At 42.0% G+C, this 144,179-nt stretch overlaps 2 protein-coding genes and 1 pseudogene across 4 annotated transcripts; 2 read left to right on the top strand and 1 right to left on the bottom strand.

Annotated features, from left to right (window-relative positions):
• The first annotated feature begins 62,233 nt into the window (after positions 1 to 62,233).
• On the top strand, positions 62,234 to 88,403 carry CMSS1 (cms1 ribosomal small subunit homolog). Of its 2 annotated transcripts, none has more exons than XM_056858444.1 (9): positions 62,234 to 62,330; positions 70,248 to 70,331; positions 74,910 to 75,036; positions 76,077 to 76,136; positions 81,153 to 81,255; positions 82,349 to 82,409; positions 85,622 to 85,709; positions 86,901 to 86,989; positions 88,279 to 88,403. In XM_056858444.1, exons 1-9 carry the CDS (start codon positions 62,280 to 62,282, stop codon positions 88,360 to 88,362), a joined length of 747 nt encoding a protein of 248 aa, XP_056714422.1. In that variant the 5' UTR covers positions 62,234 to 62,279; the 3' UTR covers positions 88,363 to 88,403. The 2 variants fall into 2 exon arrangements, with proteins under 2 accessions (XP_056714422.1, XP_056714421.1); XM_056858443.1 differs by having other exon boundaries at positions 74,907 to 75,036.
• A 3,548-nt stretch (positions 88,404 to 91,951) lies between these two features.
• Positions 91,952 to 94,967, top strand: LOC130485057 (cell cycle control protein 50C-like; annotated as a pseudogene).
• Positions 94,968 to 103,176: 8,209 nt separating this feature from the next.
• DCBLD2 (discoidin, CUB and LCCL domain containing 2) lies at positions 103,177 to 140,567 on the bottom strand. 2 transcript variants are annotated; one of them, XM_056858441.1, is made up of 16 exons: positions 140,459 to 140,567; positions 124,696 to 124,923; positions 122,627 to 122,764; positions 121,203 to 121,254; positions 117,404 to 117,476; positions 116,455 to 116,588; positions 113,571 to 113,611; positions 112,873 to 113,088; positions 111,057 to 111,181; positions 110,041 to 110,188; positions 109,773 to 109,889; positions 108,521 to 108,646; positions 107,926 to 108,025; positions 107,376 to 107,425; positions 104,359 to 104,496; positions 103,177 to 103,660 (listed from the first exon to the last, which is right to left on the bottom strand). In XM_056858441.1, exons 1-16 carry the CDS (start codon positions 140,565 to 140,567, stop codon positions 103,218 to 103,220), a joined length of 2,238 nt encoding a protein of 745 aa, XP_056714419.1. In that variant the 3' UTR covers positions 103,177 to 103,217. The 2 variants fall into 2 exon arrangements, with proteins under 2 accessions (XP_056714419.1, XP_056714420.1); XM_056858442.1 differs by lacking the exon at positions 109,773 to 109,889 and having other exon boundaries at positions 107,926 to 108,019.
• Between the last annotated feature and the right edge of the window lie 3,612 nt (positions 140,568 to 144,179).

Here is a 144,179-nt window from a genome sequence, read left to right as displayed (position 1 = left end):
TTTTTGGTAGTAGGAGTAAAACTAGATGCCTTATCTACTCACTCATAAACCTAAATTGATTATGGATTCAGTTCCGCTAAGGGTCAGTTTTCTTAGGCTTAAGCAAGTAATTGTATTATTCCTGGAAGAGCAGTCCACGTTAAGCAGCCACAGTTCCTTCCTGTATTCCTGAAGGTGCAATGGAGAGGCAGTATCTTTCCCAGGATCTTGTTGAAAAAGACCTCTTCAACTATTCCAAGAAATAAAGCTGAACTGAACATGTATGGTCTACAGCAGGTTGGTTATGTAACCATTCTAATTACTCTGGCTCAGAAAGAAATCTGGAGTATGCTACCATTTTGCATGTGAATCAACTGTGTTCTTGGACTGAGTCTAAGATAAGCCAGTCTGATCCAAAAAGGCCTTGTTACAAGGTGGGGGAGAGAATCTGGCAACAACTGAATTGGCTGTTTTTATGTTCATGAAAGGAACTGGTTGTTAATGGTGATATATGAAGCATTACAATAAAATTTAGATAGATGGAGCCTCCTATGAAAATGTGGACAGGGTGGAAGTGAAGGTTCATCTAGCCTCTTCAACCATAACCTTATTTGAACAAATATGCCTTAGTTCTTGTAGGTTATCCGGGCTGTGTAACCGTGGTCTTGGAATTTTCTTTCCTGACGTTTCGCCAGCAACTGTGGCAGGCATCTTCAGAGGAGTAACACTGAAGGACAGTGTCTCTCAGTGTCAAGGGTGTAGGAAGACTAATATATAGTCAGAAAGGGGTTGGGTTTGAGCTGAGTATTGTCCTGCAAAAGTAATGTGCTAATTGATTAGCACATTACTTTTGCAGGACAATACTCAGCTCAAACCCAACCCCTTTCTGACTATATATTACTCTTCCTACACCCTTGACACTGAGAGACACTGTCCTTCAGTGTTACTCCTCTGAAGATGCCTGCCACAGTTGCTGGCGAAACGTCAGGAAAGAAAATTCCAAGACCACTGTTACACAGCCCGGATAACCTACAAGAACCAATGAACTCTGACCGTGAAAGCCTTCGACAAAATATGCCTTAGCTTTCGTTATTGTTTTGATTGCCAGCATTTAATGTTGAAAAATTAAAAATGGAACTTCAACCTCAAATAAATCAAAATGGCTCTGGGATAACTGTGTATTTCTTTATATAACACAGTGTGTTAGCATAAATCACTTTGAATGTGCCTTGGTTCTAAGATGTACGTACATACTGAATCATCTTTTTGTTTGCAGTAGATGGCCTTTTTTTGGTTCTGTGAAACTTCTGATATTATTTATTATGAGCAGTTGCTATGGCAGTCATGAGACAGTTTCCCGCATGTTATAATATTCTGTTTCAGTGAAGTCAGTATGATTTTAGCAATCTAATCCCATGCAAAATCACTTGAAGTACTTTAGTACTTTTCATTTATTGCAGAACAGTTTATTTGTAGGCAGAATGATTAGCCACATCTCACGGTGCAAAGTCCATTTTGAATCACAGATTTCAGCCTCCTTCTAGAACAACATTTGTTTTAAGTATGCATATTAGGCACAGAAAAGTATTTTTAGAATTGTGATCTAAAGCATCAGAGATTTGTACTTTTAAAAAAGAAATTCCTTTGTTTCTTTTCAAAGAAGTACTTGTGTGAGAGAAAAAAAGTAAACTAACGTTTTAATATTTGCATATTATCAACATGCCCATTTGCTAATTTTATCATAAGAGGGCACAAAGCAGCAATTCCCACAGGGCTACCACAATTGAGCCATAGCCTGAGCCTCCTAAAGGCAAGAGATATAAGTGGAAAGGCAGAGACCACAATCTGTACATGCAGTAGAATGAAGGAAACATAGTTAAATTGTGGAACTCCCTGCCCCAGGATGTGGTGATCGCTGCCAACTTGGAAGGCTTTAAGAGGAGACTGGATATGTTCATGGAGGATAGGGCTATTCATGGCTACTAGTAAAAATGGCTACTTGTCATGATGCATACCTCTGCCTTCATAATCGTCCTTCCCAGCTCAGACTCTAATCTCGCCAGGACTAATCTCAAGGGCACTACTGGGATCAAACTGCAGGCAATTTTTACTGGTTTAGGAGCCCTGTGGTGCAGAGTGGTAAGCTGCAGTGCTGCAGTCCAAGCTCTGCTCACAAACTGAGTTCGATCCTGACAGAAGTTGTTTTCAGGTAGCCGTTTCAAGGTTGACTCAGCCTTCCATCCCTCCAAGGTTGGTAAAATGAGTACCCAGCATGCTGGAGGTAAAGTATAAATGGCTGGGGAAGGCAATGGCAAACAGAAGGTATGGCTAGAAGTCAGAATGGAACCCATACAATAAATGGGTCAAGGGATGTCCAGGCAACTGCTCTTAAGAGAAGGTAGAGCGGTATAGTGATTAGAGTGTCAGCTTACAACTGAGGAGACCCAAGTTGAAATCTCCAGTCAGTTCACTGGAAGAACTTGGGCCTGTTCCTTTTTGTCGTAAGTCAAAGCTCTCATGCTGGGTTGTTGTGAGAATTAACAGGAATAGGAGAGAACCATGTATGCCCTTGGTGGTACCTTCCAGATCCATGATTTGGCAAGTTTTTGTTTTTAATCTAACTGTTGCAATGTTTCCGTTAAAACGAATAGCCGGTTTCTGTAGACACTTCAGAACATGCTGTAACTATAATTATTGGTGCAACAATTTTATTGCTGCTTTTGTTTTTCTTGGTAGTGATCCACTTCCTTTGGAGCCGTACTTGAGGAGTCTTTAATTCTTATCCACTCACGAATGAAATCATTGCCTTGTAAAAACAATACACAATTCAGGATGCAGACAGAAAGTATCCATACTTTAACAAGCATCTCTTTTATGGCTTCCAAAACATGAACTGCAGCTATTTCTTTTAAAGAAACGAATAGGTGAAGTGTCAAATACTATATTGACATTGTTTTCTGTGAGGAGACTGTCCTGGGTTTCAGAAGGCATTCCAATAGAGTGAAACAATAAGCAATGTTTCTGGTACATTTTTGCAGGCCCCCCTTTTTTTCCTGTCAAGATTCCTACCACATGGAACTTTTTTCCCTTGGGTTGTTTTTATTTTTTTTAGATGAGTACAAAGGAAAACAAGATGTTTGATGTGGCAAATGTCCTATTTTGAAAGGCCCGGTTTAGGGGGAAGACATTCTTGATCAGTCATCAAGGTTAGCGTGGAATCCTAGGATTTAAAATAGATTGCTTCCCAAAAAAACACTGTCGCTCTGTGGCCTTTATACATTTTTATACAGACACATTTCCTTCCTGTTGATTTATCTTTCCTTCAGCAGTATTACCTTTTATTTTGGCCAGTATTTGTGGGTAGTTTCATGTTAGTGAAGAGCTATAACTGTTGACACCCTGACCTGGTTGGCCCAGGCTAGCCTGATCTTGTCAGATCTTAGAAGCTAAGCAGGGCCAGCCCCGGTTAGTATTTGGATGGGAGACAACCCAGGAATACCAGGGTTGCTGTGCAGAGGAAGGCACTGGCAAACCACCTCTGTTAGTCTCTTGCCATGAAAACTCCAAAAGAGGTCGCCATAAGTCGGCTGTGACTTGACGACACTTCACACACACACCTGAGTCACCTGCATCTTCATGCCACACTTACCCTTGCTTTGACTCTTCTGGATAGGGATCCTGTGGAAGGCATGGTTGTGGTTGTGACCATTCTGACAATGGTCAGAATGAAGGCTGTTTTGGCCTCTTTTTCTTTTCATTCTTCATCTGGGATTCCTTCTAGCCCCTTGTTCCCTCCTTTAGGAATGCTTACTATAGCCAGATCAATGGCACCCACATGGCACCACAATATACCAACGTTTTCATAGCTAACCTGGAGCAGCACTTCCTCAGCCCCCATCCATTAGTATCCCTCTTCTACTTGAGATTTATTGATGACTATCAGAATCTTGGGGTTTAGGGTTGCCAACCTCCAGGTACTAGCTGGAGATCTCCTGCTATTATAGCTGATCTCCAGCCAATAGCGATCAGTTCACCTGGAGAAAATGGCTGCTTTGGCAATTGGACTCTATGGCATTGAAGTCCCTCCCCACCCCATACCCTGCCCTCCTCAGGCTCTGCCCCCAAAATCTCCTGCTGGTGGCGAAGAAGGCAACCCTATTGGGGTTGATAAATGTAGTTAGGTCTTAGGCTCTTGCTTCCCAACTCTTTAGATGCAAACAAAACAGTATTCTTTAATATTTAACACCAACCTGATAGAAATCTGAAGAACTGTCCTTGTTAATTTCCAACCTACAGTATTCTGAGGCTTTTCTGCCTGTGTTCTCAGGGGGAGGGGAGTCTCCTTTTCCCTGCACTCCAATGTAGCCCTTCATGGACTTCTTTGAGACTGGCTGTAGTAAGGCTGCTAGGGTCTAACTATCTCCACAGCTATTCTGCCCTCCCTGGTCTACAGCGTCCTCAGCTTTTCAGGCACCTTCCATGTCCTAAGGGATTTCTGTGCTGTAGGCATCTAGATTTCAGCTCTGTCTTTGGAAGTCCTTCAGAACTCTACTTCTGAGTCTCTCTTCTGAGTTTCTGTGTCTGAGTGCTCAGCCTACTTATAGATGGAAAGAGGATTGAAACCTCTGTCTTTTGATTGGCCCCTTTAGTAGAGTTGGATAAGAGCCAATCGTATGTCTACATTGTCCCTGCTATCTGATTTGTTCTTTTCTTATCCGGCTAAGGGCCAATACCACAGCTCTGTTTTTCCCTCCATCTTCTTTGGTACCTTCTTTGATAACTTTACAAGCCCTTAATTTGCATGATTGTGTAAGGGAAAACATAACAACCAGACATTAAATTCATTCTAATACACATACATGGCTATTTACAACTACAAATATATGCATGGGGTTTTTGATTTCCTCACAATGACATTTGCATCATTTGGACACATGGGAAAAAAGCACTGGAGAAATTTCACCAGGCCTTCAGCAACTTACGTCCCACAATCAACCTGACCATGAACCAATCCGCACAAGACATACACTTTCTAGACACCACAGTACAAATTGATAATGGAAGCATAAAAACTACCTTATACCGGAAACCTACTGATTGCCAAATATATCTACACGTCTCCAGTCAACATCCTAAACACACCAAATGATCCATGGTCTACAGCCAAGGTCTCTGCTACAGCCACATCAGTTCCAGTCCCTGCAGTATGTACAGTAGACATTCTTGGAATTACAATGTCAAGCTGATGTACAATCATAAAATCACAGAGTTGGAAGGGACCACCAGGTCCCTAGTAAGGAAACAGATCAACAATGCCAAAATCATAACCAAGGGATAACCTACTACAAGACAGGCCCAAACAAAACAACAACGGAATATCACTGGTGGTCACATACAGCTCTCAGCTCAAACCAGTTCAATGCATCATTTACAACCTGCAACCTATGCTGGACAATGATACACCTCTCTCATGGGCATTGGAAAGTAAACCTTTTCTTGCCCACAGACAGCCCCCTAAACTTAAACAATTTCTCACTTAAAGCAATACCCCTCCAAACATGGACACAGACTCTGGGACCAGCGCCTGCAACAAACCAAGATGCCAACTCTGCCCCCATATTCATTCTGACAATACAGTAACCAGACCTAACAACACCAGCCAATACCATCTTAGGTGCATTCACTTGTTCATCTTCCAATGTAATATATGCCATCAAATGTCCTTCCACTCTCTGCATTGGACAAACAGGTCATCAACTACAGAAAAGAATAAATGGACATAAATCCGGCATTAAAAACCACAACACTCAAAAACCTGTGGGAGAACAATTTAGTCTTCCACGTCATTCCATTGCTGATCTAAGAGTGGCAGTCCTCAAACAAAAAAACCGCAAGGGGAAATTACAAAGGGAGATTGCTGAACTTGAGATAATTCAAAAGTTTAAAACAATGGACTCCCTTGGGCTGAATGGGCACATAGGGTTCTTATCTCACTACAGATGCTAATTTTCTGCCCCCAAGCATTTCCCCTCTGCTCTAATCAAGCTGATTACATTATGCATTGTACATTTGCATCCTTTGCAAGCATTCTTTTCAACACCCCTCCCAGCTTCTTACTGTGATAAAAAGATTCGGAGATCTCCATTAGTACTTGTGTCTGACAAAAGGAGCTTTGCTGTATGAAATCTTATAGCTGGAAATCTTATAGGTCTTTAAGGTGCTACTGGACATGAATCTTGCTCTTCTACTGTAAACCAACATGGATACCCATCTGAAATTTACTATAACCAAGTTAGATGAGCCCTGTCTTAAAGAAAGGAATGCAACTTTGAATCTAGTTAAGAAAGGCACATACACCTATGTGTAACATTGCTAGAAAAATTATGTTGTATAGCAATGGATGCTAGCTTAAGGGAAAGCACAGAAAAGAATTCAACCAAAATCCAAGGAAACTCAATTGGTACGCAATACCTGGTAATCACCCATGGTTGATGGTATATTTTCCTAAAACAAAGCCACAACTATGTTTCTATGTGTACATTGTCAAAAGTCCCAATGAATTTAAAATGTAAAGTTAACTACAAGAAATTAAACTATGGTGTATAATAATGGAGACTTCTCACCGAGTGTTACAATATTCTAATACAGTGGGCTGGGCCAGATTTTGCGTGGAAAGATTTTTGTCACTGTAGTGGATTCTTTTAGATTGTTTGCAGAGGCAGGACAGAGTATCTTCCAAAGTTTAAAGAAGAGCGTTTACAAAATTGGTTACAAGTTATTTTAAAATCATAAAACAAAACAAAAAATCCCACACTTCATTCCAACGGACTGCTTTTCATTATATTTCTTCATTCTAGTAATCTTATCATCCATATTTTTGTTTCGCTTACAGCATTTTCTCATTTTTAACTTTACTACACTCTGTCTTCTTCCTGCCCCAGATGTAAGGACATCCTTTGCTCTTCTTTTTGTTTTCAACAGTTACATCCCACCTCTCCCTTTGCTACCAATCCCAGGGTTTCCTTTCAAGCAGCCACCAGTTTACCCACAAGCAAAGGTGATTCCATATTCCTGGATAAACCTGGTCCTTATTACTTAAAGATGGTAGGGTCAACTTCTAAAGACATATCAAAGGAATATAAATACAAATATATGTGTATATATATAAATTTGTGGCATGAAAATTCCTGTTTCTTTTAGCTCTTGCTCTTAAAAGAAGAATTCCATCTGTCTTTATTGTTTGCATTTAGAACAAGTCCCAAAAGGGTAGGGTTTTTTAGTCCATTGTAGCAACAACAACAACAAAAACCCTAACAAAGAATCCTTCGCATCTTAAAGTCTAACATATTTACTATGGCATAAGAACAGCTTGCTGGATAAGACCAGTGGTTTATCTAGTCCAGCATCCTGCTTCACGCAGTGACCAACCCAGTACCCTGAAGGGCTTTCAAACAAGGCATAGAAGCCAAAGCCTTCCCCTGGGATTCACAACCCCTTAATCCTCTTGATGTTTTTAACAATCTGCTCCTCAAATTCTATTTTCATTCATTTAATGGTGAACTTACACTTCTTATGTCACACCTTGTTCTCCCTTCTGGTCTGGAGGTGGCGCCCCTGCACTTACCAACTTTGTCAGAAGTGTCCTGGGGCCAGCCACAGCAAGAAGAGCCCTGCAGGAGTCCAATGCAGCCGGGGAGGCCAAAGCATGCTGTGGAAGCAGAGTGGCCGCAGGAGACAGCGGTAGGGAAGCTGCCAGAAGGGGCAACAACAGCAAGGAGTGGGGAATCGAACCCAGTGATTAGAGTCCACTGCTTTAACCACTACACCACACTGGCTCTCTCACCATAGACGTTCTTTCTGTATTCCTAATGATCACATCACCCATCACTGAAAGCCTGCCTCCCTCGCAACGTAGAGGAGTAACCTCTGTATGAGAGGGGATCAGTTCATCATCTGATTCGTGTTTCTATGTAAGGGAACGTTTCTCTTGCCCTCTCGATGACAGCAGAGGAGCTACCAGCACAGGAGCAGGACAGGTCCCTGGAGATCTTGTCCACATCTCTTGCTCACTCAGATTGTTCAGGTTGGCAACCCTAGCCTCGATGGAATGAACCTGTTCCCTGAGAGCCAAGAGCTCCATGCCTTGAGCGCACCCCCACTATTTCTGCCCAGTGATCAGACAATCATGCACAAGCTATAGGCATTCATGAGGTAGCACCTACTGTGTCATAGATATGCAGCATAACGAATTGAGCCCTAGCCCATTGACCAAGATGCCACAACAGACTGTTTTTAAGATGCTGCAGGACTTTCTTCTTTTGCGTTTGGAACCAAAGGAATGGTAGAATAAAAACCCAACAGAAAAAAGAGGTTTACAGCGCAATCCTAATCAGAATCAGCAAGATTCCGAGTAGGCATCTTTGGGATTGCTCTCAAAATAGTGCAGGTCTAATGTGTAACCTAACCCTACAGGGCTGCATTTGGAGGTTACAACAAAAATGTTGAGAGAGGGTAAAACTTTCCAAATCTTCCCTGTTTTTAAAAAATGCCAGAAAATTAAAGGGTTCCAGAGATTATCCTGAAACCACGTGGTTTAAATTAGACCTCTAACATGACTCTGACCAGATTTTGTGGTTCAGCTTAATCCTCAGATACTATAATTATGTTTGGTATTTTTAACAATTATTACTCATTAAAGTGTATGAGATTTGACATGATAGACTAAGCTAATCATTTAAATGTGCACTTAGACAACTGTTTAAAAACCTGTTATTTGGGCCGCCCAATTAAAACAAAAAAAACACCACTCGCACAATGCCCCATTCTCTCTTAAACAGAGACAGTGTCACTATGGTGACTTGCAAATTCACCTAAGACAATAGTCTTGTTCTAGGAACTAAAAAAACCTGGTGCATTTATTTGCATTTTATTTTCTTGAAACTATTAAATTGTGAATGAGCGTGCATGTTTATAAAATAAATGTTTGGTTTTTTCTGGGATATTCTGTCTGATCTTTGAAAAAGATATGCTCAGGCATAATTTGAGGACTGTATGAAAGAAAAACGTTATTTCCTAGATGTATTGCAGACCATAGAGCCGAGTTGCCTTGGCCAAGATCCACTTACAAAGGGACACTGACCTTTCGTGACCCAGACAATCAACAAAACATGAGTCTCTTTCTGAACCATTTAGAAAATCTTTCAACTCTTTTTATGTAATCAGGGCTAAAGGATTCTAGTGTTGGTTTTAGGCTAACAGGTATTAAACGAATGCATGCACCAACAGGCTACAAACCTAAATAAATGAAAATTGGTTCACTGGTTTAAGCCAACATTCCAAAATGAACATTAAAAGTCTATAGAGAAAATGTATTAGAAGCCACAGTAAACTTGGCTAGGCCCAACAAACCTTAGAACAGAAATATATTTCTGAAGCCCTGGGCACCATATCCAGCCTCGCGTAACCCCCATCTGCCCCTTCCCCACCTATGACGCCTCTGTTTTATTATCCATTGAGGTTTATTCCAAGAGAGAGGGCTCTTTTAACACACACACACACACACACACCCCAGCTAATATGAAGAGCTCCTTTTAGGCATCTCTGGTGTTCATTGCTGGGAGTAATCCAAGCTGAAGGTGAGTGGGAATAAGCAGCTGAAGTCTGTCTTGCTATCAATGTAATGGTTGGGATTGGTTGGAACTCACACCAAACCACACAAAATGACTTTCATGTGTTCATGTGTGTTTGTCGAGTTCATGGAATCCTCAATATATTTCTTATATAGAAAGCATCGCTCTTTGTAGTGCAGTGGAACAGTTCTTCATGAGGTAACTACCCCCTACTTCTTTAAACCCTTTTCTTTTCCAAGCTCCTTTTGAGATCACTGCGCTGTCATCGTAAGTGGTAGTTCTTGATGCTGATGCTCTCTCTTTATGGTCTCTGTGTAGTTGTTTGTTGTTTGTATCTCGTTCTGTGCAAAACAGATGCAATTGTTGAGGTTTTGTCAGTTTTGATTGCATTCCTATGCTCATTTTTAAAAGGGGTTGTTCGATTGATCTGTGATACAGCCGAGTAGGTTACCTTGGAACTCTGCAGTGTGTCCATTTTTGGTTCATCCTTTCCTGTTCTTTCTAACACTTGTGTTCATTCCAGTTAACATGAGTGCCTGTTTTTGTTTCTTCATGTGAACATAACCTAAGTACCCTACTGATTTGTACGTTGGCCAGGGCACTTTTTTGGGGGGGGGGGGCTATGTGCATTTTTTGAGTGGCTTGGTAATAAACTCACCACACCAGTCCCAATCATGTTGCCCCTAGTGCAAGGAACTCCATCCCCGGGACTTTACTGGTGCCCCTTCCCTCTGCCTCACTGTTTACAACCACTCCGTGTAGCCTTTGGCTTAACCACTTAGTCCTCATTCTTTACTGAAATTATGGCTACATTTGTTCAGCAGCATGTGCATGTGTATGGAGGGAGCCATATATATATATATGTGTGTGTGTGTGTATATATATATTTCCCCTGTATCGAAATTTAATTGTAAGCTCCTTATGACAGACACCTGTCTGTTGGCTTCTGCTACGCTGCAAAGTGCTGTATACATTCGTGGAGCCATATAAATAAATAACAGATTTCTATTCCCCGAACAGGAGATTCTTCTCCTCCACAGAATGTGTGTTAGAATTCTCTTCTAGCACATCCTGGAGGTTTATTGCCATTTTAAGTTGGTCTTGTTAATTTTATATTGGCAGTAGGTTGTAAAGTCTTGTGTCTGTTCATTGCCAGCTCCAAGCTAGTCGAAGTTTGCAGGAACAAAAGCAGCTAGTCTTGGAGAGCTGTTTGGCATCTGCTTGAAAATAATTTGGTAGTTTTATTGACATTCCCATTGGGTCACTTTACATGTTGCAAAACCCCACCATATTTGGCTGTAGACTGAATGAGAAAGCAGAATAAGCTAGTTTTCCTCTAGAGGATTTCAGCTCTGAAACATTCTGATCCAGTGCTTTAAAAAAACAACTTGATTCTATCTTTACACTCCTTTTTTGAGTTCATTTTAAATAGCAGGAATGTATAGGAAAACAATGGGGGAAACTCAAGCATGTCTGCATGGACACAGTGGTGGAGTCCCCTTGTCATATGGCGGTCAAGGTGGAATGGATGTACCACTTCTTTGGAAACCTGCTGGCTTCATCTAGCCAAATTCAAACCCTATTCTTAGTTGCTTTTCTTCTAAAGATTTCTCCCCTTCCCTCTCCCTAGCTCCACCCCTGAGCCCAGCTAGCCAGTTTTCACCCGTGCTCCCTGAAAGCCTTTATCCTTCACCCTCTGTTGGTGTGATAAGTGTATTCTTGTATTCTTTCTTCCATCTTGTCTCCTTCCATAGATCTGCCGTTGCTGCTGTCTACCCCCATTGGTCCACCTTCCTTTGAATTCTGTCCTCGGCTTCAGATGCTGACTCCAATTCCAAATTCAGCGAAGCCTTTGATTACTTTATATATATTTAGATTCCTGGGTCTGGTTTCATACCTGCCCCAATCCCACTTTTCTAATCTTCAGCCTAAATACTGATGGGTGGGGAGAATTCGTCAAGTAGGATTGGAGCAGCCTACAAATCAGACCCAGAAAATGAGTTAAGACTGAGGTGCTTCCTGGATTTACATTCTACTTGGTGAGGATGGGGAAGCAGTTGCTGAATCATTGTCATCCTCATTCCACCATATGTATGTATCTAATTAATTTTATCCTGCTCAAGGCCCCCCCAAAACCAATATTCATAGAAGCACACTTTAAAAAAAAGTCTGATCTTATTATTCAGTATTAAATAAAGAGAATTGGCTTCTATGAAGAGTATAATTATTTTCTCAGGTGATGGTGTGAAATGGTGACTTATCCGACTGTAGACACCCAATGAGTCCATCGCTGAGTTAAAATTTGAACAAGAGACTTAGAGTTCTTAGCATTTCACCAGCTCCTGGATTTTTTGGCTTCAAGTTCTTCTTAACAGTTTGTCCCATAATAGTAATTGTGTGTAGTCAAGTAGCAACCAACTCATGGTAACCCCAGTTCCATGGGGTTTTCAAGGCAAGAGATGAGCAGAGGTAGTTTGCCATTGTCTGTGTAGTGACACTGGACTTCCTTAGTGGTCTCCATCCAAGCACTAACCAGGGCTGACCCTGTTTAGCTTCCAAGATCTGTCGAGATCAGGCTAGGCTGGGCTATTGGGCTGCTGAGTTTATTCCATACATTCTTCATTTTGCAATTTATTTTATGAACATACACGTGAAAATAGTGTATGAAAAGGTGAATATGAAAAAGTTTGAGGCGGGGGGGGGGAGAGATTGTTTCAAAGAACCAGGGACATTTAAAGCCAGCATGGTGTAGTTGTTAAGAGCAGTGGTTTGGAGTAGTGGATTCTGATCGGGAAAACCAGGTTTGATTCCCCAGTCCTCTACTTGAGTGGCGGATGCTAATCTGGTGAACTGGATTTGTTCCCCCACTCCTACACATGAAGCCAGCTGGGTGACCATGGGCTAGTCACACTCTCAGCCCCACCTACCTCACAGGTTGTCTGTTGTGGGGAGGGGAAGGTGATTGTAAGCCAGTTTGATTCTTCCTTAAGTAGTAGAGAAAGTTGGCATATAAAAACCAATTCTTCTTCTTCAAGTATATTCTGTAGCAAGCTGCTCTCATTGCAGGAGTTGAACATAAGCTTCTATGTCAAATTGGTCTGATACTTCAAAGAATCAGAGAAAAGAGGGTGGAAAAAACATTCAGAACAAGTTAATGTCCTAGCCATTAAGCAATGGCAGGGGCTTAGAGTGACAACCTCAAATAACCTCTGTCTTCATAATTGGATGGATCATATTTCCTTGTAGGGCTTGTTAGGATATTTTGATGATACCTTTAACAAGATAATATTATAGTGCGTGGAGAACAAGGGTTATATAATATGGATCATATGCTTCACAATGAAGCCGGGGCTGTCAGCCCCCAAAATATGGTGACCTGTTACTAGATATTATATGTGGAAAGAGCATCTCAAATTCAGCAGTTAAAGGGTAGAACTCATGTTCCTGCTTTTATTTAGCACAAAAGATGTAATATTAACATTTTAAACATGCCATTTCATCCTCCTTCTAGCTATGTGCTTGTCAGGGAGACTAAATGGCGTCATCTGGCCTCCAGCAAAAACAAACTGTTTTCCTCGAATGCTCCAGAGTTATGTTTTGTTAGACATTCCTCAGTTTGTTTGAATAACTTTTTGTTGAACAATATTTTGCAGTCTGAGCTCCTGGTACTCATTTCTTTGGCTAAACAAAGCTATTTTTAGTATTTGGGTCCATGGATACACGAGAAAAATGCCGATTATCCAGAATGGGGAGTGGTAGGTAGGCATAGTGTAGGATACTAGTAATCCTCATGACTAAAAATCTCCCTCATAGGCTAAAACTATTTTTGGACTCCTCAAGGGCATGTGGGAAACTAAAATTTGCTCTTCAGATTCCTCTGGTTTTGTCTTAAACCACTTAATAGAGAAATCTCCAGTTCTACTCTAAGAGGTAGGCAGGGCAGGTAATCACAGTCTGAACATTGCTTTTCCTGTTTCATGAAACCATGGATCATGTAGTGTGGGAGGAGCTAATACTTCAGTGCAGCTCCTCCCACACCCAAATTCCCTATCCTGGAAACTGGGAGAAACCTGATAGGAGGCGAAACCCCAACGTGTCCTCCTTCCATATGACCTGTTGTCTGCACAACACAGGAGGGAGCTACACTCTCCGCAGCTCTTGCGCTATGAAAGTAATGAGTAAGGTGTCTTCTTTTTCCTGACAAATGTTCAGAGTCACCTATAAATCTGATGAAGGGAGCATTGACTCTCAAATGCTGCTGGTCTTTAAGGTGCTACTCGACTCAAATCTTGCACTTTTCCTGCAGACCCTCATGACTTCCCCCTGAGTCTAGAAATGGGGTTTCTATTAGATCCATGAGAATTGGGGGAAGGAAGCCTTTGTAAAGCGGCTCCAACAGTTTCGCAATGTTCGTAGTTCCAACTTCTTCATGCCAGCCGTGTGATTTAAGTGCACCAATTGGTTCTTTGCTTGGGCTAGACTAATGCAGCCTCAACATTACCCTTTCCTAAAAGTAGAACACTTATTTTGCTTTTTTTTGTGTGTGTGTGTGGGGGGGTGGACTGCAAGAAGACTATACATTGAAATTGTTAAGGGATTTATTAAGCTTTCACTTCCTGTACTTTAATTTCCTGTTTGGAAACCATAGCCAGTAAATTTTGATTAGCCAGGAGATCAGTAGCCCCATCATTTTGTAAAAATGCATGTTCTTTTGAACATTGCTGCTTGATCACCCAGTCTTATGATATACAATGGGAATGACAAACAATGAATATTTCTTTCCATGAATCCTTTGCTTATGTACCAAATTAATGAATGAAGAAGTCTTCCTGTGAAAACAAAAATGAATGGCTGGAGAGAGAAGTATTTCCCAACTTGTTTGGCCGATTCCAGAAATCATAAAGACAAAGACAGTGTTTTGTTTTGTTTTTTCAGTTTGAGTAACTTCAGTGGTTTCTAGTTTTGTTGAAATTTTGTAGATTTTGCATAGACCAGGGATCCCCAGCCTTTTTGAGCCTGCGAGCACATTTGGAATTCTGACCCAGCAAGATGAGCGCAGCAACAAAATGGCTGTCATAGAATAGCTGCTGCAGGATGGAGGAACCAGCCGCAAAATGATTGCCACAGCTTAACTTTACTATCACAGCGTAGCTCCTCGGGCTGTGCTGGCAGCTGCTGCCAAAGAAACATTTAAAAAAATCTGCACAACCAATCAAATTTCCAATAGTCAATCAGAAACCTTGCTGGGGGAAAGCCCTACCTGGCCCCACCCACTTTCTGAAAACCCTTGGTGGGTGCCAGAAAAGGTGACAGCGGGAGCCATGGCCCTCATGGATAATATGTTGGGAACCCCTGATATAGGCAGTCAAAGAAGGGGGAAAGCCGGTAAAAATTAAACTAAATTTTATCTTGTAGTCCAAGTGGCATCTTAAGCCACTGTAGCGATGGAGGAAGTGGGCAGGTGACACAACTGCTTGCTTTTTAACACAGGCACTACCTCATCTGTTGCCCGTGGGCTGCACTCCAAAGAGAGCATCATGACTGTTTGGTCATAGGTAAAGAGCTGCTGTATATTTTCCAGAGGCAAATGCTTTGAGGCAGTGAAGAATTACTTCAGTTACCTCTGCATTTGTCAAACGGTTAATTAAATGGAGTTTATTTAAAGTCACCAGAAAGTGCTTTTTTTGCTCTTTCTCAGCGATGACCATACCTGTTGGGGCAAAATAGTTTTCACAAATTTGAGAACGCGGGCCTTTCTTCCTTTAGAGGGTGTCTAAAGCAATGACAGCAATAGAAGGGATAGCCATCCAACCAAGCCATAATTTGTAATTTGGAAGCCAGCCTTGTTCTCTCACTCTCTTTTTTTCTTCCCTCCTCTGGCACAAAGCCATCCTGTTGTTTGCTTTAACTATGGTTTAATATTACACACGCACCAATAATAACTGTAATTAATATTAATCAAGATTGCTTTCTTAATCAGAGATTGGCTCCAGGCGTTAGTGGTTTACAAATCTGGTGAATGTAAATGTTGGCACACATGTAATGCCTTGACTAATACAAACATCGGAAGGGAGTGGGGACTCATGGTGGAGAGAAGTTTGCAAACTGCAGTTTTCAGGATACAGACTTTGCAAATGACAGTTTTGCAGACTACAGGATCCAGCATTGCAAATGTGTCAGACCCGTATCCTTGGGATGTATGGACTAGATTGGGATTTGGATTCCACTCCTTTTCCTGGCCTTCTGCAAGCATTCACTACACGTATTCACCATGGTTAATAGTTTCCCCTCGTGATGTTTTAGGAAATGCTGTCATAGTTTGTAGAAACATACGAAAATAATAAGTTCTCGATAATGAGTGTTTTGGAACGATGAAACTGAACTGTGTGGAAAGACTTTCCTGTTTGTTTGAATGTAAGGCATACATTTTACATCGCACCTGGTGGGGGTGGGGGGGACTGGAATCTGTAATATGTTTGGGGTTGTTGGTGAGACGGTCGTGGTAGCTTTGAAAACAAAAATCAACTGAAAAGTCTGTTTTAGTTATCCTCGGTTATTAACAATTTGAAATGTGGCATTCTCTCTAAAACAGGGTGTCAGCCCCAACAATAGAAAAGTAAAATGAGCAAGCGGTGTATTGGGGCAGCAGGAGTTAATAGAACACAAGCTGAATGAATTACCCTGAAGGAAGCTTTTTCGGCCAACAGATTTTGGATCTTTTAGTGTTCCATAAATATGAGTTGAGAATATGGGTTAAAAGATCACACAGTGTTTTGGAGAGGGTATATTTCATCCTGTCCATATTAGTGTGGATCTTTAATCATTATTATTCTCCATAATAGTTTGAATCCATAATATAAGGGCCAATTCATACATTATGGAGTAGGCATGTTGGGTCTTGGGTCTCTACCCTGTGTAACAGTGTGACCTGAGTTGCAGGTTCTCCTCAGTTTCCATGTGTGTGGTGCTCAGCGTGGACTAGGGCCACGCTGCTTGTGCAGAATGGGCACCATCCCTTCCTCCACATGTTTATTCTGTCCAGTTTATTCTGTCCAGTTCTGCCATATGCTGTCAAGATGTAAATAATTGAGGGACTGACAGCCCATTCCTGAAACCCGCAGCGGCCGGGGAACAGCGCTGCCTCTGTGCCTCCACAGAGGTTTAGTGGCCGCCGCGGTGGGAAAAAAGGGTTTTAAATTTATAAATACACAAAAAAATTGAGCGTTCCCAGCTCAAAAGGGGTTAGGAGGCTGCCTAATGGCAGCTCCGCCCCCAGAATGCCCTTGGAATGCCTCCTGGGACATCGGCGTGGGGACTTATGCTAGGAGAGGACGTGCCGGTGTCTGAGGGTCGTGCTGCCACCGCGGTCCAGGGGGGCCAGCGTAAGTGCCCCAACACTGGCGACCATGCCAGTTTGTACGGCACAAGTGGCACGGAAGCGAGCATAGGAGTCACGCTGGCTCCTTTTTTTATATATATATATTTTTTATTTTCTACTTAAATCACATTTAGTTCCATCATTCAATTTAACACAATTGTACAACATAAAAAATATTTATCTAAACAATATAAATTCTAACTTGTTGACTTCCCCTCTCCCCTCTTCTATTTGATATCTCTGTTCTCCCCTTTGTATTTAAATTCTAATTCATTATAGCATTTCATTTATAAATTTAATTACATATCTTTTCGACTTAAAATCTGAATATTAACATTAATATTATTTCTAGTTTAATCATTTGAATTAGATCAAAACATAATCTTTTATATTTCCCAAGTTAAATTCATTTACACAGTATGTTGTCCATGCCTCCCATTCTCCCACAAATTCTATATTCTCCTTTCGATTTACTAATGCAGTAAGTTTAGCCATTTCTGCTAGTTCCAACATTTTATTAATCCAGTCCGTCTTATCCGGTGTCTTAGACATTTTCCATTTTGCTGCATAAACCAATCTTGCAGCTGTAGTGGCATATATCAAAAAAGATCTCTGAGTCTGTATAGATTCCGGTATGATACTTAATAGCATAATTTCTGGAGTTTTAGGGATGTTTTGTTGTATTATCAGTCTTAATTCATTATAAATCATATCCCAAAAGTTCTTGGCTTTTTCACATAGCCACCATACATGATGAAAAGAACCAACCTCATCTTGACATTTCCAACAATTTGGTGACATTGTTCTATACATTTTAGCTAATTTTTTTGGTGTCAAATACCACCTGTAGATCATCTTGTAAATATTCTCCCTTAACGATTGTGAAAGTATATATTTCATATCTTTTGACCAAAGTCTTTCCCATCTATTCAAAGGAATGTTATAACCCGGTGTCTGTGCCCAAGTTATCATCGTAGGTTTGATTTGATCTGGCTCCTAAGGGCATTTGGCCTCCCCTTCAGGAATGCACTGAGAGTCTTAATTGCTCCCAAATCTGACTCCTGTGGTTTAAGGACATTTTTGGACTGCTTGTTTTGGTCTCAGAGGCTTACATTTGCAGCTTAGGCTAATATAAAAGTTCTTCACATCTATCAGCATGGTGTAGTGGTTAAGAACAATGGACTCTAATCTAGAGAACCGGGTTTGATTCCCCACTCCTCCACATGAGCAACGGACTCTATTCTGGTGAACTGGGTTGGTTTCCCCACTCCTACACATGAAGCCAGCTGGGTGACCTTGGGCTAGTCACAGTTCTCTCTGAACTGTCTCAGCCCCACCTGCCTCACAAGGTGTCTGTTGTGGAAAGAGGAAGGGAAGGAGATTGTAAGCCGGTTTGATTCTCCTTAAAAGGTAGTCGACATATAAAAACCAACCCCTCCTCCTCCTCCTTCGGTGTAGGGAGAGCATACTATCACTGTTAAAGTCTGGAAAATCTTTTGTTTCATTTGTCAAACTTCCAGGGTCTGCTATTATTTACGACCTTCAAAAGGAGAAGTCTCTTTGGCAGTTTTCCCTAACCTATAACAGCTTGTCACCTCTTTCCCTCTGTCATCCGTACAGTCATCCGGAATTAAAGCCTTTATCATTCCTACAGTTTCTTTTGTATCCCAAGATCAGGAGATCCTCTGGAAGCCTCCTGTGTGGTTTTGAGACATTTCAAGACATTTCAAAGAATTAGGATTTCAACATCAGTTCAGGAAGAAACCTATCTAAAGGAAATCCCCACAGGGCATAAAAAAGTAGTTAGAAGCTGTAAAATCCTTTATGTCCAGTAGAGGGTGATGTTAAGACTAGAAGTTTTTCAATAATAATTTGAAAAACACAATAGAGCGACAAAGTTTGCAGAAATCAAATTCATTATCTGCTTTAACATGCAACTTTTTGAAATGCTTTCATTTTCATATGCTATTTTTCCAGGCAGCCTCTTTCCTCCTTTTGTAATTTGGAAAGGTAACAAAGTTTTGTTTTCCGTTTTGCTGTTTTTCTCTTCAGGGAAGTAAAAACAATTCCAAACTGCTTTTACTATGATGGAATAATTTGGTAGCAACTGGTAATGGGGAAATAACCTAGTCATGTGGCAATTCAGTTATTGAGTGGCATGGCTTATAGTGCCAGTCTTAAAAGAGTTACTCGGACTGCCAATTAGTTTCACAGGGCTGGTTCTTACATTCAAAGCCCTGATTGGTCTGGGAGTAGGGAACCTAAAGGACCACCTTATCTCCTATCCACCTGCCCACTAGAAGATCAGCATCTTCTAGTGTAGAGCCAGCGGGGTGTAGTGATTAAGAGCGGTGGTTTGGAGTAGTGGAGTCTGATCTGGAGAACCAGGCTTGATTCCCCACTCCTCCACATGAGCGGCTGAGGCTGATCTGGTGAACTAGATTTGTTTCCCCACTCCTACACACGAAGCCAGCTGGGTGACCTTGGGCTAGTAACAGTTCTCTTCGAGCTCTCTCAGCCCCACCTACCTCACAGGGTGTCTGTTGTAGGGAGGGGAAGGGAAGGAGATTGTAAGCCGGTTTGATTCTTCCTTAAGTGGTAGAGAAAGTCAGCATATAAAGACCAACTCTTCTCCTCCTTCTCCAGCCCTGCTCTGAGTGTCACCTTCCTGAGATGGAGCTTTCTCTGTGGTGGTGGCTGGGCAGCGAAATGCCCTTCCCACAGAACTTCAACCTGAAGCTTCACCCACTCTCTTTTAGGTGCCCGGTGAAAGGCTAGACTATTAGTGTTGTCTTAGTTTGTTGTCGTTACAGCCCTTGCTTGAAAATCTCTTTTTTAAAAAAGTGTAATTTGATGTTTATTGTTCCACTGAAGTCATTACTTTATTTTGAGCCAATTCAGACATGGGGGAAATATGATAGAGGTCTATAAAATTATGTATGAAGAGAGTGGACAGGGAGAAGTTTTTCTCCCTCTCATAATACTAGAACGCGGGGTCATCTGCTGAAGCTGGAGGGTGAGAGATCAAAGGAAGTATTTCTTCACACCACGCATAGTTAAATTGTAGAACTCCCTGCCCCAGGATGTGGTGATGGCTGCCAACTTTGAAGGCTTTAAGAAGGGAGTGGACATGTTCATGGAGGAGAGGGCTATCCATGGCTACTAGTCATGATGCATACCTATTCTCTCCAGTATCAGGGGAGCATGTCTATTATATTAGATGCTGTGAAACACAGGCAGGATGCTGTTGCAGTCGTCTTACTTGTGGGCTTTGTTTAGGCACCTGGTTGGCCAGTGCTGGACTTGATGGGCCTTGATCTGATCCAGCATGGCTTTTCTTATGTAAGTGATGACTAACTAAATTGTATAGTAATAGTCAGTTATCTTCTCCTGTTTTGGAAGGGGAGGGTGCCATGGCTCAGTGGCAGAGCATCTGCTTGGCATGCTGGAGGTCCCAGTTTCAATCCCTGGCAGTTAAAAGGGATCAGGCAGTATGTGCTGTGAAAGACCTCTGCTTAAGTCCCACTGCCAGTCCCAGTAGGCAACGATACCGACCTTGATGGACCAAGGGTTTGATTCAGCATAAGGCGGCGTTGTGTGCGTGTTTATGTGGTACATATTCTTTTTAAAGGAAAGAGTTGGAAAAGGTTGCTGTATAGATAATGGAAGTGTTCATGACAGATCAAGTTAGTTGACTGGATGCCATTTAAAAAAAAAACCAATCAGCATCCCTAAAGGTGCTTCCTGCAACAGCTGTAGTGCTAAGTAAGTTTTTAGACCATTGTCTAATGGTGATGCTGATGCTGATTTGCTGGTTGTTTGTAGTGTTTATTCTGGTGCTAGTTTCCGCTTAACTCATTGATCACCAACGTGGCACTCATGGGGTGCCATCTAGATTTGCCAACTTCCAGGTGGGGCCTGAAGATCTTCCAGAATTACAACTGATCTCCAGACTACAGAGCAGTTCCCCTGGAGAATATGGCTGCTTTGGATGACAGACTTTGGCTTTGTGGAGTCAGCATGGTGAAGTGGTTAAGAGCAGTGGTTTGGAGTGGCAGACTCTAATCTGGAGAACTGGGTTTGATTCCCCACTCCTCCATATGAGCAGCAGACTCTGATCTGGTGAACTGGGTTGATTTCCCCGCTCCTACACATGAAGCCAGTTGGGTGGCCTTGAGCTAGTCACAGTTCTCTTTGAGGTCTCTCAGCCTCACCTACCTCACAAGGTGTCTGTAGTGGGGAGAAGAAGGGAAGGAGATAATAAGATGATTTGATTCTCCTTTAAAAAGGAAGAGAAAAATTGCATATAACAACCAACTCTTCTTCTTCAACCAGAATCCCCAAAGCAGCTTACAACAATCACAAAATGCCACTTTCCAGTAAAAAAAAAGAAGAGAGAACACCTTTCCATTTAAAAATTAAAGCCATACAATAAATGGGGTTTTGAGAAGAGGACAATAAAACAAACCCCAGACATGAAATAGAAATATATTCAGGAAAAGCTCGACTGCTGGACACACAGTATTTCATCTGGTCAAACAGAACAGATTAAAAAAATAACATCTGAATTGCTTCCAGAAAGAAACCAAATCCTAGGTTTATAATATGTGTTAATACACTCCATGTTATAATCTAAACTGAAAATCTTTGAGGCTGCCCAAGCTGAAGGAAATTCAAACAGAACTGATAGATAGTGCTTGAGTGGTTGCTTAAGGAAGATTTAAATGTCTTCCTGCAATTCTTTCATCACAAGCACTGATGCACCAGAAGGCAGAGGTGCCTATGCTAAAGTGCCACATACTATGAGGTAATTCAGTTGTCTTTTCTAATTTACGTAAAGACAATAAGATCAAAGTCAGAGAACATGGCATATTGTTCTTACTTGTAAAACTCTGGGTGGAGATTAGCTGAAAACTGTGAACCAAAGGGAGGCGAACTGTGTCTTTGTTTAAGATGTTTTTTTTTTTTTTTTTGGTGAATCTGGGGGGAAATAGTTCACGTGGCACAAGCCTCTGGTCGCTAAGCTCTCCCTTTCTGTCTTGCATGACCTTTTGAAAACAAACACGTTTCTTGCTCTCATGATTGAAATACGTATTTTGAAACTCACTATTAGCGTATAAGAAACCGCCAGTGATGATGTAGTTGACCTTTGGTATGGCTCTTTGGGTCCGTCCTAAAGCCCCTGTGGTAACCCCTGCTGTACTCTAATTCAGCTGTTCACAATTACTGAAACTATCTGCATTTCTGAATTCCTTTGACCACTATTTAGCTGTACTTGATCTCCCTTTCTGTTTTGCATGATGAACACTTCTGTATACTCAGCTTTTTCATCTGATGTCCCCTGAGGTCAGCACACTCAAAAAACACATGCTTTGCCACTACTGTAATGTTTCCAGACAGGATTTCTACAAGTATCCAGCACGTTAAATCCATGTGCCTGAATTTAAAAACCCATTCAGAGCTGATCCCTGTGCTGATTATTGTTAATCCCAAATTTACTATGAGAACCCACGTGGATTACACCATGCCAGGAAAATCATTACCAGTAGTGCCACATCTTCATACCAGTTGACAATGCTAACGGGGTACCGCTTGCTTATTTATTTAAAATATTTCTCGAGTGCCGTTGTAACTCCAAAAGGACTCCTAAGGCAGTTTAATAAGAACATTTTAAAAGCCAATAAAACATTTTAAAAAATGAATAACTCAGTTAACCAGTGTAAAAACACCAGAACACCAACTTTGTGTTGTAAAAAGGAGTAGTAAGACAACTTATGTATGGGTGTGAGAGCTGGACAATGAAGAAAGCTGATAGGAAGAAAGTAGATTCCTTTGAAATGTGGTGTTGGAGGAAAGTGTTACAGATACCCTGGACTGCCAAAAAAAACAAATCAGTGGGTTATAGATCAAGTCAAGCCTGAACTGACCCTAGAAGCTAAAATGACTAAACTTGAGGCTGTTGTACTTTGGACACATTATGAGAAGACAAGAGTCACTGGAAAAGACAATCATGCTAGGAAAAGTTGAAGGCAGCAGGAAAAGAGGAAGGCCCAACAAAAGATGGATTGACTCTATAAAGGAAGCCACGGCTCTCAGTTTTCAAGATCTGAGTAAGGCTGTTAAGGATAGGACACTTCGGAGGACATTGATTCATAGGACCTCCGTGACTTGGAAGCGGCTTGACGGCACGTAACACACACACGACAATTTAAGAAGCACGGGTTCCCGCCTTTTCGGGAGCCTTTGTTGCTGCCCCGGGGAAGGAGGAACGGCCGCAGGCGAAGGGGTGGGGGATCGGGGCCAGCCAACCGACGCGTGCGCGCGTGCGGAGCCTGGCCCGCTCTGCCCGGTTGCAGCCCCCTCATTGGTCAGATCTGGGAGGATCTTGACCAATGAGGGCGGAGGGCGGGAGCTGGGTGGAGGCGTGGCTAGCCCCCCCAAGTGTATATAAAGGGGGAAGGGGCCCGCCCACAGCTCACTCCGTTTTCTTGCGAAAGGTTCTCCAACCTTGCTAAACCTGTGAGCACTTTCAAAATTCTGAGAAAGGGTAGCGGATGTCCCCATGAAATGGCAACCATGGAAAGGGGGCAATCACTAAATGCTGAACAGTTCCAATCCAGTCATCGTCCTAAGCTGCAGGTGGTTGCTTCGAAACAGGCACTCCTTAGAGAGGAAAAGGAAGTGCCACCCAGTTTTTTCTAAGCACCTCTTGCACTGCGGAAGCAGCTGAAAGCTGGAGCCGGTCCTTTGCTTTCTGGGGAAAGTTTTAATTTCAATTTCCAGACAAAGGGGAGGGTTTGCTTTCAGCAAACAGGGGAGAAATTTCCAACCCTGGACACAGAAAAACCTGTATTTATAGCCAATCTGAGGTTGTGTAGCTCCTGGGACAGGCTTGGGAGGGAAGTGACCCAAAGAACTCCCACTTTCTGTTCCATTCATTCATTTGGATTTTATCTCCAAGATGCAAACATGTTGGTAAATTCCTGGAGATTTCGGGGTAGAGCCAGAAAAGGGTGGGGATTGTGGAGGTGAGGAACCAAAACCAAGCATATTTCTGTAATCACTAGTGCTTACCTGTAACTTGGATCTCTCTCTCCCTCTCTCTCTCTCTCTCTCTCTCTCTCTCTCTCTCTCTCTCTCTCTCTCTCTCTCTCTCTCTCTCTCTCCCTCTCCCTCTCTCTCTCTCCCTCTCCCCCCTCTCCCCCTCCCTTCCCCCTCCCTCCCCCTCTCTCCCTCCCCCCACCAGCATGGTGTAGTGGTTAAGAACGGTGGTTTGGAGCGGTGGAGTCTGATCTGGAAAACCGGGTTTGATTCCCCCACTCCTCCACATGAGCGGTGGAGGCTAATCTGGTGAACTAGATTTGTTTCCCCACTCCTACACATGAAGCCAGCTGGGTGACCTTGGGCTAGTCACAGCTCTCTCAGCCCCACCCACCTCACAGGGTATCTGTTGTGGGGAAGGGAAGGTGATTGTAAGCCAGTTTGATTCTCCCTTAAGTGGCAGAGAAAGTCAGCATATAAAAACCAACTCTCCTCCTCCTCCTCCTCCTCTCTCTCTCTCTCTCTCTCTCTCTCTCTCTCTCTCTCTCTCTCTCTCTCTCTCTCTCTCTCTCTCTCTCTCTCTCTCTCTCTCTCTCACTCACTCACTGAATGTATGTTTGCAACCCTGGACTTCTTCCACGTCTGGCTGCTCTGTACCGTGGCCAGCTGTGACGATTAGCAACATTATCAAAGAAAAACATTCATATTTTGATGGATGTGATTCTGAGAACTTTATCCTGCAACAAATATTACATCTACTCGAGTACACCTGAGCTTGCCAAGGAAGTTCTGTTAGCTGTTGGATCTCTGCTAGCAACATCTTCTTTCCTTGATCTCTATACAACTTAACTTGTTAGAACCTGCTTTAGTGGGTTCTGTTTCCACTTATTATTTTGCTTGTAATGCTTCTACTAACAAGTTCCGTTTTCAGCCACTCTTCAGTGTTTCTGAGAGGGCTTGTATCTGGAGCTGGGTCAGCTTTTTATAGCTGTAAACTATATCAAAGTTCAGAGCAAGTGATCAATAAAATAGCCACTGTAAAAAAGCATATTTGTATAACTGAAAGTATTCAATTTAACATTATTGATAATTGACATGTTGATTCATAATCTACAATGTTTCTCAACCCAAATACTGGTTGTTGTGAGTTTTTTTTTAGTTAGGAAGTAGCTCCCGTGACATCTCACGATAAGTATTAAATATACACAGGAGCACCCTGCACTATTGTTTTAGTGCAGTGTTATAAAGGTGTGTGCCGTTTGCACTTGGATTACTAGTAACAGTTACCTCAATCATTCCCTTTCTGCAAAGCATCTCTAAGAAGCCCTTCAATCCCGTAAAATATTTTGCCTGCCATTCTCTTCAGAATACTGGTTATTCTAGCATCCCATCTACCCCTCCAATATACTTTAACTTAAAGATTTAATTTTCTTTTTTAAAGAGCCATATACTGAGCTACGCTTGGTTCTGGTCTAGAGCCACCTGTTGCAGTCCCCTACTCTGGAGTCTTCTAGAAGTTTTGTAACTACCATCACTCTTTGCCACCATCCTTGTGTGTGTGTGTTAAGTGCCGTCAAGTCGTTTCCGACTCATGGCGACCCTATGAATCAATGTCCTCCAAAGTGTCCTATCCTTAACAGCCTTGCTCAGATCTTGAAAACTGAGGGTGGTGGCTTCCTTTATAGAGTCAATCCATCTCTTGTTGGGTCTTCCTCTTTTCCTGCTGCCTTCAACTTTTCCTAGCATGATTGTCTTTTCCAGTGACTCTTGTCTTCTCATAATATGTCCAAAGTACGACAGCCTTAGTTTAATCATTTTAGCTTCTAGGGTCAGATCAGGCTTGATTTGATCTAAAACCCACTGATTTGTTTTTTTGGCAGTCCACGGTATCCGTAACACTCTCCTCCAACACCACATTTCAAAGGAATCTACTTTCTTCCTTTCAGCTTTCTTCATTGTCCAGCTCTCACACCCATACATAGTAATAGGGAATATGATGGCATGAATTAACCTGATCTTGGTTTCCAGTGACACAAGGTCACCGTCCTTGCTAGTGCTTTAAATACTATTTTGCCATATCACCCCAATATTGGAGGGGTTAAATGACTTTCTTTCTTTCTTCCTCTAGTGAAATACCAACCCTACCTATATTCACAGTAACACTCGACCTGACCTACCTCAGAATGTTGTTGTGAAGATAAAATGGAGCCAAGGAGATTGGTACAGGCTGCTTTGGGTCCCCTTTGGGGAGAAAGGTGGGGTAGAAATGAAGTAACTAAATAAATAAATTCCACCCCACCCCCCAATATTTTCTTCAGATTTCTGGTGAATGTGCTCTTAAAAACCAGAAAGGAACCATTTCTAACCTGCGTTCATTTCTTTTCTGTTTTATACGTTTATGGCGTAATCTGCACAGATTTTTAAGTGAGATGAACCGAAGAACTGGAAGCTACAGTTTCTGTCAAAATGAATACCTCTCCAGCAGTCCTTATCCATCTTGCACTTTGGTCTTTTTAGAGGCCGCTATAGCAACCGATCATTCGCTTGCTTTCCCTCTCAGTTAAATCAAGGCCTAAATGTTTGCTGGCTATCTCCTCTTTTTATTAGCTGGAGCATGTTGCCATGAGTGTAGATAGCACTTGTAACATTCCTCTTGACTTGAGCAGAGTGAATATCCCGCTGTGCAGAGGGAGGGCTGAGTGCTTCAAAAGGAAAATAGGAACCCTTCCAAGAAGTGAGTAATGTTGTTTTATTATTCCCTCCCCCCCATGGTGAATGCAGATAGACATGATACTTTTTTTTTAATCCCAGTGTGTGCAGTGCTTCTGCTGTTCCACTTACTGTCCAAGTCTCCAAGCAGCTTTCTAGGCCCCCTGCCTGAGTTATGTAAAATCTGCCTCGTCCCAGAGCAAGAAAAGTGTGTTCTTCATCAGGCTCAGCAGAAAACGGGGGCGTGGGGTGGGGTGGGGAAGAGGAAGCATTCATGCTACTTTTTGTAGATAGGAAGGGTATTGTAGTTCAGAACCAAAACATTTAATACTGGAGTGGCCCTTTGGTAGCGCTTTTTGCAAATCAACCATCCTTATAGTCAATAAATTGCAGGATGAACTTTTAAGGCACAGCTACTCATTGGCCAAGAGAACAAAAATCTGATGTACGTTGGATGCACGCTTTGGGACAGTTTCATTCATACTTTTTCACTTAAACTTCGGTAACTTGTCCGCAGGGAGTTTTTTTAAAAAACTCCTCTAATAATTCTCGCTGATTCCCTCGGCGCACCTTAACTGAGACAAGGCAGATGGGGTGCAGACAGCGGACATACAAGCTGATCTTTGTTTCTCTCAGAAGCTTTTTACAAAGCGCTGTGGTTTGCAAATAGATGGCAGCTGATGTTTTCAATGTTGTTTAATATGCCTTCTGCTCTTGTCAAAAATGTGAGGCTACACGTTATATTTGTAAGCCAGAATTTTGACTTGGTGCGCAACGGACTGCTGATTTCTTATGGGGTTCAAATGCTACATTTATTATATTCCCTCATTCTGCTTCTGGTGCTGCCTGCTCTGGGGAAGCCAATTTGCTATCATCATTCCTTTTCCCTACACTAACCTTCTTCCTTCTGTTTTCCTTTTGCTTATGCCTGGGATTGTCCTTTGGGAAACCCTTTGTATAACCTTTTGCATATGCCTGGGATTGCAACCTTTGGGGAAAAAAGGAAAAATAATGAGAGCCAACTTCTGTCGCTAGTTACGTTTGCTATCTACAGAACAAAAACTGTTAGGTTAAGTGGCCATACTTTTGCGGATAATAATGTCTTAAAAGGATGATGTTGTAGAGCTGCTTTTTAATGTGTTCTGTCAAAAGAAAGTGGAACTGAGGTGGTCATTTTTCACTAACAGGCAGGCCCCTTCTTGAACCTCTTCCCCTCCTTCAGGAGACATTCCAGGTATTCATTTTTTGTCTCTTTTAATGATTATTTCATGATCAGTCTTTATCTTCTTTGGAATATCCTTATTGACTGTCATTTTGCATATTACAGCAAACAGCTGCACCAGCACACTTGGTTTTTCCTTCTTGCTGCTGATTGAGTTGTGATTCATTCCTTGTCAAGGTGCAGTTTTGCTTCTCTTGAAGCGTCGAACCAGTATTGTAAATGTTTTATGCACTGCATAGGTGTCGGTAACGGCTGATAACTCAGTGTTGCAATTAGGACAGTAATCATCAAAGCACTTGATTAATGAGAGGGACTGCTGAACAGTACTTGCCCTGTCCAAAACCAAATCCAGAGACTGGGAGTGGGCCCACCCCCATTGCTGGAGCTGCCCCTGGACTGACCCAGGATTTGCAGGACACTCACTTGGAAACCCGCCAGGATTAGGGTTGCCAAGTGCCCTTGGTGGTGGGCAAAATACCACCAATCCACCCCGCTGCCCACCAACCAGCTAAGGGTCAGCGGGCAACACGGTTTACCCGGAAGCGTTGCGGATGCTCTAGCAACCTCCGCCGAAACTTTATGAAAACCATAGAGTTTAAGCGGAGATTGCTAGAGCATCCGCGTCGCTTCTGGGTAAACCTGGATGGGACATAGGCGTGGCTCCCCAGCCACACCCCTAAAATGCTCCCGCCAGTGGAGCTAAGGGACCTGGCAACCCTAACCAGGATAATGGTAACAAGGAGAAATGCTGCAACACAGTATGTACCTTTAAGGCCTGAATTCAACCATGACCATTAGCTGTCAAGCCTGCCAGAATGCTGCAACAGCAGTAAGGCAATACAGGCCTTAGCCCCAATTCAATTTAGCCAAGCCAGGGCAATGGGGGAGGAAAAGATGCTGCAGATTTCCATGAGGTCTCATGAGACTGCTAGTTCTTGTGAGACTTCAGGGGAATTGACTGAGCATATAGGGGGTTAGAAGCTGGCCAGTGAGGAGGTAGCTGTCCAGGCTACACAGAAGAGAACCCAGGGAGGGGAGGGGCTGTGGCTCAGTGGTAGAGCACCCACTTGGCATGCAGAAGATCCCAGGTTCAATCCCTGGCATCTCCAGTTAAAGGGATCAGATAGTGGGTGATGTGATCTTGAGATCTTGGAGAGCCAACGGCAGTCTGAGTAGACAGTACTGACTCTGATGGACCAAGGGTCCGATTCAGTATAAGACAGTTTCATTAATTCATGAGAAACAAGTGCTGCAAAACCTTTTCCCTCTCCAGTTCTAAGGCTCTGCATTTCCAAACAGGACAGAAAAGGGCATGGTGGATAAGGGATTGCTGAGGGCCGAGGTATGGATGCCCCTGAATCCCATATCCAGGAGGAAAGTTCTGCTTTGGCTAAAAACTTTCCAGCCATCCCTATTAGCTGGAAAAGTAAATCACTGTGTTTAGCTAGTTTTTAAAAGTTCTTATTAAGATATATTGCTTTAACTTGAACTATTAGCATGTGTCCTAGCATTCCATTCAGCAACGTCAAAGGCTTTTCTCCAGCTCAAAGGAGCCTTCCTCCAATAAAACCACTTCCACTGGAGAAAGGCTCCTTAAGCTGGAGGAAGGCTTCAGAGTGGAGAGGTAGAACTCACGAAAGGAAATAACATTAACAGTCATTTGGGGAAAGTGAGAATTCCCAGCATCAATAAATACAGGGACTATCCTTGCCACTTGCCCCTCCGCTTCTCCCCTGGGGCAAACAGCGGTTGCTCCCAGGCAGGCAAGTAAATGGCAAATGTGCCCAGAAGCTAGAGGAGTCCTCAGCAGCACTGTTGTGAAACTCCACACCACTATTGTGAAGCAGACGTGGCTTTTGCTTTGGTGGCCGGCTGCCTGAGATTGTTTTATTTGCATCTGTGGAAAGTGTGGTTTTTGCCACCTGGACGGTTGTTTCCATTGAGGTAGAAAGTAGCTTCAGGACACTCCATGGAAGAGAATTCTAGCAGGTACCAGAATACTCCCATCTGATATTTGCCTGATCAGGACTCCCTGTTTGATGCTGTGCTTTCTTCCTCTGGAGGGCATAAGGAGAAAAGAGGACCAGGCAATGGTAGCTGTGGAAGGTGTTACTTTCCCTGCAGTACTTACTCGCAGCCCTTCCCCCCATCATAATTCTGTGTAGTATATAATATTCCTAAGTCAGTGGGGCAATATTGGAATTTGATGTTTTGATCACTAAGCTCTCCAAGGAATTTGGAGACAACCGGTCTTGCTGAGCTCCTTCCAGTAGACTCACAGAGCTTGTGACATTTTTATGGTCTTAAGAACAAAAAAAATGAAACTGCCTACCAATGCACAGGTGCCAAATTGCTCTATAAATGATAAAGGATCCTGATTGTTTTATAGAGCATGAACAGCCCGACAGTAAATCATTCTAAGGATTGTGAAATTTGCGTTTCGGTCTCTGGAACAGATTTTCGGACAGTCGTCAATGAAGCACTTTGAAAACTATGCTCCATCGAGTCATAAGTAAATCCCACGAGGCTCTAAATAACCTTAAAGTAATGTCCATGTGGTTACACATGAGAATAATTAGTAGTTTCTGCCTTGTCTTATTCACTACACTATTGGCACAGTATCAGACATCCTGCAGATTAGAAATGACACATTAAGATGATTGGTTTTCCTCAGCTTTTAGACGTTTAAAAAATTTAAGCCACTCTGTAATGGATTTTGTTGGTTCATTTGATGAAATGAAATAATTCCTTCTTACAAAAGTATAAAGTGTTTTTTTGTTTTCTTCCTATTTCATTGGGCTATTGCGCACATTGATTTTATTGCACTGATCAAAGAACACATGGGGTGGATCCTGTCTAGCATGAGTGGAACTGCACTAGATTCCCATCTCCCCCTTATGAATGCAGCCTGCTTTGCCCCTCGAGATCATGCCCCCCACCCCCCACCCCCAGTCAGAAGAGCCCCAAGAATAGAGTGGGCATCAAATGGGGCCTGCAATGGATGTCATTGCTGAAAATCGTGCTTCTCTTCTACATGTGGAAAAGCCATCTTCATGCATTAAAATGAAGTTAGGCTCCAAGGCACAGTGCGTTCTTAGGCATTTTATGCATGCCTGTTTCCTCGCAGTCACCCCCCTGACTGCTTTGGGAGCTTTGCTTTGATTATGCTTCCCTTTTCTGACTGTCATTTTGCCTGCGTTTTCTCGATGGTGGCTAAAACAGCATCCAGAAAACATGGGCAAAATGTGCAGAAACATGTGGGGAGAGCAAAGTGACCTCTGACGGTCAGAAAAGGCATGCATAATCAAAGCAGAGCCCCGAAGCAGTCAGGGGGTGACCGCAAGGGAAACATCTTTGCATAAAAGGCCTTAGTGATGCTTCAGAAATTACAGATTTCTTGCATGGACCACATTTCATTACAGGAAATAAGGCCCTGTATCCTACCACTCCTCTAAGCAAGTTTGAAGCCTCCCTCTAATGGAATAGTTGCTTAGACTGGAGGAAAACTGCCTTCCTGCAGCCTAAGTTAAGATATTGTTGGGGAGAGTGGGATAGAAGTAGCATAAAATAAATGAATAATATGAAGCCTGTATGTGGGTTTTCACTCATGATCACAAGGAAACTATGATTGGGTTCTGCTTGTGACAAGGAACTGTGTAACCTTTGAAGCAGCTATTAGAAGTCTTGGTTAAACTCCCTGGCAAGGATCCAAAGAGCGACTCCAGCTGGTTCAGAACACTGCAGCTCAGTTATTATCAGCAGCCAGGCAAAAAAATCATGTTACATTTGTTCTGCAGTTGCTTCACTGGTTACCAGTTAGTTCCCAGGTTCTGTCCAAGGTATTGACTATCAAGGTACATAGCCCTTCATGGCTTAGGACCACCTGTCTCAATATGCCCCATTGTGCTAGCTGCACTCATCTGAGCAAACCCTGCTGCAAGTGCCACCCTGGAAATGGGTAAGATCAGCAGTTAACCATACCTGAGAATTCTCTGCTGTGGCTCCTACTTTGTGGAATGGTGTGCCTGAGGAGGTCAGGAAGGGCTGTGGCTCCATGGTAGAGCATCTGCTTGATATGCAGAAGGTCCCAGGTTCAATCCCTGGCATCTCCAGTTAAAGGAGCCAGGCAAGTAGGTAATGTGAAAGATCTCTACCTGAGACCCTGGAGAGCCACAGCCGGTCTGAGTAGACAATACTGACTTTGATGGACCAAGGGTCTGATTCAGTATAAGGCAGCTTCGTGTGTTCACGTGAAGGCTTCTGCACAATTGACATCCCACAGAATGTATAAAATGGGATTGTTCCGGAGAGGATTTTTATAAAAGGAAGAGGGCTTTAGCAAAACTAGAATTGTTCAGGAGAATGCCTTTACAAAGGGAAAAGTTTGACACTGCCGTATGTGCTTCTTGTTTTTACTGCAGTATTTTCTAATTTCTGTGATCCATTTTTTCCATTTCTTATGTCATGTGTTATACTGTTTTTTGTTGCACTGCCTGCAAATTTTGTAATCCAGTCATGTTACAAAGTTTATTATATTCCTGTACTGGTCCCATTGCATTGCTTAAATTTTGTAATCTGCCTTGAATCCCAGCAAGAAAGACTATAAGCAGATAAATGAAGTAATTTATTTCCAAGGTCTTGACCATTCCCAGTAGGGTTTTAAAAGCCTTTTCCCCTTTGAATATCAGACTGACAAGGCATATGACAAACTGCTTTTGAAAGTCCCCTAAAATTAAAAAAAAAAAACAGTTTCTCATGTGGCCTGGTGTGAGTTGCTACTCAAGCAGCCCATGCCCACTTGGATGGTACATAGTTGGATCGTGAATATTCTGAAAAGAAAACTTGTGCAATAACATTTGGAAGTAATTTTACAGAAGCCATGGACTAATGAATGCTGTAGGCTTGAATTAGTTAGTTTACCAAAGCTTCTAGATCCATAGAGTTATTAAGATAAATATTTACAAACCATCACAAGTTCTAGAAGACCAAGTAGGATTTTGCTGCTCAACTATAGTAGTATTTTGCTCACAAATTCTAAAGGTCCTGTCATAGCACTGTAAGTTGTTCCTTCCAAAGGCTTAGATCCTGAAGTAAACCTCCACTAACAGAAGCCATTTCCAGCAGCAGAACAAGTCTTTCTCAGCTCCCCCCTCCCCACACACACACTGCATCCCCAGATGATCCCCAAAATGGTGTTTCTGGGACATATGGGACCCCCCCCCCAAACCAGCATGAGTGGGGAGATGGAGGTCTATAGCAAAAGTGAGGGTTAGTGAAAATCACACACACACACATTCCACTCAGGGGAATTTACTGCTAGGTCTTCTTGTTATTTTCTCAAGTTGGTAATATTTATTACAACTATTACGTCTTGGTGTGTTTTATTTTGTTTTAGTCAGGCCAGTAAAATGTCACAGTCAAATTCTGGGCATATAAAAGTAACCTTGCCTGTGCCATTATCTTTCTAATGGCTCATGTGTCTCATCTACGGACTCAGCCAGAGTCACTTAACACACTGAGCCTGTGTATTTTTCTCTTCCAGTTGCTACATGTGATAGATTGCACATGGCTAGTATCCATATCTCTCCAAAGCTGTTGTCAAGGGGCCAGCAGCAACCAAGAACATAAGCAAAGGTTTACTTTACAGGTTTGATGGGAAATGTACCCAGGTCTGTTCAATTTCAGCTAAATTCCTAGACTATGCCATCACTTTTAATGCATGGGGATATAATCAAGTGTTACTGGCGTTCTAAAGCAGATAAGAAATAGAATAGTATAATTGCACCTGATATTTAAGGTAGCTACAAGTGAAAACTTCAGCTAACATATTAATCCCTTGTTGGCAAGCTTAATAAAACTGTGCTATCTACAAATGGTGGTACCTTCCCTGCTCATGTGCTGGAATAGGCTTTTAGCATTCTTCGCCCTTGGTTCTTTGTTATGATTTCTCTTTGATGCTTTATGTCCTTTGAATTAATCATAATAATAGTAATTTCACATTGGTTGCTAATAACAAAACTTAGCAGTCAGAATCAGTGTGGTTTGGTGATTAGATTATCAGACTGGGATCTGGGAGACGTAATTCTGAATCTCCACTCTGCCATGTGGAATGACCTTGATCCAGTAATACACTCTCAACCTAGCCTATCTCATAGAGTTGTTGTGAGGATAAAATGGAGATGATGTACCTGCTTTCGGTCCTGATTGGGGAGAAAGGCAGGGTATAAATAAAGTAAATAAATAAAACCCAGCAGTTATATAGCTTATTTCAAGTATTCATATACATTATCTCAATAACCTTGTGACAGCCCTATAAGAGAGGCCGTGATTAATATCTCCATATTGCAAATGGGAAACTGAGGATAAGAAAATAATGACTTACCTGAGGTTATAATGAAATTGGAACTGGGGACCTCACCTAGTGAGATGTTTAATCTCACAAAGGCTATGAAATTGTATTTATCATAAGACTAGCCCCAACAGCATTCACGAGTGTGACAGCCTCCCACCTGAAGCAACTACTCACCAGCAACAATAGGCCACCTAATGAAGATACAAACCCAGAAGCTAGGCCCAGCAACAAACCCTAATGCAAGCTCTGTCCCCATATCCACACAAGTTTATACAGGATCCAACATGAGCCACATTGTCTTCGGCTCGTTCACCTGCACAACCTCTAATACATAAGAACATAAGAAAAGCCCCGCTGGATCTGACTAAGGCCCATCAAGTCCAGCAGTCTGTTCACACAGTGGCCAACCAGGTGCCTCTAGGAAGCCCACAAATGAATTCAGCAGCATCCTGCCTGTGTTCCACAGCACCTAACATAATAAGCATGCTCGTCTTATACTAGAGAGAATACGTATGCATCATGACTTGTACTCATTTTGACTAATAGCCATGGATGGCCCTCTCCTCCATGAACATGTCCACTCCCCTCTTAGAGCCTTCCAAGTTGGCGGCCATCAGCACATCCTGGGGCAGGGAGTTCCACAATGTAATATATGCTATCGTTCTGCCTTTTATGTTTTTAAAACTGCACAGTCTCTGTGCAAGAACATAACTAGACATTACAGATATAAACAGTCAGGAACTAGTGAGGGACCATTTCATCCTCCCTGGATGTTCAATAAGAGATTTTAAATGTTCCTAACCTTAACCAAGAAGCTGCAGTGTTGGAATTCATGTGCAGATTTGATACTGTTTATTTGGATGATTTCTATGCAGCTTCTTCGTTAAGCCTTTTCGAGGTTGCTGACAAAGTAAACATTTAAAAGCATAACACCATAGAAGTCATAACAACTGAAAAACTATTAGGATCCCAGCATTAAAAGCAAGAGCATAAAAGCAGCCTAAAGCATATAGTACCTTAAAACTTTCATTGTCCTGCACTGTAGGCATGGGGGGTGGGGGGTAGCTGACTGCAGAAAGTAGTTGTCCTTTGTAACAGGTTTTATGTACATGGTTCAGATTTATCCTGCATTGATAATTCATCCACAGTTGGGAGCGGTTCCCACTTACTCTGATTTTCTTTTAACTGAATTTTATAATGCAATATACCTATGCCCTGTGCAATTGGGACTTTCTGCATCTCTTTATAAAAACTCTCCCATCACCTTGGCTGTCTGCCACTTGTGGAGTTCTGTATATCATTAGAGAGTTGTGTATAGAGAGACCATTAAGACCTGCTCGTCCCCTTAAAAACAGAAAGGCTGCCAGGAAAAGGACATGGCTTAGTGGTTGACCACCTGTTCTCCATGCTGGAAGGTCCCAGACTCAAACCCCAAAGTTCCCAGTTTAAAGATCTTGGGTGATGGGAAAGACAGTTCTCATCTTGGGATCTTGTAGAGCAACTGGCAGTTGGAATAGATATTACTGAGCTAGACGGTCCAGTGGTCTGAATTGTTCTGAGGCAGCTTAATGAGAACATAACCATGGTTTACTTGGTGTAGATGCAATGCTTAACCATAGTATCTAGTATCAGAGGAGCATGCCTATTATATTAGGTGCTATGGAACATAGGCAGGATGGTGCTGCGGCAGTCGTCTTGTTTGTGGCTTCCTGGAGGCACCTGGTTGGCCACTGTGTGTACAGACTGCTGGACTTGATGGGCCTTAGTCTGATCCAGCAGGGCCTTTCTTATGTTCTTATGTTCAAGCTTTGTTTTGCAGGCCCACTTCAAACCATGGGTTCACATACTGTTTTAAAAGAAATATTTTTTCTTTATTTAGAGAATTTGTATGCTGCCTCTTCAGAATCTGCTTCAGACAGCTAGAGCCTGCTTTAACCATGGGATAGGCATTCATATTTTATGCTTAACCGATGTGGGATTTTATGTCTACATACAGCCTCCATGCCAGGGGGAAATATAAGGAAGGGGTTAGATGTTTGTGATGATTTTTTGTAACTGACCTGTTCTGAGTTGTTTGTAGTGGATGGAGTCAAGTATTTATCCTGCTGTCCCTTCAAAAACCTCATGGCAGCCTACTTGGTTCTCCCCTCCTCCATTTTATGCTCCTAAAAAACCTGTGGGGTATGTTAGGCTGAAAGTACATTACTGGCCCAAGATCACCCAGAGGTGAGGTCCCCCCAGGCATAGTCTGACATTCTCATCACTGCACCACAGTGAACCATTTCTCTTGGTTTTATTTATTTTATTTATTGAAAACATTTTTATGCTGCCTTTCTACCCTGTCAGGGTTCACAAGGCGGCAAACATAAAAATACTAAAATATTAAAACAATGAAACTTCAGTTCAAAATATAAAATTCAGTTAAAAACACATAAACAAGGAGGGCCAAAACTGGGGGCCAAAAACCATTGTTGGGGGTATACCAGATAAAACAAAGTCTTCACCTGCTCACAAAAGATACCAATAGAGGGAGACAATCTCTTAGGCACCACTCCCATGTGAATTTGTTTTACTATTGCAATAATTTATCTTGGTTTTCTCTCGACTGATGCAGACCCCTGAAAATTTGAAGCTGCCTTTTACCAGAGCCACTCAGCCCAATATTGTCTACTCTGGCAGCAGCTTTTCGATCTTACAAAAAACTTAGACCTGTTGAGCTAAGAGATTGATTCCTGCTAGAGACAAAACCACTAGTCATTCACATGAGCTTTTATTAAACGGTTGTACTTTTAGTCTCAGGAAGCTGATTATTTGTGTTTTCCATTAAGGGCAAGACAAGATTAAGCTCAAAGGAACTGGAATAGTATTGCTGATAAAGTCAGAATTTTATATTTGATTTAGGAGAGGCTACGTTGTCGAATTTTGTTAAATTTCTTCAAAGGATTGGGTTGGATCTAAACAGTTTTTTCATTCAAGCTTGCCCAGTTTTCTTACATATTACAGCTTCTCCACATACCACATGGGTTTTTGTGTATGTGATCTCATAATCCCCAACATAGCCTTTTTAGTGTTCAAATGGGACCCCCTCATTATTTTATCATCAGTGGAAAAACTGGTTGGATATAACCCATTGTTTGGACTGTTACATTGTGATACTCATTTCAGTTGGGTAATTGGTTACAGAAAAGTCAATCAACTCAAACTTTAATAGTTTGGAAGCCCTAAATGGTGGGAAAATATATCTGGGGAAACTGAGACAAGCTTCCAAAAGGGTTAGGTGAAAATAAATTCGATAACTTTATCGAAACAGAAATTTAGGTTTGCACTATTTATTGGGCTGGCAATGTTGTATTAGTGTTTAAGTGGTAGTTTACCAGTAATCACCTTGAATAAACATGGTTCTGCTACTAGAGTATTTGAGAGTACCTTTGTTGCAGCAAGTAATCAGCAAGTCTCTCCTGCTCCCTCCAGGCTGGTTCTAAAATAATTTGTTACTGCCAAGGCAATGACCTTCCCTGAACTAGTTATACAAGAGCATGTTGAAGATGTATCATGTCAGCCTGTGAGAGATGAAGAGTAAATCAAGTGTAATTAAAACAGATTCATATTATGATAGACAATTAGAGATATTTTAATGAGGCGTTGCAACATGCTCTTGCTATCACCAGAGAGCCAGCATGGTATAATGGATTGGGTAAGAGAGAACTGGATTGAAATCCTTACTTATTGATGAAGCTTACTGGTGCCCTTGAGCCAATTACTTTTTCTTTGCCTGACCTACATCTCTGCAGGATATTCCTCCTATATACTGTTTCATCAAGATCGATTGATTCTATAAAGTAAGCCATGGCTCTCAGGTTGCAAGACCTGAGCAAGGCTGTTAAAGATAGGACGTTTTGGAGGACATTGATTCATAGGATCGCCATGAGTTGGAAGCAACTTGATAGCACTTAACATGCACACACACTGCTTCAAGCTGCTTGGAGGCAGGGTAGAATACGTATGTTCTGAAGGAAATAATCATTTGGTTTTCATCATTTAAAGAAAATGAGCTACTTTTGAAAAAAAGAAGCAGCTGTGTCCTACCAATAACTGTGAATTAAAACTTTTCTTTTTTTATGGTTTGGATGCCCTAGAGGTGTTTGCAGCCCTGTTTCTCAAGTGTTTTGGCTCCAGCCTCTTGTTTACCCAAAAGGAAGGTGATACTCCCCCAAAAAAAGTTATACAAAAAGTTTGTATTACTGTACATACTTGTATGCAAATATATGACCTCCCCTCTTTTTCTTGATGGCACACCTGAACAAACATTTTGTGTCATTTTGATGCATTATATGTTTAATATTGAAAGGCAATTTCAGTTGAACAGGGATTTGTACAAGATGGGCAGCTCCCCTTTTCAAATGCAGCACAACTCTTTTTGTGCCTCACCTGGTCTTCATCTCTTTCTTTCTCTAGTATCCTAATATAAGATAACTGTTGATGTCCTGGCATCCCAAGTAATCTCAAGGTCTCTCTTTCAACTCAGTCAGTATATTTGACTTTCTACTGTGCCTGTAGCCTGCATTAGCTTGGTGGGTAAGGAGCACTTTATGATACCCATCATGATAATAATTGCTGTTGCCTATTTGGGTAATTCTGCTAACATCAACATGATGCCACATGCATCAGCCAACACAACATGAGTAAAGACAGAATACTTTGGTAGATGACTGGGATAATAACTACACAGTCACCCTAGGGAGCATCTTTATGGTTCTAATTGACCTATTCTGTGTGAAAATGAAAATCATGCTCAGTTAGTTCCAAACGCCCCTTCAAAATAACTATGAACTGACAAAGGTCTCCCTGGAATCTCTGAGCAGCTCATACTTACATGTAGGTTTTTTCAAATGTGGAATTTATATGCATGTAAATAGAAAGATGTGAGTGATGTGGCTTAAGCAGTCTCTGTGTATGTGTGTGCATTTGCACATGTGTGCACACATGACAAAGAACATTTAAATCCAGGAGCAGAGAGTGTGCATGTATTTTAACATTTAATAATTAATTGCACTGTAGTCAATTCCAAGCATGTGTGTGTGTGTGAAGTGCCTTCAAGTCGCAGCCGACTTATGGCGACCCCTTTTGGGGTTTTCATGGCAAGAGACTAACAGAGGTGGTTTGCCAGTGCCTTCCTCTGCACAGCAACCCTGGTATTCCTTGGTGGTCTCCCATCCAAATACCAACAAGGGCTGACCCTGCTTAGCTTCTGAGATCTGACGATATCAGGCTAGCCTGGGCCATCCAGGTCAGGTCAATTCCAAGCATGCATTTGCATTTTTAAAAAGGGGTTATATTGCATACGTGTAATAAGGCATCAGCGAGTCGAACTTAATGTTTTTCCACATGTGAGTGACAGTGTTTTCACAGCAAAAGCATTAACCTTTTTAAAAGGAATACTAAATATAGTATTTAGTATTTAGACTCCGGCTGAGTCCCATTGGGAGGCCAGGTCTACCCATTGGCTTTCTTGGCAGTAGACCTGGCCTCTGGAGGCCCATAGAAGCCAATTGGTAGACCTGGCCTCTAAAGGGGGACTTTTTCCCCTCCTCGGAATCCAGGTCTACCGACAAGAAAGCCAGTGGGTAGACATGGCCTCTGAGGAGGGGAAAAAGTAAGTAGGGCATCCATAAAATTAAATCATGACAATGACTGACAAACACTGTACATTTTCCCCATCTGCATTCTCAAAACTCTGCAGGGGGGCTTATTGTTGAGTTGTGCATCTGAGTGGCAACTCCAAGGCAAAACCTCCCATTCATAAATGGCCAATAACCCCCCATGCAGAGTTTTGAGAATCTGGATGGGGAAAATGTGCATCTGAGTGGAAAATCCAAGTCATAACCTCCCATTCATAAATGGCCAATAACCTCCATGCAGAGTTTTGAGAATCTGGATGGGGAAAATGTGCATCTGAGTGGCAAATCCAATGCAAAACCTCCCATTCACAAATGGCCAATAACCCCCATGCAGAGTTTTGAGAATCTGGATGGGGAAAATGTGCATCTGAGTGGCAAATCCAATGCAAAATCTCCCATTCACAAATGACCAATAACCCCCATGCAGAGTTTTGAGAATCTGGATGGAGAAAATGTGCATCTGAGTGGCAAATCCAATGCAAAACCTCCCATTCATAAATGGCCAATAACCCCCATGCAGAGTTTTGAGAATCTGGATGGGGAAAATGTGCATCTGAGTGGCAAATCCAAGACCTCCTCCTTCTCACCGCCACCTGGGCTCCTTCCTACCTTCTCTCAAGACCCGACCCAGGACTGCCCTGGGTGGACACTGACGGGCCCCGCGCTCCACTTACCTCTGAGCCCGGGGAACAGGTGGCACAGCTCGGTGGGAGCACGGCGTGGACGGAGCCAAGCCGCGATGCCGGGCCGAGCAGGGAGGGCGAGTGACGGCCCCCCCGACAGCCATCCCCGATGGGAGGGAGGGCCGGAAAGGCATTCTCCCGGCCAGCATGCCGGGGCTGAGAAGCAAGGCCAGGAGCGACCCGGGGCAGGGCAACACCCCGGCGGGCCAGCGCGCAGATGCCGACAGCTCCAGCACCAGGCGGCCCTTACAACAAGGGAGAGGGGAGCCAAAGCGGGGCGGCCTAGAGGAGGCCCCGGGGGGAGGTAGCTCTCGGGCCGGCCGGCCGGCGGGAACACGGGCCCAGATGGACACCAGACGGCCCCCCGACCAGACCACCCGCCAGAGAGGAAAGGGGCGGGGCTGGAAACCGGGAGGGCCCTTGGAAGTTCGTGGAAGGTGGAAGGGGCGGGAAGCGCTTCAAACCCCCACCGGCCAGCTGGGTGGGGCTGGAAAGAGCCACACTCAAGGGCTCAAAAAGCCGCATGCAGCTCGGGAGCCGCGCTTTTGCGACCCGTGTGCTAGCCTTATGTCATGCTTTATAATTTATAATATTTGTATGTGAAACCGGTGTTATCACACCATCAAAAATCGCCTCATTGTCTCAAACAGTTATCCCTTAATATGAACCAAGCTGGGAAGTAATTAACGTATCACATTTTGGCAGTTGCTGTTTAAACCAAACGTGTACTCAACTTGTACCCATGAGATCAAGCACAGCTTACCAGCTATGTGTTGTTGCCTGCCAAGAACCTTGTCAACTTCCCTGTTTTTGGATTCCAAGCAGGTAACAAAAATAGAGGGTTTATCGAGTCTCTAGTAACCACCATCAGCTTTAGTTCAGTAAGCAGCTTCAGTACTGTTAAGGTTAGCATCCGAAATAGTGTCCTCATGTGTTAAGAGGAAACTACTGATGGGTCTTATTGGCTGATGAAATAGGCAAACATTAGTTTGCTGAATTCCCCAGAACGGACTTGTTTTGTATCTTCATTAACATTTTCTCTCTCTTTATGCTTGGTTCTTTGGAGGGCACAAGTTCAAATTTGTTATTCTAAGAACAGAGAAAGTCTTAAAGCTAGTAGAAAAGCCCAAAGGGAAGATGTATCCAGTGTTGTTGGTGATCTTTTCCATATTGCAAGGTGTACTTTTAGGCTTATCGTCTATTTGAATAGCTTAAATACTTTGTACACATTGAGGTGATTCATATGCTACTTCCCTCACAAAGTTCAGTTGGCAAATACTGGTGCATTTCAAACATTTTTAAAGTATCATTTCTGCACAGTGTCTGTGGTTTTTGTTTATAGGAAATGGAGACACTAATCTGCAGTAAAGAAACTTGTAGTGCCGAGACCATAGAAAGACCCTTTTAATCTGTATGGGCCAAGGGCTCCCATAATGAGCTAATGACTTCTGCAGGAAGGGCTGGAATAATCATTATGGTACAAGTATATACATGACACCCTTCCTTATAAAGTTAATGAGGTTTTGTGCTACTCTCTGGCAGGAAGAGTGTTTTGACCTTGTTAAATGCTGTGCCTCTATATTATGATAGTGAATGACTAAAACGAATGCTGGTGAGCCTTCCTGGGCTGCTAAACAAACTTGTGAAAAAACTACTTGTAAACCTACACTGTAAAAAATATTCACAGATCTGTAGTACAGACACATTAATTTAATGATAGTCATTAATTGTCCCCAAACTTCTTGCCTGTGTGTGCGGATCACTTCATGGTAGCTTTTCATGATGGAGGTTGCGCAAGAAGAGGGAGTTTGACAGCTATTGTAGATCTATTTTTGTTGATTATTTTTTAAATTAGCGCACATTAACTTGCAGGAGCCCTGACCTGGATGGCCCAGGCTAGCCTGATCTCGTCAGATCTTAGAAGCTAAGCAGGGTCAGCCCTGGTTAGTATTTGGATGGGGGACCACCAAGGAATACCAGGGTTGCTGTGCAGAGGAAGGCACTGGCAAACCACCTCTGTTAGTCTCTTGCCATGAAAACCCCCTAAAGGGGTCGCCATAAGTCGGCTGTGACTTGACGGCACTTCACACACACACATCTTGCAGGAGGGAGTTGGTGATACCCTACTGTAAATCACTTGCTGCCGCCCTGCAAAGTACTTTGGCTTGATCATAGAATAAATGTTGCGTCCATCACAATGTCAACTTTTCTTCCTATCACTTAGTCTAGAGCCCCTTGTCTCTGGATCTGTATGGTTGTGTTGGTGTAATATTTATGGACAGGAGCTAAGAAGCTGCCTGTGTTGAAAACAGTGTTGATTGAATGTATGATTAATCCTTTATACCTTCTTTGCTTATACCTCGGTAAAGGTAAAGGTCCCCTGTGCAAGCACCGGGTCATTCCTGACCCATGGGGTGACGTCACATCCCGACGTTTCCAAGGCAGACTTTGTTTGCGGGGTGGTTTGCCAGTGCCTTCCCCAGTCATCTTCCCTTTACCCCCAGCAAGCTGGGTACTCATTTCACCGACCTCGGAAGGATGGAAGGCTGAGTCCACCTTGAGCCGGCTACCTGAAACCAACTTCCGTTGGGATCGAACTCAGGTCGTGAGCAGAGCTTTTGACTGCAGTACTGCAGCTTAACACTCTGCGCCACGGGGCTCCTTATACCTCAGTAATGGCCCCTTAATAGACAGTACCAATTGGATTTTGATGTTTTTGTTTTGTTTTGCTTTCTCGTATAGCATGTAGGGCTGTCGATTCGGTTCGTCCCGAACCGAAAAACAGCCGAATTTCCCCTGATTTGGCGGTTTTTAGTTTGGATGGAACCAAACTCAAAAAAGGCGGGAAAACGGGGAGCCATCTGGGTTGTGTGTGCCCTCTCGAGTCTCTCTCTCCCTGGTTTTGGGGGGGCTTCAGTTGTGTGTCCTCAGGTTTTTCCTCATTCATAAGATCGGTTAGGTCTATTTTGATGCTTGCTCAAAAATTGTTTTCAAATTGTGACTTAAAGAATGCATTTGCCTGGTCCCGAGTCCGATGCAAAAGAGGAAATTCCACTCCCTCCGGCTCCTGCTCCTTATGCTTAGCTACCATGCCTCTGTCCCTTTCCATGGTTTGCAAACTCCCAGGTGTCAGGTTTCTTTGCATGGTTGCAAACATGTTGTTTTGCATGGTTGTGTTGCTTTGCATGGTTTGCAAACTTCTTCTGTCCCTTTCCATGGTTTGCAAACTCCCAGGCGTCAAGTGTTGCTTTGCATGGTTGCAAACGTGATGGTTTGCATGGTTGTGTTGCTTTTCATGGTTTGCAAACTTCTTCGCACCTGCCCTGCCCTTGCTCCCTGCAGCTCAGCTGTTTGTCGGGGCTGGGAGCTTCGAGTGGGCGGCAAGCTCTGCTAATTGCAAATGCACATTAAGGAGGGGGGACCCCTTTCAGGGCCCATATCTCAGCCCCCGCTGATCCAATCTTTACAAAACTTGGGGGTTATTGCAAGAAGGCTCCTTTGAAGCTACGCTGAAAGTTTGGGACCTCTACCCCCCCCAAAAAAAACCCGGAGCCGCGGAAAGGTGCGGTTGTGATTTTAATGGCTTTATTCTGCCGAATTTTTCCCCAAACTCCTGACCTCATGCCGAATTGCACGGACCCGAAGCGGGGGAGTTCGGACTTCGGCATTTCCTGAATAAAAACGGGCCGAATTTTGCTGAATCCGAATTTTACCGAATTTTTTTTCAACAGCCCTAATAGCATGGTTTGTTTCTTGAACACTTTTCAATGGTGCAAAAGCCATATAAGAGGGGATGGCTACAATTCAGCATATGCTATGCATGCAGAACATCCCAGATGCAGTCCCTGGATCTCCAATTTGAGGAGATACCCAGTTCTCCATGGTAGAGCACATATTATAAAGTTCCAGGTTCAGTCTCCAGTATCTCCAGATAAATTACCTCTGGTTGACTTGACCTGAAGGAAGAACAACAGTCTGAGATCCTGGAGAGCCACTGCTAGTCAGAGTAGACAAATCTGGACTAGAAAGACCATATTGGTCAGCCTCAGCATGGCAGGTTCATTGGTTTGCAGGTTGTTTTGTGGCATGCTGTTTGGATAGTATAGGACAGTTAGTGGGACCCTGAGATAGGTTGTGGAGCCTTACACTCTGGATTTGTGAGCTCCTGTATAGCTGCCACTTTCCCCTGCCTTTTGGATAAACTTGATGAAGATGCACATGTTTAGAGAGGATGGTTCCATGCCTTCTGCCTCTGTTTGCACACTCGCTGAGAGCAGCAGCAGAATGGTGAAGCAAGGTCAGTGATAGAGACTATTTCTCTGTGGCTCAGGTCTCTGCTTTATTTCTCATTCCAGTACACCTCTGGAGGCTTAACTTGAGTTTACGGTCTCTGGCCTTCTTGGTCTGCTACCCATAATCCTAGCCTTGACACAGATGCGATAATGAGGCTGGAATGAAAATCACTGACATAGAATGGCGTGCAGGGCCATTGATGGTTTTCCTTTGTAGCAAACTAGATGAAAGTTGGGTCCAAGCTATGTGATTTTATGATTTGGGCCCACAGTTTTCTTTAGCCTCTAAATCCTACAGAAACACAAGGCTTGCAAGAAAAAGAGCTTTTGCCCAATGTACCTCAAACAGCTGCCACTTGACATACAGCTTTGTCCATACAGTGGAAAAAGAAGTAGAAGGCATTGAGCTTCCAGACTAAGGGATCCCACAGAAAATTCCTGCAGACAGAGAGGATTTCCATCTGCAAAATTTGAGCACCCACCATCCCCACTGCAGCCCAAGATGCCACCTTCACCCTTGCTAATGCGGGACTCCCAGGAACAGCATGAAGGAGTTGGAGATCTGCTGTAAGAGCAGAGAATCAGCCAAAATTGTTCCCTCATATCATGAAAATCCTCCATGGGATCCAACCCTAAGTTATGAGTGGTTCAGAAGGAAAGTTGCTTTTTCCATGGCACTTACTCTTGTCCCTTAGTTAAACACATCACCCATTGCAAGAACCACTGGTGGGCAGCTTGCTTATCTACAACAGCTAAGACACTGACTACTACTATGAAATATTCTCTTTCTCTCCCCTGCCCAACCCTTAGTCTGCTTTATATCAAGCCTTTCATACTAGTTGCCTGTATTCATTTGTTTTTGCAAAAGAGAAACGGCGGGAAAAACAGAATGAAAGAAGCTGGTATATTGGTATGATCTTTCATGCATCTTCCTTAACCAAAGCTTTCCAGGTGGGAGATTTCCCATTCTTGTTAGCTGTCTCGGGGCAGTTAGATCAATGACTTCTGTCAACATTGTTCTGCTGTTTAAGCCTTGTGTTAACCTTGAACATAAATAGCAGGTGTTAAATGCATCACTTCAGCTATGCTGAAACCTGAACTAAGCACTCAGCGGGAAGTGCAGTGTGAAAAAAATTCTCAAAAGCCTGGAGCTTGCAATCCTCGGCAGCACTGGCCTCTCCACATAGGGAGTCTGGATAGTGCCGTGTCCGTGCTGCTGTAATTCAACGCTTGGCTATTTTGGCTTGGCATGCTGCATTTTCCCTAAGCCCTGGTTCCACCGACAATTATTTCTAGACAGCTAGTTGGTGGAAATCCCACGGTGAAATATCACATCTTTCAGCGCTATCAGATTGGAAACTGAAACAAACGTGCTCCTTGACAAGAAGCATTTTTTTTCTAAACAGCATTTTTCTACTACCTTTTCCATTTTCAAATAAAATCAGTTATTACTTTGAATTGTATTTGCATTGCTTGCAGACATGTTATCTTCTGTATTGGGGGGGAGCTAATATCACAATACTGTAAATATTTCTTTGGCTTATGTTTCATTGAATAGAGTATATGTGTGTGTGTTAAGTGCCATCAAGTCGCTTCTGACCTATGGCGACCCTATGAAGTAATGACCTCCAAAATGTCCTCTCATTAACTGCCTTGCTCAGGTCTTGTAAACTGACAGCCGTTGCTTCCATGATTGAGTTAATCATGTTGGGTCTGCGTCTTTTCCTGCTGCCTTCAACTTTTCCTAGCATTATTGTCTTTCCAGCGACTCTTGTCTTCTCATAATGTGACCAACGTGCGATAGCCTCAGTGTAGTCATTTTAGCTTCTAGGGACAGTTCAGGCTTAATTTGATCTAGAACCCCACTGATTCGCCTTTTTGGCATTCCACGATATCTGTAAAGCTCTCCTCCCACACCACACTTCAAAGGAATCAACTTTTTTTTCCTGTCAACTTTCTTCATTGTCCAACTTTTACACCCATACATAGTAATGGGGAATACTATGGCATGAATGATCTTGGTTGCCAGTGACGCATCCTTGCACTTAAGAATCTTTTCAAGCTCCTTCATAGCTGCCCTTCCCAGTCTCAGTCTCCTCTTGATTGATGATGGAGCCAAGGAATAGGAAATCTTTAACTATATCAATTTCTTCATCATCATCGTTCAAGTTGTGTAATACCCAGTAGTCATTACTTTTGTCTTTTTGGTATTCAGCAATAATCCTGCTTTGGCACGTTCTGCTTTAACCTTCATCCAAGTTGTTTCAGGTCTTCACTATTTGCTGCCAGCAATGTAGTATCATTTGCATATCTCAAATCGTTAATGCTTCTTCCACCAATTTTCACTCCACCTTCATCTAAATTGAATCCAGCTTTCCTTCTGATATGTTTTGCATACAGGTTGAACAGACAGGGAGATAAAATACATCCTTGTCTTACACCTTTGCCAATTGGAAACCATTCTGTTTCTCACAATATGCTGCCACGTAACTGTGTGCTGTTAACACCATACCAAACTAAGGTGGTATTGTGTTTCCTGTTCTGCCATACAGTACTGATGTTATCAAGTGAAAAATAGGTTGAGTGCAGGTCACTGTGTTCCTTTTGAATCATCAGTTTTCATCAGTGTGTGTTCATTTCAGCACAAGTGCGGACACAGCCAGAATATGAAAGCAGAGTCTCTCAAATGAGTACGCCTGGTGATGATATCATAAACCGTAAGAGTAATAGCTCCCTAAGTAATTCTTTAAATGATCTGAGGATTGGGGGAGGGGGAAAACTTTATTTAAAATGAAAAATTAAATGTGCCTTTGATAAAAAGTGTATTTGAAAAAGGGGGGAAAAGATTTGGCAACTGATTTTATATAGCGTGTTTTGCAGTTACATCACCATGCAGATTTATAGCAGAAATGAGTATTGAGAGCCTACTTAATAGGGGTGATTAAATAACAAAATAAAATTGAGTTACATTTGAGATTTGCAAGAGTTTCGAAAATAACTTCACAAGGCACTTCCATAAAGTGTTCTGAAACAATTATTTCAGCCTGAGTTCATGAGAACAGAAACCACCCTAAGTCAAGTGACACTCCCTGAGGACTTCTCATCATCAAGAAACAGCCCCCCCCCCACACACACACACACATCTTACTAGGACACAAATTAAGGCAGAATTATCAACACACATTCTCCAAACCCAGTTTCTTTTTTTGTGCACCATATCTAAGATGTTATAATTTAGGACAAGTTCCTGGTCCCTTTCTAGCTCCCTGCCACTATTGAACAAATCAAAATGGGGCCTGGCGTCCCAGAATTACAACTGATCTCCAGACTCCGCTGGAGCAAATGGTAACTTCAGAGGGTGGACGGGATGGCATCGCATCCTTATTGACCTCCTCCTCCTCCCCAAATTCCACCCTCCCCAAGCACTCTATCCCCAACTCTCCAGCAATTTCCCAAGCTGCATTCAGCAACTGTAAGAGCTAGGCATATTGCTGGTAATAGAGAAATAATAATGATAAAGGGTACTGGCCAGCATGGTACTTTATCGAGCTTGTGTAGCCTTTCTCTCCCCCTGCCCAGTGACCTCTACACCACTGGGCATGCAACATCTCAGCCAGGATATTTATTCTGCACTCCCATACAAGAATCCACAAGGGTACACTCCTCCAGGTCCCTGGTATGCAGACCACTCCCAGGAAAAGCAGGATCAGAAGCTTTCATAGCATCCTGTGGGAGAGCAAGCCTGTGAATATTTGTAGGAATTATCTTGGTATGAATTGCCTAGCCACCATACACTCTGACAAGCTTGGAGACTGTTGGTGAGTGTGTGCACATTGACCCTTATGGGGTGATGCTGTCACTCGCTGGTCTGCTTGTGTGGGACTTTTGCACCCAGAGTCTGTATATGGCACTGGTCAAGCTTGTGGTGAGAAATGCAATACAGTAAAGATGTGAACTGCAAAGTAGAAAGCCCAAACACTAAGGAAAAAAACCATCACCAGCAGAGTCTTTAGATACGTCTTTAGATACGTTCAGATACCACACAAAAGGATGGCTTGTTTTAATGTATTCACAAATTAAGTTTATGAAACCAGGTTGTAGATGGTCACCCAAATCCTGGTTTCGTCAGTTTCACTGTTTCCCCATCTCCTCCACAAAGAACTGGCTGGTATCCTGACTTGCATTGTGACAAGATGGCCAAGGAAACAGAACAGGATTAAGCCTGGCAGTCCACATTTGCTTGTCATGCAAAACCATAGTTATGGCTAACTGTGGTAGTACATTAACTTCACACCATATATTCAGGTCTTAATATGACATGTCCTAACCAACCATATGGGTGGAATGGTTCATGTTTGGATAATCACATTAACCATAGTTATTTTAATTAAGCCATAGTTTTGTGTGATGTCTGAAGTGAGACAAACTAATGTCATGTAGAAGATGGGGGGCATTAACTCTCTACAATCCTCCTGATAAGCTAGAACGAGGGTTATTTTGTTTAAATGCAAATGATGAAGTTTAGTGGATGAGAACTAGCTTCAAGAACAATAAATAAATTACCTAGAGACATCTCATTCCTTGTCTTTCCAGAATCTCTGTAAGTGTCCTACAAGGAAATGGATTAGTATAGCAGATACTACCACATTTGGTCCAGCGGTGCCCAGTTAAGATCAAGGAAGTGCTCCCCCACACACACCCCGCCTGAAACACTTCCAGGGAGATGTTTTTGGGACTGTTAGGGGAAACACATCTTGCATGAGAAAACTGCACAGGGGGAAGGCTGAAACCCCTCCTCCAATATGCCATAGTCTTGATCCTAATTGGGCGCCACACTCGCAGTAACTGAGGACAACCCACAACTCAACTTGTGCTTGTGTTGCGTCAGATACAGGATGGGGGAACCCAGATTCAACCTGTGTGGTGCTGAGAAGAGGCAAGGATTTGAAGCTCGGGGCAAAGAGAGATCAAGGAGACAGGCAGGGGAAAGAAGCTGGTTTTTGTGCATTGGTTTGACAAAGCCAGATGGACAGCAGGAAAAAGTTGTGTAAGGCAACAACAATAGAAGATGCCTATCTGTTCACTCTGAGAGGACAGTTTACAGATTTAATTGGCAAAGATTTTCCTTTGAGAGAGATCACAGAATGGAGAAGTGAAAGGTTACAGAGTGGAGAAGGACTTTTGACTCCTTACCAGGAGTCAAACTGTGAACTGTTTATCTCAAAGAAGGATTATGGCATGAAAAAGGACTTTTAATTTCATGTAACAGGCATTATATATACATCTTTAATATTTAATTTGATGAAATCAATTATTTATATATTGTAATTGGTTGGTGCCTTATAGCCACGTACCTTTATACTCTATATCCTGTATACACTGTTGGTGTGGTGCAGCTATAGTGTTTTTAAAATACTGTCGAAGGCTTTCACGGTCAGAGATTGTGTCTTTTACTGGAACCTTGGTAAAGAGGGATACAACATCAAAACTGACTAATATATCCTGTGGATTGAGTCTCAACGGACTGATTTTGTTGATGAAATGAGTTGAATCTTTGATGTAAGAAGTGGTTTTTCCAATGTGGTCCTGTAGGAGGGTGGTCAAATATCTAGCTAATTCATATGTTGGGGAACCAATGGCCCGCTCCAACCCATCGTGAGCGCCATTGATTAACCAGATTTTTCCAGAAGATATAACAGCCTTATTTCACCATTGTTTGACAACAAGTTATTTCCTATGGGATAAAGAATTTTATGAACAGATTGATGGAGTAGCTATGGGAAGTCTACTCAGTCCAGTAATAGCAAACTTTTACATGGAATATTTTGAAAAGACAGCATTAGAATCGGCACCTTACAAACCTACAGTCTGGTTCAGGTTCGTAGATTATACCTTTACTATTTGGAGCCATGGTGAAGAAAAATTAATGGACTTCCTAAACCATCTTAATAATATCCATCCAAACATTCAGTTTACCATGGAAAAGGAAATTGAGTGTAAACTCCCATTTCTTGATACCCTTGTCATTTGTAAAACAAATTTTCAGTTAGGTCACAAGGTTTACCGGAAACCAACTCACACAGATCGCTACTTACACAAAAACTCCAACCACCACCCCCGACAGAAAAGAGGAATAATCAAAACGTTAATGGACCGTGCAAGACTGATCTGTGAACCACAGTTTCTCAAGGAAGAAACTAATCATCTAAATCACGCACTGCTAGCAAACGGCTATTCCAGAAATGAAATCAGAAGGGCCATTAAACCAAACAAAAATCAGAAAACTCAGGAAAAACAATCTCCCATAGGAAAGGCATTCTTGCCATTTATTAAAGGAGTCACTGATAGGATGGAGAAATCTTTGAAAAAACATAACCTACAAACAGTGCTTAAACCCACCAAGAAAATACAACAGATGCTACGATCAGCAAAAGACAAAAAAGACCCCCTCACCTCTGCAGGAGTATATCGTATACCTTGCAGCTGTGGACAAGTTTACATCGGGACAACAAAACGCAGCACACAAACAAGGATAAAAGAACATGAAAGATACTGCAGACTTGGCCAACCTGAGAAATCAGCAGTGGCTGAACATGGACTGACACAAACAGGACACACGGTCTTATTCCAAGACACTGAAAGACTGGACAATTCTACCAACTATTTTGTCAGATTGCACAGAGAAGCCATTGAAGTTCATTAACATCAGCACAACTTTAACAGAAAAGAAGAGAGTTTAAGAATGAATAAGGCTTGGCTTCCTGTCCTGAAAACCTCCAGACTAACAAAGACTACAGTTAACAATAGCCATGCAGATTAGCTTTGGATTGCACACATTAACAGATCACTTCAGGATACAATGGTTCCATATTAACATACCACACCCTCATTAGCACATTATCTGGATACTTACAGGACAATGGTTAGCACATTACCTTTGTTACTTTTTGCAGGACAATGATTCAGCTCAACCCAACCCCTTTCTGACTATATATGACTCTTCCTACACACTTGACACAGAGACACTGTCCTTCAGTGTTACCTTTCTGAAGATGCCTGCCACAGCTGCTGGCGAAACGTCAGGAAAGAAAATACCAAGACCACGGTTACACAGCCCGGATAACCCACAAGAACCAATATAGTGTTTTTGTCAAGAATTTTTTCCCCCCAGTGAGGGAAGGATTTCACTTTAACTCTCTTAGTTTGTCTAAAGGAGAATCTTAATTAGGAGATGACAAACATCCTGCTATGTTGGGAAACCATTTTGATTATTTTGGTTAGCTTTGCAGGGCCCCAGGTATAAAACAAACACAAACTGCGGCTCACTTCTGGACTTTCTAAATAAACAGCTCAGCTACCTCATTTTTTAGCTTTTATTTACTTGGTTTTACAGTCCGCCTTTCTGGCTGAGACTCCAGGCGTATGGCAGTGCAGAAAGACAGCCCAATACAAGCAATGAACAATGCAGTAAGATCACAGAAACAATCACTATGGAGTGGTACAAATAAAAACCTCTGTCTAATGTTTATAATGCAGGGATTTCCCAGGAAGACATCATTAAGCGCTGAGAGCCAGCGTGGTGTAGTGGTTAAGAGCGGTGGTTTGGAGCGGTGGACTCTGATCTGGAGAACCGGGTTTGATTCCCCATTCCTCCACATGAGCGGCGGACACTAATCTAGTGAACCGGGTTGGTTTCCCCACTCCTACACATGAAGCCAGCTGGGTGACCTTGGGCAAGTCACTGTTCTCTCCAAACTCTCTCAGCCCCACTTTCCTCACAGGGTGTCTGTTGTGGGGATGGGAAGGGAAGGTGATTGTAAGCTGGTTTGATTGTTCCTTAAGTGGTAGAGAAAGTCGGCATATAAAAACCAACTCTTCTTCTTCTTCTTTGCTTTCACTAACATGTGGATTGTACCTGCTCTATAGTTTCACATGTTCTTCTTGGCTGTCTTTCCCATCAGACTCTACATTCAGCGCTTCCTTGAAACGGGATTCTTAAATAACTTCTCAGTTGAAATGTACCAAGATAGCTCACCACTGCCTGAACTGTACTTCATTGGCAGATGCAGAACCCCAGAAATACACAGTTCTTAGAAAGGGCTCTTCAGCAAAGTTCTGGCATTGCGGCTGCTGCTTTTTCAGGCCTTCCCTCTCCTCTATTTAAAACCAAGGTTTTACTCAGCACATGGAGAGATTAAAGAAGGTCATTCCAGACTTGTCTCATTCAGATGTAAGAACATGAGTTCAGCATGGAGACCACCTTGTAAATGTACTGTTCTGCTCTCCTTTGGTTATAGCTCCCTAGAAGGCCTGAATGTCTGCCTATGAGCCTTTTTTTATTATCTGTCAGCACTCAAAGAAATGCATGCTGTTCCCATCATACTTCTGAGCTTTTAGTGTCCTTTATTTCTTGTCATTTATCAGTAGACATGGAGCTTAAAAGAGCTCTATGTTAGCATTAAAATAGCGCATTGTGTGTGCATTACAATCTGTCACACTGGGAAGTGCTGACAGCAGCTATTTGTATTACTGATGATTATATTCATTTTTAGCAATGTGTACTCATAGACATAGCTTGTTATATATGTTTTTGTTTCTTTTATTTGGCAAGTCATACCGGTTAAATATTAGCTATGGTTAGAATTCTGTTCTCTTGCCTTTTTCTTCATTTAAGGGCCATTCCGTATTTTACCAAACTCCTATCCAGGAATGACTGGAATTATTTTATGCTTATATACAAGTGTGTGATGTGCTACCCATGCAAACTGTTCCACTCATACATGTGGAAAGACATCTCACATTGGAATCTTTCTGTTTCTTATATGGAAGTCTCCATTCAGGCACCTGCAAAATAGCTGTTTAAATTAAGTATTAAGAAGGCATAGAAGTATATCAATCCATTAAATGTTTAGACAATGCGAAGAGGAAAAAGCTCTTTCTTGATAAAAAGTTAGTATGAATACGCAATTAACCATGTCAGTATGCAAATAGGCATTTTCTTTTGCATCGGGTATTTTCTAGCCACACTGTGGAATACTTTCTGCATTGTACAGTGAAGGTCAGCTGAAGCTTTTCAAGTGGATGAGAGAAAGAGCATGGCCAATGTGTGAGTACACATGCAAAATACCCCACTTTCTGTATCATACCCTATGAGCATGTGCACTGTTCCTATTATTTACAGACTGAGACTGCAATAATATAACATCTGAGCTCTTTCTTTCAGTATGCAAGACAATATAAATAACTCTTAATAAAAAGCCAACAATGAATGGAGTCTGAAGAAGGATCAGGCAGACCAAAAATAGTAAATTTCTGGACGAATCATGAATTCCTTCATCCCAGGATATCCAGATCAGTTACCCTACCTATCTTTAGGGTTGCCATTCTCCAGGTATTAGCTAGAGATCTCCTGCTATTACAACTGATCTCCAGCCGATAGAGATCAGTTCACCAGGAGAAAATGGCCGCTTTGGCTATTAGACTCTATGGCATTGAAGTCATTCCCCTCCCCAAACCCCTCCCTCCTCAGGCTCCGCCCCCAAAACCTCCTGCCGGTGGAGAAGAGGGACCTGGCAACCCTACCTATCCATGCCTTTTTTCCACACCTGATTTGTTGTGATTGGCAGAATTAATGGCACTCTCATATTGCCCCTTGCCTTCTAGCATATCATATGGCTTATTGAGGATTTTACATCACCACAAAACCAGCGGCTGGGATGTCGCACCTCATTCTAGTCACTTCCTGGTTTAAGTTGTGCTATTATCACAGATGCTTTTCTGTTTCTCCAGCCTTCATTTCAAGCCATATATTGGATAAATACAGATGACTATTTTACCACACATTCTATCACAGTTTTAGCACATTTCCATACCTAATATATGGTAAAATCCTGCTTGCTATATGACAGAGTAATACAGGTGATCAAACTACCCCAGGACCACAAACTTTATCCCAGAGTAATTTGGGTATGTGGAGCCATGATAACGACTCCTTCCTTGAAATGAGTGCTTACTTACCAACTTACGGTATGCTGAGAATAGGGTTACCAGCTCGAGGTTGGGAAATATTTGGAGATTTGGGGGGGGGGTGGAGCCTGAGGGGATGGTGTTTGAGAAGGGGAGGGACTTCAATGGGTTATAATGCCGTAGAGTCATCCTTCCAAAGTGGCCATTTTCTCCAGGTGAACTTATCTCTGTCGCCTGGAGAGAAGTAGTAATCCCAGGAGATCTCCAGTGACCACCTGGTGCATGGCAACCCTAGCTGAGAAGCACAACTATCAAAAAATAATGTTCTTATTTTAGAACTTTGGGATCTCTTAGGGCCAATTCTCACAGCTCATGAAGTTCTTCAAACATACATCACAGACAACAATGTCTGAATTCTCCCCGATGATAGTCTGTAGGCAACATTCATTACTGTACATGTAACTACACTTCACATTTACCCAATCAGGTTTTGTAATTTTTGCCTCTCTGTTGTTTTGTTGGTCTGTATTACAAGAGGAGATTTACAAAGAAATATAATGACTTTATTTGTATTGTGGCAAGATTTTTTTTTAAATTTACTCCGGAACAAATGTAATTATTTCATTAAGCGCTGGATGTAATTTCCTTTAAAGCTTTAATTCAAATTAAGCATCAAAATAGCACAGGAAGAGTAAGCTGAATTTCTTTGGCATGATTTGCTGGAGTATCAGTTTTATACCTTTATAGCCTAGTGTAAGCTATTTTAGAAATGAATTTGGAAGCAGGTGGGTTAGAAGGGAAAAGAGGTCTGAAATTAGGTGACAGGAACTGAGTTGTCAGCATGTCTTGGATGTGTTTTGCATGAATTATTGGGTCTTCCTTTGCCTCCTTCCTCTAAAATTAAAACCCAGATGGCTTCTTTAAACCAAATGTGTGGCAGAAGCTTTAGAGCTGGCCTTCTATGCAATATGTAATAGAAATTCACATTAAAAAATTGTACTGTAAGACGTGAAACAGCTCAGGAACCTCATTGCTGTTTTATGGCTTTTGTAAAATACATTCAGTATATATCATTTTAATTCTGTACAGAATAGATCATAGATTGTGCTGATTTCAGACTTGTCATTTTTTAAAAACTAGAATCCCCGTGGTCTACCAAAATACATTACATTTGTAAAGCAAATGTGCATGATCAGGAACTATTAAAATGTAACTGATCCCAAGTAGGAATTCTTGTCTATAACATCAGAAACATCTAGACTATCTCATCTAGAATTCATTCAGCAATGCTGATTCTGTGACCTTAGGCAGATGATGAGAGGGAAAGCATCTTGGCCATCTTCTGATCACTGTGTGTGTGTGGGGGGGGGAGGTAGTTGTGAATGTTCTGCATTGTGCAGGGGGTTGCACTAGATAACCCTGGTGGTCCCTTCCAGCTCTATAATTCTGTGATTCTATGATTCATTGTAATTATCTCAAATAGTATGCACTTTATGGTCCACCACACATTAGCAAATGGTACTTTAGTAGAGTGGTCTTCAACTTTTCCAGACTCACTGAGCTACAAGCATGCGGCCTCAGAGTCATGTGATGGGGAGGAGACTGAGTTATGATCTCACCAGGGTCAACATGAGGATTATGGGCAGTAGACTGAAAGGGGTTCAGACAGGAAACACAAGCGAAGGACTCTAGTGAGGAAAAAGCCAAGGCTCAGAGCCATGAAGTAACCTTACTTTGTTGTCTTGCTGTTCTTCTTAGCTTGAATGCAAAGAGAAGCAGAGGGCATGACATCTTGCTATGAGATCCTTCAAAATGGCAGAAAGAATGGCAGCTCAATAGGGGCTCATGACTTAGGAGGAGGGGCTCTGCAACCCACCTGAGGGTTCCATTCAATGGGTTGAATATAGGGTTGCCAGCTGTGAGTGGGGTAACACCTGGATATTTTGGGGGTGGAGCCTGGTGAGGGTTTGGGGATGGGAGGGACTTCAGCAGGATACAACGCCATAGAGTCCACCCTCCAAAACAGCCATTTTCTCCAGGAGGGGTGCGGAACTGATCACTATTGCCTGGAGATCAATTGTAATAACAGGAGATCCCTAGGCCCCTCCTGGAGGTTGGCAACCCCAGTTGAAGACCACTGCTTTAGAAGACTGCAAGATTGCTCTCTCTATTATAATAGTGGAGGCTTATATGGTAATCCAAACCACAGGATTACCTTATTTATAACCAAATGGGTTAGATATAACTTGAAGAACCAATGGATTACTATTATAAATCAGTGGATTGCAATTACAATGGATTATACTTGCCTAGTAAACAGAAATAACACAAACAGTAAATCAGATACATCCTGAAATGTCACACCAACATTTTTTTTAAAGTAATACGTCAAAGTGTTAGGAGATTGTATGCCTTGGCAGTCATACATCTGGAAACTGAGCTTCCCTCCTTATAAAATGACAATCCATATTGCCATTTTTTGTTCCACTATAATTTTGCAGTTTGCATGGGGGAATGCATTCTGCTAAATGGACAGCATGCAAGAAACCCTTTTAAAGAATGAATTCCTCATCCTCATGCTTGGAAAGCTATGATTATCCTAAAGTCAAAGTCTCACTTCTACGTTCTTAATTGCTCTGTTACCATCATAAACCGTGGGATTCCATCCAGTGTCCCTGTCAACATATCCCATTGAGAGGGTTAATGCTGGTGAATAGCACACTAACTTCTAAGTAGTAATAGGTGTTTCACTTCTTCTAATGGATTATCCCGGCACACTCTATTGCTCATTGCTCTTAAAGTGGTGCAATTGAAAAAATGACAACAAATATCCCCTAATGTACATGTATATGATTGTACTACCCTTACTGCTTCCCCAAAGGAACAAATTGATTAAAACAAATCAACAACTGGGACAGCATCAGGGCAAACTGAGGGGTCCCAAAATAGTGGATTCCTGAAGACTACGCACTGAGGGCAGTTGAACTCTCATGTTTTCCAACAAGAACCATAAGGTGCAGAGACCCTGATTTCTTCCTAGAACTACAGTTTACTTGGGAACCCTGGGAAATGCACTATTTCAGACATTGCTCTAGGAGTCACTTGTCAGGTTGAGGAAGAGGGAAAGAAGCAAAGAACACCCCCCCCCCATCTCCCCGAGGTGGTAGATGATGCATATTTCCCAGCCATATACACATTCAGTGCTGCATTTCTTAACAGTATACCTCTGTGTCTAAGTAGCCTTTCAGAAGAACATCATCCCTTTCACCAATGCCAAAGCACTCCAGTGGCTCTGATGTGCAGTTAACAATTTGGAAGGCGTTCACAGTATGACCACATTTGGCAGAAACACTTGCTTAAACTTCATTGCTACTTGCCATGAAACCTACTTAGCAGAGTCATAGTCAGTGAAAAGCGCACATGCGTTCATTTATATTAAGAGCAAAATAATATTGTCTCCATGCACAAACACTGTGTTTACCCCTTCTCCAGAATTCTAGTGTCTATAGTCTTTCCAATGATATTTTCCAGACTGGCAAATTGAACATTTTTAGATGGGGATGGGGTTGAACATGCAATTATTCTGCATGTTATTTACAGCTTTCCTGTTCTTATTTATAGTTTAAAACGTATGCAAATATAGTATCTTTAAGTGAATAACTGATATTACATCCAAAGCAGAATGTTTATCTTTCACATAGGGGAACCTCATACAAAGAGTACATCCACTAAGGTGTGTAACTCTAAGCTACCAAGCCATTTCTGAGGAATGATATTGTAATTAAAAATCTTTACCATATTTAGGAAGACCATCTTCTTTCATGCAGGGTAACTTCTTTTTTCTTCAATCTCCCAGAAGTGCCAAATCCAAGTCCACAAATAAATATGTAAAATCCTACTTAGATTTTCTCTTTTGAGCTCCCAGTTTGCTTATTTCAGCAAGCTGTGTACCTTCCTCGATTTTGTTATTGTCTAAATTGCAATGCAGCAGCGTTAGATCCACGGACCCAAGAAAGCACTGTCAGGGAGAGATGGGGGAGGGGGAGACCCCAGCACTGATTTAGACCAAACTCTAAATATAACCCAATCCTCTTTCCGTTCTGCTCTCTCCATGCACTGAAGACAGGCGACCTTGTTGGAAAACTGACCTCTCCGCTTGCCATCTACTGGGACAAAATACAAACAGGCGTTTTCTGGCAGCAAGCAAGGATGTAGGTATGGGTATTATCTAAACCCCAAATGCATCCTGCATCCTTTTGGAGTGTGAGCATTATTTGGCAACAGGGATGCACATAAGGGATAGCTGCTTTCAGCCTTGGATGTATTAGTTATCTCCAAGGTTTATGAGTCTACAAACAGTATAGCAAAGGGAAAAAAATGACACAAGTGAATAAGGTTGCCGACTCTGGCTTGAGAAATTACTGGAGATTTGGGAGTGGTGCCTGGAGGAGATAGAATTTGGGGAAGGGAGGGAGCTTGGGGGTGATGTAATGCTATAGCGTCCACCTGACAGAGCTGCCATTTTCTCCAGGGGAACTGATCTCTGTAGGCTGGAGGTCACTTGTAATTCCTGGCAACCCTACAAGTGGAAATATCATAATTTGGGGGATTTCATTTCTCCATTTCTAGTCCCAATTGGGTTTTTGCAAAACCGCTGAACAATGGAGAACAGGACATACAAACAAGCTTTAAAGGTAAAGGTCCCCTGTGCAAGCACCGGGTCATTCCTGACCCATGGGGTGACGTCACATCCCAACGTTTACTAGGCAGACTTTGTTTGCGGGGGGGGGGGGTAGGGTTTGCCATTGCCTTCCCCAGTCATCTTCCCTTTACCCCCAGCAAGCCAGGTACTCATTTGACTGACTTCGGAAGGATGGAAGGCTGAGTCAACCTTGAGCCAGCTACCTGAAACCGACTTGTGTCGGAATCGAACAAGCTTTACTGTGTGAAAAAAACTGGAGAGGATTGTTTTTGATGCTGTGGGTAGAGATTGCTGATTATATACATTGGGTTCTGTGAGCATCCCTGTGCAAACATGAAATACAGTGTGGACATGTCACCTGGGAGCATAGCAGGAGAACCAGGGTAGTGTGGAGCAGCATGATCCCCATCCCATGCCATGCAAATGGACCAAGTGTCTGCATGGTTACTCTTCTTGAAACCAACCATGCAGATCACCAGATGGCAGAACTAGTTGAATGCCATTTGAACAGGAACATTTAGCTGACCAAAGAGTGAAATCTGATTTATAAAGATTTGTCATTCAATGTAACTGATGAAGGTTAGGCAAAATGATATGACTTTTTGATGTCGAAACATGCCAGGGAGATGACAAAGGGGTTTCATAGCAACAAGTCACCATGCTAATGAGAAATGCATGGGAATTGGTAGAAATTCATAATTACTTATTTCTATGAACTGATTCTTACACTATACTTTGCACATTTTTTCTTCAGCCCCCTTATTCAAACCTGATGATTTTATAAGGAAGATAACAATGCGGAAAGTATATTGTTTGTAATCAGAGGTAGGGTATTAGATGTCCTGGTAAACTGAGAAGAAAAGTGAAATGTCAGCACCTTTGCAATATATATTTAAATATATTCTGTGCTTGAGGAAGTCTTCGCTTTTGCGTATCTGAGGTTTGGTTGCTGTAGGAGCAGAAGAGAAAAGAAGTAATGCAAATCCCCATATCAGTTCAGCTACTTGCCAAAAGCATCAGCTGTAAATGCAGAGGCTATGTGCCATTGTGCCAACTTGGTTCGCTGATCAGAGCAAGTGGTGTGACAACCATTTGTATAATGAAATGGTTGTTCAAAGTATGAATTTTTGGTTAATTGCACAAATCTACATGAATATAAAAAACATAAAATAAGATTTTGTTTAAGGAAACAAAATGAGCATATTTATGGGGGGACTTAAAACTGTCTTTCAGTCTTGCATACTATAATATGTTAAAAAAAACACAAAACTAATATTCATTGTCACTGTCTAAAAGTTATCTGTCAGTTTCTGCTGTGCTTATACTGTTTCATTCATTCTGTATTTTTATATTAAAGCATGTATTACATGTTTCTATTTTAACAATAATGTTTAGTAGGGTTGCCAACTGCCAGGTAGTAGCAGGAGATCTCCTGCTAATTCAACTGATCTCCAGCCGATAGAGATCAGATCACCTGGAGGAAAATGGCTGCTTTGGCAATTGAACTCTATGGCATTGAAGTCCCTCCCCTCCCAAAATCTCACCCTCTTCAGGCTTCGCTCGCCAAATCTCCTGCCGGTTGAGAAGAAGGACCTGGCAACCCTAATATTTAGTCCTATGCAGCTGTTTAGAAAATACTATAGGTTATATGATCTAGGTTAGGTGGGGAGTTCTGTTGCACATATCGAATTCCCCAGCCCAGCATGGCTTTTCCATTAATTTCAGTGGAGAGAGCCAGAGGATCGCATGTATGGATAACCTCCCTGTGTTCAAATGAACAGAGATTTTCAGCACACTCATCTGTGTATACATGGAATTCTGGGTTGAGGTACCTGGTAATAATGGCAAAATACGCCTAGTTCATGAATTAGATCAACGTTTTAATGGCCATAGCCCAGTCACTGTTTTCAGAACTTGGAGTTTAATCCTGATGTTTCTACTAAAACAAGAAATTATGTACTGTAAAGATTGTTTCAACACTGGACAGTGTGAGGAGTCATTTCACATTTAGCAATGGTGCTTCTTCCTTAGATGTGTTTCATTTTGTCATTCTGTGCCTAAAGAGTGGGCGGATATTGCATGTTAGAACACAGTCCAAAGCAAAAATAGGCAGTTAACAGGTGGTGCATTGTTTGCAAAGTTCTATCCTGGAAGCCATTTGTCTACTTTGAGAGTTCTATAACAAGCAATATGTGCGCAGATACAGGAGAAGGGGTTATTTACAACTCTGCTTTGGATACACCCCCCTCTCCACTTTCTGGACATGCCAAGTCAGGATTTATAAAGCAATGTTAGTTAGCTGTCAAGATTTTCTTGGCAAGCTGCACACTGTACCAAGTTGCTCCATTAGAGCGTACAGAAGGTATCTGGGGAAGCAGTTGACTCAGCATATGGGTAGAGCAATGCAAATATATTCTAGTGCATACTAAAGTAGCACATGGACATGACTGTTGAACCCCCTGGATGGTCAGCTATGTCAAATGTGGAGGAATCAACTAACATTTGATGAAGTAGCATTCCTTGACAAAGTAGCATCCCTTCATTGACATTAACAGCATTAAAATTGGCGTTCTTTGATTGTTGGGGTTTTGTCTTTAGATCTTTCTGATGATGAACCCTTGGAGGAAACCACTGGGCCAAGTGAAGCAATGAAGCCACCTGCAAACACCAAGCCCGTTTCTTCAAAGAAAAGGAAACAGGTTAGTTGACTTTTCATGACCTGCCAAGAAAAGAAGTTTGCACCTGAAATGAAGAGGAGTTTGTGTGCAGCTGGGCTGGGTGGAAAGCCCAAAATACAGATAATACCAGGATGCCTGTGTACTGCAGTATCTATAAACTGTGACTAGCCCAAGGTCGCCCAGCAGGCTTCTTGTGTAGGAGTGGGGGAACAAACCTGGTTCACCAGATTAGAGTCTGCCACTCATGTGGAGGAATGGGGAATCAAACCCGGTTCTCCAGATTAAAGTCCACCGCTCTTAACCACTACACCATGATGTAGCCATCAAAGTTTTAAAGTCAGCCTTCAAGTTGCTTTTGCCTATTCACTGTTTAAAAGAGGTAAAAAGATTTACTTTTATGTCAAATTTGTTTCAAAAGGCATATAGAATAAGAGAGATGCAACGAACACTTCCAGATCTATAATGAAGAAGTCAATGGCTCGTGCATCAAGAATTCAGATGTACTATTCATGTTATACTATAACTATTAATGTTATACTATAATACTATAACATGAATATCATATTATGAAAATGAGAGTTTATTAAGTGGTAAAGGGGATATATGAAGTAAGCAAAGATATGTAATTGAATTGAAAAAAACGTATGAGATATATCTAGTAGTAGCTTCTTGTTATAGTTAGGTACAAATACAGATGTGGAAAGGTAGAACTGTTTAAAAATAATAATAACATGATATTGTATTTAAAGTTTAAACTAATTCAGTAACTGGTACAAAATGGTAGAATTTATATTTTTGCTTAGTAATAATTTTTATTACTAATAGAAAATATCCTAGTAGTAAATATAGCAGGGGTTTAAATAATTATGCTTCAGGTAGTTGTTTTACCTTGTTTATGTTTTTCCCCCTCTCCCCCCAAATATCCCTTTTTAAATTTTTGTGTCCTACATTTAAAAAAATAATAAAAACTTTATTTTTTAGACTCGGATTATGACATGCAGGAACACTCCACTGAGGGTCTCACTGGTTCAACTACTGCCTTCATGATGAAGCTACCAGTGCAAAGCTGCCCCCATGCTGTACTGATAGCACAGAAATAAATTTGAGCATATGGTATACAGCTGCCCAGGTGGCAGTCTTTTCAGGATCATGGCTGTCATCGTGGCTAGGCAGGCATAGATCCAATACAGGAAAGTGGCCCAAAGCTGTTGTGGGGGTTAGGAAACTGTAAACTCAGGCCAAGCAAAGTACTGACTCAAGAGGGGTAGAGTGCATTGCGCTCTGTTCAGGAAACCAGTCATCACAGGAAGCCATTGATGGAACCAGAAAGGAGCTGAGATGGATGCTGAAAAGCTAACACAGAGTCTGGATGACAGCTGTCCACGGCTGATTTAGTGGTGAGCTGAACTGGAACTAGGGAAAAAAGATTCCTTCAGAAAAATATACTAAGTGCAGCAAATGCAAGGGTTTCTAGTACTAATTTGCTGCCTGTGCTGATTCTGCTAGCCACCAATCTGCTCTTTGGATTAGCAGCAGGGAACCTGGGAATCAGAACCAGCCCTGTGTGGCTCATGGGTGTCAGTTGTGCAAAATCAGCACAGGTTACATTTTAAAAATATGAATGTGCTTTAAGACAAGCGAGGTTAGAGCTAAGGGGCCTTGATCAGGAAACTGAGACAGGAAAGAAGGCAGGAGTCTTGGGTCAGGGAAAGAGTAGCCATGCAGCCTTCAGAAGCATAAGCTTCTGTTTAAAATTTCCACATCTTGAAATTTCTGATGGTGCCCTTAATCATTCCAGCGGCTGGTGCCAGCTGAGTAGGGTTAGAGTAGTCCCAGCAAAGAGGGATCAAGGTTAGGGTGCGCATCACTGATAATATAATTATGAAGCAAAATGGGAAAGGAGAGAAAAGGAAGGGAGGCCAGATAAGATAGAAATCACTGTCCTCAACCATAGTCAGGATTATGCTAAATCTGAAGGGCTGTCAGGGCTTTTCTGCATGCTTCTGGCCCCATACTGCTTCTGTTTATCCCCTGATTTCTGGGTACATTTTTGGGCCTTTAGTTTTCACTTGGTTTTTTTTTGTGGGGGGGGGTTCCCCCGGCTCTATTGAGACCACTTTGACCCCAATGTTTTTCTGGAAGCAGATTCTGAGTTAGCGTTTTCCTAGCGCGGCATGTTTCTATCTATTTTCTTTGCCCCGCCCACCTCCAGCCTACTTTTCAATGACAGAACTCTTGCCATAATTAAACCACTCCCTCTCCTCCAAGATGGGTGATTTCAGTTTTTTAAAGGCCCTAAAATATCAATACAGTGTTTTAGTGTTGTAATGCTAGTTTAAGCAGGTTCTCTGAATTCCCAGGTTTCATTTTTTTCCAAAAAGTAAGTCTCTGGCCTCTTCCCTCACAAAGATATGCCTTTTCAGTTATATCTCCACAAAGTGAGGAGCTAGATGGTTTTTTAAAAACAAAACTTGGGAGTTCAGAGAACCTGCTTACATTATCATTACAACACTACAGCATTATAGCTGTTTTTTTTTTTAAGGTGTGTGTATGCTGTGAGGCCACCGATAACAACACCGATGATAGCTCCTTCCCTTGAAAATCCTCATTATTTAAGCCATGTGTAGAAGAAAATACACTGGCTCCACAGCTGTAAAAATACACGGGGGGGGGGCAGATGTGGGGAAGAGGCCAGCCCAAACCAATTCTAATGCTTGTAGATCAACTCCCAAGAACATCAGGAGTACCTCCTTGCGGAAAAGGTCTCAGTAAGCACTTGTGAATCAATCAGGCCAAACTAAGCAACTGATCATTATAGCCTAACAATACAGCGATGTGTCAATTGCCGATTTTGAAAAAAAGCCAGAAAGGGCCCTCCAGTGGTGGTGGGGAATTGTTGGTGTGGGGGATCGAGGCCAGGAAATTGTGTCAATGTGCACAGGACCTGCACAAATGTGCCCCAGACCATTCGGATAGAGTATAAACATGTGTTGACTTGCGATCTTTCCAAGAAGATTGTGCCAAACCAAGTTTGGGAAAGACTTCATCAAAGAGGAGAAAACATGGAAAGCGAATGATTCGGGGGACGACATAATGTGAATGATCCAAAAAGCCCCATTTGGTCTTGATGCCAAACCAGAGCAAAACCTCCATGTGGAAACAGCCCCAGCCTAACGCTCTAACCACTATACCACACCAGCTTACAAAATGCTATGCAGTGCCAAGAGAACATTCATTCTCTCAGAACTCTCTCAGCCCCACCTACCTCACAAGATGTCTGTTGTGGGGAGAGGAAGGGAAGGAAATTGTACGCCGATTTGATTCTCCTTAAAAGGTAGAGAAAGTTGGCATATAAAAACCAACTCTTCTTCTTCATCATCTCAATGAAACCCATATAAAGTTACATACTCTTTTTTCTTACATTCTTCTGAGCAATGAATCTCTTGCTTGAACCTCTGCCGCTGCCACACTGATTTCCAGCAGGCCTTATAAGGTCACCATGAAGTCATATCACTTACCACCTCATCCCTTTAACCGGGGATGCCAGTGACTGAAACTGGGACCTTTTGCACGCAAAGCAGAAGCTCTACCACTGAACCCCCTATACATACACAGGCTCTTAGACGTTAAACTTTTTTCAGATATTTGTATTGGGAAATAATTCCTAAATACCAGTCTGCTTCCCAGCAGAGGATTTGGGGAGGTGTCTGGTCTACTAATTCAATGTACTTTATATCCACAAGTAAGAGTGGGATTTTAGGTACCACCAACAAGAACATACGGAAGATAGGGGGTGAGATCAGCAGACTCAGGAAAAATAGCACATTGTTCAGTTTCCGTTGGCTAATTACAGGCACACAAACATCCCAGTCACAGTCGATGGAAATTTGCAAGTGATTGGATTGTGCAAGTGATTATGACTTTATAATTCTGTGCTTCTGATCATTCTGTGTCTTTCTTAAAGGGAAAATTCATTGTTTGCTGCTGCCAGTACTGGCACCACTCCTTCTCTGGGGCAGTTGCTCATGTAGGGTACAAGCTGGCCATTCTCCAGTGCTCATGCCTAGTGTGTTCACTTCAAAACAGTTGTTAGGTACAAAATTGCTTCTATGGCTCCTCGGCTGCTTGTCCCAGGGAAGGCCTTTGGTTCCACAGGGTTCCTGATCCAGCAGTGAACACAGAGAGAGTCCCAGGCAAGGATCCTTTAAATGAAATAAAGCTTTATTGAAAACATTTATGTGTTCATTCACTGTTCGCATTCACCTAAGGTTGTCCCAATCTGTTAGCTGCATGCAAGGACTGGCTAAGCAGGAGAACTCTGTTGATGATTTGGCGTAGAACTGTGCCCTTGCAAGAGCCAATTTCCCCCTTTGTAGGACCGATGACATTGTGATGTCTCCGGCCCTTCCTTTTGGTGGTCTTCACCTCTCTTTGCTCCTTTCTCTTAGTTTTCTAAAATGTGCCCAGCTCTTGCCCTGCAGCTTTTCCTCAGGATCAGATGTTGCATGTTGACAGCTTATTTCTCAACAATTCCAGGATTGCTTCTCTTTATCTCTCAACGCCAGTTGGGGACAAGGCTGACTTATCACATGTGTCAGGTTGGCACAAAGCAGTCTGATGGTGGGTGGGGGCTTTGTCTTCGGCCTGTCCCACATAAACTTGCAATCATTCTCCGCTCCTAAAAATGGCTAAGGAAATTCCAGACTAAGTGCCAAACTAGAGGTTATGGCATGAGGGCCGAATCCTGATTGGCCCTGCAGCACAATGGGGCCAGGCAATCTTGTCCCCACCCCCTGCTCCTTTTTCAGCACTTGAAAAGGTGCAGGAAGGAAACAAGATCACCTGGTTGCATACCTGCTCTCTCCAGGATCAGAGGAATATTCCTATTACATTAGGTGCTTTGGAACACAGGCAGGATAATGCTGCTGCAGTTGTCTTGTTTGTGGGCTTCCTAGAGGCACCTGGCTGGCCACAGTGTGAACAGACTGCTGGGTTTGATGGACCTTGGTCTGATCCAGCAGGGCCTTTCTTATGTTAACTTATGTCTTATGTATGGTTCCACTGTGCTGTGGGTTCAGCCCCTTGCAGCATTTTTAAATGGCCGAGTTCAGCTCTAAAATGGCATAGGCACCCATGGGTCAGACCAAGGGATGTTGTAACATCTAGTTTGCCATTAAAGTTGCTGAGAACACAAAATAGTTCAGGGTTAGTTGCAGCTGGGAAAATTAGCTGAGGTCTTGGTGCTGCGGACAAAGAAGCAGACATGTGCATTTCATAAAACGTCTCATAGAGCATAATCTGTGAGCAGCCGCTATTAGATATGGAATCTATATTCCATGTCTCCCATAGTGAGCTTGCTTGTTTTCCTATGTGAGATAAGCTTTCTGTACCTCCAGTCACATGTTTATTTCCATTCTTCTCCTTATTAAACACCCTTACTTCTTTCTGAATGCATATTTTATACACTTAAAACTTTTAAAAATAGTTGCCCCAAGTTTTATTTTATGGAATCATTGGTCAGCAAAGATAAGTCGTAATTACATTAAAATGGCCATGGGGAAAACAATCCAACCCAATGTTGGGTTAGCTAAAAATTCTCTCCTGTTGAAATGCTCAGTGATTTTTATGCAGCTGTCTGCCCAGATTCTTGTGTTTATATTCTCCTTGGACAATCATTTTACAGATACATTAGCACCAAAGAGCTGAGCGTGAGTTTATTCCAAGTATCTGAGAACAGAAATAACCTAAGCAAGAGGAAACAGAAAATGCAAAACTTTTTTCAACAACCATAAACTACAAAATAGAAAAATCAGTTACAGATTTTATCTACAAGATATTCTTTATTAAAATTTTGGTAACTGATGTCTCATCTTTCTTGATACGCTCTCAAGATTTTACTGTCCATTTCCTCTGTGGTGCTGTTTCTGATAACAGGAAAATAAGGGTCAGTGTACGTTGAAATAATATAGTCAGTAACTTTGAAGAAGTTACTGTGTGAAAACTGGCTCATCTACGAATTGTGTATGAGATGACTTCTGTAAATGTTGTAAAGAGAGACATCAATTTTCCGCACTAATACTATCTTTAGATATTACAGTGGCTTTGGTGTTTTGCCAATTAATTTTTTTTTAAATCAGAATGTTACTGTTAAAATTTTTCTGTCCATTTAAGAACATAAGAAGAGCCCTGCTGGATCAGACTAGTGGCCCATCTAGTCCAGCATCCTTTCTCACACAAAGACCAACTGATATGGAGGGCCAACAGAGCACAGATGCTCAGCACTCCCCTGATGGTGCCTTCCAGCGCTGGTATTCAGGGGCTTCCTACCTCTGAATGGGGTGTTTCCTTTTATTGTACCATCCTTATTTTGTAGGAAATATAATTAAACTTCCATTGAGACATTAAAGCATGAACTTTTTAATATACTTATCTTAACAGAGCCAGCGTGGTGTAGTGGTTGAGAACGGTGGTTTGGAGTGGTGGAATTTGATCTGGAGAACCAGGTTTGATTCCCCATTCCTCCACTTGAGCAGTGGAGGCTAATTTGGTGAACTGGATTTGTTTCCCCACTCCTACACACGAAGCCAGCTGGGTGACCTTGGGCTAGTCACAGCTCTCTCAGCCCCACCTACTTCACAGGGTGTCTGTTGTGGGGAAGGGAAGGCGATTATAAGCTGGTTTGAGTCTCCCTTAAGTGGTAGAGAAAGTCTTCTTCTTCTTCATATAGGTTGTCATTATTTTAAAATAAATTTTTGCTAACATGCATGCACTTGCGCCTGTTGTACCTTGCATGGAGATACACATACGTTGGGAAGGACAAGGCTGGAATCAGCACAAACCATGATCTATTCTGTACAGAATTTAAATAATATATACTGAATGTGTTTTTTAAAAACCATAAAACAGCAGTGAGGTTTCTGAGCTGTCTCACTTCTTATAGTACAATTTTTTCTATTACATATTGCGTAGAAGACCAACTCTAAAGCTGCTGCAACACATTTGGGTTTAAAGAAGACATCTGGGTTTTAATTTTAGAGGAAGAGGGCACAGGAGGACCCAATAAAAAGGAGAGGCAAGGAATATTTTGCCTAAGAAACCTTACTTCAGTGTGTGTATCTGAGCATTATTTTTAGAAGCCCTGATAGCAGTTAAATGGTAAAAAAGGTTTATAATTTCTAGTTTTATAAGCAAGCTGATCTGTGAACAAAATCTGAAGGACATTTTTTCCCCACATCATTCGCAATTTCTGCAATTTTAAGTGATGCTTCCATTATTAGTTTCATTACATGGCAGATTTCATCCACAGTGAGATTCCTTGGCCCCCAAATTAGGCAAAAAATAGAAAACAGCTACAAATCTTAAACTGGCAGGGCATAAAAATCAGTTGTAGCTCTATTCCTTTTGATACAGCTCAACAATAACAAAATGATGGGAAATTTTGCAGAGAAAAATGCTTGGGTTCAGCAGAAAGACATTATTATAAACTGAGAAAAAGTTGTTTCTGAGTGGTAGGGCCCATTTTAACAGTTAATTTGATAGCCTGTGTAGTTAATGCCAAATTGTGTTATTTTTCTTAGTATTTAAAACTTCCAGTTAGCCAGATGTAACAACAGATCTGCATGGATTTGTAGTTCAGTGTCTGTTTATTATGTTTCCTGACAGTAACCCAACAACTGTTTGTTTGTAATTTTCAATCAGTCCTATTTCTGTAAGAAGAAGTTGCTGCTCATCTCCAGCCACAATATGCTTTCCATTTCCTCCAGATCTACAATGATTTGAGCAGATATGAGCATGATCCAAAACCTGAGCATAGTTTATCTTTTCATTTTCTGGCAGATCCTGCCAGCCAAAACATGTGCCTAATTTCTGCACCATCTAGGAGATGTTCTAAAGTGTTTTAATGGTGATGTAACTCAATTTAAACACTATTTTTTCCAGCATACTGAATGCTTTCCTGGTGCAGAAGAAGAGCAATCCAAGGATAAAAAAGAAGGCGAAGGGAAGCCAAAGAGGCGAAGAAAGGTGCTAACTCCTAATTTACTTTCAAGAGCAATTGTTTTTCAGAGGTTTTCACCTGTATTTGCTACTCTAAGATGCTTTTATAAAACAACATGGTTTTTTAAAAGGACAATATAAAATAGATAACTGTTTTTTTTTTTTTTTTTTTACTTTAACACTGATTCCCCCCAATACACACACGGGGTTGGGTCAGTGCCATGTTTAAGCCACTGAAGAATGTTATAGAAAAGAGATAATTTCCTTCCTTCCTTCCTTCCTTCCTTCCTTCCTTCCTTCCTTCCTTCCTTCCTTCCTTCCTTCCTTCCTTCCTTCCTTCCTTCCTTCCTTCCTAAAAAACCTTTTTCATATTCATTTTGCTCTATTAATACATTTGAACCAAAATTGATTGTTCAAGAATTCAGTCTTATAATAAAGATGAAAAAATGGGATATTTAGTTGACTGCTTGTTGAAACATTCATACCCTGCCTTTCCTTGTGGTTCAAGGCAGATTAAGGGCAGAGGTTTGCCTTGGCTTGTTTATTTATTCATATTTACTGTATTTATAACCCGCATTTCTCACTCAGGTTCAAGACAGATTAGCAAATAAAAACAATAGTACTCATAGTAGCATAAAACATCCAACGAACAATGCAATACTAGGGTTACAGAATTAGAAGACAGTGTGGAGACAAAAAAATGCCTAAGGTAAGGTATACTATAAACAGAGTAGTAAGTGGAATCACAAAGATAGAAGACCATACAGTAAAAGCAGGACAATACCTGGAATGACCACTGAAGTAGACTACAATCCTATTCCATTACAAAGGCCCCCTCCTGGACTGTTCCATTCTGCTCCAGTTCTAATTCCTTCATGACCTCCTGAACATTATTACTACTGCATGTTCTGTAGAATAACAAATGTGGGAGCCTTTCTGACCTCCTGAGGCAGATAGTTTCACAAAGTGGGAATCACCACAGAGAATTCACATTAATTGCTCAGTTGCTGATCTTACCCATTTGTCAATGGGTAAGAGGGGCTGTGGCTCAGTGGTAGAGCATCTGCTTGGCATGCAGAAGGTCCCAGGTTCAATCCCTGGCATCTCCAGTTAAAGGGACTAGGCAGGTAGGTGATGTGAAAGACTCCTGCTTGAGACCATGGAGAGCCGCTGCCGGTCTGAGTAGACAGTACTGACTATGATGGACCAAGGGTCTGATTCAGTATAAGGCAGCTTCATGTGTTCATGTGTGTTCAAGTGGCACCTTTGGTTTATAGGTATCTAGTTACACCAGTACAATCAAAATACCACATAACGATATTTGCATGTTTCACTGAGGTCCATTAATTGCCTTTCTATATACCCAGAGGCTATAACTCATCCCTTCTACTCATGGTACTTTCTGCCCATAGGTAGTTGTGTTATAGTGCAGATTCTCCTTTAGCTTACATGCACAATGGGAGCCTCAAACCTAGCCTAAGCACACTCCTGAGTATTTTTACAAGTGACATTGAGAATGCCATTCCATCTCCAGTGCATCTCTTCTCATCATTGTTAGTGCCATATAGAAACCCTGGTTATGTCAAGCTTTTGAAGTCTTGCTCAAGGTGTCTTCTTGATTCACCTGAGAAGTACAACAAATGTAAACAATGTTCACTTCAGAAAATGTTATATCAGACTTACATAGACTTGACCCACCAAGCCAAGCACAGCCTGCGAGGAACTCTATCAGTCCTTTCCCTTTTTTGGCTGACTGCCTGGGAATCCATAGAATTTGAGTGATTAAGCACCTGGAAGGTTGGTGAGCTGTACAGCCACAAGCTGTACAGACCTGTGCTATGTTTCACACGCGCACACAAAAAACTTATGGGAAAAATTATAAGTTGCCTACGAACTTGTTCAATGTATATGATATTGACAAATAAGGTATCCCCTGTTCAATTGTAAATCATTGGAGTGATCATGCATAGAAAATAACCCTTGCATGTTTTATAATTACTCTTGCCACTGCTGTTGTTATAGGCCATTTAGCGAGTTCCAGGCTGAAGTGCCCTGCAGCTTTTTTTGAGTTTTGCACACTGAACCGGGGCATACTTGCTTTGCATTTCTTAAGAGCCCCTTTAACGCGACCTTTTGTTTGCTCTGCCCTCCCTGCAACCAGCATTAGCTATGCAAACGGAGGTTGCTAATGGAAGGAACAAAGGAGCAGGCGAGTGGGTGCGTGTGGAATTTCTCCTTTTGCGTCGGGAACGTGAATAAGCATTTTAAAGTTTGCATTTAAAAAAACAGCTTTGAGCGAGCATCAGCGTTGACCTTGCATAAATGGCCATAGTGTTGCTAGTGGTTGCACCTGAGTTGACATTGCTGCTCCATATTTGACAGGCAGGCACCTGTGAGAGAATCTTGTTCTACGTGTCTTGTTCTTCTTAATCTTTGGCAAAACAAGAAGCAGCTTGATCAATAAGGCAAATGAGTTTCAACAGACTCATCAGAACTCTGCAGCGCTGGAATCAGCGACCCGCAGTGATTGAGTGAAACATACAATATAAACCAATGTTCAGGGGCTATTTAAAAAGGGGGGGGAGAAAAGGTTGCAGAACCGTATCTGGATCTAATGTAACCTCTCCAGTTCTTGTAAAGTGAGCTGCACATTGAGGGAAAGCAGCTTTTTGCTCTAGGGGCTTAATTTTATTACATTTGTATCTGGAATACAAGGTCCCCCCCCCCCGTTTTGTGTTGACAACAATTCTGCGTTGTACGTTGCAGCACAGTAGAATGACTGGCTGGGTCATGTGGCGAGCTTCACAGCACAGTAGTGGTTTGATCCTCCATCTCCCCTGTCCTAGTGCAATACTCTAACCAACTGCTTTGATAATACTTAATAAAAGCAAGTCCAGAGAACCCTCATATTGGCTGTTTACTTATGGCTGCTTCACATGTGAAGATTTCTAAATAGAAAAGAGTATGTAGATTGCAGTGTGTAATCATGGATGGCACAAGGGCACATCTATTTTGCAATGCCTACATGTGTTTTAGCTTCTTACTTCATGTGCATGTAGTGAAAAACCATCGGGGTATTTATCTTGTGTGAGAGTGTATATCAGTGGTTGCCAAAGTGGGCAGTACCACCCCCAGGGGGGATTACCTAGGGGGGCACTAAGAGGCAAGAGGGCAACGGGGGGGGGAGCTAGTGGTGGGCCCCTTCAACTGTGTTGTTCACTAATTTACAATAGATCAAGCTATGGCACCATGCTGGCAAATTTGGTGGAAACTATCAGAATTTTTTTCCAGGCTTTGAAGAGCTGGTACCCCTGGATCAAGTTCATCAGTTTTGTTGAATAAATTGCAACTAAAAAGTTTTAATAGATGTGCAATTAATTGTTACTGTTTTGAATTTTTATTGTTAATATTAACAATAACCCCTATTTTGAATAAGGGGTTGAGTTTGAGGAACCAAGGGGGCAGTGGCCCAAAATGTTTGGGAACCACTGGTGTATATAGAGGATTGCACAGTTTTCCTGCAAGTAAGGGATCTGCATGTTGGAAACAGTGGCATCTTCATCCGACATCAATCCTCCCTCTCTGTGTTTTCCTCAGGAACTTGTTGCTCTGGAACTCTATAAGAATATAGTGCTGAGTTTTGACACGGCAAGGATATTATAGTAATTTATAGCACCCAACAAACTTTTCTTTCCCTGCCCCTCTCGTTCACACTTAAAAAAAAAATATTTTGCTCTTTAGCATCTGGAATGCATTAGAAGAAAAATAATAAAACTTCCTGTGTGAAGAACATTTTCCCAACAGCTCTCTTTGAAGGAAGGGAGTATGTTCAGGTGTCCTTGTTCTTACTGTTGTGGAATTTCTTATTAATATCAGCATCACCCTCAAGAGGACCATTATTTTCCTGAAGGAATTGAATGACTCAGTGAATGATGTAATAGCCCCATGAAATAGCAGCTCTCCCCTCCCCAGGCTTTAAGTAAAGAGAGTCCCATTGATATTTGTTACTCTTATCTATGGCTGCTGTGTTTACTTTGTGAATCACCAGTCTAAGAATGACAGTCTTTACATACACAGGAGGAAGAGTTTAATCTCTTCAAACTACTGAGCACCTTGTAAAACACAAATATGGGTGCTGCTGTAGTCCAGTTCTGTACACACCACTAACAAAGTGGTAGAACCGTTCCTTTCTGCTTTAACTGATATTTGAAAACTGTTCACATGGAAATTTAGTAAACATCTGAGCAGGGATTAGGTGGTGTGGGTGAGGGAATGGGGGGGGATCAAGATCTGCTGTTCTACATCATACCATGTTCTGCTGCAGGGCTCTGCAGACTTCACACGACCAAGCAAATATGTCAAAGCTGTATTTGTATACAAAAAAAGAGCAACATTTGTTAAGAAAATGTTTCCCTTTAAATGTTACTCCTCTAAAACATCCACACAAAATCTTCAAAGTCCTGGTCCATGTAGGTAACAGTAGTAAAGGTCTGAAGACCCATTTTTATAAGATCAAGAACAAATGGGAAATGTATTAAAGTATAATTACCAAGGTTACTGAGAATAAAATGCTGAGTCAAATGTGCCTTTTCTTGTCTCTAGAAGAAAATTTCAGATATTCTTTCACAATCAGCTCCAAAACCTGGAACCCCTGAAGATGTAAAAAAACTGCTTAATGAACACTTCGGTGCTAAACGTTCTGTAATTGAATTAGAAGAATTAAAGCTACCAGGTAATAAGGGCTGCATCAAAGGAAGAACAAGAGCTCTTTAAAATATCTACTTGTAACAAAACCCAACAAGAGATGGATTGACTCAATAAAGGAAGCCACAGCCCTCAATCTGCAAGATCTGAGCAAGGCTGTCAAAGATAGGACATTTTGGAGGGCTTTGATTCATAGGGTCACCATGAGTTGGAAGTGACTTGACGGCACTTAACATATACACAACAAAACACTAACTGAAAATTTTACTTCCTGCAAAAATAGTGAAAGTCTGGGTCCTAATTTGCCCCATGATTTGTAAACATTTCATTGCTGTTAAGATGAGGTCCCATTTACATGGGATTAAGTTAAGGTTTTGAATCCTGGTTTGAGGGAAGAGGGGGGAAGTCCCCTGCCTGCATTTGGAGGTTATGGGAAATTGGAGTTTGATTCAAGTCTTCCGAAACTAGGAAACTTTGAGTCACACCAGAGAAAGGAGGGAACCAGGAGAGCACAACAAAGCTGTGTTGGCACCTTACACAACCAGACAGCTCTGTAGTGAGATCTGATTGTGGCCTATGTGACCTGTGAATGTTGGGAGAACTTCTGCAGGAGCACAGCTGTAAAACAACAGGCATCTCTTTGTGTAAGCAACTGTTGGAAATACACAGATCTAGGTTTTGCAGTACTAGCCAGGGCTGGGGTTTTCTCGAGTCAATCTGTGGTCTTGATTCAGACTTTAAAGGGGGGGGGAAGGAGCAAACATTCCATAACCTGTCGAGCCGATTACGCACTTCTGTGGTTAAGAATAAGTAAGGAGGGGCTTGTACAATGAGATAATTCTGGAAGGAAATTGGCACTGGGCTAAAAGTTGTTCCCATCATTTGGTTAATCTGTTTTAAAGCTTCTTACTCTTGCCCATGAGCGCTTGTGAAACTCTGTCTTCCCAAAGAGCATTTTGCCTGGCTTTCAGCAAATACACATTCTTGGAAGCTTTAAAGTATTAGTTTTTAGCATCCAGCAACAATAGCGTTTTATCTCTCTTGTCTCTGTGTGTCTTATGGTTTCAGATGCCTGTTTCCTCCATCCCAATGACCTCACCCACAGTTTTTCTTCCTACCTGAAGGAAAGTAAGTAACCTGTAGCCTGTTCGTAATTCAAATGCTCATCCCTTTCTTGAAACAGTAAAATCAGTATTTTTGTAACTATTCTTTTTAACAAGTGTTTGATATTCTACCTTTTTAACATTGTTTCTGACCACTGACATTTTACAGTAGAAAAATACTCCGCGTTTAGCAACGTAGTGTTACTTTAAGAGCTTTGTGCCTAGCATGTTATCCCATTGAGAGTTTGCTAGTTTATGAATGCTGTTTTCTCACTGAAACAACCTGGTGGACTCTCCAGCCTTCTGTCCCTCATGCCACAAAAAGAGTACGTGAGGATAAAGGAAGGGCCCAAAGGGACAAAGCTGTGACTGGATTTCTGACTTCTCTTTGAAAGAGTGAGGAGCAGCTCATTTGGATTGAGGCCACAGATTAACCCCCTCCCATGTACTATTTTCCCAGGGCAGACCCCACATACACACACCCGGGAAGGAAACATACAGTGAAGGAAAAAAGTATTTGATCCCCTGCTAAATTTGCCCGTTTGCCCTCTGATGAAGAAATGACCAGTCCATAATTTTAATGGTAGGTCTATTGTACTATGAGAGACAGAATAACAGGAAAACCCCCAGAAACCCAGAAGACAAAAGTCCGAGATTGATGTGCATTATAATGAGTGAAATAAGTATTTGATCCCCTATCAACCAGCCAGGTTAGGGTTAGGGTTCTGCTGTTGACAGAAGCAATCAATCCATCAGATTCCAGACTAGCCACCATGACCAAGACCAAAGAGCTGTCCAAGGATGTCAGGGACAAGATTGTAGACCTGCACAAGGCTGGACTGGGCTACAAGACTATTGCCAAGCAGCTTGGTGAGAAGGTGACAACCCTAACCCTAACTGTCAACCTCCCTCGGTCTGGGGCTCCATGCAAGATCTCATCTCGTGGAGTTGCAATGATCATGAGAACGGTGATGAAGCAGCCCAGAACTACACGGGGGGAACTTGTCAATGATCTCAGGGCAGCTGGGACCATAGTTACCATGAAAACAGTTGGTAACACACTACGCTGTGAAGGACTGAGATCTTGCAGAGCCCGCAAGGTCCCCTTGCTCAAGACAGCACATGTACAGGCCCGTCTGCAGTTTGCTAATGCACATCTGAATGACCCAGAGGAGAACTGGGTGAAAGTGTTGTGGTCAGATGGGACCAAAATCAAGCTCTTTGGCATCAACTCAACTCGCCGTGTTTGGAGGAGGAGGAATGCTGCCTACAACCCCAAGAACACCATCCCCAGCGTCAAACATGGAGGGGGACATATTATGCTTTGGGGGTGTTTTTCTGCTAAGGGGACAGGACACCTTCACCGCATCGAAGGGGCGATGGACAGGACCATGTATCGTCAAATCTTGGGTGAGCACCTCCTTCCCTCAGCCAGGGCATTTAAAATGGGTCGAGGATGGGTATTCCAGCATGACAATGACCTGAAACGCATGGCCAAGGCAACAAAGGAGTGGTTCAGGAAGAAGCACATTAAGGTCCTGGAGTGGCCTAGCCAGTCTCCAGACCTTAATCTCATCGAAAACCTGTGGAGGGAGCTGAAGGTTCGAGTAGCTACACATCAGCCTCGAAATCTTACTTTCCTGGAGACGATCTGCAAAGAGGAGTGGGACAAAATACCTCCTGAGATGTGTGCAAACCTGGTGGCCACCTACAAGAAACGTCTGACCTCAGTACTTGGTGGCAAAACCCTTGTTGGCAATTACAGTCATCTTTTGCAAAGGGATCAAATACTTATTTCACTCATTATAATGCACATCAATCTCTGACTTTTGTCTTCTGAGTTACTGGGGGTTTTCCTGTTGTTATTCTGTCTCTCACAGCTACAATAGACCTACCATTAAAATTATGGACTGGTCATTTCTTCGTCAGAGGGCAAACGGGCAAATTCAGCAGGGGATCAAATACTTTTTTCCCTTACTGAACTAGTTCATTTTCTGTTAAAACCCTTCAAACTGCTTACCATAAAAGATGAAACAGTCCTATGAACCATGGTCTCCTTCTGCATTAATGTCCCTTAACATTTATAATTGTTCTGCTCAGCCGTAATGTTTGTGGCCACCTCCCTGCATGTGGCTTACTGAAAAGGCCTCTCTTCCTGTCACTGCTACCATACGGGTGACCTTTCTTAAGCCTTTCCTTTCTTCTTGTTGAAGCATTAACACCTTTCAAAGCATTAGATCTAGCAAAGAGAGAGAGGTCCAGCTAGACGGGCAACTTCCACAGTACACTGATACATTCCTTCTAGGGTTGCTAACTCCAGGTTCAGAAATTACTGGAGACTTAGGGATGGAGTCTGGGGAGGACAGGGTTTGCGGAAAGGAGGGACTTCTGTGGGGTATAATGCCATAAAGGCCTCACTCTGAAGCTGTCATTTTCTCCAGGGGAACTGGTCTCTGCAGTCTGGAGATTAGTTGTAATTCTGGGAGATCTCCAGGGCCCAACTAGAGGTTAGAAACCCTAATTCCGCCCGCTGCAAGATGGGGCAACACAGTGTGAGTATAGAGAGCAGGGAGGAGAAGGAAGATGAAGAAGGAATGAGCAGGAGGAACAGGGGTGGGCTTGGCCTGCTAGGACATATATTTACAATGATGGCTTTAGAGCAGTGATGACGAACCTTTTAGAGACCGAGTGCCCAAACTGCAACCCAAAACCCACTTATTTATCGCCGAGTGCCAATGCGGCAATTTAACCTGAATACTGAGGTTTTAGTTTAGAACAGGGGTGGGGAACCTTTTTTCTGCCAAGGGCCATTTGCATATTTATAACATCGTTCGGGGGCCATACCGGGCGTAGATCTCCTGGTGTGTGTGTGTGGGGGGAAGCTAGGGTTGCCAGGTCCTCTTCACCACTGGCGGGAGGTTTTGGGGGTGAAGCCTGAGGAGGGCGGGGTTTGGGGAGGAAGACTGCACAGCCATAGAGCCCAATGGCCAAAGTGGCCATTTTCTCCAGGGGAACTGATCTCTATTGGCTGGAGATCAGTTGTAATAGCAGGAGATCTCCAGCCACCACCTGGAGGTTGGCAACCTTAGGGGAGGCTATGCAGAGAAGGCTTGGAGGGTGCCTCAGCTCCCCCAGGTCTTCCCCCTCCTCCCAGGTGGGAAGGCAGCCAGCGGTGGGCCCAGGCAACCAAGGTGCCAGGGGGGCGCAGCTTGCAGCCTGCGGTTGATCTGCAGGGAAGGAAAGAAGGAAGGAAAGAAAGAAGGAAGGAAGGAAAGAATGAAGGACAGAAAGAAGGAAGGAAGCAAGGAAAGAAGGAAGGAAAGAAGGAAAGGAAGGAAGGAAAGAAAGTAGCAAGGAAGGAAGGAAGGACAGAAAGAAGGAAAGAAAAGGAAGAAGGAAGGAAGGAAAGAAGCAAGGAAAGAAGCAAGGAAGGAATGAAGGACAGAAAGAAGGAAGGAATGAAGGACAGAAAGAAGGAAGGAAGGAATGAAGGACAGAAAGAAGGAAAGGAGGAAGGAAGGACAGAAAGAAGGAAGGAAGGACAGAAAGAAGTAAGGAAAGAAGGAAGGAAGGAATGAAGGACAGAAAGAAGGAAGGAAGGAAAGAAGGACAGAAAGAAGGAAAGGAGGAAGGAAGGGAAGAAAGGAGGACAAAAAGAAGGAAGGAAAGAAGGACAGAAAGAAGGAAAGGAGGAAGGAAGGGAAGAAAGGAGTACAGAAAGAAGGAAGGAAGGAATGAAGGACAGAAAGAAGTAAGGAAAGAAGGAAGGACAGAAAGAAGGCAGAAAGGAAGCATGGAAAGGAGAGAGAGAGAGAGAGAGAGAGAGAGAGAAAGAAAGAAAAGGAGAGAAAAAAAGAGGGGGGGAAAGAGACAGAAAAAGAGGAGAGAAAGAATAGGAGAGTGACAGAAAAAGGAAGAAAAGAGAGAAAAGCCTTCACACACACACACACACAGCCGGCTCCCTGCGACCGGGCTTCAGCCTTCCCACCTCTCCCCCCCCCCAAGTCCACAAAAGTCCTCCACCTGATCGGCTCCCACCCGGATGCTCCGGCCCCGGGAGGGAGAGATTGGCTTTTTCCTCTTCTTCCCTCCCTCCCTCCGCGGCGGCCGAGAGAGGTTTCAACCCCTGTGCCGCGCGGCGTGCAGGGACGCTTCGCCTTCCCGGCTTGGGGGAAGCGTCTTCCTCCCGCCCGCCTCCTCTTGCCGATGGCGAGAGGGGGTTTAAAGGGGCCGCAGCGTTCCTGCACGCTGCGGCTTCAGAGAGAGCCGTGCTCCGCTGCGTTTCTCTGGCAGCTGCAGCGGAGCCCAGGCTAGGCCAGGAGCCTTCTTACTCCTCCTCCCAGAGGCTCCGGGGGCTGCTTGGGCGCAAGTCCTGCCGGCCGCCACCGCAGCACGCCCCCCCCCACCGCACGGGCCGCTCCCGCTCCCCGGCGCCGCTTCGCAGGCCGCTTGGCTGGGCTGCGTACTGGGCAGAACCGGGGCGGCGGCGGCGGCGGCTCCTCTTGGCCGAGCAGGGGAGGCGCCGCAGGTGGCGGCCCAGCCTTCGGGGGCCTTTTGCAGAGGGCGGGCAGGCGGGCCCTGAGGGCGACCGCTGCCGGCTCGCCCGCTGTCCCCGCCCCCGTTCTGAAGCGCCTCCCAGTCCAACCTCGGGCGTGAGGAGCCAATCCGGAGTCGCTGCGGACCGCCCGTGGCGCGGGGCCAGGCAAAGCCGCGCCTCGACCCCTCGCCTCCAGCCCGGGAAGGGAAGGGGAAGGAAGGCTGCTTCCCCGGGGGGGGAGTGGAGGCGGCCGGGCGCGTGCCGGCAGAGAGGGCTACGCGTGCCAGAGTCGGCACGCGTGCCATAGGTTCGCCAACACGGCTTTAGAGAAAGATCTTAGACATTCACCTGGAATAAATAAATAAATTAGATGGGTAGCGGCCATTATGCGCAGACTGCATTCCTTCAGCGATTGCCTTCATTGATTTATGTCATTTGGTCTTGCTATATGTTTTGACTGTCTATTCTTGCTTCGTCTTCTTTTTTTTGCACTTCACATTGCAGTCTGCCCTAAATGGGCGAAGCTCCGTAAAAACCACAAGGAGAAGAAGTCAGTAGTGATGCTGATAATCTGCAGTTCTGCCCTCCGTTGTCTGGAACTCATCAAGTAGGGTCACTGAACCTGGCGCCCTTCTTGAGGCTTTGTCCGAATTCCTAGGCTCAAAGGCCAAGGCAGGGCACCAACGTCTGCTAGCCTAGTCTGGGCCTGAGCCACAGATGCAAAAATTCTCACTCCTTCCACACTGTGGCCTTGAAGTAGTTAGATAACTAACATTGCCAATAGAAAATAAAGTTTACTCCTTAAAGACGCAGAACTTGTGGCAAGATGTATTGGGCTGGGTTTTGCAAGGTGTCAGGTGTGTTGTCCCCTTGGCACTCCTGCTATTTCCTTTTCCTTTTCTTTTTTTAAGAGGAGGAGTGATCAGATGCAAAGGAGGACGGAGGCCTCTTACCTGTCATAGTTGTGCCAAACAAAATTCACCAGATAGCATTTACCTTTGCAGATGCTGAAACTATGCATTCTACACAACTCTTAAAGGGTGCAGGAGCCCTGTCTCCTTGACATAAACATAGGCAGAAAACAATGGAAAATGTGTCTTGTGGAAGGCTGGAATTAAAAGTGGGTCTCAGGTGTGAAAACGTTGAAGGCTACTTCTGTGCTGGAAAGGAACTTTACAACCCTATGAGGAAAGGTGGAAGGAGCTGGATATGTTTAGCCTGAAGAGGAGAAGGCTGAGAGGGGATATGATAACCATCTTCAAGTACTTGAAGGGCTGTCATATAGAGGATGGTGCCTAGTTGTTTTCTGTTGCTCCAGAAGGTCGGACCAGAACCAACAGGTTGAAATTAAATCAAAAGAGTTTCCATCTAGACATTAGGAAGAATTTTCTAAGCGTTAGAGCGGTTCCTCAGTGGAACAGGCTCTGTCAGCAATGCTGATTCTATGATCTTAGGCAGATGATGAGAGGGAGGGCATCATGGCCATCTTCTGGACATGGAGTGTGGGTCACTGGGGGTGTAGGGGGAGGTACTTGTGAATTTCCTGCATTGTGCAGGGCGTTGGACTAGATGACCCTGGTGGTCCCTTCCAACTCTATGATTCTATGAACCCACTCACAGCTGGATAAACTTGCCTTTGTTTTATCTCATTTTCTTGTTCATGTATTCGGTTAATTACTGGAAAGTGTTTTCTGTTCCAGATCGATAACTGTGTTCAAAGGGGATGGCAAAGTTATGAAATTGTTTGCAAAGCACATAAAGGTAAGGACTGGGCTTTTTTTTTTTTTTTACACTTGCACCGTGTCTTTCACTGTCCCCAAACTCTTCAGTACCATTTTGTTGCTGTTGTAGAAGAGCTCAGAGTGGTAGTGGTGGTGGGGTGCTCAGTAAGAAGACAAATAGTTATAAGAACTGACCAGGCCTTAAGCAAAATCGAGTGTAGTCAGAAAGAGGAGCTGACATACAAATATCTTCCTCTGCCTGTCTTTTTAAAACATGGAATTTGCAGTACAGACCAGTGCTTTAAGTGAAATGCTGAATGCAACATTTGAATGGCGTCAGCTCGACCCTCAGTTGCCATATGGAGAGATGGCAATAATGATATTACAGGGTTATTGTAAATATGACAATGCAATAATGTTACAGTTTATTAAATACAGTCACTGACCGGCATAACAATAAAAAAGAAGAAACAATCAAAATAGTACACAATTAGCGAGCGGCTTCACGTGACATCAGCTATCTCTGTATTCTGATAGCAATACAATAGAACTTTGCCACTGTGTGTGAGATTCTTATCTTCAAGCAAAAAGTTCACCATTAAGCCACTGGCAAAACTAGTCAGGCTAGTATATCCAGGGAACCTGGACAACAGAGGGGCTGTGGCTCAGTGGCAGAGCATCTGCTTGGCATGCAGAAGGTCCCAGGTTCAATCCCTGGCATCTCCAGTTAAAGGGACTAGGCGAGTTGGTGATGTGAAAGACCTTTCTCTGCCTGAGACCCTGGAGAGCCGCTGCTGGTCTGAGTAGACAATACTGACTTTGATGGACCAAGGGCCTGATTCAGCATAAGGCAGCTTCATGTGTTCATGTGAAATTAGACGATTTCTGACATACCTGTGCATTTCACAGTTCAGTAAAATATGAGCAATTGTCTCAATTGTATTTGCATACATTATTATATTCCCTACAGTGCCAAGTCCTTTGAACACATGAAAATATAGCACACATTTATTTATTTAAGAGTTATTTTACTTGTTTTTCCTCGAATGCACAATAGATGGGTTAGGCTGACAGTGTGTGACTTGCCTATAGTCACCAGCAAACTTCCATGGCAGTTAAGGCAGTTTACAACAAAACAGAAAGGCTGGGCTTCTCTCCACCTGCCTTGTTGGGGTAGGGTGAAGATCAGGCAATATGCCTTCTGAAGCAAGGGGTGAATGACATAGAACGTCAGGCAGATCTCGGGAGATCACCGTTTTCCGTATCACCTGAGAAACTAGGTACATAGTCTCCCCCACAGCATATCTTTCCCAATAAACATAGAACTTATCAATCATAGGAAAGCTTTCACCCTCGCTAGGTGCCAGGTCTTACCTTCGGCGGCATTGGAGGGAAGATATAAGGAGGTCCCTATAGTAGAAAGGCTTTGCCCTTGTGGGTCAGGGGATATAGAAACTTAAGAACATGTCTTGATCTGCTGCTCATTCTATCAAGAAGTCCGCACAAGGTTTCTTTCCCCTTTGCTTAACACTTAGCCAGAAACCCATCTGGTTGGTCAGGGCAAGAAGCTCTTAACTGATGAAAAATCAGTGGTATGCCAATAAAGGTTAATGAAATGAAATGAAACTGATGAAAAATCACAGTTTACACTCTTGACTGCTAAATTCTGTGCTGCAGCTATTAAAATACGTCATACCCTGACAGGATAAGAGTAACAGAAATACTTCATTACTCAAAATATTAAGGGGGTCACACAGAGTTATACGATGTTTATATAAATTTTATTCATACACGTAATTTGTAAGTTTTAGGCTTAGATTATTTGTAGTAGCAGTAGTAGCTGTTGTTGTGGCTTTCTTATTATCTGTTGTGGCTGTTGTTGGTTTATTTGGTTGGTTGTTTTTGCTGGTCAGTGACCGTATAACTAAATTATTATAACTTCCACGGCAGAGTGGAGATTTGAACCTGCATCTTCCAGGTCCTAGTCCAGTGCTCTAAAACCACTACCTCACACTGTCTGTACCATTAGGGAGTGGTAATGAGCGTTCTGTAATACTGGTTTTTAGGGTAGCTCTTCACAGTGGGTCTCACAAAAGCTCCACCAAGATTAGTTTTTATTTATTCTTCCATCATTCTGTCCATTGCATGACCTACAAAGACAGCTTACTGTCTTGATATTTTTAGAGAAATGACCAACAGCCACACCTTTGGCTCTACAAATGTCTTTCATAATTTCTTTCCTTCCTTCAGTCATGGAACAGCAGGGAAAATCTCTCCGTACCCTACAACAAATACATTTTTCACATGACCATTCCAGTAACACCTCTGAATGCTAAATAACCCCCCACTGCGGCTATGTACTAATAAGAGGCAAACATGCATTAATCCCAGTGTGAATTCTGGTCAGCTGTTTTTAGGTACCAACTTTAAAAATGGGAACTACGCCCATCTTGATGTGTATTTTTCAGGCAATCAGGTTACCAACTTTAAAAATGGGAACTATGCCCATCTTGATGTGTATTTTTCAGGCAATCAGGTTGCCAGGTATGCAATCACTATTGGGTTGAAGATGCCATACAGAGGCAGACTGTTGGCCCATTTAGTTTACATTGACTGCACTGACTGGCAACAGCTCTCTGGGGTCTCAAACAGAAGTCCTTCCCTGTCTTGCAACCATGAGGTCCTTTTAACAGGAGGTGCCACGATTGTATCCTTGGACCTCATGCAAAGCACTGAGTTATAAACCCTCCTGATTCCATGGTCTGGCCAACTGAAGCATGTACGATACCTTGCTGTAAAAGCACTTGGATAAAAGCTTTGGCAAAACGTTATCACTCACAGCATGTTTCCTCTTTGCTCAGCCCTGGACAAGTTAGTTGAAAATTCAGCTGAGTGTTAACTTTATGAGGATATATGTTTCTCAGTTCAGCTGAAAGATTTTGACTTTTCAGTTGGTTGAAAAAAATATTCAATAGTGAATACCAATAAAGGTGGGAAATATTCAGTGCCACACTAACAGGAAGCACTGTTGAAGTTAACTTACTTTCCTTTTCCCACTTGGAATGTTTCCACTTCCACTTTTGTTTTTCCATGTAGTAATGCTGAATGCCCCTTTGGAATTTTCTTCAGATGTCTAATACTGTATTAAGTCTTTGAGCAGGAATTGCCAAACCAACCAACATTTATTACAATCAAGAGATCAGTCAAGAAAAGGAATTGCAGTGCATGTTTTTCTTTGTTGGCTTGAAACAGATCCAAGAACAGGAGAAAATGCTGGAGAAAAGTGTCGTCCACGTGGGTGTTGGGACACCTGGAAGGATAAAAGCACTCATAGAACAAGGTAGAAAAGCACAGTATATCGAGAAGTAATCAACAAGGAGCGTTTATGGGAATGCTGCTGAAAAACAGTGTGAGATTTAAAAGTGTTGGAGATTATAAATAACTACATAGCATGCTGTGGGGTTCCATCCTTGGGTCTTTCATTACTGTCCCCCTGCTACTTGACAGAATAGGGCACTATCAGATATTTTAAAGCATCCTGCCTTTCAGCGATGTGAAGGCAGCTCTCACCCGACCTCCTGTCCCTCAATCTGAGTAGAGAGCAGTTAGGCAGAGAGGGAAGCCCTTCCCCTCACCCCAGATACACAAGAGTTAAACTTCAACAGTTGGGGAGGGTCAACCCCAATGTGTATGGTGGAGCGGCCCTGTTGGGTTTTCAAGGCAAGAGACGTTTGGAGGTGGTTTGCCATGGCCTGCCTCCGTGTGGGCTGAGAGAGTTCTGAAAGGACTGTAATTGGCCCAAGGTCACCCAGGAGGCTTCATGTGAAGGAGTGGGGAATCGAACCCGGTTCTCCAGAGTCCACCACTTTTAACCACTTCACCATGCTGGCTCCCGCTTTGGATTTAAGAAATCTTAATTAAGAGAAACCCTGGTTAGCCTTAACTTGTTGACAGTTCTGATGTGTTCCTTAACTCCATTTAGGGGAGGTGTTTGCTCCAGGGAGGGAATGAGCTATGTGGCTGGATCATGCAGTTGTTCTGCAATCTTTAACACCTCCCCCCCCCCACCCAAGACTATGATTAAGAAAGAGCCATTGCTATATTGTTGCTGGCACAGTAGAAAAACAACTTCAGCATTTTTATGAAGTGAATGTTTTGGAAATTACTTTCTGCCACGTTGTGACTGTTCTGCTTTTGTGTTTAGCTGTTGAAGAGGCATAGGTTTATGCAGTGAGAAGTTATCAGTTAGCCACCAAAAGAAGTTCTAAGTTAAGTGCAGGCCTCAATCTGCACAAAAATTGGATCTTATGATGGGGCAATCAGGAATTTAAAATATTTACAATATTTATATTTCGTTCTTTCTATGTAGCATATCCAAATTAGCTCACAATGATTCCGTAAAACAGATACAAACTTCAGATTTCATAAAACAGTAATAATAAAACCTGCTAACAGCTAAAACATAGAAGAATATTTAAGTCAAAACTGAATATGTTACATTACCGCTAAATGTCTTCTACTTTCTTCCCAGACAGCCTTAGTCTGACAGGCTTGAAGTATGTCATCTTAGACTGGAACTGGAGGGATCAGAAGTTAAGAAGATTAGTTGATATCCCTGAGGTACAAAGAAACAGTCTTTAAAAATAGTTGTTTTTCATACATGGCTAGCCTGTTGCATACCGGGAGTCAGGACATCTTATGTTTCAGAGTTTGAAAATGCATGGATGGGATTTCTGACACAAATACACCTCACCATCAGTTCTGCATCTCAAGAATTAAGAACTGCATTTTTAGAGTGTATCTTACAAACTTCATAATGTGTGAAACGGCCATGATTGAGTGTGGGAAACCCAGGTTTATCTCTTCAATCTACTTTCAATGCACATTAACAATTGTTTGCAAGTGGGTCTTGCCATTTCACACAGTAAAATCCAGCTTCAAAGTGCATTGAAAGTGGATCAAAAGTGCATTATTTTGCATGTGTGAAAGAGTCTCTTCTACAGTTGCCATGTTGCATTCAATAGATCTTTTTTCTCTCCACCTTGTTTTACCTTGCATATGGGAACACAAGATTTGGTTTTCTGGGTTCTCAGTTTTAATTGTGTTGCTGGGTAAAATGTTTTGGGAAAGTCAGCGAGTAGAGATTGCAAAGCAGTTTCAGTCATTGAGGCAAGAAGGTGCCCCCTTGTGGCATTTTTGTATGAATGGGGTTTCCATGGGATTCAAGCCATACTTTTTACCTTTGAACCTGATGGAACTGTGAATTGCACAATGCATAGTTTGTCCCCAACCCAGAATGGGAAACTATGGCAGGGCGTACGGAGAGAATCAGGAGGAAAGGTACCGGCTGGATATTAGGGAAAAAATGTTACACTAAGAGTTGTTCTACAGGGGAATCAGCTACCTAGGGAGGTGGTAAGCTACTCCTCACTGGAAGTCTTTAAGCAGAGGCTTGACAAACATTTGTCAGGGATGCTGTAGGCTTATCCTGCATTAAGCAGGGGGTTGGACTAGATGGTCTGTATGGCCCCTTGCAACTCTATGATTCTACGAGTGTAGGGAAAGGGGGAGCTCTTGGGCCATTCCAAACTATGGTTTGGGGGATGAGGAACTTTGCATCCAAGTGACCTTGGGGTTGGACAGGCTGACTTGAGCAAGTAGATCTGACAAGCGATCCAGGAAAGATTTAATTGGGCAAGAGGCTAACTACAACACTGATTTAAATTGTGTCTTGTTAATAGATATTAATAATTTTGGGGGGGGGAAATGGGAGAAATGCAGGGCTTCACCTCTATGGACTTATGCTCATAAACAAATAAAAAATTAGAGTGAATTAGCATAAAATAGATGCATGCGTGTATGTCTTACAAGGATTTTTATGCTTTACGTTTAATATCTGTTTCCTTCAGATAAGAAAAGAATCCATTGACCTTTTGGAGATGGGCCTGATCAAGCTGTGCAGAGAAGGTTCTGTGAAGCTGGGACTCTTTTAGATGGAACTTCAAGAGCCGTATTCCACTTATCCCCCGTATCTCACACTTCCACTGGCTAAATGGAGGCTTTTAGGTTTTGAGATGCACAGTAGAATTTAGTGCTGGATCCTTTTGTCATGCTTAATTCTTTTATAATAAAACAATCTTTTGTGCAATAGTCTGCTTCTGGGAATGTGTGCAGATAGTGATATGACAATGAGATTTCCCATCAGCACTGAGGATGACTGTATTGGTCCTACAGGACTCAAATTAATTATTGTGCGCAAAGATATCTGATACTGCAGGCTCTTGGCTGTTCACCAGAAATCTACATTCCCAACACTTGTTGTTGCTGCTGCTGCTTCCCGGTAAGAAAACAAAATGAGGAGTGACAAGTTACAGAGCTGCCAGTCATTTCAAAAACACCCTGATTCCAACATATAAAGACCCGTTCAGTGATCCAGAGGTGACTCTCCTGCCAGCGTCTCCGCTGAGGTAATTTTGCCCTATGAGATGCTGCAAAGAAAGTTTTGGTTAAAGATTTCGGTACCCTGCTTGTTCTGACTGCAGCTCTTTATCAGCAGCAAATAACTAGAGGCTATCGGAGTCCAGTGGGTCAAAGCTAGTCAGCACTGACCTTTCCCTCATTCCTTTTATTTGGCACCAAACAATTACACTTCCCACTCAGGGAATGCTGCAGGAAGGGCTGTGTGTGGGTGACCTCTCATCTTCAAAACCCTTTTTTAACCCCAAGAAAGGCCCCCTAGATGGAAATCCTGTGCCGTGCAGGGTCTTTTCCCCAGCCCCCTAGATCAGATAGCAACACCCTCTGCAGAGAGAAGGCTGACCCTTATTTGCATGCGCCACCAAATTGCAGTTGAATTGAAGACGTCATAAACCAGGAAGCCTCCAGTCATGAGAGGTGTCTAATCCAACATGTGAGGGGTGCAGGAAGTGTCTAAACCCCAAGAACACAGCCAGGAAGTAAGGCTTGTCCCAGTCACAACTTGTGGATTGTTTATGATGCCTGAATGCAGCCAGTGTCTGAACAATTCTATTCTACATACTTGGTAGCCATTCCACAAGGTGGGGGCCACAACTGATGATGCCAATGTATGAGGTATTGCTGATCTGTTATTTACAGGGTGGTCCCTGCAGAAGGCCCTGCTCAGGTGAGAGAAGTTGTCATGGAGGAGCATAGAGAAGAGTCAGTCCCACAGATATGAGGGTCCAAAGCCATGAAGGTCATTGTATGTCCAAAGCCAAATACCTTGAATTGAGCCTAGTAATTGATGGGCAGCCAACAGAATGACTGCAGAATGGGTGTAATATGTATGCTCCAATACTAAAAGGCCACCAAAACATCTTTTAGACTCCTGACGATGACTGTCCACCCACAGAGACTGCTGCAACTCTTGCTTTCCTTACACGGAAATCTTTTCTATGTTGCTGACCTTCATTAAATCCTTATAAACGAATATATGCCACAATGACCTTTCAGGCATTATTGGACTGGCCTTTAACTGGCAAACCCCATGTGGCTTCCATCGCGGTTTGTAAACCCTCTAAATATAGATCAAATTGGATTCTGCTCATTGGCAGGTGATCAACTGTGCTAAAATCTAGAGCAAACGTAACCAATAGAATTTCACTCTGTCCTTTTGATGACCTTATTTTTACTTCAGTCGCACACCGCAAAGTCAGCCCTGGTAGCAGTGGCTTCTGTCAGCTCCAAGGCAGCTTTGGAATGCATAAACTGTGCAAAGCCACTGAGTGTGATCCTGCTTGAGTTTTGTCGGACAACAGTAAGGGAAACAGCAGTAACGTGTCAGCCAACGTGCAGGGCTTTCAGGCTGCTGCCGAGCTGCGGAGGGTCCATGGTTTAAAACTTGCTAAATTCTCTCCTACGTTGTGTAGAACAAGAGTGGTAATTTCGTGCAGACACCAGCAGGTGGGTGGCTCGGGACAGTAAAAAGTGAAGATCAGTATATTGCAGGGGTGGGGACCACCAAGGGTCAGTTGGATATTTATAACATCATTCACGGGCCATACAAAATTATCAACTTAAAAATTAGCCGACCAAGCCCCAAGCAGGCAGCTGCCCCAGATGACCCCCCCCCCCGGCAGGGGCAAGCAGGCAGGCATCCCACTGGTGGGGCACTTGCCCACCTGGTGGCACAGGATGGTCTTGCACCAGGCGGGCGTAGCCGTCCAGCCACATGCTAGAATTGCTCCTGTTCCACATGGTTGGGGACGGATTCTACAGCTGGCTCCTGCTACCTCCTGCTACCTTCATGGTCCAGGTGGGAAAGGGTTAACACAGTTTCTTGGGCGGTCCTAGCAGCTCCATAGCTCACGACTCTTCTTCAAGGGGGGAAATTTCTGGGAATTTCTGGAACTATGGGAGTAGAGCCTGGGGAGGGTGGCGTTTGGGGAAGGATAGGACCGCAGTGGGATATAATGACATAGAGTCCACTCTCCAAAGCAGCTGTTTTCTCCAGGGGAACTGGTGTCTGTAGTCATAGAATCATAGAGTAGGAAGGGACTACCAGGGTCATCTAGTCCAACCCCATGCACAATGCAGGAAATTCACAACTATTTCCCACACACACACACACCCAGTGACCCCTGCTACATCACCAGAAGATGGCCAAGTTGCCTTCCCTCTCATCATCTGCTGAAGGTTATAAACTCAGCATTGCTGACAAATGGCCATCTAGTCTGGAGATCAGTTGAAATAGCGGGAGATTTCCAGGCCCCACCTGACGGTTGGAAGCCCTACCTACCTCACAGGATGCTATAAGGATAAAGGGGAGGGGAGATAAATTATACTACCTTTAGTTCGTTGGAAAAAAGGTAAGATGAGCTAACTATTTCCTTTGAGAAGATGGCTTCCATAGTAGAGTTGGGATTCAAACCTGGGTCTCCCAGATCCGAATCTGGCACTGTAAACCATTACACCATGCTGGCTCTGGTGTAGCCTGACTCAGCATATAGGTAAGCAACAGAGGGATTCACCAATTCCCCTAAGAAGACCAAAGTAGACATTTTTATTGCATATATAGGCCTGCAAACCAGCATACAAGGGGAGGGGAGATGGAGGAAAATGCATCTGTCATGCTATATTAACATATATGTGCTTTGATCAGTGAGAACAAGAGACAGGCTAGAGAACAGCAGTTGGGGGGAGGCTCTGAGATCTCAGCAGTCTTAACGTTACTTAAAAGCAGCTGTAGAGGGGTGATTGTGGGGTGTTAACTGTTTCCCTTTCAGCTGCTATTAGCCCCAAGAAAAGAAACCTCCCATACACATATTCCAAATGAAATAAATTACAGTCCCATTGGAGACAACAAGTTAACCATATATACTGTACATACTCTCATATGCCTGTGTTAGATAGTAACTGAAACTGTCTTCAGTATTGGAGGGGATGCTCTTGCTCTGGAAATGTAACTTCTTGTGAGAGGCAGAAGATCTTAACGTACGGGAGAGAAGTTAATTCCTGCTTCCCCCTTTTCTCTGTCTGCTTTAGAAGCATGATGTGTGAACAGCACTTGTTCATGCATTCTTGTGGTTCTTCTAAATAGTCACATCGCAGATGTTTGGCATAATGTTGGCTCGGCATAATGTTGCTTCTGATCTCCACCCAGATACAATAGGCCTTTTTTACTATCCTAATTTTGCAACTGCTCTGCAAGTCCCATTGCTGAAACAAGGGAACCACGTGGTGGACCAACAAACACGTGAAATTCTGTAATCCAACATCACACAATTTATCGTCCACATTCGCTGGTAAGAATTATCCTGTTGGCTTCCCTTAGGTTTTTCCTCCCAGCAAGGCAGCTGGCTGCATATCACCAACGGAGCTGTTTCTTGACAATACAGCTTGAGCTCATCTCAGAGTAGTGATGCAAGCCAATCCCAAATCCTACCTGCCATCAGGGTGAAATGGAAATCCTTGAATACTAGCAAGAAGGAACGGTGGTCTTGAAGGTGGAAATGACCAAAGCTGGACCTTGCCCCACCCATTATGCAAAAAATACTTGTATAATTAGTCATTGACTGTCTTCGTTGTTTTCATTGTAAGTAGGGTTGCCAACCTGCAGGTAATTACAACCAAATAGACACAGAAACAGCTCTTACACAAATGTAATAAATTCTATATTATACCACAACAAATCTAATCATTATATAAGCTTATATAATACAAAAATACAAATTACACACTACAGAATACAATTATTCAATATCCAATATGGTATACTACCAATACTACCTAGGGAACCTAGGAGTATATGGAAGTATACTAGCCACTTGCTGGCAGATAATATGAAATTAATGCTACCCATGGGAGCTATGTGAAAATATTGGAGGGGACATACCAACTTGCAGTTTAAGGGTTTGAGAAGGAACTGAGGAAAGAACTGAAACGGCCGTATTCCTTTTCTACCAGACACCTGTGAAAGAAAAGAAAAATTATAAAAAAAGAATTATACAGATACATAACTGTGGTACTTGAAGAAAAAATACTTTTTGAATATAGGAATATTGCATGTGTTGGTAGTATACCATATTGGATATTGAATAATCGTATTTTGTAGTGTGTAATTTGTATTTTTGTATTTCTGTAAGCGTGTATAATGATTAGATTTGTTGTGGTATAATATAGAATTTATTACAATTGTATAAGAGCTGTTTCTGTGTCTATTTGGTTGTAACTATTGTATACACAGAAGTGTCTATTGCTGCAAACCTCCAGGTAATAGCAGATGATCTCCTGCTATTACAACTGATCTCCAGCTGATAGAGATCAGTTCCCCTGGAGAAAATGGCCGCTTTGGCCATTGGACTCTATGGGATTGAAGTCCCTCCCCTCCCCAAACCCCGCCCTCCTCAGACTCCACCCCCCAAAATCTCCCGCCAATAATTAAGAGGGACCTGGCAACCATAATTGTGTTTCTCAGGCCCAGGATATGCATACTGACGCTGAGAAGTCAATGCATACTGACACTGAGACCAAATGGTTTCGAGGGCCTTAAACGGCCCCCGGGCCTGACATTCCCCATCCCTGTTCTAGAGCATGGCAGGACATATATAATGGTATGATCTGTGATGACATTATGGAACGAGGTTCCAAAGCTGAGAATTGAGTACACAGCTAGATAACCACCTTGGACTAGGGCCTTTATAAAGGTAAAGGTCCCCTGTGCAAGCACTGGGTCATTCCTGACCCATGAGGTGACGTCACATCCCAACGTTTTCTAGGCAGACTTTGTTTGCGGGGTGGTTAAAATCCCCACTGTTTGCCTTTTGTTCCCCATTCATGTCTGCACAATCATCTTTAGGATTCAGCTGAAAGAAGGCGAAAAGTACTGGAACTCACCCCCATGCCTCTGCCTTTCTCCCTAGGGACAGCAAAACCCCTCTACTGGCAGAAACCAGCCTATTTACTAGATATGGAGGATGAAGAAAACAATGGCTATACAAATGACAACTTTATTATCTGGATGAGAGTAGCAGCCTTCCCTACGTTCAAAAACCTTTACCGCCGCCTCAGCAGCACCAACGAGTTTGCAGATGGGCTCCCTGCAGGAAATTATGGCCTACACATATCTTATAGTATCCTTTCTCAGCAAGTTTGCTTAATGTTGGGTGGGGGGGGGAGTTCAGGCTCTTGCTACCCAAGCTGTAATATAGAACACGTGTCACAGCCTAGCTTTGCAGGAGCAAGTGAATTTCCTGCAGTCCATAGAGAAGGGGATCAAGGAATTGTCACTAGAATTCTCCCGGACAGGCTAATGCCTGAATGACCGCCAGCTTCTGAGAGCTCTTGCTTGGCTTTTGGCTGGAGGAACATTACAGTAAGGTCAGGCTTCCACCATTTAGCTGGGAAGAAATAAGCCAGATGGGACGAAAGCTTCACAAAACACGTATGCCAGCTTAGCCCAATTGATGTTCAACACCAGTATCAATATATTGAATCAGAAGGGAGATCCAAGTGCAGAAAAGGTAATACGTCAAACAGGATTTAAAAGGTATGAAAAGTACTATCTGTTGCTGGATTGGTGCTTTGATAACACCCAGTTTGACATTATTCCTTTCATTAGGGCTTCAGAATGACCACTGTTAGCTTAATTGAGTTGCAAAGTTCTTTTATTACAACTTCATGCAGAAACACACCCATTTTGCAAATTAAAATGATATAAAATGTACAAGTTAACTTCTGATGTGGCTTCATGGAAGAAAATGGGTAAAACAGAACTAGATGAAGAATTTTAATACTAAACAAGAGTGTGTTTTTAATGGAACAAAAGGCACATCTTACCATTCACAAAACATATATTTTACAAGTCGCTCCCAGCTAATAACAAACCTTATGTTATCAGATTTCCCAGTTACCAGTTTTGATGGGAGAAAGCAAGTTGTCCTCTCAACAGTGACATGGAGTGGAGGAAGAAACCTTTTTCTGGGAATGCGTGTGTGTGTGTAAAGTGCCGGGAATAGCTTACCACATAACCGGTGCAGTAACCCTATTGGCAGGTTGTGTCATTACAGCAGTTTACTTGAAATTCAGAAAAAAGACAACCCCAGAATCAACGAAAAAATCAAGGATGTCTGGAGCGTGAGAGACCACACAAATACAGGCTTAAATATCCAGCTTTTATTTGCTGGACCAGAAGAAAGCCTCAAAGCAGGGCATCTTACTAAGGGACTCTAGCTAGTAAACACAGATTGACTAGGCCTACAGTGCTTGTCTTACAGTTCCATTAGTATGAGTGAGAGTACGTATTGGTCCTACAGTAATATAACAAAGTCTCCCCCTAGTGCCTTCTCTTTCATAATCTTCAACCAGTTGTCATAGCAGCTTCCAGAGATGTCTTCCCCTAGACTACCCAAGGATTTTATTTCTTATTTGGTCTAATGGTTCATATGCATCCTTTTTAGTCAAAGGTGTGCATGAATAAATGGAGCTTATGCTATCTCCACCCAGTTTTATTCGGCGGTACAGTTACTTATTCTATGTTCGTGCAGAAGAACTTCCAATGTTTTCTTCTGCCCAGTCACAGGCAGAGGTGCTACTCCACCTCTGTAGTGCTGACTCCAGGTCTGGGGGGGCAACCTCCAGTGAACCTGCCTCCTTGTCCCTCCCCACTCAGCCGCACTCATGCTCTCCAGGCTCACTAACGGCCAGAGGATGATGGGGAACGGTGGTAGTTGCTCTAGGTAGAAGACAGCCAAGCAGGCAACAAAAGCAAACAAGAGAAACATCAGGGCCAGGGGGCTCTGGGCCTGGCGGTAGACCCCTTCTGGGGCACAGGCCACCTTGCATAAAAGTGGGCAATTGCTCAGGGTCATATAATATTGAACGTGTATCACTTAAAACAACACTTAAGTAGGACCAGAGGGATAGGTGTGTAACAAAAGGCACTTACTTCAGCACAAGCTTACGTGAATCAAAGCTCATTTCCTCAGTTGCATGGAGGTGTATGTCCATAGACTTGGTTAAATGCTTATCGGGTATATAAGTATTTAACCAAGTCTGTCTGTCTGTATCTGAGGAAATGAGCTCTGACTCACTAAAACTCATGCTGAAATACGTTTTGTTAGTCTTTGAGATTCTACCATGTTGTATTGTATTCTACTGTACTGTATTTAAGCAGGGCCAGTTTGCTTACTGTAGCTAATCTTACAATATTTGCATCTGAGATGATTTCATATTAAAACAATACCCCCCACCGGGGTTTTGGACTAAAGCCTGAAAATACTTGAGTGTAGTTTAACTGGACCAAATTTGTTTTCTGACTGCTTCGAGGAAGCAGCTGAAGTTACCTTGTATTGGCTTATTAGGTGAGGTCAATGTAGCTAATAGCCTAATAACTTATTAGGCTAATAGCCTAATAACTAAACATATTTTCTATTATGAGTAATGTGGTCCTACAGAGGGTGTGTGCCCCTGACTGGTTTGATGCTCATGTTCTGAGCTGCAGAATTGCTAAATCCATTTATCATTCTCAGTGTGAATACGTTTTGACCCACTCAGTGTGAATACATTTTGACACACTCTCAGTGTCAAAACGTATTTCAGCATAAAATCCATTTATCATTCTCAGTTGCCAGTCTGTGAAACAGGAGTGAAAATAAAAGTTTAGAAGGTAGCTGCATTGACAGAATATGTTGTAAAGCTTCCTGGATGCTATAAATATTGTTATTAGTGTTTGTAAAAATTTTAAGGGCCCAATAACATTTTTATTCAGCAAAATCTTGTAAATAAGGTTGGATATACATGCTGGAAACTGTCTTTCATAAATTATGCAGATCTTAATAAATACTAATTCTGCATAAACTTACCCTTCTTTTGCATGTCATGGGGAACAGCAAGGTCGAATGCTGCCTAGTGGGAATTTTATTCAGCCCCACCTTCGGCTTGTGAAATTAATGAACATAGTCTGGAGAGCCAAGGCTTTTTGTAGTAGTCAGAGCTAATATACACCCAAAGAACTGAAACAGATTTGTAGGATGATAAATTTTGCATCCAGTACCAAGTGTGTTTAGGCAGCTTTCCAAAACACAGTCTTGCCTAAAAAAAATAAATGCCACTAAAAGACTATGTCTGCAAATTCATCATGCAGTGTGGTCTTTATACAACTGTCCCACCTTTGAAAAAACAATCTTCAACAGCCTCAAGATGGAAATTTGCCTGGTATGTTCTCCCAGCCATCCAGGAAAACAAGACTTCAGCATTGTGTTAGATTTTATAGCTTTCAAACTAAACCACATTAAACCTATTTTGAAAAATCAATAATATATGCATAAAAACCCATACTAGACTACATTCTCCCAATTTTTAATCTGTCCCTTGCTTTGGAACAGTTGGGCTTAATTCACACTGAGGAATGTAGGTACGTCTCTGGGCTCTACTACTTCAGACAGCCCATGGGGGCTCACAGTTATGTGTTCATTGCAAAAGAAAAAAAAAACTCCCTCCATATAGAAAACTAGATGTGCAGGAAGAGGGTTCTAGCTAAGCCTCTTTGCTGACATGCTAGTTTTCTAGGTACAAGGTTCTTTTTGTATGGAGGAGCATTCAGCTATACATGCTCCTACCTGCAGTTTGAACAGCCTCAGAAAAGTGTGAACATGTCTGAACAGCGACTTTATTTCTCTAAGGAGACGGCTGTTACATTTGGTGTAGTGGTGGATGTTCACAACTAGGTTAAAAGTTCATGGGAGTTCTCAAGTAACAGAAATATGAACTCCAGGTCTTTTACATACCATCTGTGGTAGTGATGCTGTTCATGCAGGCTTCCCAGGGAAAACAGCACGTAGCAAAAACAGTTTACAAAGGAAGATGCTGTCAGTATAAGCAGCGTTATACATGAATCTGTTCATTAATGTGTCTGTCTTCATTAGTATTTTTCATAGCAAAAGTAGCTTTCAGAAAGGATACACCACCTTCCATAGCACTGTCCTCCGTGAGTTTAAATACACAGCACGTAGCAGCAATACACAGTTCAGCAGAACACATTGCCAACTGCAATCGGCACATGAAATTGGAATTCGACCAGAAAGTTCCGGTCACTTCCTGCTCCTGAGAAACTATGCCTGTGACTCTTACTGGGCTGCGTCCAGCGATCTCTCAGCAGAAGGCACGCATAATCACAGATCTCGTCACTGTTCTCCCCCAACTGTGTCCCTTTCGTCTTCAGAAAAGTTGCATCCTGGAACCTTAGGGAACTAACAGGGAAGGCGGCAGTGTTGAGGGGGAAGGGTGGGAAATTACCCTTCCTGTCCTCTTCTGGTCAGCAGAGCTGAACTAATGGAAGAGGGCAGTTTTGTCCTCTGTAGTCTTCAGAGTATCTTACCTCTACACTCCCTGCTGGGACCTTTTCTTGGTCTTCAGCTGTCTCTTATGGTCTGCATGGGATTTTAATGCTAGTGAAACACATAATATATGTTTGGAATGTTCATGAATGTTACACAGAAGCTCAACCAATCAGGCCAAAGGCTTCACCATCACAAGCAAAATACAATATATATTTGCAGCAATCCTGGAAGAGGTCTTCTGTTCCTTATGTAACACCCGAGCCTATTTCATGATTAAAAGCAAAATAAATTTATACAGGAACATAAATCCAAGTTGTAGGGAGGGAGGATATCATTTAGGCTGTCATAGAGCAGCTCACTTATCACGGTGTACACATCACAATGTTTCACTCCACACAATTCTTACCTCAATAGTTCATCCATAATGACCGGTGAAAACCAAGGCTGACTATGAGGATCTCCAGGAAGATCTCTACAAATTGGGTGAGTGGGCTACAGTGTGGCAAATGAAGCGCAATATAAGTATAAGGCAATGCACACTGGAACAAAAATCCCAACTTCAAGTATATAAATGGAGTTTGAATTTGCTGAGACTGAAAGAGACCTTAGGGTTTTAGTGGATAGCTCAATGAAAGCATCGATCCAGTGCGCCGCAGAAAACGGGAAACTGTATGCTGGTGATTATTAGGAAAGGGATTGAAAATAAAACTGCCAATATTATAATGTCCCTATATAGATTTATGGTGTGACCTCAATTTGGAAAACAGCTGTTTCGGTCACCCATATGTCAAAAAGGACATTGCAGAGCTGGACAAAGTATAGGAGAGGTGAGCCAAGATGATTAAAGTGTTGGAGCACTTTTCCTATGGGGAAAGCCTGAAGAGTCTGGGACTTTTCTGTTTGCAAAAGAGACATGCATAGAGTAGAGAGAGTGGACAGAGAGAACTTTTCCTCCCTCTCTCAAAATACTAGAACTCAAGGGCATCCAATGAAGTCGATGGGCACTAGATTCAGGACAGACAAAAGGAGATACTTAATGAAGTGACTAATACATGGACTTCACTGCTAGAGGTTGTAGTAATGACCACAGACAGACAACTTTAACACATTCATGAAGGACAGGCCTATTAGTGGCTACAAGCCATGATGACTAAACAAAACATCCATCTTCAGAGGCAGGAAACCTCTGAACAGCAGTGCTAGGAGATAACATCAGGGGAAGGCCTCGCCTTCTATGTCCTCTTGCTGGCCCTCTAGAGTAACTGGTTGGCCACTATGTGAGACAGGATGCTGGACTAGATGGACCACTAGTCTGATCCAGCAGGGCTCTTATGATCAATCCAGCCATGCCTCACTATACACGAGAGCATTATGTTTAAGCAGTTACATAAAGCCTGTACTCATAACAGCAGCAGCAGCATAGCTGTGCACTAGCAAAATGGTATAGCAAGGACGGCTGCCAGGAGCTATGGCTGAAAGCAACATGAGCCTCTGTACTACAAAGAAGAACAGGATTAAGTTCTAAGTGTTATAACAACAACCTCCATTTCTACTGAGGTTCTAATATTCACAAAGTATTTTCCTGACACCAAATCAAAACTGTCTGCTAAAAAGGAGGTATTCTTCAATAGGTTGACGTAATTCATTGCCAGATGGCTGGGATATCCAAGAATATCAAAAACTGAATCAGATTTTTTTCCTGATTTACAATATACAAGGACAATGTTTGTACAAAATAACCATGATTTCCACATTGTGCATTTTATTTAAAAGGTTTTTAGATACATTAAAAAAAATCACTATTCATATAGTCTAAATTCTAGCAACATATACAAACACAGAGTGACTACATAACATGCTGAGGTAAGAAAGTACATTCTAGGAAAATAACCACTCAACATTATTTGCACCCATCACTCTGTGCTAAAACACAGACCCCTCTGCGTACCCTTGAGACAACCTACGAGATACCACATCAATGCTGGGCCTAAAAGAAAAGAAAACAACCAAGCACTTACTGTGACAGTTGTCTGTGCTGTGTGTCTTACATTCAGGAATCAATAAGTTAGTGCCTAAAATACAGGGCAGCAAATCAAGAAAGCTCAGTTTTCATCTCGCTGACGCGTTTTCATTTTGATACATTCAGTTCCTCACACAGTCCCTTTTTTACTGTTGTAGTGTGCTGACAGGTTCTTACTACAACATACCATCGAAGGATAAATTTGTTTGTGCACCCAGCACACCAAAAATATGTGGTTGGTTGTAATTAATGTACATACCAAACCCCACAAAGTTGCCCTACCTTGTGAAATGTTCAAGTGAACCTTTGGTTTTTCATGTTTTGAATCTGAGAGGACATACACTTCTAAAGAGAAGGACTGCAAGGAACTATCAAACATAACGGTGTAATAAAACGGCCATTTCATATGGCAAGTCAATTCAGACTTGTTAAAACTTCGCTAATAATCAAGCCAATAGAATTAAGGTGTATGGGCATATGTGCACGAACATTTGCTGTTAAGGAAAATCAGCTCTTGTGATCAGAATGACAGATGTTTTCAACTAACTGGGTCTGCCCCATTTTTTTCCAATGGCATGTTTTAGGGTTCTGAAGAATTTAGCTTCCCTAAAAGCAGAAAGAACAGAGAACAAAGGTATGACAGGATCGGTACGTTTACGTGGCCTTAAGAGTTGCCCTCTTTTTCTTCCAAAAATTAATCTTTCAACCACAGAAACCCCCCACTTTCCCAAGTTACACGCTGTCATGACCCCTAGGAATAATATTAACATATACCCTCAAAGGGACAGATTCTAAGAGTGGGACTGTAACAACATGGCAGATATGGGCTTAATATAGTCCCAAGATACTAGATCTTATCTGTGAATCAAAGCATGAACTTATTGAACAGACCGTAGAGTCTACATATACACATATTCTGAATGTTTTCTTAGGCCAGCTATTTAGCTCTGGTGTACCGTAGTTACAGGATAAAAATAAGTTATGTATCGCTTTTATAAATTAAAAAAATATTAGTGGAAGAAGGCACAAGAGCAAGCCTATGATATTGAAACTGGGCTAAGGAGTACTAAAACTTTTAACAGCTGTGATTGTCATGATTACCCTTACCAGTCAGCTGCAATGAAATATATTGTGCATTTGACAATACAGACCACAAGAAAAATACACAACGATCCTTGGAATTTATACGTTCATACAACATGCAAAGTCCATAAAACTGGGCTATTGCTTATAGAGAAATATCACATTTATCTATTCAACATCCTCACTACATACAATGTCGTTACACTACAATAAAAACAAAGCATTCTTTTTACGTCCCCTTAAGATGAGGCTGTGCTTTTCTGTTGACACATATTTAAACATGGCAAAAAGGGGGTTTGGCATGTATTGTCGTATACAGCTATTCCTTTAACTTTCATCATGCGTAAAGTTACTAACTGGTTCAAGTATATAAATCTTTGGGGGGGAAAACAATGTCACTGGGATTTGGAAGGTAAGAATTTTTTTTCTGAACTATAAAAAGAACCACTGACTATTGGAAACCTGTACAATTTAGTGGGCTGAAAAACTAATGTGGATGCATCTTGATAATATATCAAATACAATACAATTAAAGGTAATATTGTGTTTTATTCCAGTGGCCAGCAAGCTTCACATTTTAAAGGCTCTAGGATATCCAAATGTATGCATGCTCTCCTTAAGGCATATCAGTATCCAAAAATATGCCCGGAAAGCAAACAGCACAGCAATGGATTTACACCTCCAAATGCATGCACAACTGTATCCATGTGCTTAGACTTTGCAGAGCTTAACACATTTCTATCTCCTTAAAAAATGTATTCATTTATTTTAAATATATTTAATTTTTATACTCTCCAAGGAGCCATAAGGAGCATTCCCCCCACATACACGTAACATTTTTAGCTTTGAAGTTCCTGAAACTACCACCACATATCAAAGGAGGTATTGTCAATTACTTGAGGCTCAAAGATTTTACTTGATCCATTATGTAGGTCAGTGGAGGTAAGAATTATTAAATGCCACTCAAGATTTTTTGAGCCAAGATTGAGCAACTCAAGAGGCAACAAATTAGCACTCACTCATGTCCGCTGTGAAGATCAGTGCGGAGCGAATACTGACTCTTGAGAAATTCAGACTTTCTCATAACTGTAGACCAGGGTCCCCAATCTTGTTGGGCCTGTGGGCACTTTTGAAATTTTGAGAACAGTTGGCAGACACCACCACAAAATCGCTTTCATGGGATAGGGCCAATCATGAACTGTTGGGAGCTTCGAAGCAAAGCCTCCTCTTATGATGGCAGTTCTTTCTTAATTGGTGTTTCTTGCAGACAGAAAGGTGATGCCTCTTGGATTCTTCTAAAACACCTCCTGTTCCAGGATTGGCTCTTTTGCTTTGGGGAAAATATGCTTTGTTAAAGAAGTAAAGAGGCACTAGCAAACCCATGGCACCAACAGGCACCGTGTTGGGGATCACTGCTGTAGGCTACTTATTGATTTCACTAAAGAAAATAATTTTAAGAATCAACTTTACCCATCAAAATTAGTAAAATCGCTGCCATTCATCCATGTTACAGGAGGTGCAATATCAATTAACATTTACAATAGTATTCTGCATTTATTGAAAGGTCTGTGCTAGATACTAGTTAATTTAAAACACTAGGATTTAGTGACTCTAGTGACATTGTCTATGTCCAGAACAGTACCGTGCTTTTTTTTTCTGGCACTTCCACCGCACAGCACTGACTTGAAGTATTTACGTGTCTGCAGTGAAATGTTTATTTACACTCAGTAACTAGGCATCTTTGCAAGGTTCTTGCACCAGTCTAGCAAAGAATGCAGTACCTATCAGTAGTAAATGGAAAGCCCATCATTTTATGGAAAGGAAAGCAGTAGTTGTGTACAGACCCACAAAAGGGGTAATTTACTCATATATTTTTTGGCCTCAGGTCTCATATTTTGCTTAAACACAAAAAAAGTCATCTTCAAAGGATTTAATATTTAGAAGTTCTCTAACTAATGTCTTCTTTACTTCCTGTGGAATGTGGCATGATCTGTGGTACCTGGTATAACAATTCATCTGAGGGATTGAGTCCTGGCATCCCCTTGGGTGTATCGTACAGTACTTGCGTAGGTGACGAACTGTCTGCCCTGGAAACGAGTTTATTGTAAGCTCCCGCTATGGGAGGGGCTGGATTCCCTGAAGCCTTGAAAGTAGACACAGAAGAAATGCCTGGAGGGGCTGCAGGATGAACCGACATATCCATCACTATTGGCGTTGCGTACTCTGGTCCTGATACCGGTAGTGGTTCAGCGTATGCATGATAAATCTCTTGCTCGGGTGAGTTGTAAGGATCCATATCGGCATAGCTTGTTTCCTTCCCATCTTCTGGTTTAAAGGTAGACCTCTGATGAAGTGTGCCAACAATTCCTCCCACCAATGGTTGTGCGTACTCTATGAAGAGAACAAGTGCAACAACAGGAAGCTTTATTTTCATGCCCAACACAATGGTTTATCTTGATAATCAATCAATAATTTATTTGCAGTCATAGACCATCAAATAAAGCAAATTTACATAGTTAAACAGTATAGGGTAAAACAAATACAAAATGGATTTGATATTAAAATGGTTAAAAATGGCAAAAATCACCAAGATACATAGCCATTTAATATCAAGTAAAACAAATACTAAATATGGGTAAAATTACAATGCTTGATAATATCAGAAGATTACAGAGGATAAAACTGGAAAAAAAAACATACATTAAATCTGTAGGATCAAACAGTATTCATTCTCTATTTCCTTGGCTATTATGGGTTCTTAAGGAATCTCTGCCTGGTTTTAATTGCTAGCCAAGCAAATCTAGCCATGCTTTTTATATTGATAAATCACAAAACGTAAACAGCCTGTTTGTTCTCTATAAGATATGAGCAAGCAGCACCATTTGTGTGAACCAGCCCTTACCAATACATGTGTCAACCAGCACCCTTTTATCTTGAGCACAGATTTTTTTTTCTTTTAAAGCAGGGAAATAATATGAGGGAAGATAATAAAGTAAAATTACCTAGGTACCTTTTTCAGAGATAAGGATACCTTAAATATTTTGGTGTAAATCCACACAACTCAAAACCAATCTAGGAAGTCCAGATACCTGCAGACTGTGTTTGTAACATGGTTGTAACTTCTCTTGATCTAAGGCAATTCACTTCACTGCTGCTATAACGAACAGGCATTTCCTCATGCTCTGCTGACTTGGCAGGAAGAAACTGCTTCATTCCTTTCCACCAGCCTGTGTTAAGATATAAAAAAGGAGACATTCTCATGCCTCAGCTACAAGTGATATAAAGAAAGTTACTCAAAACTGTATCACATGCATTTCATTAGCCTCAGCAACTCCCTTACAAAAATATTTCTTATTACTTAATGTCAAGACAACAGGGGACTCAGTTCATAATGTATCCATGTTCTCAGAATTCAAGGTCAGATTCAGGATAGACCGAGGTTTGTTCTACACGCAGAATGGGCTTCATCTAAGAAACAACTTTAGTCTGTTTTATTTTATATTATTTTAGTCTAGAAACAGTTACATTGAGCTGTCAGTGGTCTGTTATTATGGTCTATGTTTTTATGCAGGGCTGAGTTTTAAATGCTGGATTTATAGTATCCTTTACTGTTTTATTTTTATGATTTTTATTTTGCAAGCCATCTCAGACAGGCTCCTAAAGGGACAGAATAAAAATGCTCTAAATAAGTAATAAACTTATAGAAACAAATTTTTGATTGTATAGAGAGGGGTGTTTTGTGCAGATAGTGGCAATTAGAAAATAATTTAAGCAAAACTCGGAAGGATCATTAGGAGAGAACTATTTATATATTTAAAGATTTACACATTAGTTCCTGTTTCTCATTCTTACAGTATATTCTAATGAAGAAAAGTTGGTTAACATTTTACAAGTATCGGCTGAAATCCCATTAGCCAAAGGCTGGCCTCTGGATTGATGGGCAAATCCATACAAATTAGGCCAGCTACAGTTGCAATATAGAGCTCTGCAAACCTGAGGAACTGCAGGTTTACAAAAATATCTTTTGTATAACTAATTTTAAAGCATGACCCCCCTCAAATATTAATAGCAATGTCTGCACATCTGCTGACATTGCAAAAGATCTCAGAGTTTTTGGTTACCACAATGGCCATGGCAACACAAATGGAGTGCAAAAATGCAAAGGTGGACGTTAAGAACAGAAAAGAAAAATAAGCTGAAGCTGGCTCCAACTTACCTTTCTTGCCCACTTCTCCCCTTTCTCCATTTTGGGGGAGGGAAAAAGAGGCAAGCTATCGAGCAGGGAAATCTAAGCAGGTGGGCAGAGGCAAGCCAGAGTGGGGGAGGGGGAGCAAGCTAGAGCTACAGATGAGAGGGAAATCTAAATGTGGCCCAGCTCCTTCAGGGGTTCCCCTCTTATATTTTCTGTAGAACATTTAATGATGTCATCACCACAACTTAACAAGACTAGTCACTATTTAGTCCCATTTTACAGAGTGATTAGTATCGTAAGACGTAACAAAATTTGCTGCAGGCACCCAAGCAGCGCAAGTGTGAGAGCCTTTCCAGGACAATGTTTAGTGCTTGTTATAATAGGGTCACACAGAGGGATGGCCCAGGCTAGCCTGCTCTCATCAGATCTCAGAAGCTAAGCAGTGTTGACCCTGGTTAGCACTTGGATGGGAGACCAACAAGGGGGTCCAGGGTTGCTCTGCAGAGTCAGGCAATGGCAAAATACTTCCACTCATCTCTCACCACAAAAACCCTATGGGGTTGCCATAAATCATCTGTGACTTAATGGCACTTTATACACACATATTATAGCTCATTGAGATCCAAATTTTCTGTTCATTACTCCTGAAATAATAAAAAGTGCCATGGGTACCCATTTGCAGAGATCCCTGCCTGAAAGAATGTGAAATAAAGGGAGACAGGGAGGGAAGGGAGATAGGGATAAAGAAAGGAAGAAAGTGCATTATTATTTTTTAATTGGACGGTTATGTTTGGTGTCCTTCCAATTTGGTGCTGTGTAATTGGCTGACTCGAGTTTGAGGAGGTAAGGCAGGATACAGAGGTGTTAAATAAACAAATAAAGCCAAAGCTACGTGTCTGTTCTGCAGGGTACACAGTGATAATGTAAATGGATATGAAAAGTATACAAGGAAAAGGAGGATTTGGGAGGAACGATGGGAAGTTCATTCTTAGAGATCTTAAATCTCAGTCTGCAAATAAGACTTCCAAGTGGGAGTATGAAATAAGACAATGCAGGACTAGGTGGAAAGCAAGAAAGTTTAGAAGTAAAGCTGATTGTTCACAGACTGTAACTGGTACCGAGAGTTATGGGATGCATGTCAATTCCCAATTGCCTTATTAATGCCAAATTATTGTTTGGATTGTTGAGGCAATACAGCAGTTCAATGTTAGTTGCATTCTTCATTCTGAAGCAACAACCAGTTGCAACTGCTCTGTTGGAAAATGACAGCCTCTTGGAATGTGATGGAAGTGACCTGTATCTTAAAAGGTGGGTCAGGCACTTTCACACATGCTGAATAATGCATTTTCAATGCTTTTTAGTGATCATTTGCAAGTGCATTTGCCATTTCACACAGTAAAATCCAGTTGCAAAAAGTGGATTGAAAGTGCATTATTTAGTGTGTGTGAAAGTGTCTAGTTTCATCCAAACTCAGATCAGCCCCTACTGTATTAGGTGCAAAATAGGTAAAGGTAAAGGTCCCCTGTGCAAGCACCGGGTCATTCCTGACCCATGGGGAGACGTCACATCCCGACGTTTTCTAGGCAGACTTTGTTTGCGGGGTGGTTTGCCAGTGCCTTCCCCAGTCATCTTCCCTTTACCCCCAGCAAGCTGGGTACTCATTTGACCGACCTCGGAAGGATGGAAGGCTGAGTCGACCTTGAGCCGGCTACCTGAAACCGACTTCCGTCGGGATCGAACTCAGGTCGTGAGCAGAGCTTTTGACTGCAGTACTGCAGCTTAACACTCTGCGCCACGGGGCTCCTAGGTGCAAAATAATCACCCATTTATTGCTAGCAGAAATAAGTTGCAAGAATGTATGTTAATCTCAAAGCTTAAACATGGCATCAAGAAATTCTATTATTATTATGTTACCTGCGCGATCCCAGTATGGTATATCATACGTTCCTTCTGTTTTTTTCTTTCTGAAATAGAAGAAAATTCCTTTGTATCCTCAATATGCAGGAGACATTCATTATTAATATAAACATGAAACAAGTTATTTGAGAAAACGAGTATGCCGATACCAGTTTTTAAACACAAAGGCTTTTACTAGAAAACCTCCCCTGATACCTCCTCCCAAAAAATCTTCTTGTTCTCCTCTGCACAGTATTTAGAAGAATATTTCAGAATATGCCATTCCCTGAAGGTTTCATATACCCATCATCTCTAAGCATCAAATAATGCCTATAGTTCTACAACCTTTCTTCCTTGAAGTGCCCCAGTAAATACTGCACTACCAGGAACAAAGCCACTTTATGAACATACTCATACTGTTAAATTATTTTAAAAAAATATTGGTGCACTCTTTATTCTAATACTTACAGTGACTGTTTTGAATAAATTTACTTGAGAATTTTGCCCAATTTATATGCACATACCACATTCTATCATGATATAAAGTGTAAAGCATTTATTCATGTACCTATTTCTCCAATGCCAGGCGCAAACTGTGATCAAGATGAGGGTTGTAAAGACCATGACCAAGACAGGAACCAGAACAGCTACCAATGCCACATCTGAAACTCATTAAATAAATGAGAGTAAGTAGGCTCCTCAAAAGCTTACTTGGTAAAATCCCTAACATTTAATTACATAAATATTCAAGCCAACTCATGTAAGCAGCCATTTAATCCCTCTGTACAGTGCCATCCTAAGCAGAGCTACACCCTTCTAAGCCCTCTGAAGTAAAAGGGCTTTAAGTTGGGAACTCTTTAATTGTTTACCGACTAGCTATGAATTATTGCCATTTCTGTGACACCTCAGTACACTTTACAATTCTTATCTAACACGTGAGTATCGATCGCTAGGTTTCTATTCAAAATCTGTTTCCTTTATACATACACAATTGTATATACCAATTATCCACCTCTACCGTATCAATAAATTAAGTTTAAAAAAGAATCCATTAATCCTCCAATACAGTTCCCCCTCAGCATATGAAGTAATGAAATCAAGAGAGATTTAAGAATTAACTCAAAGCATAATACTGTTGTAGTACATTCCTTAAATATCAGTACCTTTGGTTACGCTTGGAGTTACTGTCGTGTTCTTGATCTCTGGTGTGAAGGTTGTTTTATCAGTCTGCAAGGGAAAGTCATTGCTGTTCCTGGGTGGTAGGGGTATTCTAAGTCTTGGAGCCCAAACTTTAAATAAAACCAAAGTCTAGGTCATATAATTAGAAACTTTATTCATGCAACACAGTATAGCATGCTCAATTCACCAAAGCCTTTATAGTAACGCTATTCTATCACAAATGGATAAAGTCTTTATTAATTATATTTATTCCAAAATTGTTTATTTCTCTGTTTCTTTATATTATGAATGCTTAAGGCATTGTCAGTGAGCAATAAAGGCTAATTATTTTGTAAATTTTTTTTGCTAAGACTGATTTTTTTGTAATTATTTATTTTTTATTTTTATTTTGTCCAATTTATACCCTGCCCTTCATAATACAGAAAAACACAAAAGGGAGACAGACACTATATCCAATAATAAAATCACCCTAGCTAAATCAATAAAATCACATTCAATTAAAATTCCAGCGTTTGATTTTTCTCTCTTCTTTATAGCACTCTGGCGCCCCCCAATGTTAAGTTCAATATGGATTTCAGGAGGAATAAGGAGGGCTAAGGATGCGAGGCCAGCTTATGTAGACCTATAGACCTATAGACCTATAGACCTATAGACCTTTGCTGCCCTCAACCATAGGCCTGGCGGAACATCTCTGTCTTATAGGCCCTCCAGACCTGAGCTAAGTCCTGCAGGGCCTGGGTCTCAATTGACAGAGTTCCACCAGGCTGAAAAGCCGAAAAAGCTCTGGCCCTGGGTTGAGGACAGCTGAATAACCCTGGGGCCAGGGACCACCAGGAGGTTGTTCGTGTGCCAGCAAATGAATTGGTAGAATTGATGTACACAGACCACATCCCCCAAAACAATCTAGAGCTGCCGGCTTCCAGGTGGGAACTAGAAATCTCCTGGAATTATAACCCATATCCAGAGAAAATGGCTAATTTGGAGAGTGAATTCTGTGGCATTACACCCCCACTGAAGTTCCTCGTCTCCCCAATCCAACCCACCCCCGTCTCCAGGAATTTCCCATCTCAGAGTTGGCAAGCCTAAATGTCACAAGCTATATTAATACTTGTACTGCAGAAACATTATTTCTGATGCTAAAATCAATTGTTGATACAAATGCGGAGGACAGGTGTGCCAACCAATGAGGATGAAATAAATAATGCTGCTGCGATACTATTTCTTAGATATCAGTACCTTCAGTTTCACTTAGAGTTACTCTTGTATTCTTGATCTCGGGTGTGAAGGTTGTTTTATCAGTCTGCAAGGGAAAGTCATTGTTGCTCCTGGGCGGTGGGTGCACTGGAGCCCGAACTTTAAATAAAATTGAAATCTAGAGGTCATTAATAATTTATCCCCGGAGCAGAGGTAGCTGCCATTTTACAAAGCACAAAGAACTCAGTTAGGTACTCCTCCTATGCAAGCCTGTCTAACAAAAAGAGCAAAGACTGTCCCTTTCACTTACCATTGTTAAACTGACATCCTAACAGTTCCGCTTTCAGTGCAATTTTTTGGTGCCATTTCAAAGGATTTATCCTAACAAAACGAGCAATAATGGGTGGAATGAAGTTATTGCGAACTTCTTGATAATATCCAGTGTTGCCTTGAAATATCTACAAATTAAACAGATGATGGAATTTAGCACAGTGCCAGTTCTGCATTGCAAAAGTGTATATTTGCAACTAGGAAAACAAGTTATTATAGACATTTTAATCCTTTTTTACATTAATCTATGCAACAGATTAGAATAATGCACAGATGTTCACATAGATAATGCATAATTTTAATTCAAGTACTCTTAATTAGAGGGAGCCCCATGGCGCAGAGTGGTAAGCTGCAGTACTGCAGTCCAAGCTCTGCTCATGACCTGAGTTCGATCCCAACAGTAATTGGTTTCAGGTAGCCGGCTCAAGGTTAACTCAGCCTTCCATCCTTCCGAGGCTGGTAAAATGAGTACCCAGCTTGCTGGGGGTAAAGGGAAGATGACTGGGGAAGGCACTGGCAAACCACCCCACAAGGTCTGCCTAGTAAACGTCAGGATGTGACGTCACCCCATGGGTCAGGAATGACCCGGTGCTTGCAAAGGGAACCTTTACCTTTATTACTCTTAATTAGACTGGTCTCATTAAAAATCCTAAACATCTACTGAATGTTTAAACTATCAGTGCTCGAAAACCCCCTCTAGATTTATTCTACTGAGGGGGATTTTTTTTTTTACCTTGAAAGCCCAGAAGAGGGCAGTCAAAAGCTAGAATTAAGTCCCTGTTGGATTACTTTTCCTTTGCTATAGTTTCATTCTATTTAGATATTTATCCACATAACTTCAAGTAGGCAACACCAATCAACTTACTGTGCTCCTTTGCAAAACTTCCTGACATAAATGATTTGTTGGTAATGACTGATATAAAAAGGAGACACAGTTTCCGCATCTATTTTGAAACTTCAACTTAATTTAGCCAAGAAAATACAGAGCAGAGTTACCTTATCCCGCTCAACACCAGGTTCTCGGTACGCCGTCCACTTCTGTGCATCGCTGCTGTACAGAATCCTGTAGGCAGAGACATAATAATAGTACTCTGCTAAGGTGGAGCCAGTTGTAATGATACCTGTGAATAAGAAGGTTCCCATTTACAACATGCGGCAAGAACAATGTTGTTGCTTTTTAAAGCTTGTCAGTGCTTTAAGCATAAGACACACTTAAGCACCAAATCATCTGGATGGAGTTTCTTTGGACAAAATTAGTGACTTTGAATTTTTCTTTTGAAAGAGAAAGATGGGAAATAAAACACTGAAGGGATCAGCACTGATATTCTTTACAGAAGACAAAGTTAAGGTTTTGGGTTCCCCCCCCTTTTATAAGCCCATGGTGAACACTCTCAAAGCTACAAGCATCTCCACATGAATTCCCTCCCATGCTCTTGGGTGAAAGGAAGCAAGAGGATGCAATTCAAGCCTCAACCAAATGAAGGCTTGAGCAAGTGCCTTACTATTTCCTCTCAGTATTCTCTGGCACCATGAGGGCTGTATGCTCACACCAGTCTTGGCTCCTAAAACGTTTGGCCTCAAGGGGATAGAGCAGCAGCCCACTAATATTTCTATCTAATGGTATGGGGTCTCTACTGTCGACAGAAACTCTTCTACTTTGTTTTTACTCTTCCCCTCCTTAGAAGAGTTGGTTTTTATACTCCAGTTTTCTCTACCGAAAGGAGTCTCAAAGCAGCTTACAATCACTTTTCCTTCCCCCTCCCCACAACAGGCACTTTGTGAGGTAGGTGGGGCTTAGACAGTTCTGAGAGAACTGTGTCTAGCCCAAGGTCACCCAGTAGGGTGCATGCGGGAAATCTAAGCACCTTATAGGCAAGTTTTCCAACTGAGAAATTTTGAACATTAATACTTTAAAAGCAGCCAAATTTAAATGTATAAATGTGTCAAAGGTAGTGTTAGTAAAATAGTATGTTGTCAGATGAAAATCATTAAACTGAAAGTAATGATATAGAGAAAAAGAGGAAGACCCAACAAGAGATGGATTGACTCTATAAAGGAAGCCACAGCCCTCAATTTGCAAGACCTGAGCAAAGGTGTTAAAGATATGGCGACCCTATGAATCAATGTCCTCCAAAACGTTCTGAAAAGAATGCGTTCAACATCATTGTATGTTAAGTGTTGTCAAGTCGCTTCCGACTCAGGACAAGAAGCAGACCTTGTGAGTGCTATTCATATAGATGCTACCGGTGCAGAAGGCTACTGGCAAAAAGTGTCACACTGCGCACACCCTAAACAAATCAGGCTGTCCTCCGCTCCTGAAATACCATCTGGTAATAGTGGCTGAGAAATACAGTAAGCACCCTCTACTCAGGAATAATGCCTTCCAAGTAATGAAAGACATTTGAAAAGTGGATTACATAATTTACATATTCAGTTGCAACAGTACATTAATACTGTTCAAAGCATATAATCTTCTTTCATACCATCGCTGTATCTATTGTGCTTAAAATTTATTTGGACTTCTTTCCTATACTCATTAAATATTTGGTGGTCCCATATCCATACCTTTATGGATACCTTTAGTCACTTGAATAACACGGTGGTCCCATATCCATACTTTTATGGATACCTTTAGTCACTTGAATAACACGGGGTTCACTCTCTTGGCTCCCTCAGTGATGGGTGTTCTCCCAGCAACCAACCTCATTGAGAGGTAGGTTACTGAAGTCCACAAGCCCCTCACAGTTCTACTGAAACTAAGGTTTCAGTACATACTTACATATACTTTTTCCTTAAGCTCAGGTGTGCTTACCTGTTATTCGCTGCTCTTTGTTTAGGTCTATTTGCAACCACTGATATTCATCATTGGTAAGAGCTGCCCAAGAATGTCCAGGCCTTTTCAATCTGGCTCTTTCTGGTCTCCAGATATTTGGCTGGCCAATCTGCTCAGGCCATTCTAGAAATGATGATGCATTTATCTGTGAATCAGCAATTACTCCAGACTCCATTCCTAGTGTCCCGTAGCAACCTTAACACAAAAAACAACCAAGAGTCAATGAAAACCATCTTACTTTACACTCTCTCATGCTAACACTGCAACTCAAGAGCCATTGGAATAGAAAACAATTTGGATCAAAATAAAGTTTAAACTGTATAATCTGTCTACAGAGATAGGCAGAAAACATAGTTTTAAGAACAGATACAGTAAGGAAAAGTTGGATTTTGGCAGTGTTCAAGAAAAAAAGTGCGATAACATTCTGTATATTGGAACACAATAAAAAATGCTCATAATGACATCAAGGAGGAGTAGAAATAACTGTTAGCTACAATGAATGAAAATAGAAAAGGTTCAAGTGAACATAATGGAGGACTCCCTTTTTAACATAAGTTCGAGATGGCAATGAGACATCTAGGAAAACATGGTCAAAGATCCCAAAGGGCTGTACAGACTTTAGTTAGAGTTCTAGATCTTCCTTAAAAATAGAGGCAATACAGAAAATGAATGCTTACCACTAGTTTTGAAAGTGAAGAGACCTGAAGACAGTGGCCCCCTGTATAAAACACAGAAGACTGCATCTTTGGCATCAATAACTTTTAAAGTTCTTCCTTAATTCATTTTTCTTTTTGTGATCTATCAGAAAACTAATCAACATGCAGGATTCAAGGAAAGGCTATTCAGTGGTAGAGTACATACTTTCACTGCTGAATGTCCAGGATTCAATCTCAGGCATTTCTACTTAATAAACAACAATATTGGGAGTAGCAGGGCTCAAAAAAGTTTTCCCAGAGACCCCCAAAGAGCCATTCCCAGTCCAAGTGGACATGAGGTGGACTGACGGTCTTATAGCATAAGGCAGCTTCATATGATCAAAAACATTAAATAATCCATATATTTGTCTGCAAGCTCCTCCCACCCCATTTTGGATCACATGAAAGTGTACTATGAACCACAGCTTAAATGAATGTAGTACTATCACTTAAACTTGTAATGCTCAGAAACATACAAGTATCTTTAAACATCATAATCATGGTTCAATTGTTGTCCATCTCCATTTAAAATCTACCCACAAATTAATTCAGCCATTTGTTTTTTTTTAGTAAAATCTTTTCAAAAGGTTCCAAGTGGTCTCATAAGTAAAGTTTTTTTTAATTTTGCAATGCAAGGTCTCTTTTGAAACATGTCCATTGATTTTTCACTTATGCTGCTCATTACCATAATTAAACGTACTAACAATTCTCATGCGGGGGCTGTGAGGGAAGGCATGTGACATCTCCTTTGAGTATTTATTCTAATCTGGGAAGGGGAAAACTTGAATGGTATCATTTATTACCACCAGGCGGTAAATTATTACCACCAGGTAATAAATGATCAGTTAGTTCAACTGCAGTATTCAATCTCTGCCCAAGAAAAATGACAGGGTTGTAGGGTTATCTGTAGCTTCATACCACTCTCAGTCACTTAAAAAAAAGATGTTGCTTTCTCACTAACTTTATTATGACAGTTGAGTTAACAAGGAGCTTTAATACAAACAAGAAAAAAACAACATATGATGGGAAACAGTCTGTGGGCATGTTAAAGACATAGCTGGGAATTTAGTTAAATGGAAGTGTTTCTCCTTCCAGTTTTTAATGCCCCTTCTATGTTTAATCTAATTAGACACAATACTGCTGATGCTGTTATCAGATGTACTTTGTCACTAAACAGCTACTTATTCATTTGAGTTATCTTCACCTTCATTCTTGGGTCCAATTTGTGCATCATGGTTCAGATATATGTAGTAGTTTGGCACTGTGCAAATGAACTCTGAGCTCATACATGCTCCCACATGACCCATTGGGGAAGAATACTTAGGATCCCCTCTGTGACACTCATGGGGAAAGGCCTGCAAGCTTAGTGACAAGAGAACAGGCTTTGTACGTAATTAACGTCTCCAGTTAAAAGGTGTTTCTGAAATCTTGGAGAGCTGTGGCCACTCAAATTTTTATATGTGCAACCATCCACTGTGACTCGCACTGCACCATGGCAGTCATTTTGTGATGGGCCCTGTTGTCTGTGGCAGCCATTACGTGGTGATATCTACTACCCTTTCTAAAAAAAATCCAAAAGCGACTGCAGGCTTAAGAAGGCTGAGGACCCTGATGTGGACATTTGCTTTTTTTTAAACTCCCATGCAACCTTAGAGCCTAACTAACCTCTTACTAAGGAACCAAGCTACTTTGTCTTACATGCCTTCATCCCCTCCAGTATGAAAAAAGGAGTACTGCAGCACCTTAAAGACTAACAAAATTTACACCAGGCTAGATTTTGCAAGCCAGAGTTCACATCATTGGATGCATTAGAGTGTATAACCACCAGGTCAATGCCTTTATATTCACAACAGAAGTTAAAAGGGAAATTTTACAAAGAAATGCTGGATAAAAACAAATTATAATAAAAAGACTAATCATCCCCCACTGTTATTAGTCAGACAAAGTAGAATTAATGTAAAATCTAGTGCATGATAAGCAGATACAGCAGAAAGTCATAGGATGCAAGATTTTAGCACCTAAAGTCAATGAGCCCTTGTACCCCTGCTGAGAGAAATCCTAGCATCAAGCTGAATCTAAGCAGTACCATTTCTATGACAAATTGATAATGAGGGGGGAAAAGTTTCATGCAGATTCAAAGCATGTCTGGGTCAATGCAAAATTTAGTTTTATGGTATATACTGCACTTGTTCCAATTCTTTAACCTACAAGCTGTGTATAACTCTTGCGGAACAGATAATGCCAACTGAAAAAAAACACTTCCCATCTCATGTAACTTAAATTAGTGATTCATTCTAGGCTTCCAAAGGGAAGTCACAGAAGGGAAGACGCCTGACACACACCCCCAACGACCCCTACTCCATGCCCAGAAGATGGCCATGATGCCCTCTGAATGCAACCCATGAGATGAAATCAATCAACAGTTTCTGAAAACAGACTATGGAAAACAATGTTTTAGAGCAGGGATGTCAAACATAAGGCCCGCGGGCCAGATCTGGCCCTCGACAGCTCTTTTCTGGCCCATTAGCCAGCCACCCACCACCACCACCACTCTTGATCTGGGTTGGCGAGGCATGGCCTGGTCAAGTAACATTTATGTCATAACCGGACCTCATAACAATTGAGCTAGACACCCCTGTTTTAGAGAGAAAAGGCTCAGAAGTCTTGAATTTTATTTCTGATTCATACTTCCTTACAATTTTTACAGGGCATTTTAAATATCACAGTCATGTGCACAGGCTAACAGACGTAATAATATTCTTGGCTGTACTTATGCTGAATGTTCCAGAAGAGCAAAGCCATTTGTCTGTAGTAATAAATTCTGGGAATACTGCAAAGTACTGGTTAAAACAGAATATGCACTTACATTTTTGATGTGACATTGTTTGCCTGAGAACTTTCGTAGTATGGAATGCCTTTGCTGATTACAACATCTATCTGACCTCCCAGAACATTGGACACCACTCCAGCATGCACGCCAGCCATGCAAAGTGAAGAAGACTTGGGAGAGAAGAGAGATTTGGAATTATATGCTACTCCGATAGTTCTCAATATGATAAAATGGCTGCTACAAATTATATGACCACTCCACATACTAGTTATTTTTATAAAATGCTAAACATACACAGGCTTCACACTGGAAGCTCAGTTCAGACACTGCCTAATTATCACACTTCCTTTCCCCTTTCATACACCAGTTCCTTTTTTGGTTGGCTTTTCTCCAACCATAGTTTGCCATGATGTCCAAACTGGGATAGTACTAGCCAGTAATCATTTCCAAACCATAGTTTGAAGTAGCTATGCAAATCATGTTTTGCAGGCAATCCTGGCAGTGCTGAATCTAGTTCCCCCCCCCCATTTGCATATCATAGAAAGCTGTAGGTAGAGAAAATCACGAAAAAGGAAGAGAGACAGCATTCAAGAGGGCAAGAAGGAGGCTAATACCCTTTAGTATGTTCCTAGGGAGATTCCGACAATCTTATGCACAACAGAGACTTGCAAAAATAAATAAAATAAAAACCAATACACAATGTGTTTCCTACATTTGTGCACATTAGTGGAAATGATTAAGAAAAACTGTACACATCTATTCTGCTAAAGGTGCAGCTATTTGGCCTTTATCAGGGCATAATGAAGTCAAATACCTAAAATAATAATTGAAAGGGGTCCAAAAATCTCGCCATTACAAAACTCCATTCATTATTACACTCAAAGAGGATTAGAGATATCAAAGTGTCTTAATCTGAGATCTACAGTGGAATATCTAATTAAATAAGGTTCATGTGACTATACCTGAACATCTAAAGTTTACTTACATCTCGATAGCCATGAGGAACAGTCCCAGAAATTTCAGCAAAAGGAAGCACACATCCAGCTGGACAATACTTACTGTAAGAAAAGAGAAGGAGAGGCGTAAAGCCGTGTGACTGATATTGCACAAATCCTCTTCCCTGTATTGCTGCCTAAAACCACTGCCTACCACTAATGTCAGCATGCCGAGTCAGAAATATAATTTGTCTAGAAGGCCTGCACAGAAAGAAATTAAAACACACTGTAAAAAAAACCATGCAGCATGCAATTTAAGCAAACTGCAAAAACCAAACTTGGTTTTAAAAAGATGTAAACCTCTTGCACTACACCAAGATCACACCTGCACAATTTTGTTGTTGTTTTAAGATTTTTGTACTATATAGGAATACTCTTATGTCGAAATCCTCACACTACCTAACAAATCAAATTACTTCAATGGAATTTACACCGTCATTAAGTTCAGGTTTACTCAATGGGTGGAATCTGCTAAGCTGCAAAAAAAAATTCCAGAACAATTTGCTAAACAAGTTTCACAGAGCAAGAGATTTAAGCAAATCAAGGGGCATCAAGAAAAGAACATTTAACTTATAAAATATTTCTCTACTGAAAGTGTTATGCCTTATTAAACAATGATATGAATAGATTACAAAAACAGAACTCTAAATGGGTCAAACTGTTAAGATGCAAGGACAAAACATGTAGTCATTTGATAGTTTTAGAAAGCAATCCTAAGAGGGGGGGCGAATGCACTCAGGGAGCCGACTGACATTTAAGCCACTGTATCTCCAAGATATGCTGGCGTAAGGGACAGTTATGCCGGTGCAGCTCCCCCCCCCCCAGCGCCGCTGCACCACTCTTGGGTGCTGGCAGAGCCCCCACAGCAGCCACTTGTCGTGCAACTGAGGCGTAGGTGTGGTTGTGGGCAGTTCAGGGAGTGTAGCCAGTGTCTGTTGACTCCCTAAGCCCTTTCAGATTGGGAATACCCCGTCAGAGGCAGAAAGTTACTCCAACAAAAAACACAGCGTAGCCCATAGGCGCCAATTGTGCTCAAAAATCAAGTGCCTCACCCACTGCTGCAACCACACCCATGAGGCCTGCAGCTCAGGATGGCAACTTTGGGCACAACCAATTGTCTCCCTCCCCTGTGGAAGCCAAGCCCGCTCCCCAGCACTCAACTGTAACTCCCCCCACCCAGCCCTACAAAAACCCTGGTTAAGATGCTGCACAACACTGGCCACCCCCCTTCCCGCCGGTGGGCTGTGACAAGCACTGGGCTACACTCCCAGACACTTTTTTCCCTAAAGGATGAAAGAAACAATGGAAGAAGTGGCCTCATCTAGGTAAATCCTGAGCACCCTACTGATACAAAGACACTCTTGCTCTTTCAGGGTGGTAGATAATGGACAGAAATAGGGCAGTATACATTCTTTAATCTTGTGAAATTAATTTGGTTTTGGGAATAAACGCCATGGCTGGTCTCAAGATCACTCTGTCATTTTGAACAATGTAAAGCTCCATATCTAGTGAATGGGAACACTTCTTAAAGAGGTCACTCCTACCAGAAACAGAGGTTTCAGGATGAAAATCTTTAATGACCATAACCTTCCAAGGGTTCCAGGAGGATGTACTAGGGCTTAAGGAACAACACCAAGTCTCCTGATCAGCAAGCCAGCTATTCCCACAGAGTAAACCCTGAAAAACCTCTTTATGACTGGATGACTAAACAGGGAGACTTTTCCTTGGGTCCCCAGAATGTTGGATAAAGCAGAAACCAGGGTGTTTGAGATGCAACCTAAGTCCAGGCTTTCACCAAATGTGCTCAGGGCATCACATGTTAAGTTCCTTGTCTGAGTGAACAGGTTCATGCTCAAACAGAGGGGAATGAATAATGCACGCCCAGAGCTTTGGGATGGAAATGCACAGCAATGAGGGAGCTCCAGAGGAGGTTAAGAAAGGAAAATGAAGGCTGCAATAAGTTGAAATAATGAGAGATAGTTTATTGCGGAGAATCAGGGATACAGACAAGCTGCAAGAGCAATACTTCAGTACATTTCTGCACAAAATACCAAGCAGTCTGTCAGTACCAGCACTCAATTCTGGCACCCACCCAGCAGTTATTCCCACAAAGCAACGTGTACCTCAGAGAATAAGAGAAGGGGGAGGAGGAAGATGTCAGAGGAGAGAACGGAGATAGAGGAAGGGAGTAGTATTACCTATCCTTTTCTGTGTTATGGAGTTTTCAAGGATAGTTCAGTTACATTGGTCTTCAAGTATGTACACAGCTCAGGGCTTGGAGAACCAAGAAAAGGTGCTTGGCAAAAAGGGGGGGTGTAACAAAAAGGGCTATCCAGCAGCAATTCCAGGTAATAAAGAACAAGCAATGCTGGGTCTGATCAGCATGTCAGAACCCAGGGCACACAGACAGAGACCAGTAATAGCTCAGGCTTGTGTACAAGAAGTGTGTGTGCAAGTTAGTAGCTGTAATGTATGCAGTCAGAAGCAAGACTTGTGTGGAGCTCAAGGACTGCTCCAGGCTCCAGCGCCTGTTGTTCCCATTGGACTATGGACTGTAGCCGCCCAATCACGAACTTGGGGGATTGGCTCTGAGGGGTTGGGAATGGCATATAAGTTGGGGAGTTGTGCAGCTGAGTTCAGTTTGGTTCTAGATGGTTAATAGAGGTTGTCGTTGGAACTCTGTCTCCAGCCTCGTGTTTCACCAACGCATACATAATAGATATTTGCCACATCTGACAGGTCCTGAGATGAAGATATGGAAGGGGAAAGCATGTAGTCTGAGGCAGCCCTTGATGAATGGCAAGGATGTCAGAGCTATCTGGGGTGCTAAATTCTTCCTTTCCCTCACTTGCAATGGCTGTACCATTTAGTTAGCTCAAAGCATGATGATACTATGTAGGGGGAGGGACTTAGCAAGGAGTAGTCTGACCTTTCATGGTAGAAGAGTGGTGAGGGCAAAATTCAGCTCATCTCCTGCACTGTCAACCTGGATGAAGGGAGGAAAACAGCTGCTGAGCCGCTCCGCTTGCTGTTGGGAGAGGGCAGATCTGTTCTCCCATCTCTGCAGTTTGATATTGATTCTCTATTTTTTTAAAAACAGAGCCTGAAAGAACGTCTGCCAAACCCTGCCTCTTTGTACTTAGGCAAAGAGATGACTGAAAGTTGAGAAAGGTCCCTTATCTTAGGCAAAAATTGCTTTGTTCTGCCTACCAATCCCAGGAAATGGGACCTAACCCAATTAAGAATGAACTCGTATCCATGAAGAGAGAATAAAGGATCACAATGCAGAGCAAAAAAATTGTGTGACATGCTAATTTTTACATAGTATTATGCAATGCAGGCCTCAGTCCAACAGATGTTATTATTTATTTATTAAAACATTTATATCCTGCATTTCCCCTTGGTTCAAAGCGGCTTACAATAATAATTTTAGGTGTATCACTCCCCAATTTAGTAATTCAGTATGCAGAGGGTTTTTTAATGTGATTTATGGAGGATTACTTTTATTTTTTGATGGTATAATTAATTAAAAACTAACCCCTGACTTTAGCTATAATAAATTTTGTTTTTCAAAGGACAGTGCCTGAAATAAACACTAGTATTAGACAAATACACATGCAACAATGGAAGTTAAACACACTAATATACAATTCAAACAATGTTTTCCTTCATGTAATGCTGTGCCAGTGAAAGACAGAAAAAAAGATGCTGTCTCACATCTGTGAATTGACTAAATAAACCTGGAAATGGGAAGGGCGGGGGGGGGGGGGAGAAACAGCTTAACCTTACCTAAATTCTGGATCAGAAAAGTGACTTGCAGTGTCTAAGCAGGTTATTAAATCTAGAAAGAAAAGCATACCAGTAGAAAGTTTATTTTTTAAAAAGAAAAGAAAAACTAATGTCTGTTTTGGAAGAATAAGAAAAACTATAAAAGTACTGAGTCAATATTTCAGAAGATCCGTCTAGCAATTTTAATACAACACCCAGCTAGCTGTGGTTCAGCAGTGTATCAACAATAAATCTTCTACACAACATGGTGAAGCTTTGCTAATTGTAAAATCAGGGAAAGACCCACCAATAACAACCATATTTAAAAGGTATTCACTTCTAAAAATCAAAGCACAATACAAGGTGAGTGTCACTAACACAATGCACTTATTAACAGAAAGAAAACAATTAAATTTTAACTGTTGCCCATGCCTATCTGTGCCTAAATTGATCAACAACGAAAGGCAACTGTAAAGAAGTGCTGTAACACAGCAGCTTTCATAAGGAGGCCCAGTAGTCTTACTGACTGTTTACTTGGAAATGCAATGAGACTGACAGCGAATTTCTGACTTCTGAGGACAAAAGTCCTCAAGAGGCCAGGAACGGGCTGTGTCGGCGTTGGGGGCCCCCGTGCTGGCGTCTGGGCTACTTACACTGGCGTTAGTAGCCCGGACGCCGGTTTCCAGCTGCTGCCGCGGCAGGACTGGCCAGCATCCCACTGGCATAAAGGCCTGCGCTGGTGTTCCAGGGGGTGTCCCGGTGTCCTGGGAGGCGTTCCCAGGGCTTGCCGGGGGGTGTAGCCGCCATTAGCAGGCGCAGCCTCACTATTTTCAATGAGGTGAAAAGCATCCTTTTAAAAGAAAAAGGCCTTTAAAAGGCTTTTTTCTAGCTTTCAGCAGGTGGGGAACTGCTTAGGAGGCACCGCAGCAGTGCCTCTGCCTCACTGTCCCCGCACACCGAAAGCTTAGGAATGAAGTTATTCCTGAGTCAGAGGTACAAAGGATTGTAGCTTCAGTCAAAGTAACCCATTAGACAGAGGATCAAGATATTACAGTTAAGAATCACAAAACTGATGAATAAACTAATTTACTCTATGATCCACAGAAGTAGCTCTTAAAGCCAAGGCCTTCTCCCTGATCAGAAGCTGGGAGCCCTAGGACAAGATGTGCTCCTCCCCAACATAATGGTTCTACTGAATGTACTTTTGAAGGCACCTTGGATTAGTTTATTTCAGTCACATGTATCTTTTCACTGTCATCTAAACAGACTGTTATAAATTCGACCGTGTAGGTCAATGTGTGACTCTAACATACCTTTTGGTTAATTCACTGTGAACAATTCATCAGTAGTTGGGTGACAGTGAAACAAACCTACTGTGCGTAGGGCAAGAATTTTAAATATGAGTGGTATGCTTACATTCTGCAAGATAAGAATCTGATAAATACCTGGTTTTTCAGTGGTTGAATAGGATGCAAGAAATCCATGCCCATAAAAGTGTATGCCACTCATGAATTGTACTGTAACTTCATTACTCCTTGATTCAATTAAACTGTCCATTTGTAAGCCTAAACCACAGTATTTTCCTGGAAATAAAAGACATAAATCTTTACAGTTAGAACGTATTTGCTCCTTCAGAGAACCATTCACAACTCAAGTAATATGTCAGTCTAATTCTTATAATCCTTATTGTTCCTAGCAGTAAGAAATCTCAACCCTATGATTTCTAGGAGGGAATGCATTTCTTAAGTCTTTGAGCGCTTCCGAAATATTAGGATAATAAAACATGGTTTATCAATCTGGTCCCCCCACCCAAGAATTCTGGGAGGCAATTATTAAATAACAGTGAAAGAACAATGCAGAGCAATTCTAGCTACCTTCCTGAACTCTACAAAATGTTCTCAAGTTTCAAACAAATCACTTCCCAATCTCTTTTTGACAAATTTTATATTGACTTGAAAAGAATTATAGTGCTTCTCTACCTGAAGGGTAGCATTTAAATAATTCTACCATCAACACTGGGAATGACTTCCACATTAGGCAAAAAACCCTTGACATTGCAAACTGTACAAGAAATGTTTGGCCTGTGCAAGTGAAATGGGCTGGCATGAGCTATAACATTTTTCTTTTCTTTTAATCTGTACTTCCAGGCTCAATACAACAGATCTTAAAACAATCCAGAGAGCCTTCTCAGATTCCTAAATCAATATATGGTCTATATTTACATTTCTTTACATTCCCATTTAAGCCATCAATCAATCCAGTAGCCTGGATCCAGCTACTTCTACTAACAGTATTTCTAGTGTGCATATTCAAGGAAGAATGGCTGCCAATTTCAATCTTACCATTCATATTTCCAAACAGCAATTTCAGCAGAGCAAGATATATATGGCTTAATATCTTATGCAGCTGCACCAGATGGTACAGATGAGAGTTAAATGAACACACAAAAATAGACAATTTATTGGTCCAGTGAACTAAACTTGTAAAAGTGAATAATTAGGACTTGAAGCTCCTTGCCATTTAAGGACCTGATATTTTGTATGTGTTTAACAGCAAAAGCTGTTGGCTCAGTGTACACCCACATTTCCATATAACATCTAGACTGAGATTGATAAGAGAAACTGAGATGGATACCAGACATCATTCTACAATATTTTTAAACCTCCATATTTGTTATCTAAAAATGCACCATTGTCAGAAGAAATATTTAGGTCATGGTTTTAGAAGGAAGAAAAACCTATCAAACCAGAAAAATCAACTCCGCAGTATCAGTAACATTTTAAGGCTTTTCTTCTGTTGCTGTACATGCAAGTTTAGCACAGTAAACGTATCACAATTAGAGATATAAGAGCAATAAAACCACAAGATATTATTTCACTCCTCCATATATTCATGCACCAGACTTACTGTCACATTGGCAACTTTACAACCAAAAGAATGCTTAGTACTGATTTTAAAAAAAGTTGTTCTGGCAAAGAATCTTTTTATTTCATCCATAGCTACTCCTTTCCCAAGATACCTTCACCTCCTCTAACTCTCTTCCAGAATCCATATAACAGCATACAACCACTGCTGCAGTTACCATTTTGGAAGAGAACAAAACTAAAGGAACTAAGAGAAGTTGGGAAATGTGTAATAACCATGCAAGATTCCATCTAACCCTAATTTGAAATTCACTGCTAAACTATAGCTTTACCCTTTTCCTGGTATTTGAATGTATTACATCTCATCTCATCTCTCTTCTGTACATTATTTCAAATACAAGACTGTTGAATTCACATGTCAGGGCTGCAGGTCCTTCTTGAGGTACACCTCTGCATGATGCACGATATGGCCCAGATGTATTCAGAACACAGCCAAATAATGTACAGTATAACCAATTTAAGTTCTCCTTCAGAAAGAAAAATGACCATGCAAGTAATTCAGGGATGTTTACTAAAAAGCAAAAATATGCATAAGGACTACACAAGAACACTAAGGCGTGTTAATGTAGTAAGAGAAAAAAAGGTCTTACCTATCTCAGTCCTTGTAGGTCCGATTCCATTATAAACTCTCACATAACTAAAATGGCAAGAATCTGAATCATCAATATCAAAATGCCCAAATTTGAGCTGAACTCTCTGCTCAGGCTTTACTCGAATCTCCCATTCACATACTGTGTTATTGGGGTAGGTGTATGGGTAATTAATTGATGTAAAAGTTCCACTTTCAGGACCAAACACTGTATGTCCACAACCATCACCTACAAAACAAACATAGCAATACTACAGATCATTTTCATACGTAAGCGATTATGAAATCAAGAGTGAGACTGCAGCCCATGGCACAACCTTTATTCCCCTGGATTAATCAGCCATCCTATGATATGCCTAGAGTTAAAATCACATGGGAAATTTATCAACCAACATCAGGAGACAATTATAAACTGTGAAATATCAAGACTTCTTTGACAAACCAATTAATAGATACACTTTATCAGATATGGAATATACATGAAATTCTGGAACCTCTCCATGTAAGCCTAGCCTGTCCTTGTCCACCCACCACCAACACCAGTATTGTGAGATAAGGGGAAGAGACCCTGAAATAGCAGTGAGATAAGAGGAAAAGCAGACACAGTTGGAGCCAAAAATCCTGGTAAAAGGGCAACAAAGATATCAACAAGGACTGAAAGTAGGAGGGAAGGGCAAAAGAGATGAAGAAAGGGCAAAGAAGGGCCAGAGACACTGTGATATCATCAGTCCTACAAAGGAGGGGCCAGAGTCAGACCTGGGAGAGTTCTACTTTCCATAGTCTGCCTTTCTCACAGAGACTCAAGGCAGATTACACATAGTGAGTCAGTACAATCAACAAAATGGGACATTCAGTAACCAGTACATTAGGATTTTAGAAGTCAGGAACCACCAGAAAGAACTGAAGCATGGCATAAGTATTAACATGACTTTAAGCCGTACAGAAATTACATAATAGAATCCCACATACAATAAGCTGTACATAACTGTATAGACCACAAGTCTCAATCATTTATGCAAGTAAATTTGTGAACACATTTGTACGGTGCAACCCTATTACCTGCACAGAAAAGCCTTTCTGAATAATTCAATTTTTCACAGTTTGCAGGCCAGGAGAGTGGGAGCTTTCCTGACTGCCTCGGGCAGGCTGTTCCACAACAGAGAAAGCACATGTACAGGCAGTTGTTAAGCTTGCCCATTTGCAGGTTGGCTCCTGCAAAAAAAAACCTTGTTGATATGTGTGAAGTTGTTGTGGTGGAGCATAGGGAGAGAGGCAGTCCTAAAAATAAGAGGGGCCAAGGCCATTAAGGGCTTTATATGAAATAGCCCAAACCTTACACTGAGCTCAGTAATAAATGGGCAGCCAATGGAGAGTCTGCAGAATGGGAGTAATATACATGCTCGTCTAGCTCCTGGTAATAGTCAAGCCATGGCATTCTGTAACAGCTGGAGTTTCCAAGCTAATTTTGAGGGGAGATCAACATACAGTGCATTACCGTAGTCTAGTCTCAATGGTACTGTGGTGTGGATCCAGGTGGCTAGATCAGGCATATTAAGGTATGGGGCCAGCTTACGGCCTAGGCTGAGTTGATAGAAAGCCTTTTTTTGCAGCTGCATTAACTTGCTTCTCCAGTAATAAAGCTGGATCCAGTCTGATCCCAAGGCTTTTAACTGAGTCAGCTGAACTCCATCAAAAGGGGGGAGAACAATGTCCTTCAAGACTACCTTCTGCCCACCCAGCATTATCTATCTTTTCAGCATTTATTTTCAAATTGTTCACCTTTAGCCAGTTAACCACCGCAGCCAAGCAACAATCCAGGAGATCTGGACAAGGATATATAGAGCTGAGTATTGTCAGTATATTGATGACAACCAACCCCAAAACTAGGAATGATTTGCCCTAAGAGCTTTACACAGAAATTAAAAAGCATGGGGAATAGAACTACACCCTGTGGAACCGCACAAGATAGGTCCCACACCGATGACAACTGGTTTCCAGTAGCAACCCTTTCAGTCCAATCCATGAGGCATGCTTTGAACCACTTCAACATACATCCCCTGATACCTACTTCTGCCTACAGGTCTCTCAACAAAAGGCTTGGCCTTTCTCTTCTCCCAGTGGAGGTCATCCACTAAAGCAAGAAGAGCTGTCTCTGTCCCACAGCCTGGTCTGAAACCAGACTGAAAAGGGTTTAGAGCAGATGAGTTATCCAAGAAGACTTGGAGTTGGCTTGTTACTGTTCTCTCAATCTCAAAGGGTAAATTAGAAACTGGGCAATAATTGGCCACGCCATTTTCCTGTTGGGATGGCTTTTTAAGTAGTGGACGAATAACCACCTCTTTGAGTGGCCAAGGGCAAGTGTCCTGAGTTAGTGACTGATTTATAATGGATGCTAAGGGTTTGTTGATGTGGTCCTTACATAATTTTAGCAGCCAGAATGGGCAAGGATCGAGGGTACAAGTAGTGGCCTTCACAGACTCTAGGATCGTGTCCACATTCATCATGGAAACTAGGTCAAAATGATCCATAAGTAGCCCAGGCAGTGTATTAGGCTTCTGGTGTACCTACTGACATCTAGATAAGAGCATATTCTCTATCTTTTATTAGCAAAAAACTTGGCAAAAGATCACAGCTAATTGGTTCCTGGGACATTAGAAGCTCAGCTTTAGGCATCAGCAAATGCTGAGCTACCTTGAACAACTGGGACGAAAGGGAACTAGCTGATATTCTAATAGTAAAGAAGTAACATTTCTTTGCCGCTGTCATCACCACTTCATAGGTCTTACAATGAGCTCTGTATCTGATTATGACTAAAGGAATTCCAAAATCAGAAAATAGGTCAAGGCAGTAGCACACTTTTTTCTATATTTTTTCAGGCATTATTTCTACAAAGCACCCTAGCTTTTTATGCAAAGAATAAACTCCACATGAGGTGAAAAAATTCAGAAAAATCACATGGTATTTCAGTGTTATCCTCAGCTGTAGATAGCCTTCCTATATGGCCTGAACCCAGGAAGCCCTAGGAAATGCTTCTTCCTGCCCAAGAGGTCATTCAAATGTGGCCATATCCTTCTGGATTCTCCTAAATCCCTTCTTGCAATTTAAAAAAAAAGTGTTATATTGAATTTGTGTGTAAACCTTTTGTGTGTATATGAAACTGCACTTTCATAATTTAATTTAGTTATATTCCCTGGTTACAGAGTGAGGTAATCCCAAATAGAATTACTCCAGTCTAAAGCACGTTGATTTCAATGAGATGAGTAAATCTGCATAGGACTGCATTACAGCTGTAAATGGAATTAACAACAAAAATCAGTCACCACCACTAACCAGACCATTTGTTTCTACCAACCATTGGGCAAAAAATTCTTCATGATCTCCTCCTTCTTCTACTGTGGTCAGGAAAAAAACTGAGCAGTCAAGTTTTATCTTGCCCACTGAATACATGCACAATAATTACCAAATAACTGGGTGTTCTACTTTCATCCTCCCTATAAATCTTCCATCTAGTTCCAGTACCACCATACAATTGGGCACATGTCTAGAGATGGCACCCATTAAAAACAATTATTTGGATCCTATGTCTTCATTCCCATGTACTTCTCTTCATTCATTGTAGAGGCAGTCCTCAACTGAGGCGCATGCTCCTCTTGTGCCGAGCTCCTCAAAAGACACTGGTCTTGCACAAGTGGAAGTGCCCAGGGCCACCCGAAGTGTGCCCTACAGTGAAGAACCATCTCCACAACAGACAAAGAAAAGGGCATGTCGAACATAGGCATGGGATCCAAGCTTATGGTAAATGTTCCATGTTCATGAAGCATGTGTTCCATCCTTTTACAGCTGAGTTCTATTCATTTGTCATAACAAAAGCTATACCATGTACTTTGGTTGTCTAAAGAAATGTCCATGCAACTCAAATTAATAGAAGGAAGAAATGTTGGGCTACAAAGGTAACAGCAGGCCACGTCTCTGACATTTTTAAAATATCTTCCTCCATATCTCAATTTCATGAAAAGCTGAATTTCAAATTTTCATGGCTGACAAATGTATAGCAGATTATCGCTGGATCACATAATATACAGTCCTTGGCAAATAATACTAAAGCCAAAGAGCTATTCAAGGCTGTAATCCTATGCATGCTTATGTCCCACTACACATTACAATGTCCTCATAGTTGTTGAAGGACAGCACAAGGACTTTGTATCAAACATACAATGGGAATTTTGTGACTCCCATATACATACCAGCCCTTTTCTGGTTGCAAGTGGCACCAGGCTATTCCCCCCACACACCGTTTTCACATCCTCAGACTTCCCTTTGGAGCTGCTATTGGCTCAGTTGTTAAATCACAATACTTATATGGCCATGCATAATTTTCATTAGTATGTTAATATACATTAGATTTTTCAAAGTTAACCAGATAAATTGTTGGGGTGGATCCAGCCAACTGTTTTGCTCAACTGAACCCAATTCTCCTCTTTATTACAACCCCCTTACCACATGTCTTCTGTTTATTCAAGCCCCTTGATTCCCAGCGCAGCTTTTTTGGGTGGCCAAATGAGACACCCCCTACGCCACAAAAGCTGGTTGGATCCAACCATTTATGTATGTATGTATGTATGTATGTATGTATGTATGTATGTATCTAATTTCAATTTGTATCCCGCCCTCTTCTTGGCTGAACTGGTTAGACTGGAGTAAGCCACGAACTGCCAATATGAAGGCACAAAACCCTAGCAAGTCATCTGATGAGGCAGCAAAAAGCAAAATAACTCATTTGTGCTAGGTAAAGCAAGACCCCAAAAGCCCACAGAGGAAAAACTTACTAATCAGCCACTCATACCAAACACAATTAGAAGAGAAACTAATCAACTGCTGATATTCAACTACTTCACCTAATTTTTTTAAAAAGTACATATACAACCAGATCCGGGGTGAAGACAGGATGCCCTTACTTTTACCTTGGCAGCTATCATCACCAACAGAGAGAGTAACCTCAAATTGAACATTAATGGCATTAAAATAAGATTTTACAAAGAATTCTTATTTCTACTTCATAGTCTTGCCAATTAATGTAATTTTAAACAGAGGCGTAATACAACACAAAGAATCACAGTAATGTTTATGAGATGGGAAGACAACCACAAATTCCTAAGCCCCTATTGATAATACCATGCTGACTATGAGTGAACCAAGTTGCACTATGACTCAAGGTTGAAATCTCCTTTGTGTTCATTACCAAATAAGGAAGAGGTGCTCTCCGTGGAATCCCTGAAAACAAGCCTCATGTTACATGGATCCCAAATTCTAGACGCACATAATTTGCAAGTATGCAGATAAAACAGTGTTTCTTCCTGATACTCCAGCTGCAAACTTTTTTTCAGAAAACCAGTTTTGTTGCTAGGAAGATAAACATATCAGTGTTTTCAACATGGGCAGAATAGGATTTCACTTACTTTACAATATGCAGTATAGTTTACTATACTGTCAGAATTAAATTTCCAGCCACTACAAGTGACTGCATTTATGGATTCCTGTGAATAACCAGATTATCAAAGATACAGTGTAAAGAGATTTGCACATAATTTTGGACCAATGATTGTATGCTCCCTTCATTGTTCAATTTGGAAGGAAACAAGTGGATCAATCTAATAAGCACGTCCTTTCCCCCCTAGAGTTTTGTTCATTTTGGAAACATCTTTATTAGGCCTTCAGAAGTAAGTCTCACCAGTTCTTGCACACACATATGAGCTTTCTAAGGATCCTAAGTATGGCTTTAGCCTTTATTTATTGCATCTGAAGATGATGAAACTTCAAGTGCCCCAGTTTGTGTGTCCTGTGTAACACTTATAGTAAGGAGTGTTGCATTGCCACTGTGGAGAGATGTGCAAGCACTCCCCTTTCATATTATGCTGCAGGCAGAAGCACAGCTCCTACTTTGTTTTGAAGGCACACTAATATTTGTGCATGAAAACCAGAACTATTCCCTCTCCTTACCAAAGGCATCTCAACCTGTCCCTGATGACAGTTCAGAAGTATAACTTTAGGATGATATCTGGTATATATCTGCTTATCAGCTGGTATGAATTAAAGAAGCCCCAAGATATGGAAATACAATTCTAACTGATGGATATTTTGAAGAGAAATGTGGATGGCCAAAGATGCCCACCTGATTTTAGAATAGTTAGTTTTCACGAACGGATGACAAAGAATACCCACAACCTTCACCTTTCTATGGACTGGGGGGGGGAAAGGACTACAACACAACTCAGAACAGATCTGTGTGTTACATTTAGGATTGTGGTCATTTTAAAAGATTGCTTTCTTTTCCAAATGCAGCCGTATGGGCTGCCTTTTCAATAGGGAGATCAGTAGGCAGGCAGGGGGGTTGGGAGGGAGGAGTGCTCTTTAATACTCTCTTCTTTCCTGCTGTTTCCTTATTGAGGAAAAAAGCCATTCCAAATTTCGGGTGGGGGGGATACAGGTATCTGTACATTTTCAGAGGGAGTAAAAATGGCTTGTGAGCAGCCTTTCTTCAGCAGGAAGTCGGCAGGGGAAGAGAACGTTAAAGAGCTTCACGCATCCACCCATTCTCATCGATATACCATTTATTAAAGGAGTCACTGATAGGATGGAGAAACTTTTGAAAAAACATAACCTCAAACAGTGTTTAAACCCACCAAGAAAATACAACAGATGCTACGATCAGCAAAAGACAAAAGAGACCCCCTCACCTCTGCAAGAGTATATCGTATACCTTGCAGCTGTGGACAAGTTTACATCGGGACAACAAAACGCAGCATACAAACAAGGATAAAAGAACATGAAAGATACTGCAGACTTGGCCAACCTGAGAAATCAGCAGTGGCTGAACATGGACTGACACAAACAGGACACAGGGTCTTATTCCAAGACACTGAAAGAATGAACAATTCTACCAACTATTTTGTCAGATTACACAGAGAAGCCATTAAAATTCATAAACATCAGCACAACTTTAACAGAAAAGAAGAGAGTTTAAGAATGAATAAGGCTTGGCTTCCTGTCCTGAAAACCTCAAGACTAACAAAGACTACAGTCAACAATAGCCATGCAGATTAGCTTTGGATTTCACACATTAACAGATCACTTCAGGATACAATGGTTCCATATTAACATACCACACCCTCATTAGCACATTATCTGGATACTTACAGGACAATGATTAGCACAGTACCTTTGATACTTTTTGCATGACAATGATTCAGCTCAACCCAACCCCTTTCTGACTATATATCACTCTTCCTACACACTTGACACTGAGAGACGCTGTCCTTCAGTGTTACTCCTCTGAAGATGCCTGCCACAGCTGCTGGCGAAACGTCAGGAAAGAAAATACAAAGACCACGGTTACACAGCCCGGATAACCCACAAGAACCAATTAAAAAATCAAGTTATCCATTTAACCCGATTGGCTATGCCTGTCAAATAAAAAAAGGCTGAAATTGTTATTATGTTAAATAGTATTTGTTGCCATTGGGACACGAAATTAACCTGAGGAACTTCTTGAATTTGTTCGCTAAGGCAAAGCAAACATGTTAAATCAATTCACACTCTGAAGCATTGGATAATTTTCTGAAAAGTTTTCTGGGAAAATTTTCCTATTCTAATTTTTTCAGAAAGGCCACATTACTGGACTGAACCTGGGATCTTCGGTATGCAGATCTAATGCTCTACCAAGGATGAGGAAGGGCAGTGGATCACCATGCTATTGCTGGAGCATGATACCTTGAACGAGCAGTGTTGTGGGAGACAGCTTTTGCACTAGCTTGCGGAGTCAAGCCGGCAGGTGCACAAACTAGGTGGAAACTTTAAACGGCAATGCAGACACAGTGTGAGGCTTATTACTCTATTTAGAAGAGGTACTCTCAGAGTTGCTGTTGAAAACAGGTTTTCGGCACCCATGGGAGGGGAAGCGGCAGCGTCACCAAGCAGGTTTTTTCCAAACTTCTGGGGCCCAACCAGAAGGAACAGAAGGGGCTGGTGACAGCATATGCGAAACCCAAGTTCCCTTGAGTCTTTTACCTCACAATTCTCCAAGTCATCGACAGAGTATAATCTATGCAAAGGAATCTATGCAAAGCTAATATTCACTTTAATAGGTTAAAAAATTACACCTTATGCAGTATCTTATGCTTCTTTGTTACAGGGAATTGATGTTAGATTTAACAGCTGTGTACTCTTTAGCACTCATGATGGCTGAATGATTATTGAAAAGATAGAATTCCACAAACATGACCTTTTGATTATATTATGTGGACAATTTCCAGCTGCTGAAGAGTACTGAAAGACTGCTATAAATACATTAAAGGCGGTCTTAATGTGGCTTTTAATGTGATTGCTATAGGTACCACAGGGACATCAGAATTACAAAAGAAAACCAATAATGTGCATAATGATGAGGAAGATATATATTGTAGCCTATGAAATTGTATTGTGATCCACTCTCACGTCCTATTAGAGTTCTGCTGTCGTGCAGTTTGTCATATGTCATTATTTTCCCAAGAGGGTTTGTTTATAACCATTTAGGAAACAGTCTGGTTTCCAATGCATAATAGTTGGCATCTAAGGAAGAAGAGGCCGCTAATGAGAAAAACTGAATTCACAAAACAGCTGAGCTCAAAAGTGGATAAGCATATAGAAAATCTGTTCAACAATCTGTAATAAGCCCTTAGTGAAGAATGGTGTTGATGCAGTAAAGCTTTATGAGTGCTGTCAAATTCATTAAAAGACTGACAGCGTTGAAAATTTTCTTGTGCTGAATGGAAAAAGGATACTTTTTTTTGTAATGTTATGCTGCACAATATATGTTGGATTTTCCAAGTCGCAGCCAGATATAAACTCCTCATTATCTAACAATGAAACCGTATGCAAACTCGCGTGCTTGATAGTCCCACTGAAATTAGTGAACTTAGTTTGAAGCCTAATTACTTCTTTGAAATTAGTGAACTTACTTTGGAGCCAAATTCTGTAGAATTAGGCTCCAGGTATTTCTTGGCAGAAGAAGTGGCCAAGGCTGTTCCATTAGGATACTGCAGCAACCCAGTCATTTGTGATGTCAGCATTCACATTACAATAAGTGAAATGAAGGCTAGACAGCTGTAGTAGGGGCAGGAGAATGTATGAGTGTCTTAGTATATTACATCTGTCATGGAAGTGAAGGAGGAGTATTCTTGACTGACTACAGTTGATAAACATGGCAGCAGGACTCCTGTGTGGGATCATACATTTGGAACCCATATATAACTTCATACTTATCAAACCACATTTCCCACGATATCCCTACACCAGCTATATTCGTCACATGGCCTTCTCCTTGCCTCTCTGTTCCAGTGCATAGTCATATAGGTTCATTCCCCTAATGCTTTCTAACTTATCTGACTCAATACCCTCTTTGATATACAACACCTCCCCCAACATGTTCCTCTCTGTCCTGACTATAGAGCTTATACCCAGGGATGACCGTATCCAATTGATGTCCCCACTACACCACGTTTCGGAAGTTTTCCCCACAAATTTTAGGTTCTGTTACCTTTCAGGTACATTAAAAAAATTGAGCATTCAGTTTCCCTGTTTCCAGGTACAAAAGAAAAGCACACATTAATTGCCTTTGATCATTCTCCCACCAGAAGTTAATAATTTCACTAAGGTGGAAATAGGGATGTGCAAAACCTATCCATCCCAGCAGAACTTTTCCAGTTTTCTAGTCCATGTCTCAGAGAACCAAAGAAATGCTGCACTGTTTCAGATACCCTTGCTTTTAAACAGTGTGAGCATCACTCAGATGCGCACCAGAATGCACACCTGGAGCAGATGGCTGCCCACTCTTTTCAACAGCAAGTGCATCCCCATTCTTCATATCCTCACTAGCTGGTGCAAGAGTAGGCAAATATAACTGCTGATACAGAATTAAACAGAAGGTGGACTTGGATTTTTTTTGTCTTCACCAGTGGAACTGTAACAGCCATGGTAGGAATCAAACTTCGCAGGTTACTGAAGTTTCCCTATGGTATCCTGTTTCTCAAACAAAGAGCATGAGGTAGGCTTTCCAAGGGTGTCAAGAGAAGTACGATTGTTCCTCCTCTTCATAATTTCTCCTAATATGCACTCTTGCAGGCACACACAATCCCATCCATTCATGTAAAATAGGAGGTTTTATACATCCCACTCTTGTGTTGATAAACTCTTGACCTTCTGTACTGGAAAACACTTAATGTTTGCAATTTTTTCTGCAAGGTCCCCTCCATTTTCCTATTACCTGCTTCCACCCCCACCTCTCCTCCCTCTCCCTCTGGGGACAGTGTGGGGAACTGCTAGAACCATCTGTCTTTATTGCATCCTGGAGCGTGTCCAACTGAACAGGCCTGGGAGAAGTTCCAATTTAATATTTTGCATCAATGAGATGAATCCTGGAGTGATTCCAGCATGTGTACGTATAAAAAAAATTTCATCTGAATGGATTATCCACACAGTTCCTTTTTATACATTTAAAAAAATTTACTTGTAAATGCATGCAAGCCAACGTGTTGTTCTTTGCATTTATTTACAAGCAAATTGTGTGGGTGGCACATTAGGATTGTTTTCACATGTGTACACTCACAAAAGGATCCTGTGGATGTTACTTATTATGCAGAAACCAGAACTTACCATTACAAAGCATACAGACAATTTGATTAAATCACAGATTTGTAAGTCAGGCTTGCTTCAAGACTTCACAGTTTAAAAGGGGAAGGCTCAAAGAAGATCCCCTCCATACTTTCCCTAAAAATCAGCAAGAGCTCCTAATAAAACATACCCACACACTATGCACCCTTGTACAGACAATTCTACAAATATAACCAGTTCTAGGTTTGTGAACCAATCAAATTTAACCCACAAATTTCAAAATGATAAATTGTTTTAATAACAATCCTGCAAAATCCAAAAATTGTGACACCTCATCTAATGCATCATATTACTTCTTTTATAACACTTTAGCCTTCAACTCATTTAATCCACCTTGTAAATTACATAAGAACAACAGCCAAATGCACCTATAAAGCCAAAGAATGGCATGCACTAAGGAATACAGATACTTCTTACTCCAAACCATTGTTTTCACCACCCTTCCCCTAAATTTCCATTATACTTGGAAGCCTTTAAAAAAAGTAATACTAAATAGAAAAAAGCAATTTAAATCATTTCCTGACACTGCACTTTATTATTTTATAATTGTTAAGTGTCAAGTTGGAGGAAAGCGGGAATTATTTCAAGTATTGCTTCTTTAAATCCCCCCACCCCCCTGCAAGGCTCTGTATTATTCATGGCCCATATCTGAACCATGACATTTGACAACGGTCACACATGGCTAGCCAGCAGTCACTTCTGCACAGGAATTAGTATTTATTCCATGTAGGTTGTGGCACGTAATATACCTAGGAGAGAAACATGTTTACTGCCCTGGGTGCCTTGCAAAAAGGGCAGCATTTTTCAAACGTAACTGCAAATCCCTGCATTAAATTGCTGCACATGCATGCTGTGAAGCTGCAGCCACTACAGATTCCTTCTACATGCGGTGGGCTTGCAGGCATGGAGCATCACTACTCATTACAATGTCCATGCAGTCAACATTATTATTTTAGCTGCCGGCTACTTCACACAACCTTTTCAAGACATGTCCCTTGGGTTACTGGCCTTTGCCTGTTCTGTGGAGCAGATTCACCTCTCTTACACCACGATGGGTAGCCGTGTTAGTCTGTCTGTAGCAGTAGAAAAGAGCAAGAGTCCAGTAGTACCTTAAAGACTAACAAAATTTCTGGTAGGGTATGGTGCCCTGACTCTTAAGAACATAAGAAAGGCCATGATGGATTAGACCAAGGTCCATCAAGTCCAGCAGTCTGTTCACACAGTGGCCAACCAGGTGCCTCTAGGAAGTCCACAAACAAGACGACTGCACCAGCATTATCCTGCCTGTGTAAGGTTGCCAACCTCCAGGTAGTGGGGAGAAAAACGGCACCTCTGTACTCGTACCAAAAGGTTTAGAAAAACAGTACAGGAAACTGTATATACACAAAGTGCAAATATTTATAAGCTACTGAGGTGAAACATAGACCATATACGTGACATATATACAACACAATTATATACAATATGTACAGTTCACACAAAAAATGTAGAGAAATTTCCAAAGGTCTCAACTGAGTACCACAAATATATAGAGGAAGTTCCAAAGGTCTCAACTGAGTACCAAATGAATGCTACTATTGTAATCCTTGTGTAAAGTTCATATAGAGCCATAATCATCGATGGATACGGCCGTTTCAGATCCACAGCAGTGGAAATCTTTCTTCAGTCCTTCTAAAAATTAATACATTACCATCAGTATATAAATATATAAAGATTATGACTATTAAAAAATGAGTCAATACAATATACTTACAATACAAAAGTGATGTTACATATTCATCATTCCTTCCCACACAGGGTAAGTATGAGCAATCAGACGTCAGTAAAGTACATCACATAGTGCAGCTAGTAAACTAGAACAGAGTCTTAATCAGATACATAGGAAAACCCAGGTGTTGCTGATGATGCATCCCCAAAGTGGGTTAGAATTCTTTAAAGTGACAATGTATATTTTAGCAGCATTTTAACATCAGCTTTACCCTATAGAAAGTAAGAAATCTCCAGGCCCCACCTGGAGCTTGGCAACCTTAGAACTGGCAATCCTAGTATAATACCATATAGTCCACCATTTAAGGGTAAAGAGTAATGCTTCAGGTCACAAACTGGCAACCCCAATAATGCAATTTGTGGTGGGTAGTTGGTTGGAATTCTTAAAGTGACAGTGTATATTTTAGCAGCATTTTAACATTGGCTTTGCCCTATAGAAAGCAAGAAAAATCATTATCCAGGTTTAATCCATTTGGAGACATCGTGTTCAAAAGGTGAATGAAGAAAACCTCCTTCTGCCTTAACAATCTTTCGTTGTCACCTATATTGAAACGTTTCCTCTGCAGTCGCCAGATTACAAAGTAGCGAAGCTCATTTTCATTATGGTGCATCTCGAGAAAATGTTCTACAACCGGGGCAGATACTATCTTGGCCCGTATCCTGGATTTATGCTCCAATATGCGCATTTTAATTGGTCTAATTGATGAGCCTATGTAAAATTTGCCACACGGGCAGCGCAAACAGTAAACACAGAAACGCGTGTCACAGTTGGTAAAGGACTGCAATTTGAATACAAAATCACTATCAGTTCTCCTGAATTCTTTGACTTCAAGACATAGATCACATGCCATGCATTTATGGCACTTATAGTGTCCCACAATAGATTTGCCTGAAACATCCCTGTATATATCTGAATGCACTTATCTTTGATAGACTGCGTTTTGCCCCGTATAGGCTTCCGCAAAACGCAGTCTATCAAAGATAAGATAGTGCATTCAGATATATACATTCTTGAAGTCAAAGAATTTGACTCATTTTTTCATAGTCATAATCTTTATATATTTATATACTGATGGTAATATATTAATTTTTAGAAGGACTGAAGAAAGATTTCCACTGCTGTGGATCTGAAACGGCCGTATCCATCGATGATTGTGGCTCTATATGAACTTTACACAAGGATTTCAATAGTAGCATTCATTTGGTACTCAGTTGAGACCTTTGGAACTTCCTCTATATATTTGTGGTACTCAGTTGAGACCTTTGGAAATTTCTCTACATTTTTTGTGTGAACTGTACATATTGTATATAATTGTGTTGTATATATGTCACGTATATGGTCTATGTTTCACCTCAGTAGCTTATAAATATTTGCACTTTGTGTATATACAGTTTCCTGTACTGTTTTTCTAAACCTCCAGGTAGTAGCTGGAGATCTCCAGGGGAGAAGGTTGCTGAGGGAAAGGAGTTGGCAAAGAAATAGGGTTGCCAACCTCCAGGTAGTTAAGGAATTCAATACAGAGGCAACATTATATGCAAAAGTGAAAATAGTATTTATACAGTGATAACTTATACAATTGAGATACAAAATGACTATTCAAAGAGGATAGTATTCCAATAATTACAAAGTTTATAAAATAGTCGAAAATCTCATAAGAGTAATGCCAGTCTTCAATTGCGACAAGTCCAAGAAACGAAGAGGGATTCGTAACGAGGAGATGATCCTTTCGAGCTCCAACAGAGACTTCCTCAGTCCTACAAAGACCTCTTCTAGCTTGTCATATTCAAATATTTCCACAACAGTTTTGAAACTGTAACTGCCGTTACTAATCCCTCTTCGTTTCTTGGACTTGTCGCAATTGAAGACTGGCCTTACTCTTATGAGATTTTCAACTATTTTATGAACTTTGTAATTAATGGAATACTATCCTTTTTGTATAGTCATTTCGTACTTCAATTGTATAAGTTATCACTGTATAAATACTATTTTCACTTTTGCATATAATGTTGCCTCTGTACTGAATTCCTTATCTCCTTGATATTAGTACAGTGGTGCCTTTTTCTCCCCCCAACCTCCAAGTAGTGGCTGGAGATCTCCATGGCAGAAGGCTGCTGAGGGAAAGGAGTTGGCAAAGAAATAGGGTTGCCAACCTCCAGGTAGTGGCTGGAGATCTGCTATCTCCAGCCGATAGAGATCAGTTCCCCTGGAGAAAATGGCTGCTTTGGCCATTGGACTCTATGGCATTGAAGTCCCTCTCCTCCCCAAACCCTGCCCTTCTCAGGCTACGCCCAAAAAACCTCCCGCCGGTGGTGAAGAAGGACCTGGCAACCCTATGCCTGTGTTCCACAGCACCTAAGATAATAGGCCTGCTCCTCTGATCCTGGAGAGAACAGGTCTGCATCATGACTAGTATCCATTTTTACTAATAGCCATGGATACCCCTCTCCTCCATGAGCATGTCCACTCCCCTCTTAAAGCCTTCCAATAGTAGAAAAGAGCAAGAGTCCAGTAGCACCTTAAAGACTAACAAAAATATTTTCTGGCAGCTTTCGTGAGCCACAGCTCACTTCTTCAGATACAGCTAGAAAGTGAATCCATCTGAATTCACTCTCCTCTACGTAAAGAAAGATGGATTCACATTCGAGCTGTATCTGAAGAAGTGAGCTGTGGCTCACAAAAGCTGCCAGAAAACATTTTTGTTAGTCTTTAAGGTGCTCCTGGACTCTTGCCCTTTTCTACTACTGCAGACAGGCTCACGAAAGCTCACACCCTGCCAGAAAATATTCTTGTTCGTCTTTAAGGCGCTCCTGGACTCTTGCTCTTTTCTGCTCCTGCAGAGAGACTAACACGGCGACCCACTGTGAATGAAGACCTTCCAAGTTGGGCCCCCCTCACTGGGGCAGGGAGTTCCACGGCCCAACGAGCACGCCGGTGCATAACGCGCACACCAGAGAACGGCACAAAATCGGGAGATAAAGCGTCGACCCCAGAGCCGGGGGGCGGGGGAGACTCAGCGGTCTGTCCTTTCGAAACGACGCTGGGGGGGTTCAAGTCAGGGCGGGGGGGGCAAGGCGGAGAGTCGAAGGGGGTGGGGGTCAGAACCGAAGCCGCGCACTCCTCCTCCTCCTCGCCCCCCCCCCCCGCCGGAGGGCGCGCGACGGCACCTGAGGGCTGCAGAAGGGGGGGCGGCGGCGGCGGCACACCCCCTCAGCGGCGCCTCAGAAAGGCGGGAAGGCCGGTTTTGTGTCCCCCGCCCCCAACCGTCACCTCCCCCCCCCTTTCCCTCACGCACCTTTCTGAGCCGCCGCGTCCCGCCGGAGCAGCAGGAGCAGCAGCAGGAGGAGGGAGGCCAGCGCCTGCCGGGCCCCCGCGGGGAACGGGCGGCCCGGGCCGCTCACCATGCCCCGCGGCCTCTGCGCAGCCGGCAGCCCCAGCGCATCCCGGGAGCCCCGTCAGCCGCCGGCCCGACGAGAGCGGGACCCAGGCGCGCTTCCCGCTCGCCCGCCCCCCTCCCCTTCCTCTCGCTCCGCCCCCCCAGCGGCGCCGCGCGCTCACGCCCCGCCCCCCCCAGTGGCCGCAACCACTTCCGGTTCCGCTAGGCCGCCCCTTCTCCGCCGAGCCCCAGGCCCTCGGCGGCGTCCCTCGGGGAGCTGTTGCCGCCGCCCCTTCTCCAAGCGAGTATGGACAGGCGGGATCGGGAGTCCCGGGGAGAAGGGTGCCGAGGGGAAAGGGAAGGGCCAGAGTCCAGTAGCACCTTGAAGACGAACAAATATTTTCTGGCAGGGTCTGAGCTTTCGTGAAACTGCTGAATTACAGAAACTGCTGAATTACAGTTGCTATTCAAACTGAAGACAATGCATTTACCTGGGCTGAATAAAGACCTTGCATTCAGGGCTCATGACCAATGCTGATTTCTTTGTGACCTTAAAAACCTTGCATTCATGGCTCATGACCAGTGCTGATTCCTCCACACCCATCTCTCCCCTGGACATCACAGACTCTTTAAAAAAAAAATATATATATATATATATATATATATATATATATATATATATATATATATATATATATATATATATATATATATATATAATTTATTATTTATATTATATATTTATTTAAGATAAATAAATATACATAAATAATAATTATATATATATAATTATTATTTATTTATATTTATATATATTATTATTATTTCTTATATATATATATATACACACTCATTTTAATATATCAACATAAAATCATAGTATCCAATATTAACAAAAATTCTATAATATTACTACATTATTCGCAAGTTGACTTCCCCGCCCCCACCCTCTTCTATCTTAAAATAAATTGTATAAACTTTTGCTAACAGAGCTAACCCCAATACTATTTTAATTAACATATTCTTATCCTATCTAACACATCAACATCTAATAAAAAATTAATAGAAAGTGTAAATATGGGATTAGATCAAATAATATCCATGGTCCCATTAAAAAATTAAGTTAACATCACAGACGCTTCTGCGTACCACACCTAATCCCATCACGCCTGCTATTCACATTTACGTACTGTTGACATTTACATACTAATGCTTGTCTGAATTCACTCTCCTCTACTTAAAGACAGATGGATTCACATTCTAGCTGTATCTGAAGAAGTGAGCTGTGGCTCATGAAAGCTCATACCCTGCCAGAAAATATTCTTGTTAGTCTTTAAGGTGCTACTGGACTCTTGCCCTTTTCTACTGCAGACAGACTAACACGGCTACCCACTGTGAATTATCTTGAGGGAAAAGAAGTTGGTCAAGAAACAGGGTCGCCAACCTGCAGGTAGTGAGCCACCAACACCACTTCCTAGTGCCCAAACGACTCAGCGAGACATCCACCAGTAACGAGAGGCTACGTGCCTGGTTCCGGAACGTATGTTTCGAGTATGAACGTGCATCTTCGAACTGCTTTTATTGAAGAAGCCTGAGCGGAATGGGAACGACTAACGGAAACCCATTTATTTATTGGCATCTATGAACTTTGGTGCCCTGACCTGGATGGCCCAGGCTAGCCTGATCTTGTCGGATCTCAGAAGCTAAGCAGGGTCAGCCCTGGTTAGTATTTGGATGGGAGACCACCAAGGAATACCAGGGTTGCTGTGCAGAGGAAGGCACTGGCAAACCACCTCTGTTCGTTTCTTGCCATGAAAACCCCCCAAAAGGGGTCGCCATAAGTCGGCTGCGACTTGAAGGCACTTTACACACACACACACGAACTTTGATATCAGTCAGAAATTGTGTTAGATATGGACTATTGCTATCATGTTGTAATTCAGTTGTTTTGCATGTTTTTTTGCAACTGCCAACATGTGTTAACGTTTTGTGGTTACACAATACACAAGTTTTTTGGTGGCATAATGTGCTTTAGTTTTGCATTGTTAAGCCAAAAGTGCCACCTTGTTTGAACCTCCAGGTAGTAGCTGGAGATCTCATAGAATCATAAGAGTTGGAAGGGGTCATCTAGTCCAACCCCCTGCACAATGCAGGAAATTTACAACTACCTGCCCTCCCCCACCCCCAGTCACCCATACTCCATGCCCAGAAGATGGCCAAGGTGCCCTCCCTCTCATGATCTGCCTAAGGTCAAAGAATCAGCATTGCTGACAGATGGCCATCTAGCCTCTTCTTAAAAACCTCCAGGGAAGGAGAGCTTACCACTTCCCCAGGAAGCCAGATCCACTTAGGAACCGCTCTAACTGTTAGAAAATTCTTCCTAATGTCTAGACGGAAACTCTTTATTTAATTTCAACCCATTGGTTCTGGTCCGACCTTCCAGGGCAACAGAAAACAACTCAGCACCCTCCTCTATGTGACACCCCTTCAAGTACTTGAAGATGGTTATCATATCCCCTCTCAGTCTTCTCCTCTTCAGGCTAAACATACCCAGCTCCTTCAACCTTTCCTCATATGATTTGGTCTCCAGACCCCTCACCATCTTTGTTTCCCTCTGAACATGTTCCAGCTTGTCTACATATTTCTTAATCTCCTACTATTACAACTGATCTCCAGCCGATAGAGATCAGCTCCCCTGGAGAAAAAGGGCCGCTTTGGCAATTGGACTCTATGGCATTGAAGTCCCTCCCCAAAACTCAGCCTCATCAGGCTCTGCCCCAAAAATCTCCCGCTCATTGCAAAGAGGGACCTGGCAACCCTACCAAGAAACGCAGGAGAGACATTCCACTCTGCCATGCCAGGGGCTGGTAGTGCAATCCTGGGCAGAGTTGACTGCCATCAAAATCCATTGATTCTAGTCTAACTCTATTGGTTCCAATGGGGGAAACGAGTGAAATCAAAGGGTTGAGACCGGAATAACTCTGCATAGTATTGCACTGACACCAGTGCAAAAATATTGGTTGCCAGGAGACAAAGGGGTTGCCAGGAGTCCCACAACTATAAGGCTAATGTTTAATTTTTATTAATTTTTATTTTTAACATATTGTCTAATGTTTAAGGGGGCCCACTTCATCAGGGGCCCACAGGGCGCACTTGCCATTGGGAAAGCTAACACAATGGCCAGTCTGACACTGTATGTCAGGAGCTCATGTCAGGAGCTCATTTCTGAATGTTGAGAAATGCCGGGTTCAAGCCTGACTTGAGAACACTCTTCCCATCCACCCCCCCTCCCCCGGATGTGAGCAAAACAGTGGTATCTACTTCAAAATGCAGAGTGACACTCTCCTGTTGTTGAACACTGCATCTTTGCAATATTGTGTCCTGGTGCCGAACACAAGCTCAAGGTCTGCCTTGTGAAACCTGGCTCAAATTAAGCCCAAAAGAATTATCCTTCAAAACGGAGTTCAATACCCACTCTTGGTCCTCATTCAACCACCCTTTCTCTTTTTTACAATCATGTGGTGACTAACGTGCACATTTTGAATTAGTTAATTTGGTAAAACCACCAGCCTCCAAGAGTTCCACATTCACAATTGTTTACCTGGTTTTGAATGTTCCACAGAAAAGTGAGTGTGATGGT

Source organism: Euleptes europaea, chromosome 12, assembly GCF_029931775.1.
Source record: "Euleptes europaea isolate rEulEur1 chromosome 12, rEulEur1.hap1, whole genome shotgun sequence".
Lineage (NCBI taxonomy): Eukaryota > Metazoa > Chordata > Lepidosauria > Squamata > Sphaerodactylidae > Euleptes > Euleptes europaea.
Note: the sequence above shows the minus strand (reverse complement) of the source record. Positions and strands in the feature narration are given on the sequence as shown.

Coding starts and splice junctions, on each gene's coding strand:
- CMSS1 (XM_056858443.1), top strand. CDS start 62,280: ATGAAGCCACCTGCAAACACCAAGCCCGTTTCTTCAAAGAAAAGGAAA. Junction 82,410..85,621: donor TGTTTGCAAAGCACATAAAG/GTAAGGACTGGG, acceptor GGCTTGAAACAG/ATCCAAGAACAGGAGAAAAT. Junction 86,990..88,278: donor GATTAGTTGATATCCCTGAG/GTACAAAGAAAC, acceptor TGTTTCCTTCAG/ATAAGAAAAGAATCCATTGA.
- DCBLD2 (XM_056858441.1), bottom strand. CDS start 140,567: ATGGTGAGCGGCCCGGGCCGCCCGTTCCCCGCGGGGGCCCGGCAGGCG. Junction 116,589..117,403: donor TTCCTCATGGCTATCGAGAT/GTAAGTAAACTT, acceptor TTCTCTCCCAAG/TCTTCTTCACTTTGCATGGC. Junction 113,612..116,454: donor AACAATGTCACATCAAAAAT/GTAAGTGCATAT, acceptor TGTTTTATACAG/GGGGCCACTGTCTTCAGGTC.